Here is a 144,179-nt window from a genome sequence, read left to right as displayed (position 1 = left end):
ATCAAGAACACGAGAGAGAAAGAGAGATCAAACACATAGCTAATAGTACATACCCTCAGCCCTGAGGGTGAAGTACTCCCTCTTCATCATGGTGGCCACCGGGATGATGAAGATGGCCTCCGGTGATGGTTTCCCCCTCCGTCAGGGTGCCAGAACGGGGTCCCGATTGGTTTTTCATGGCTACAAAGGCTTGCGACGGCGGAACTTCTCATCTAGGGTTCTTTTCGGAGGTTTCTATATTTATAAGAATTTTTGGCGTCGGAAACAAGTCAAGGAGGTGCCCAAGGGGCCCACAAGCCCTCAGGGCGCGCCCCTTGGCTTGTGGACTCCTCGGGACTCTTCTGGTCCAGCTCCGCTGCTTCGGGGGTCTCTTTTGGTCCATAAAAAATCACCGTAAATTTTCAGCCCATTCCGAGAACTTTTTTCTGCACAAAAAACGACACCACGGTAGTTCTGCTGAAAACAACGTCGGTCAGGGTTAGTTCTAATAAAATCATACCAAAACCATATAAAATTGTTGCAAACATGGCATGAATACTTCATAAATTATAGATACGTTGGAGACGTATCAGCATCCCCAAGCTTAATTCCTGCTCGTCCTCGAGTAGGTAAATGATAAAGGAAAGAATTTATGAAGTGTGAATTCTACCTAACATATTTATCAATGTAATCTTCTTTATTGTGGCATGAATGTTCAGATCCATGGTTGTGATGTGGTATGATAGGATGGTATCCTCTTTTGAACGATTCGAGTGGCTTGACTTGGCACATGTTCACGCATGTAATTGAAACAAAATCAACATAGCCTCTACGATATTTATGTTCATGGTGCATTATATCCTACTCATGCTTGCATTCGGTGTTGATTAATTTTAACGCATGTTCATGACTGTTGTCGCTCTCTAGCTGGTCGCTTCCCAGTCTTTTTCTAGCCTTCACCTGTACTAAGCGGGAATACTGCTTGTGCATCCAACTCCATAAACCCCAAAGTTGTTCCATATGAGTCCACCATACCTACCTATATACGGTATCTACCTGCCGTTCCAAGTAAATTTGTATGTGCCAAACTCTAAACCTTCAAATAAACATTCTGTTTTGTATGCTCGAATAGCTCATGTATCAACTAGGGCTGTCTGTATCTTCCATGCTAGGTGGGTCATTCTCAAGAGGAGTGGACTCCGCTCCTCACTCACGATAACATGGTTGGTCACCGGGATGCCCAGTCCCATGCTTTATGAAAATCAAATCAAAATAACTGCAAACAAAACTCCCCCAGGATTGTTGTTAGTTGGAGGCACTCGTTGTTTCGAGCAAGCCATGGATTGATGCTTGTTGGTGGAGGGGGAGTATAAACTTTACCATTCTGTTTGGGAACCGCCTATAATGTGTGTAGCATGGAAGATATCAAGATCTCTCGGTTGTTATGTTGACAATGAAAGTATACCGCTCAAAATATTATTCATATCTATTTCAAAACCGAGCTCTAGCACCTCTACAAATCCCTGCTTCCATCTGCGAAGGGCCTATCCATTTACTTTTATGTTGAGTCATCATCCTCTTATTAAAAATCACCAGTTGGAGAGCACCACTGTCATTTGCATTCATTACTGTTAGTTTACATTGAGTATAACTTGTCTGGATCTCTTTTACCATGAATTACAATGTCTAGTCAGTCCTTGATCTTTAAAGGTGCTCTGCATTTATGTTTTGCGGTCTCAGAAAGGGCTAGCGAGATACCATCCTGTTATATCATATCGTGATTGTTTTGAGAAAGTGTTGTCATCCAAGATTTATAATTATTGCTCGCTAGTTGATTATGCCATTGATATGAGTAAACATGAGATCTAAGTGTTATTGTGAATATGGTTAGTCATAATCTTTGCTGAAAACTTGAATGCTGGCTTTACATATTTACAACAACAAGAGCAAACAGAGTTTGTAAAAGTTATTCTTTATCACTTTCAGTTTATTTATCAACTGAATTGCTTGAGGACAAGCAAAGGTTTAAGCTTGGGGGAGTTGATACGTCTCCGTCGTATCTACTTTTCCAAACACTTTTGCCCTTGTTTTGGACTCTAACTTGCATGAATTGAATGGAACTAACCCGGACCGATGTCGTTTTCAGCAGAATTGCCATGGTGTTATTTTTGTGCAGAAATAAAAGTTCTTGGAATGACCTGAAAATCAACAGAGAATTATTTTGGAATATATAAAAAATACTGGAAGAAAGATCCACGTCAGGGGGCCCACACCCTGTCCACGAGGGTGGGGGCGCGCCCCCTGCCTCGTGGGCCCCCTGACGCTCCACCGACCTCAACCTTGACTCCATATATTCACTTTCGAGGAGAAAAAACCCAGAGAGAAGGATTCATCGTGTTTTATGATGGAGCCTCCGCCAAGCCCTAAACTCTCTCGGGAGGGCTGATCTGGAGTCCGTTCGGGGCTCCGGAGAGGGGAGTCCATCGCCATCGTCATCATCAACCTTCCTCCATCACCAATTTCATGATGCTCACCGCCGTGCGTGAGTAATTCTATCATAGGCTTGCTGGACGGTGATGGGTTGGATGAGATTCATCATGTAATTGAGTTAGATTTGTTAGGGTTTGATCCCTAGTATCCACTATGTTCTGAGATTGATGTTGCTATGACTTTACTATGCTTAATGCTTGTCACTAGGGCCCGAGTGCCATGATTTCAGATCTGAACCTATTATGTTTTGATGAATATATGTGAGTTCGTGATCCTATCTTGCAAGTCTATAGTCACCTATTATGTGTTATGATCCGTTGACCCTGAAGTGACAATAATCGGGACCACTACCGGTGATGACCGTAGTTTGAGGAGTTCATGTATTCACTATGTGTTAATGCTTTGGTCCGGTACTCTATTAAAAGGAGGCCTTAATATCCCTTAGTTTCCAATAGGACCTCGCTGCCACGGGAGGGTAGGACAAAAGATGCCATGCAAGTTCTTTTCCATAAGCACGTATGACTATATTCGGAATACATGCCTACATTACATTGATGAACTGGAGCTAGTTCTGTGTCACCCTAGGTTATGACTGTTACATGATCGATCACATCCGGCATAATTATCCATCACCGATCCAATGCCTACGAGCTTTCCATATATTGTTCTTCGCTTATTTACTTTTCCGTTGCTATTGTTACAATCACTATAAAACCCCCAAAATATTACTTTTGCTACCGTTACTTCTGCTACTGTTACCACTACTATCATATTACTTTGCTACTAAATACCTTGCTGCAGATATTAAGTTTCCAGGTGTGGTTGAATTGACAACTCAGCTGCTAATACTTGAGAATATTCTTTGGCTCCCCTTGTGTCGAATCAATAAATTTGGGTTGAATACTCTACCCTCGAAAATTGTTGCGATCCCCTATACTTGTGGGTTATCAGGCCTCTTTTGATTTTTTTAATATATTTTTAAGTCTGGAGTCTCATCCTAACTTGTGAGGGAATCATAGCTTCCACCATCCTTTCCTCGCATGGGACAATGCTCTAATAATGATGATCATCACACTTTTATTTACTTACAACTCAGGAATTACAACTCGATACTAGAACAAAATATGACTCTATATGAATGCCTCCAGTGGGGTGTACTGGGATGTGCAATGATCAAGAGTGACATGTATAAAAAAAATATGAACGGTGGCCAAGCCACAAATACTATGTCAACTACATGATCATGCAAAGCAATATGACAATGATGGTATGTGTCATAATAAACGGAACGGTGGAAGTTGCATGGAAATATATCTCGGAATGGCTATGGAAATGCCATAATAGGTAGGTATGGTGGCTATTTTTAGGAAGGTATATGGTGGGTTTAATGCACCGGCAAAAGTTGCGTGGTACTAGAGAGGCTAGCAATGATGGAAAGGTGAGAGTGCGTACAATCGATGGACTCAATATTAGTCATAAAGAACTCACATACTTATTGCAAAAATTTATTAGCCATCAAAACAAAGTACTACACGCATGCTCCTAGGGGGGGTAGATTGGTAGGAAAAGACCATCGCTCGTCCCCGACCACCACTCATAAGGAAGACAATCAAAAAATAAATCATGCTTCGACTTCATCACATAACGGTACATCATACGTGCATGCTATAGGAATCACAAACTTTAACACAAGTATTTCTACCAATTCACAATTACTCACTAGTATGACTCTAATATCCCCATCTTTATATCTCAAAACAAATGCAAGGAATCAAACTTCTCATATTATTCAATGCTCATATATGAAAGTGTTTATTATATCCCTCTTGGATGCCCATCATATTAGGACTAAATTCATAACCTAAGCAAATTGACATAATATTTGTAAGACTCTCAAAAATATATAAGTGAAACATGAGAGTAAATGACAAACTACTCCAAAAGGTATGAGTGAAGATCAATGAGTGCTTGAATAATTATGTAGCTATGTGGAGGCTCTCTCTCATTTAAAAATTTCAGATCTTGGGATATTATTAAAACAACAAGAAAAACAAAATAAAATGATATTCCAAGGATATCACATATCATGTGAAGAAGCAAAAACTTAGGTTCAACCAAAATTGACCGATCATTATTGAAGAAGAAAGGTGGGATGCCAACCAGGGCATAGCCAAGCGTAGATGCTTGAGACTTCTTGAAATATTAACTAGGGATGCCTTGGGCATCCCCAAGCTTTAGCTCTTGTGTCTCCTTAATTCCTCTCATATCACAGTTTTCCTAATTCTTAAAAACTTCATCCACACAAAACTCAACAAGAACTCATGAGATAAGTTAGTATAAATCAATGCAAAACCTTATCATTCTCTACTTTAGAAAATCACTAAAATTATAATTTGATATTAATACTAAATGCCTCTGCATATTTAACACTCCTATCCTCAAATAGAATCATTAAACAAGAAAACATATGCAAACAATGCAAACATAACTGCAATCTGTCTAAACAGAAGAGTCTGTAAAGAATCCATGAAGATTCCCCGTTACAGAAGAGTCTGTAAATATAACAACAATTTATATATATATGTATGTATCTATTTTGTGTACGCACTTAAGTAACCAAATGATGTATACATCGTATCCCCCGCAGTGTGGCAGGAGACGCTCTCGTCGACTACGTGCGAGGCCTTCGGGAGAAAAACAAAAAGGAGAAAGCAATACAAAAGAAAAAGGAAAGTAAACATAATAGGAAAGGAAAATAATAAAAAGAAAATAAAAATAAAAATTAGAAAAGGACAATAATAAAAAGAAAATGATAAGAATTAGCAGTAGCGCTGGACTAGGAACCAACACTATAGCTAACTTAGCTATAGCGCTGCGTCCCAATCCAGCGCTACTACTATGTGTATTTTAGAACTAAAAAAACTAAAATTGCAATACTTGTACCCAGTGCTACACCTAAGTTAGCCATAGCGCTGGGTCCGTACCCAGCGCTACTGCTAATTTGACTTAACCCCCCACGCGGGCTCAAAATTTGGCTAAGTCCTTCTCACCCCTTTCCCCCGCGCTCCTCTTCCCTGCCCTCGGCCAATCGCCATCGTCCCCCTCCCCCGGCCAGTCACCGTCGTTGCCCTGCCCGCCCTCGACCTCGTCATCGGTCGCCGCCCGAGATCCCTCCCTCAACTTAACCATCGCTGCACGGGCCTGCCCTCAACCTCGTCGCCGCCCTCTCCACTGCCCTCGACCTCGTCGCCTCCCTATCCATTGCCTTTGACCTCGCCGCCGCCACGTAAGCCTCTCCCTCCCCTCTCCCCTGCCCTCCTCTCTCTTTCTCTGCTCTGCTCTCTACTCTCTCTCTCTCTCTAATATGAACCCTAGCTAGGAGTTGGATGTATGAACCCTAGGAGATGAGATGTTGCTGCTGTGATTAGGAATTAGGACAGTAGGGATATTTTTAGGACAGTAGGAAATTTTGTAGCATTTAGGGAAAAAATAAAAAATTAGGAAATTAGCCAGGGCAATTTTTTATGAAAATGCCTAAACAGTAATTCCATTTAGCTTTAAATTAACATAGGGTATATAAATAGTAGCATTTAGCTAGGGCATTAACATAGGGTATATAAATTATCTCTAAATAAAAAATAGAAGCATTTAGCTATAAACAAAAAACAATAGCATTTAGCTACAAATAAAATAATATCATTTAGCTATAAATAAAAAACAGAATTTTGGTTTTGTCCTAGGCAGAGAAGTGTTTAGTGAGGTCATTTTGCAAAGGTTTTTGGTTTTTGAAAAGACCACTGTTTTTCAGGGAAATATTTTAGGCAAGTTTTATTTTAAAGATGATCCCTTCCTAGAATTTTAGCATCAAGCATCAGCTCCTAGTAGAGCTCTCTGGTGATAAATTCATGCGGTTCTAGGGTATGTCAGTAGCTGCCCATGAGTACTTGCTTTATATATGTTCTCCTGTGATGCTCTGGTGACATGGGGTTGCTCTAGATTTGCTAAGTTGGTTAGGAGCCGTGCTTAATCTATTGTTTGTTGTTTGCTCCTATGTGGCTCTGCTGTTCCTATTAATTGAAGAATTCTTCAATTAGTAGGTTAACTGCCTCTACTGTTATCTTCATTATAGATGTTGTTCATGGTATTTTCCTTACCATAGGTCTGTTTAACCTCTCTTGCTATAATTACTATTACTGTTATATGGTTGCAGTAACACTTGCCGAAGCTATGGCATTTAGCTATAAACAAAAAATAGTAGCTATGTGGCATTTAGCTATAAACAAAAAACAGAAATGTTTTCCTTTTCAAAAACTTGGTTAAAGTAATTGTTGCTATATAAACAAAAAAACAAGATTGATGTTATATGATATATGTCATTGATGTTCATTAGCATATTCCATTCCGGTTTGTCATTGGTGTTCATTTACAATTGTTGAATATGATATGATTAATGTTGGTTGAATGGACAATCGTTGAAGAATATCCTGAGTGGCCTATGTTTTGCCGGAATGTTGATTCATTTATGTTTCAGCAAATTTCAGGCACTCCATATGTACACTTTTTAGCAAAGGTCATACCAAAAATTCCGTGAATTTCAGCATGACTTGTGCTAGAAACTAGGACATATCGAGTGCCCGGGATTTGCCGAAAGGGGGATGAATCAACATTCTGGCCAAATATAGGCCCTTTTTTTCTTTTCATTATTCATTTTAATCGTTCTAGAATTAAACTAGCATACTTATAATTAATCGTAGGAACATGTCTAGCCACGTGGAAGCCGGGGGTTCTGGTCGCCTCGAAGAAGACCCCGTCGAGGCAGGAAATCATTATTTCGATTACCTGGACGAACACCAGTTGCGGGTGTAGGGTGGCAGTGGCACCAACCCCGACACCGACGCCGGCACCGGCACAGACACCACCCCCGAGATCGGCAATGATATTGTCATAGCCGGTAAAGCACCGAAGCCGAAGAGGACACGAAAACCAAACAAGCTCGGCATCGGACAAATTGTGGTCACGGCGATGCACCCCAAGAAATTAGAGTCAGCGACGTTGCAGGAAGCGTGCGCGTGCTACGACAATCAACTAGGATGCATCCTCAGGGAAACCGCCAACATCAACGACGAAAAGTTAAAGAAGATACCACATATGGAGCACATGCTCCTAAATAAGTTGCAAAATAGGTTCCTGTTCCCCGGCCGGGATGAAAGCAAACATTCGTGGGACGACGAAGCCATGACAAAGATAAACAACAAGGCGATGGTGACGTTCACCAACGACTTGTCCGTCTGGAAAGTAAGGGTGAAAAAGGTGATTGCAAAGAATGAACTGTGGTCCAAGATTCATGTTGACAATCCGACACTAAAGGAAGAGGACTTCAGAAAATTCAAGGAGACTTGCGCTAAAGAAAAAGTCAAGAAAAGGTCGGAGAAAATGTAGGCGCTCCAGGCCAAGAACACGCCTCCCCACCGCCTCAGAAACTGTGGTTACGAGGGGAAGATGCACGGATGGGCCAAGGAGGACGACGAACGTGAAAGTCACGGAACCCCAGACCCCTTGGCGGAGTTCACCGACCCGCAGGAGCGTGACTGGATCAGGGTCCGGTACAAGTGGGACCGCGTCAATAAGATCTTTTACACGGACCTGAACATGAGGGAGTTCATGAGACTACTGGTAGTTGTTATGTTACCACCTTATATTAGCTTCCAATCAATTCGACTAGAAGTTTTGTCACATTTGTAAACCATCCACGTTCTTTTTGCAGAAAGAGCAGCACCAAAAGGCAGCCGAAAGCGACGAGTCATCACAGTCAACGGCGAGGCCCAAGTGGGACACCCCTTTTAATCGGGCCCTGAACATACTGAAAAAGGTCCCGGGGGACAAACCACCATCGTATGGACGTGTGCACGGCGTCGGAGATGGCGCCTCGTGGAAGACGTGCTACCACGAGAAGCTAGAGGAAAGAAGGCAGAGACGGTTGCTTACTCAACAGACCATCGACGAGAAGGTCACGATTGCGGTCAATAATACCAAAGCTGGGACCAAAGAAGAGTTGGTCAAGGTAGTCGATGCAGCGACCAACGCAACGGTAGCTGGCATCATGGCTCACTTTCAATCTCCCATTATTACTAGCTTGATTCCGGCAATTATCGATTGGACGAAGAACAATCTAGATAAAGGGCCAGCGGACTTTCCCCTTCCCAGCTACGTCGGGAGCAATTCGGTGAACATCACACCACCAGCACCTGCTCACGCAACCGCACAAGGTCCCGCTCCTGTTCATAGCAGCTAGTCCTCCATCTCTGGCGTGCTTGGCGGGGCTTCATCTTTGGCTGAGCTCGACGCCCTCATGGTAATTACGTGTCATACCCTCTTCACCAGCATGTCTATAGTCTTCCGTTTCAGTTGCCTTTCGGATGTTTGATGCCGCAGACATGTCTTCACAGGCCGACAAAACCCCGTGCACCCTACTGTACGACAACAACGACCAGAAGGTGGGCATGGGAAAGGCAACAATCGTGAGGCCGAAGGACCGCATGTTGCACAACCAAGAGATGCCCCATTGCGTCTTCAAGATTTGTGTGGCCAGTGTCAAAGCGGGCTTCCAGGATTTGCCTCCTTCGGTACCAGTCGATGACGACGAGACCCCTAAACGGATTGGCGCATGAAAGAGCTGGTTCTTGCCTTGGATGAAGACTCTTCTTCGTGTCGAGGCGCCCGATAGCACAACAACGACATCTCCTCAACAAGGTATGAACACCACCCCACCCACCCAATTACCTGCACCCCTCGTGGCGAGTGATAGCGGATGACGCGAGGGAGAGCCTCCATTAGTGCCAGATGACATCGCCCCCATCGAAGAAGCAAATGTTGATGATGTCATGGAGGAGGATTATGATGACCCTCTCAAGTATATCAATACCACCTATGACGATGGAGGATTGATGGCTCGGGACTATGACTCAGGCTATGAGCGTCGAGATGACTTGATGCTACCTGATTTGCCGGAGCCGGAACATCCTAAGGCGGAATGCAAAAAGTCTCTCTTCATGCGATCCTCGCAGGAGACGCCTCCAGATGCCGCCTCTACCTAGCAACAACAACCCGAGGGTCGTCCACTGATTAGCCCAACGACACTGGGGGTGGTGGTTAGGGAAGGTATGGTGGGCTCACTACCGCCACCTGCCAAGAAGCAAAGGAGGATACCAGATGAGAAAGGCCCTAAAGGCACCAGAGCTGCTTCAAGCAGCCGGCCGCCTCTGAAGCCCCAGGAGGTAGACAGAATATCTGTTGAAGGTGCGGAGCGTTTCCATGTCGCCGGCCACCCGGTCCTACCTCCAAAAGTGCTAGAGAACATACTGAGCAATGATCTAAGGAGACTTCATGAAGATGTGCTGGCCAGAGAGAAAAGCCTTCTCATCTCGGAAAATCCAGGATACCCGCTTTACGCGGCTCAGGTGCCGGGTGGGAAGTTGTAGGCCGAGAGAAGGTCTGCGGATAAGTTCATCCTGCGATTTGACTACATCTACGACATGTTTCACATGACCAAGCTGGATTTCCAGTTCATCCGCATGTATGCACTGCATCTCAACTACATCATCAGGCGCGAGAACATAAAATATATCTGCGTCGCGGACCCGTACTATATGCATGAGAGCTTCTTGGCAGTATTCAAAGAGCACCATGACTATGTGAGCAAGTACATCGGCCAGTTCATGATCGCTAATAAGGACAAGGAAATAATTCTCCTACCTTATCATCCCACGTAGGTCATCCGCGGATATCCTTTTGTAAGTTTTAATCATTTCTTTGCAAGCATGGAGGCTAATTTGAGGTGTACTTATTTTGCGCAACAGGGGGATGGGGGCGCCGTCCTCATCTGTTTGTACCCACAATACTCCCATGCTCTGTACTTGGACTCATCGAAGAACATCAAGAAAAATGATTACACACACATAAAGAGTGTTCTCGATAGAGCCATATTAACCTTCAGCCTGTCTGGTGGATATATCAAGGTGAAAAAAATATAGGAAGAACAGGCTGGGTTTCGGCCATAAGACCGACTTCTGCTGCATCCAGCAACTATACACCAGTAAGGCTGATAGATTCTACTGCATGCATCACATGATCGAGTACAGAAGGGATAATCAACGCCTCCACATGACACCTACTTCCAGCGATGCCGAGATTGTTAACTGGGCCACAAGCATAGGCAGGACACCGCACCATCGAATCCGAGCTGAGTTTTATCACGTACAGTGTGAACTTGCCCAAGTGATCATGAAGGAGGTCCTCAAACTAACACGGATGTTCTACCATGGGCCAATCACGCAGGATGATGTCCGAGCACTGCTACTCGCTTAGCGTCTGGACCTGAAGCCTTTCACGAAGCTCGGGTGCTTCCTCCCTGACTATGAAGATTGGACCGCCGACATGGAGGAGTGACTAGCGATGACAATGTGTCTGTTTAGTCACTACTGTCTTTCTATGACAAAACTTTAAATTTATGCACGACAAACTCTGTGATGTAATTAAACCGTCCTCCTGAACTAGCGTAGATCGCTCTAGTTAATTAGTTTGGGTATGAGGAACTTCGTTATTTATGTTTATTATAGTTGCTTGTATTTTGCTAACTATGCCTCTTTGTGTTTCTCAAGTACATTATGTTGCATATTATCGCTGAATTCATCAACTGGCGATGCATGTACATAGATCAGAGATGGCGAAGGACTGCTACGTCGTATTCATTGGGAGGGTTCCAGGAGTGTACGACCACTGGCCAGACGCTCAAGCCCAGGTGGACAGGTACCCGGGCACTAGTCACAGAGGGTTCGACAGCAGAGCTGAAGCGAAAAATAGTTATTTGAGGTGGACGCTCCGGTAAGAGAGGGAGCGAAACCGGTGCCTCAAGAAGTACTACATAGTCGCGTTCTTGCTCATGCCGGTCGCTCTTCTCTTCTACATCATGGTTTAGATAGAGATGATGAAACTTGTGCGTGTGTGTGTGCCATGACCATGCAGTTGCATTTATTCAAGACATGACATGACTTATGTATCGCTATTTTTCGAGATGTGATGATATTTGTGTTGGATGATGACGATGACGATGGTATGACGAGACCACTGTATATGTACGATATGATGAGAATAATGTATGTTTATCATGATATGATGAAACTACTATATAGAGCATGCACAAATACAGCACAAATACGTAGAGGAGAAATAAATCTGTGAAAGCAGGAATATTAGCAGTAACGCTGGTAGGTGTCTAGCGGCAGCGCTAGTTTAGTAGCAGCGTTTGTCTTTGTGCAGCGCTACAGATACTTAGTACTAGCGCTAGTTGAAGCAGCGCTACTGCTAACCATACTTACTAGTAGCACTGATTGAAGCAGCACTACTGCTACAACTTTAGTTGTAGCGCTTTAGCACTAGCGCTGCCGCCAACGCTACTGCTATGGTTATTTCCAACGCTACTAGTAGGCTTTCTCCTAGTAGTGTACACGCAAATTTGTCGTGTCGAAGCAAAGGCCACAATGGAGGATATGGTCAAGAAGCAGTTGGCCTGGTTGTGGTGTTGGGCATGGTGGTCGCCGTGGTCGTGGCGGACGTCACCAGACCGGCACGCCCACAGTACAGGCGGCGGTGGATGATGGTCTTTCGCATCATTGTCCACGGACAGGTCTCCCTGTTCACGGACGGATGTGAGAATTTGGAATTGCCCTCTACTAACAAACATATATAGGATAACGTTGGATGATGGTCTTTGCATCATTGTCCGCGGACAGGTCTCCCTGTTTACGGACGGATGCGAGACCAAATTTGTGGGTCGCTATTGAAGATGCCCTTATCGTCGAAACATAGTTGCTTTTGCATCAAACTTTGATCAGAATCGTCCGACCTCCATCTCTTTGTGCTAAAGAACAATGGCAATTATAACCTCCATGTTTGCTCGATGCCTCGATCCACCTGGGCTTTGCAAAACACGTCACTTTATCACTGAGTTGTACGTAACCTTGTTAGCCCAGCTCATATGCTGTTCAAAGGAGGAACAATGTGATACGTAATAAATATAATAAATATAAAGAAACCAAAAGAAAAAAAGATCACCCGTACGTAGTCACAGCCTTCACTTTCGTTATTGTTTCCTTCCCCGGCCGGAAGGCATGGCGCCGTACAAATCATGGCACCGGCCGGGTGGTCTCTCATTGCGCTCCATGTGAACTCGTACGTCCGGCACGGGCAGGGTACCGATTCACAGCAATTATGAATCGCTGCTTCACGCTCCGTTTTGTCTAGATAAAGAATAATGGGTCCACGTACTGTACTACTATTTACATTGCTTTTTATTTTTTGAGTTGGATGTACTACTACATTGCTGAAGTATCATGTTTGTCTCATATAGATGTAGCAGGATGATGTCTGGTTAATCCCGAAAGTCTCTGATGGTTCCGTTAAATCCTCCGGTACGGTTCTTTTAACACTGGGCCGTGCATGACCGTTGGAGTGGAGCGATCGGTCGGGCGATGGGTGAGCGATTGATTTGAGCGATGGGTAGGGTGATAGTAGATTCTTTCCCTTCAGCACTTAACCAGGCTTCATTCAGCGGTCTAATTGGATGACATTTAAGTAGGTAGTACAAAAGAATTCATGGAAAAAAAAGATACATCTTATTTTGTGGGGTAAAAGGAGTTTTATCCCGAAATTATAGAGTTACAACGACAAATCCCCAATACATGGGGTCCTTACATACATGCAAGAATATACGTAGACATTACTTATATGAAGAGAAACATACATATTCATCCACGATGTAAGCCTTCATCATATGAAATGTGCAGCTGATTTGCCAGGTGAAACTGTATCATTAAATTTGTAATATAGTGTATTCTCGGGGGAACTTGTAATATGGCCACTTTCACAATTCCGTGATTTGAATTTTTAAAAGAAAGCAAACCAGAATGATGGGAAGCCCAAGGCCAATAAGACAATAAGAGCATCTACAACTGGGCATCCCAAACCTGTCTCAGACACCAGGCGGACGGCCCGGTCACTGGCCGGTCATGAAAATGCGACCCAGACGGACTGCTTAAACGGACCTCAAACGCCCGGACTGACCGACAAACTTCATATCCAGTCCAAATATGGGGCGGATATGGGGCTTCCGAACACGTTCACCACGTCGGACTAACGATGGGGTCGCACGTAGAATCGTCCGAAAATCCGGTGGTCCGACGAACGTCTCCTCCGGACTCGCCGAAGCCGGAGGAGGAGGGGAAGAGGAGTAGCAGCCGGCTCCGATGAAGGTGGCGGATCCAGAGGAGGACGAGGTGGAGCGGCTAGAGCAGGAGCTAGCGCCGGCTCCGGGCTTCAACATGGAGGACACCCAGAGTTTGTGGTCCCCGAGCGGCCGAGATGGCGGAGCAGCATGCCATACTGGAGTCCATCCAGGATGAGGCCTATGTGGAGGCTAACCGGTAGTTCATCTTGTGGGAACGAGTGATGACCGGCGCGTTTTTCGACGAACTCGACGCGAAGATGGAGGCGAAGGGCGGCCAGAGCAGCCGGAGGAGCCGCAGTTGCGGCTGCCGCCCATGTACCCGGAGCCGGGCACGGAGATAATGGACATCTCTAACAAGAATTAGGGTAGTATAAGTTATATGATCTACATAGTATGTGGATTTCATCGTTCGCGTGCTTTTTCATAAATTTAAGGTTTTTAGTATAGGGTATTTGGATACAGACGAGCAAATTTGAGACCTCATCGATCACTGTCCGCGGGCGTGTCTTTTTTTTTTAACACAGTACAGATGCAAGCGCCCATATACATGCGCATACACTCACCCTTATGAACGCACACACGCACACCCTACCCCTATGAGTACCTCCGAGAGGCTGAGCTGGCATATCATCTTCAAATTTACGAAGTCACCGTAGGCACCTCATCATCAACGGGAACGTCTGCTCCCACTAAATGCGCATCGCCAGAAATTCTGAAATAAATCCAGAAATAAATACGAGCATCAGGACTTGAACCCTAATGGGCTGGGAATACCATTGTCCCTCTAACCATCCAACCACAGGTTGGATCGCCGTGGACGTTTCTTTGAAGGGTTGGATTTGTTGTTCGCGATTATAGATGCTCTAACATTCGCTAACCAATAAGCATAGAGTGCAAGGGAAGATAAAATGATTCTTGAACGAGTAATTCTGTGTCATAAGTCCCCAATGCAAACTTTGGGACACAAAATGGCGTTCAGTCCATGCTCATATAAAATGGAGCAGCAAAAGTCAGATTAGTAGAACTATCACGTTGTTTTGGTGCTCGGGTGCATATGCAATCGCATAAACAGTAAATTAAGGAAAGGGGCATAAACTAAAGAAAAATATACATCACGTAGAAGCTCTGTACCATTTAAAAAAAATGTTTGGTAGGAGTTCTGCTGCTTTCCATTTGAAAAGCAGCAGAAAAATCACGTGTCGGACGCACAGCGGCACGACGAGTATAAATCAACCGCGAGGTGCTTTTCACCGTAAAGCAAGACACAACCCAACCCGACCCCGCCGTGCATTCACCTGGCCGACACCGCCGTGCCCTGTGCGTGCACCACGCAGACGCCTCACAGTTCACACCAGCGACGCGATGACACTCGTCGTCGGCACGCACTCGTACGTAGCAAACGTCGCGCGCTTGGCCGGTGGAGGACCCCAACCGCGACCCGCGGGCGCGGGCGAGTGCCACTGTGCCGTACGTACGGGCCAGCAGTTAAGTTGCTGTTTATTTATACGGGTGGTTAGAGCTAGACTGCACAACTCGATCACCGCGACGGTGCAGAGGCGGGAGGAAAAGGGGCGAGAGCGACCCGCCGGCGGCCGGCCGACTCCGGGGAGCTCGCGACGGGTGGATCGGGAGCGCCCACGGCGGCGACCGGGCAAGATCGACCGCCCGCGCCGCTCGCTGTCGCGCGGAAGGTGGCCCCCGTCTCGTCGCCTGTTACTGCATGGGTCAATTCTCTTCTTTTTAACGAAGCTGGTCGGAGCACTGGCGCCGTGGCCGCTCCACGCGTCGCCTCCGTCGTGTTGCCTAACCGAACGCAGCGCAGGCGCAGCACGGTCTTCTCTGATCTGACCGGCGGTTCGAACCATCTCAAGGCGAGAAATCTTTCAAGTCCGAACCGAAGAACATATGCGGCGGGTGCAATGCAACGCGAGGAGACGGTGAACTGTGGCGGTAATTGGAGGAGCCAACAGGATAGGGATTTGATTCGTTGGTGCGAGGATACGATCCGGCTCGGAGACTCCGGGGTCCAGCCTAATAATCCGGCTACAGAGAACGGGGCAGAACCAGGGACAGAGAGATTCACATCAGAGATCAGATCAAGCCATGCCGCCATAGGTTTTGTCTTCCTTTCTTCTTCTCAAGCAAGCGGGAAACAAGTGCATGTGGCGCCGTATCCTGCCTCTGGCCTAGCCCACTGTTTCGCACGAACACAAATCAGCAGTGCTGGCCCTAGACCCTAGTGCACGAACGAAGATCGGCGCCATGCACGCGGCCTGCCCTTCACAAGCGTGACAGTTCTCACCATTTTTTTCGGGGTTGCTATGCATAAGTATTTTTTACGTTCAAATTGCGTGTCCTTTTTATCCGCCCAGCCGTCGGCTGAAGTCAAGAAATTATTAGCCTATAATAAGCAACGGTTTAGTGGTTGCCGCGACATACGACCGTGACGTGACGACGCATAATTATTGCCAACTTACACTACTGTTTTTCCACGGAAATATCTACTAACTCTGATGTAGATGTTGAGTAGGAGTATCTAGCAAGTTGGCACCGCAGTTAAGGATACCGGTGACTGGCCGGTCTAATTTTTTTAAAAATGCTAGTGGTAAATTAATCTTGTGCTGAGTTTCGAACCCGGCTACGTGTGCGTGTACGAGTGTACGGTGAGGAAATTGTAAATAATCTGGGCAGCGTTTTCTTCGGGGTGAAGCTAGCTACTCGCTCCATGCCACATGTACGTACGTAGGCCATGTGCCACGGTAGAAACGACAAGGCGTGACGACGAGATCGAGCCCGGGCCTTCCGACCTATCCGCGTGGCACTCCGACCCGCCCACGTGGCTGCCGGCCCACGGTGCACGAGCAGGTGCATGGGTGGATTGACGTGGCTAGTTGGCCACACTGTCTCTTGTCCGGCTGGCTACGTGGATTTTGGCAGCCAGCCAAGGCAAAGGCACCTGCCACCTGCACGCACCTACGCAGCGGTCACGCTGCACGCCAAGATGCAGAGCCCGGTGGAGGGCGCATGACATGTGATCCTCGACAGAATACACCAAAATATAGTTTTTATAAACCAAAGATGGCACGATCCGGTGCGGTTAATTCGTAGTACATTTTTTCTTCTTTGAGAGAGAATGTGTCCTACTAGAAATACGTAGCTCTACCCCTCAAAAAAGAAAAGAAATACGTAGCTTTGCGTGCACGTGTCGAGTAGTACACTGTGCCGGCGTACGTCGTCTCCTCATTAATGTAGTAAATTCTTGACAAGGTCACGAGTAGAGTACCACGCTCTACGGTAAGAAAAAGAACCCACACACAAGCGTACGCGTTCACGCAGAGAAGTACGTATATCCGCTGGGGACATGCATTTCTCCATGTCAAATCACAGTTTCTCCCAGTCAAATCACAGTTAATAGTACATACAGCACTCCAACTTTGTTTAGCCTCCTGATGAAAGCGCACCGCCGTTAATTAATCCAGGAGCTTCTGTGTACGTGTGCTACCGCGAAGACACCTCTGGGGATCAATTAATGCGCCATATCCCTGTGGGGCCGGCCAGGCCATTCATTCGTCGTTGCGGCCATGTGAGGCATGGCCCACAGCACACACCTCACATACGAACAGTACGATTATGATGGAGCAACGGCAGCTTAAGAGATTCCGTTAATGGATAGCTTGAGCATGAGGTCCACTAATTCCTCACCTTAAACTGTGCGATTAAGTAACTAATAATCTGCTAATGATCGTATTCACGATCGAAGCCGTGGTACCTCGGCAACGATCCAGCGTATGCAGGACCGCAACATATACCAGCACCAAACTAAGCTTCACATCGGAGATGCATAAGCTGTACTCTTTTTTTTTGTACTCAATACGTAAGATATACGTATGTACCACCCCATAAAACAACCAGTTCCTTAACCACCCTGATGGAAAAGAAGCTACATCTAATCTAGTAGTACTACAACTATCTAGCTACTCCCTCCGTTACACTAGTGTAGGGTAAAAAAAAACGTTCTTATATTATGGGACGGAGGGAGTAGCTTGCTTGCAAAGTTGCAGCAGTGGCCCCTCGAAAGCCAACCAACACCCAAGGGCGGAGCCAGGGGGACGAGCAGGGGCCTGCCCCCCCCCCCCCCCCCCCCCCACACACACACACACCCAATCCCCCCAACGATCGACAATTTTAGTAGGAGCGACGAGTAATTACCAACAAGATTAGATTAATACATACTCGGCCGCCCTATACTCGAATCCTGGCTCCGCCACTGCCAACACCTAAGAAACAGTTGAGCTGATATCATATATACACTATTATTATTATTATTATTATTCTTCTTCTTCTTCTTCTTCTTCTTCTTCTTCTTCTTCTTCTTCTTTTGCTTTAGTTGATTTGTATATTTCTTATAGTTCTTATAGTGCTAGCCTGTCATTCTCTTTGGCTACCTGGCATGTCATGCCTCTTGGGCTCGAGAATCATCATCGTCGGGCAGACGTTAGCTTAGATTTGGGATTATTGTTCCTTTTCTGGTTGTACCCATAGATCAAGATAGCATATCTTATATTGTATATAATGTCTTTTCAACTAGTCCAGCTGATGCATGAAATGATTCATCAGGGGCCCTCCTCGCTAGACTAGATACAAAGGCCACCTTTTAGTTGGGGCCTATATATTATCAGCGCTGTACGAGTTATGGGATCTCAATTATTGGTTCCTTATATACTATTATATATTTGCATTCTGCCTGTGACAATATATCTGTTAATTTTCGCGTGGCTGTTTTCTCTTTTATTTTATTTTTAGTAACGTTTCATTTTAGTTTTTTTAAGGTGACATTTAATTTTAGTTCGGTGCAACAAACTTTGGCAGCTCGAGATGGATCCTCCGCGCCAGTGGGCTTGCACTCAGCGTATATGGCCAGGCCCGCGCTTGACGGAGTAATGCTACATGTACAAACGAGTTACAAGCTTCTACAAAAAGAGTTAATTTGATTGGTTAATAGATGGCGAGGCGGCCCACCCCCTGAAAATCGAGAAGGGGGGTGTGAAGGGCAAGTTTATGATTGATTAGTAGATAGAAAAAATCTTAGTTAGCGTGTAGTATGTTTAGCATTATTGCGTTTGATGTGTGTGTGCGTGCCGTGCCGTGGCGAGAAGCCGGAAAGGCGCCGTGTTCCGTAGTTTTCCGTTCCATCGGCAAAAGCCGAAAGCATTGAAGGGGCCCAAAATGGCCGAAGACTGGGAATGAATTTCCTTCCGGTGGCTGTTCCGTAGGAGACTTTCTATAGGACACAATCTGCATCAAACAGAAGCTCGACGCACACGGGCGACGCACGACTGGGCCGGCCCAGCGATGCGAAAGCCACTTATGTTTCCTGTATCACGTGACCTAAAAAAACCCTAAAAAGCACTATAAAATCAGACAGTAGGGTTGACATTTTTGAAAAACATTTTAGAAACATTTCTTGAAAATTTCAAACAATTCGAATGCTGCAAATATTTTCTGATATTCTAAGTTTTTTAAATAAAAAAATGTGAACGATTTTTGTAACCCAAATTTAGAAAAAACACGGACATTTTTTGTAAAACCTACTCCCTCCTTCCATCTATATAGGGCCTAATGCGTTTTTTGAGGCTAACTTTGACCAAATATTAGAGCAATAATATATGACATGCAACTTACACAAAGTACATCATCAAATTCGTATGTGAAAGGAGCTTTCAATGATATAATTTTCACATTATGCATGTCATGTAGTATTAATTTTATCAATACTCAAAGTCGGTCTTGAAAAACGCATTAGGCCCTATATAGATGGAAGGAGGGAGTAACAGTTTTCTAAAACTTGAAATTTTTCTGACATTGTGAATTTTTTAAAACAAGAAACATTTTCTGAAATTCTTGAACATTTTTTGAAACATGAACATTTTTCTGAAAATGTGAGATCATATTTTGAAATCTCAGTGTATTTTCTGAAACATAGACATTTTATGAATGACATTCTGAACAAATTTTTGATAAAGAGAACATTTTTTGTCAAAACATGAACATAACAAAGATTTGAGAATGAGAACATTTTTTTGAAATTAATGAAATTTTTTTGAAATTATGAACAAAATTTAAAACAAGAAGATTTTTTGAAATTCGTGAAATACTTTTTGAAACACGGGCATTTTTTAAATTGTGAATAAAATTTGAAAACAGGAACATTTTATGAAATTCCTGAACATTTTTTGAAATTGAGAGCAAATTTTGAAAACCAGACCATGTTATAAAATTCTGAATAAAATTTTGAAATTCTCAAACAAAAGAAACATAAAAGAGAAAGAAAAGAAAACAGAAAAAGGAAAGGATAGTTTTAAACAAAAATAAAAAGAAATAGAAAAAAAGAAACAAAAAGGGAAAAAAGGGAAATAGAGAAACCGATTCAGGAACCTCCTAGAAGGTTCCTAAAACCAGTAAAAACTAGCTGGGAAGAAGATTCTCGAAACTAGATTTGCACATACGTTTGAACGGGCCGGCCCATCCGAATGCTCGTCGATCTGCCCCTGTGCGTCGCGTCGACTACTTGCCGCAACGAGCGAAAAATAGGAATTTCCATGCCGTAGATCCAACCTCGAAGAAAGAAGTCTATTTTTCACCCTCAAATGTGCCCCAACAGACAACCCGCCCCCCCCCCCCCCCCCGAACTCAATTTTGGTACTATTTTAACCCTGAAATATCTGAAACTCGGTAAATTTGCCCCTTGAGTGGTTTTGCTGTGATTTAGGTGGTTTTGGGAGTTGAGGTCGTCTTCTTCTGTCTCCACCGAAGCCAAGTCATGCATAAGCACTAACACAAACACATGGTGAGCATCTCTTGAAAGCAAGTGAAGTAGGTGGAAGCGATGAGGAAGAAAGAGAGGGGCGGGCGGAGCTGTAGCGTATATGGTGTGGCACGCCCAGACCAGGGTAGGAAATGGATGAGCTTGAAGGCGGGAGTGGCTGGCATGTTGGCGTCCTTAGAGTATCTCCAGCCGCGTCCCCAACAGGCCCTCCCCAGGCGTTTTTGCCGCGCTGGCGCCGAAAAAACGGCCCAGTCGCGTCCCCAGAAACCCGTTTTTCGCCGACTCGGGCCGAAACTGATGCCGCCGGACTCAGGCCGAACCCGGCGCCCTGGGGGGCGCCTGGGGCGCCGGCACAAGCGAAAAGGGCGGATGGGTCCGCCCTGTCGGCGAGTCGACCGCCTCTTCCCGCCGTTTCTTCCCGCTTTTCCCCCACTTCCCTCCCATTCTCTTCCTTCCTCCCGCCAATCTCCCTCCCGGTCGCCTCCCAGCTGGCCGCCATGCCACCGAAGAAGTACGTCGCCCCCCGCGCGGCGGCAACCGCGACCGCCTCCGTCGCCCAGCCGAAGCAGAGGAAGCCGAGGGCGCCGCCGACCAAGCCACCGGGCATGTCAAACGCCGAGTGGAGGGCGGAAGTTCAGCGATGGGAGGCTGTCACCGCCGACCGGCGGAACAGGGCCATCGCCAAGAAGGCCCGCGACAATGCGGCGCGCGCGACTACGGCTGCCTCATCGACGGACCAAGCCGAGGCCGAGGCGAGTCGCGCGGGGATGATGAATCTACCTGGAAGCCACGCCCAGTATGCGCCCTAGGGACAGCAAGGCGTCGGCTCTCCGCAGCCATGGGGATCGCCCTCACTGGGCTACGCCGACGGGGACGCGCACGGTGGGTTCAACCCAAACGTCACCCTCCCCCATGGACACCCAGCCCAGCGCACGCCCTCTCCCGCCTTCGCCGGCGTGCAGTACCCTCCATATAACTACTCGCCGTCCGCCTACGCTTCCTCCCCGACGCCTCCATTCCGCCGTGGCCCGCTGCCCTTCTCGCACCTCGGCGACACCGACGAGACCCAGGCCGACATGGATGACATCACCGACGAGACCCAGGGCGAGACGGTGGATCTCAGCGGCGGCATGGACGGCGAGCTCGGCTACGTCTACGGCGAGGACGAGCAGGAGGAGCAGGAGCAGGAGGAGGAGGACGAGGAGGACGAGGAGGAGGAGGAGTCGGCGCCTGTTCCGGCGAAGGGGTGCAAGAAGAAGAAGCGGGCAGCCAGGTCAGGTGAGCCGCGCATCAAGTGGGCATCCAAGGAGGAGGAATGCCTCGCCGAAGCATGGAAAGTCGTTTGCCTCGACCCGACCACCGGCACGAACCAAAGCATCGAGACGTACTGGGACCGCATCAAGGCCGAGTTCGACGAGCGCAAGCTCGTCGACCCCTACTTCAAAGGCGTCTACATGCAGCGCGGCTCCAAGGCGATGGCGAACCATTGGGGGCGTATCCAGGGGGCATGTAACAAATGGCATGGGGTCATCGAGGAGGTCGCGGCTCGCCCGGAGAGCGGCGCCAGCGTTGAGGATCAGGTATGCCACGCCGGTCTCCCGCCTCTCTTCGCCGTGTACGCCCACCAATTTTTTGTTCCTCCACGCAGTTGTTGCGCATGTCCGCCCTGTACCGGCAGAGCAATAGCGACGTCGAATTCAAGTACCTGCATGTTTACAAGCGCATTGACAAGTGCGAGAAGTGGCCGGAAGTCCGGCTCACCCTCGACAAGGCCAAGGAGACCTACAAGCTGGACGCGCCAACTCCTGGCGCATCGGAAGGGCGGCCGGACGGCAACAAAGGTGCCAAGAAGGGGAAATGCGCCAACGCGGCTACCGCTCGAGTGAAGGAGTCCATCGAGCACTGCCTCACCGACGCGCAGGCACGGACCGTTGAAAGATCGAGGATGTCGCCTAGAGGGGGGTGAATAGGCGCTTTAAAATAATTACGGTTAAGGCTTGAACAAATGCGGAATAAACCTAGCGGTTAATTTGTCAAGCACAAAACCTAAAACAACTAGGCTCACCTATGTGCACCAACAACTTATGCTAAGTAAGATAAGCAACTATGTGATAGCAAGATATATGACAAAGAACAATATGGCTATCACAAAGTAAAGTGCATAAGTAAAGGGCTCGGGTAAGAGATAACCGAGGCACGCGGAGACGATGATGTATCCCGAAGTTCACACCCTTGCGGATGCTAATCTCCGTTTGGAGCGGTGTGAAGGCACAATGCTCCCCAACAAGCCACTAGGGCCACCGTAATCTCCTCACGCCCTCGCACAATGCAAGATGCCGTGATTCCACTAAGGGACCCTTGAGGGCGGTTACCGAACCCGTACAAATGGCAACCCTTGGGGGCGGTCACCGAACCCGTACACTTTGGCAACCTTGGGGGCGGTCACCGGTACCCGTCAAATTGCTCGGGGCGATCTCCACAACCTAATTGGAGACCCCGACGCTTGCCCGGAGCTTTACACCACAATGATTGAGCTCCGAACAACACCAACCGTCTAGGGCGCCAAGGCACCCAAGAGGAAAAAGCTCTAGGGTGTCCAAACACCCAAGAGTAACAATCTCAAGGGTACCAAGAACCCAAGAGTAATAAGCTTCTCAACTTGTAACTTCCACGTATCACATGGAGAACTCAAACTGATGCACCAAATGCAATGGCAGGGGCACACAGAGTGCCCAAGTCCTTCTCTCCAAATCCCACCGAAGCAACTAATGCTAGGGAGGAAGATGAGAAGAAGAACAAGAAGGAGACCACCAAGAACTCCAAGATCTAGATCCAAGGGGTTCCCCTCACATAGAGGAGAAAGTGATTGGTGGAAATGTTGATCTAGATCTCCTCTCTCTTTTCCCTAAAAAACTAGCAAGAATCCATGGAGGGATTGAGAGTTAGCAAGCTCGGAGAAGGTCAACAATGGGGGAAGAACACGAGCTCAAAAGATAAGGTTCATTGGGGAAGAAGACCCCCTTTTATAGGTGGGAAAAATCCAACTGTTATGCTCACAGCCCGCACAGAGCGGTACTACCGCTCCAAGGAGCGGTACTACCGCTAGGGCGTAGTACCCCTTTGAAAAACAACAGCGAGGAGGCAAAAGGCCAGTAGAACCGCCGGAGTGGTACTACCGCTCGTCCTCACGGTACTACCGCAAATGGTAGCGGTACTACTACTTGCGAGCGGTACAAAAAAAATACTTCCGAGCCTACTTCCGCTGAGCAAAACATGAGATTTTGGTCCGGAGCGGTACTACCGCTTAGGAGCTGCGGTAGTACTGCTCTGGAGCGGTACTAACGCTCAGGAGCCACGGTAGTACCGCTATGGAGCAGTAGTAAAAAATTACATCCGCTCTAGCCACGGTAGTACCGCTGCAGCCTTTACCAAAACAGCCACAACTTCTGCAAACGGACTCCGAATTGAACGAAACCAAGTTTGTTGGAAAGCTAACGACATGGGCTAACACGATCTTGATAGAAATATCAATAAGAAGCAAATGATAAAAGTCCCAAAAGAAAATGGTGAGAACCCTTCCTCAGAAAAGACCGGTAAAACCTCCAACACCGAAAACATCATAGAAGATGCATGCGAACTCCGTTTTCGATGAACTCAAGCTTGTCATCAAGATGACCATAAGCTCTAAGACTCACAAATAGAACCAACCAAGAACCAAGAAAGATGATGCAAGGATGCAATGGTTTGAGCTCTCTACGAATGATAAGATCAAGCTACTCATCGAGAGCCCCCCTTGATAGTACGGCAAGCAATCCTATAACCCGGTCTCCCAACTACCATCATGAGACCGGTAAAATAGAAAACTTATCAAGGGCAAACCTTTTCCTTGCACATGGTCCACTTGAGCTAGATGATGATGATCTTGACTCCCTCAAGTTGGACCACCTTTGTTGATTTTGTTGGCTCGATGAAGACTAGTTGATTGCTCCCCCATACTCCACTATGGGTGAGCCACTCTTCCACATATCTTCACAAGTCCATTGTCACCACAATGGACGGCAAGCTTCAAGCATTTGATCTCTTCGTGATGCTTCACTTGAATTTGCACACCGCAACCTAACCCCACAAAGAACTCTCACGAAGACCATGGGTTAGTACACAAAGCGTAATGGAAAATGCTTACCATACCATGGGATCACTTGATCCCTCTGTACATCTTGTACGCTTTGTGTGTTGATCAACTTGATTCACTCTTGACTTAGTCTTGATCAACCTTGATTCTTTCCAACTCTCTTCATTTGGATGATGTCTTGAAGGTAAATGTAACGCCCTCGATGCGGCTATATCTCCTACGTGTCGAAGCACGACTTAGAGGTGTAACCGCATTGAAAGCAATGTCGCAAGTAAGGTAATCTTCACAACATCCCATGTAATACATAATAAGGGGAAAGGTACATAGTTGGCTTACACTCGCCACGTCACACAAAGTACATAAATAGCATTACATCATCCAATACAATCATGGTCCGACTACGGTACCAAAATAAAAGATCAACCCCAACATGCGACATGGTCCCGATCGCCCCAACTAGGCACCACTACTGATCATCAGGGAAAAAAACATAGTAACGGCGTGAGTCTTCGTCGAACTCCCACTTGAGCTCAAGCGCATCATCTGGAACAGAGTCATCGGGCCCTGCATCTGGTTTGGAAGTAATCTGTCAGCCACGGGGACTCAGCAATCTCGCACCCTCGTGATCAAGACTATTTAAGCTTATAGGAAAGGCAAGGTAATATGTGGAGCTACAACAAGCGACTAGCATATATGGTGGCTAACCTGTTCGCAAAAGAGAGCGAGAAGAGAAGGCAAAGCACGAACGAAGAACTAGAGAACAACCTACGCAAACATTACTCCAACACCGTGTTCACTTCCCGGACTCCGCCGAGAAGAGACCATCACGGTTACACACACCGTTGATTCATTTTAATTAAGTTCAAGTTCAAGTTATCTACAACCGGACATTAACAAATTCACATCTGCCCATAACCGCGGGCACGACTTTCGAAAGTTCAAATCCCTGCAGGGGAGTCCCAACTTAGCCCATGACAAGCTCTCTAGGTCAACGAAGGATATTCCTTCTAGCGGGAAGACCCGATCAGACTTGGAATCCCCGTTACAAGACATTTCGACAAGGTAAAGCTAAACCAGCAACACCGCCCAAATGTGCCGACAAATCCCGATAGGAGCTGCACATATCTCGTTCTCAGGGCACACTCGGATAAGCAATCCGTACAACTAAAACCAGCCCTCGAGTTTCCCCGAGGTGGCGCTGCAAGGGGCTCTAGTTTGGACCAACACTCAAAGGAGCACTGTCCCGGGGGGGGGGGGGGTTAAATAAGATGACCGTCGGGCTCCGGAAACCCAAGGGAAAAAGAGGCTAGGTGGCAAATGGTAAAACCAAGGTTGGGCATTGCTGCAGGAGTTTTATTCAAGGCGAACTGTCAAGGGGTTCCCATTATCACCCAACCGCGTAAGGAACGCAAAATCCGGGAACATAACACCGATATGACGGAAACTAGGGCGGCAAGAGTGGAACAAAACACTAGGCAAAAGGCCGAGCCTTCCACCCTTTACCAAGTATATAGATGCATTAAGATAACAAGATAATATAATGATATCCCAACAAGAAAAATAATATTCCAACAAGGAACGATCTCCAATCTTCACCTGCAACTAGCAACGCTATAAGAGGGGCTGAGCAAAGCGGTAACATAGCCAATCAAAGGTTTGCTAGGACGGGGTGGGTTAGAGGTTTGACATAGAAATTTGGGAGGAATGATAAGCAAGTGGTAGTCATCGTAGCATAGGCATAGCAAAAGAGCGAGTATCTAGCAAAGCAAAGATAGAAGTGAGTTCGAGGGTATGATCATCTTGCCTGCAAAGTTGTCAGAGTTGACTGGATCCTCGAAAGCAAACTCAACGGGCTCCTCGTTAGCGAACTCATCTCCTGGCTCTACCCAAACAAGACAAACAAGCAAAAGGGACACAATCAACCACGTGCAAATGCTCGAACAACATGATGCAAACATGGTATGCTATGCGGAATGCAGTATGAGATGCATATGCAAGATTTGACGAGGAATGATTGAACCTAGCCTCAACTTGGAAATCCAAGTGTGCCACTGGAAAGGTGAGGTGATTTCGGTTGAAATCGATATAAAGAATATCGAAATCGGACGCACGGTTTGGAAATGGCAAGCAAAACAAATATGGCACCGGTCTGCGATAAACAGCAAGTAGCCATCTAAATGCATCAAGGTAAATATGCTACAGCACTCAAACATGACAACAAAATACATGGCAGGGATCCATTCATGATGCTTGACAAAAGATGAACATTGAGAAACGGCCAAATCATTCATTAACAGGTTCAAAAAAGCATGGCAAAAGTGCAATTGATAAATAGGTTTCAGACTTAGTGAAATTAACACTAGTCTGGAATTTCAGATCAGGTAGCACTCTTTGAAGAATGAAAAATATATGCTACAGGAACTTAACATGGCAAAGTAAAGCATGGCATGGAGCTACTCAAAGAGCTTAACAAAAGTCCCTTAGTGACCTTGATCCAAAAGGGACCAGAAAATACAATTGCAAGCATGCGAACATGGCAAAAACATAATCAGATCTCAGACTTAGTGAAGAACTGGAGCATGCAAAACTGTTAACGAGTAGGCATGTTTATGAGTTCGATGCACTCACTACAGAGCAAGGCATGACAAACTAAGCATACACCCATCAATAATACACATTATATAAGCTAGCCATGGCAAGAACAACAACATAGCATGCACGGATCAACAACAACATCCTCGGCAAAATCGCTAACAAGTAGACAATCTGCCCAGATTCACGAAATAGCAAAAGTAGAGCTCGATTGACTCAAGCTAGGGTGCTCCATAATTGCAAATAAAGACATGGATGGATAGAGCACCACAAGGTTAACAAAACATCCTTACTGATCATCCTCAAAAGAGGCACGGATCACTAGGAAATAACATGAACATATGACATATTGATAAAAACAGATCGAGGACTTAGAGAAATCCTAAGTCCCTGAAATCAGCATTAACGAATGCACTACTTTGCAAGCTTGTGCTAGTCACCACACATATCACAAAAATACATGGTAGGCACCTCTCGAAAGATGGCAAAGCATACAACAAAACTCATGTACAACTCAGGGGCATATCATGCACATATTAAACATGGCAAAAATGACAAATAGCTATTTGGTGCAGCAGATCTAACAATTAACTCAAATAGCTCTCTTCCAACAGCATTTCGGGCATCAATATGAGCTCAAATGAAAATTATGCAATGATATGAAATGATGTGCTCTCTGAGACGAACATTTTGATATGCTACACGCGCAAAACGGAGCTACGGATGCAGAGATATAGCATGATGAAAAATGCAAAATGTCTAGGGTTTCGGGAGAAAGTCAACCCTGAGATTTAGATCTAGATCCAGCCGGCACAGATCCCGAGGTCGCCGGATCCGAGCTCGCCAGAGCTATGGCCCGCGGTGGCCGGAGTCGAGGACGAGGAGGAGGTAGCCGAGGGCCGGGCGCTGGAGTCGAGGACGAGGGGCGGTGGTGGCGCCCACGGCGTGGGGCGCCGGCGGCTGACGACGGCCGGAGCGGGCGTGGGCCGGCGCGGCGGAGGTTCGCCGGCGGAGAGGCGGCGCGCGGGCGGCGGTGGCCGGCTCCGAGGAAGAAGGCGGCGGGGCGCGACACTCGGGCGTGGAAGCGACGGGCGAAGACCCGGGCCGTGGGGGCCGGCCTTGGGCCCGGCGGGCAGGCGGCGGGGAAGTGGGCGCGACACCACTTGGCGCTTCCCGATTGGCCAGAGGCAGCGGGCGGACGCTGTCCGGCGCGGGCCGGACACGTTCGGTTGCGCGGAAGGAGTGGCTCTAGGGTTTCGGGGGAAGAAGGAAACGTGAATTTCGGAGGGGGGCTATTTATAGGCATAGGAGGAGCTAGGAGAGTCCAAATGAGGTGCGGTTTTCGGCCACGCGATCGTGATTGAACGCTCTACATGATGGAGAGGGTTTTGGTGGGTTTTAGGCCAAATTGGAAGGGTGTTGGGCTGCAAACACACATGAGGCCTTCTCGGTCCCTCGGTTAACCGTTCGAGTATCAAACGAAGTCCAAATGGTACGAAACTTGACAGGCAGTCTACCGGTAGTAAACCAAGGCCGCTTGGCAAGTCTCGGTCCAATCCGGAAATGTTTAACCCCCACACACGAAAAAAGGTAGAAAGGACCACCGGAGGAGATAGGAGCGCCGGAATGCAAAACAGACAACGGGGAAAATGCTCGGATGCATGAGACGAACACGTATGCAAATGCAATGCACATGATGACATGATATGAGATGCATGACAAAGACAACAACACACGGAGACAAAAACCCGAACCCAAGGAAATAAAATAACTTAGCGCCGGAAACGGCAAGAGTTGGAGTACATATTAGGTAAATTACATCCGGGGTGTTACAACACTCCACCACCATGAAAGGATCTCGTCCCGAGCTCTAGGACTGGAAGAACGCCGGGTACTCATAACGGAGGTGATCCTCGCGTTCCCAGGTGGCTTCACGGTCGGAATGGTGTGACCACTTGACTTTGAGGAATTTGATTGACTTATTGCGAGTCTTGCGTTCAGTCTCTTCAAGAATAGCAACGGGGTGCTCACGATAAGAGAGATCTTCTTGGAGATCAATGTCTTCGAAGTTGACGATGCGGTCAGGAGTCTTGAAGCACTTGCGGAGCTGAGAGACATGGAACACGTCGTGCACATTTGCAAAGTTTGAAGGAAGCTCAAGTTGATAGGCGAGATCGCCTCTCTTGCTGACGATTTTGAAAGGACCCACGTATCTAGGGGCAAGCTTCCCTTTGATACCAAAGCGACGAGTACCTTTCATTGGAGAGACGCGGAGGTAAACATGGTCTCCAATCTCGAAAGCCAAATCACGGTGCTTACTATCATAGTAGCTCTTCTGTCGCGATTGCGCTGCTTTGAGGTTATCACGAATGACTTTACACATCTCTTCTGCCTCCGTGATCAAGTCATTTCCAAGAAGTTGACGTTCACCGGTTTCATACCAGTTGAGAGGAGTACGACACTTCCTGCCATACAAAATTTCGAATGGGGCCTTGCCCGAACTTGCTTGAAAACTGTTGTTGTAGGAGAATTCGGCATATGGAAGACAATCTTCCCACTTCATACCGAACTGAAGGAGATAACGCAAGCCCTGAGCATATCTTCAAGAATCTGACTGACACACTCTACTTGACCGCTAGTTTGAGGATGGAAAGTTGTGCTGAAGCGGATGTTGGTGCCCATGGCCTTCTGAAAAGAATCCCAAAACTTAGAGGTAAAGATGCTGCCACGGTCTGAAGAGATCACCTGCGGAATATCGTGCAGAGAGACAATCCGAGATGTATACAGCTCTGCCAATTGAGCTACAGTGATAGACTCTTTGATAGGCAGAAAGTGAGCCACTTTAGTGAGTTTGTCGATGACAACGAATATAGCATCATTGCCATGCTTGGACTTTGGAAACCCAGTCACGAAGTCCATCTCAATGTGGTCAAACTTCCATTCTGGAATGGCAAGAGGTTGGAGGAGACCAGCTGGCCTTTGGTGTTCTGCCTTCACTCTTCTGCAGACATCACACTCATTCACGAACTGAGCAATCTCGCGCTTCATTCGAGTCCACCAATAAGCCTGCTTGAGGTCCTGATACATCTTCGTACTCCCAGGGTGGATGGATAGGAGTGAATTGTGAGCCTCGTTCATGATAACTTTATGAAGGTCACCATTGGGCACAACAATACGATCCTCGAAGAAGAGAGTGTCCTTGTCATCAAGGCGGTAGCACTTGTACTTGGGTTGACTCTTGGCAATCCCAATCTTCACCTTCTTCACCATAGCATCAAGAAGTTGAGCCTCGCGAATCTGGTCTTCCAAGGTAGGAGAGACTAGAAGGTTGGCGAGGAAACCTTGAGGAACAACTTGCAGATTGAGTTTGCGGAAAGCTTCACAAAGCTCGGGTTGATAAGGCTTGAGAATCAGACTGTTGCAGTAAGCCTTCTTGCTCAATGCGTCAGCAATCACATTGGCTTTGCCTGGAGTATACTCGATACTCGGGTTATACTCTTGAATCATTTCGACCCAACGAGTCTGCCTGAGGTTGAGATTAGGCTGAGTGAAGATGTACTTGAGACTCTTGTGGTCAGTGAGGATGTCCACTTTTCTTCCCAATAAGAGATGCCTCCAAGTCAAAAGAGCATGCACAACTGCCGCCAACTCGAGGTCATGAGTGGGGTAGTTCTTCTCGTTGGGCTTCAGCTGACGAGAGGTATAAGCCACAACTTTCTTCTCTTGCATCAACACTGCACCAAGACCTTGAAGAGAGGCATCGCAGAAGACCTCGAACGGTTTGGATTCATCAGGAGGAGTCAGAACTAGAGCAGTGACCAATTTCTCTTTCAAAGTGTTGAAAGCGATGTCACATTCCGGAGACCAAACGTACTTGACGTGCTTCTGGAGAAGGTTTGAAAGAGGCTTCGCAATCTTAGAAAAGTTCTCCATGAACCTTCGACGGTAGCTTGCGAGACCAAGGAAGCTGCGGAGTTGCTTCACGTTCTGAGGTGGTTCCCAATTCACAATTGCAGACACCTTCTCAGGATTCACCGCAATGCCCTTGGCAGAGATGATATGCCCAAGATAGAGAACCTCATCGAGCCAAAACTCGCACTTTGAGAACTTGGCGTAGAACTGATGTTCCCTGAGCTTATCGAGCACCAAACGCAAGTGCTTGGCATGATCTTCCTTGTTCTTCGAAAAGACCAGAATGTCGTCGAGATAGACCAAAACGAAGTCATTTGTGTAGGCGTTGAAGGCGTTACAGTAAACATGAATGATCAAACAATCTTCTTCTTCAAGACATGCTTGAAATAAGCTCAACTCTCAAATGACCAATCTTTGGATAATTCCTTGAATAACACCTTGGTCGACACAAACTCTCCTTGAAACCAACACATGTACTCCAAGAAAAATCTATGGACAAAACCTTCAAATATAACTCAAGGCAACCATTAGTCCATAGAGATTGTCATCAATTACCAAAACCAAACATGGGGACACCGCATGTTCTTTCAATCTCCCCCATTTTGGTACTTGATGACTGCTACGTCTTGAGCTTGCGTTGGTTTTCCCCGAAGAGGAAGGGATGATGCAGCAGAGTAGCGTAAGTATTTCCCTCAGTTTTTGAGAACCAAGGTATCAATCCAGTAGGAGGCCACGCTCAAGTCCCTCGTACCTGCACAAAGTGATAGCTACTCGCAACCAACGCGATTAGGGGTTGTCAACCCCTTCACGGTCACTTACGAGAGTGGGATCTGATAGATATAATATTTTTGGTATTTTTGGTATAAAGATGCAAAGTAAAAGGTAAAGGCAAAGTAAAAAAGCAAAGCAAGATTAAAGTAATGGAGATTGATATGATGAGAATAGACCCCGGGGCCATAGGTTTCACTAGTGGCTTCTCTCAAGGGCATAAGTATTCTACGGTGGGTGAACAAATTACTGTTGAGCAATTGACAGAATTGAGCATAGTTATGAGAATATCTAGGCATGATCATGTATATAGGCATCACGTCCGTGACAAGTAGATCGAAACGATTCTGCATCTACTACTATTACTCCACTCATCGACTGCTATCCAGCATGCATCTAGAGTATTAAGTTAAAAACAGAGTAACGCCTTAAGCAAGATGACATGATGTAGAGAGATAAATTCATGCAATATGAAATAAACCCCATCTTGTTATCCTCGATGGCAACGATACAATACGTACCTTGCTGCCCCTTCTGTCACTGGGTAAGGACACCGCAAGATCGAACCCAAAGCTAAGCACTTCTCCCATGGCAAGAACTACCAATCTAGTTGGCCAAACCAAACGGATAATTCAAAGAGACTTGCAAAGATAACCAATCATACATAAAAGAATTCAGAGAAGATTCAAATATTATTCATAGATAGACTTGATCATAAACCCACAATTCATCGGTCTCAACAAACACACCGCAAAAAGAAGATTACATCGAATAGATCTCCACAAGAGAGGGGGAGAACTTTGTATTGAGATTCAAAGAGAGAGAAGAAGCCATCTAGCTACTAACTATGGACCCGAAGGTCTGAGGTAAACTACTCACACTTCATCGGAGAGGCTATGATGATGTAGAAGCCCTCCGTGATGACGGCCCTCTTTCGGCGGAGCTCCGGAACAGGCCCCAAGATGGGATCTCGTGGATACAGAAAGTTGCGGCGGTGGAATTAGGTTTTTGGCTCCTGGTCTGATCGTTTGGGGGTACGTGTGTATATATAGGAGGAAGAAGTACGTCGGTGGAGCACCGAGGGGCCCATGAGGCAGGGGGGCGCGCTTTGGGCGGGGGCGCCCCTCACCCTCGTGACCGCCTCTTTTGTTCCTTGGAGCAGGGTCCAAGTCTCCTGGATCACGTTCGGTGAGAAAATCACGTTCCCGAAGATTTTATTTCGTTTGGACTTCGTTTGATATTCTGTTTATCCGAAACACTGAAATAGGCAAAAAAACAGCAATTCTGGGCTGGGCCTCCGGTTAATAGGTTAGTCCCAAAAATAATATAAAAGTGGAAAATAAAGCCCAATATAGTCCAAAACAGTAGATAATATAGCATGGAGCAATCAAAAATTATAGATACGTTGGAGACGTATCAATGACAATCACTTTCAAGAGAGTTTATACAAGGAATTATGCATCACCAAGCAATGCAACAACCAATAATGCATGCGTATGAGATGAAAATGCTTAGGAACAAAACCAAAGCAAGGAGAAAACTCTGAAGACTTATCCACAAAACTCTCTGAAACTTCTCCCCCATTGGCATCGATTGCCAAAATGGGCGAAAAGCTTAGAAGGTCAATATAAATTGTGTTCCTCCATAAATTGTGTATTTCTCAACAAGAGAGTGGAATGCAATACACATATCCAATGGTAATACTTGGAGGAAGGCCAACTATATTGTGGCACCAAGATTGCTAAAGGAATGATATGCCACAAGGACATAACAAAGAGAGACACAAGCAATCAAGCAATCAAAAGGTACCAATTGAAGCAAGCAATCAACGGATATCAATTGAACCAACTAGACCAAAGATCCTACGAGCTACATGAATAAAGGATATTATGATATGAGCAAAGGAGTGTTCTGAAGAAACTAGAGAAGCTCCCCATGATTTGTGCACACATAAGAAATTTTGTATTTGGATACAAAGTGCTCAAAATAGGATCATAGCTCCCCCAAAATCAATAGAAACTTACAACAAGTGCAAGTGAGCATAGGAAACAAAGCCTAGTACTTGCAACAAACACATGGTTGAGCAACAAGTAAAGAGGCATCTTAAGAATGGGCTCAACCAAAATGATGTGAGTGAGTCAAGGCAATGCACTTGAGAAGACTGATGTACGGATGAGCATTAAGCATCAATAAAGTCTTGAAAGAATGAGGCACATGGTGCACGACCTATCATTCCCACACACAACTAGCAAATGGGTCCACAAGCTTACTAATAAGCATATAAAGAACCTATGGTTGTGACAACCCGTGGTGAAGATAGAAGATGAAAGCCTCATCAAGACGAGGGATACCAATTAAGATGACAAAAGCCTCATAAAGATAATCATGAGGAAAAATAATCTTCACCACACAAGAGTGCATCAAGATGCAACGATAGAAGACATGCACTCAAGGCAAAAGCTTTCATGGAGCCACAAAAGAAATATCATAAGAAAGACAAAGTGGACATGAAAGAAAGGATGTCAACTAGATATGCAACTTCTCCCAAGTGTATAAGATTCTAGGTAGATGAAATCATGATGATATATATATCCACAAACAAGGATGTACACCTGAAATAGTTACAACACGAGGAACAAGATATCCAAAGGGTGGCCATACATATACCAATAAGATATTTGCTTGGAAGCATAGCACATGGATAGGTATGGTCTTATTGTATATAAATGAATTCCTACCACACACCCATCAAAGACATCACAAGTAGCAACAAGAGATCATTGTTGGGATGCTTTGAGAAAGGGAACAAGTATCACAAGAATGAATGAATAACATGCCATGATACAACCTACACAAGGTTGATGCAAGAAATGTGTGCATGAAGAATATGAAGATACTTGTTACCGAGTTAACATTGGAAGGATGTAGTAGATACCAATTGAAGGTAGATAGTAGTTCATTGATCATCCTAGCTCGACTCCAATAAGCACATGATGACAACGCCTTCCTTGTGAGTGAGCCGAGCATCCAATGTATCTCCAATTGTTCCTAGAACAACAACACAAACAAAATGGTACCCAAACTCATTGGGACCAAAGAGTTAGAGAACCAACAATACATAGGACAAACTCCACATAAAAATGTGCATATAGATACAAAAATGAATTTCATGCACATCTCATCCAATTTGAGACTTGGTGGAGTTTCCCCTATATATTGGGTCAAAGAAAGAAAGCATGCCAAAGATACTACATGAAGTTAATATGCATGCTCAAGACTTTCAAGAACCGATACCAAATGACAAAGAAATACCAAGAGAAGAAAAGATACCAAATGAATAAATCATCACTTGGAGGATATCAATTGAAAGATACATCAAGGAATGAGATATCCATTGATACCCACTAAAAGAAGATATCAAACCCCCAAAAGATAGGATGGTTCCAAACAAACCAAGCTCTCTACAAAGTTTCATGATGGCACAAAGTACCAAAACGAAAACGGCTTGCCTTCCACCAACACACACTTGATAAGGATCACAAGAGTGTTTTATAGAAAATAGGATAGCTCCCCCAAGACTAGTGCATTATAGAGAATTTGCATTTGAATAAAAAATGCACAAGGTGGGATCACCAATTTAACTATATCTAGAAAACACTAGACAAGATCAAGAAATAAACAAGATCCACAAGTGGTATGGAAAACAAAGGGAGTTGATACATTCCTTGGCAAGAGAAAAGGCAAATAAAATCAAAAGCCAATGTAAAGATGATCAATAAATTCTACCACACAAGTGAGTACCAATTGTCAAAAGACAAGAAGTAAATGGAAATAACTCCCGGTGGTAGATAGCAAGGATATCCGACATCATCTTCACACCAAACAAAAAGCAAATTGCAACTTGTAGAGCTAATATGCCACCTAGGAACAAGATAATTTACAATATCAACTCTAGATGACAATATCTCAAATGTACACATTTTCTAGGCTAGTAATATACACATAGCATATTACTCCCCCATAATGTGATACCAATTAAAGATAGACAAGAGGCAATTAAAGGATCCAACAAGAGATAATTAATGGACTATTTAGAATTTGAATTTCTCATGAGAAGACATACCACATAGCGACTAGATAATCTTGCAATATCAATACTAGATGGTATTCCTCATGTACACACATTTATAGGATTGTGAGGTGCACAAAGCACATCACTCCCCCACAATGGGATATTCCATTAATCTCTCACAAGAGCCAACTAAGACATGACCAAGATGCACAAAGGCGAAACCAAACATGCAAAGGGGCAAGTAACTATCAATGTAGACACTTTAAGCACGAGTTACCGCAAGGAGGAATATTGGATATAAGATAGAAACTTGATAATCCGAATGACTTGTCTTGAGACAATAAGAATGATGAAGTCCCCTTAATTCTTCAGAATGTAGCCAAATCTCCAATGACCTCCAAGAACACCTATTGATCAAGCATGAGCTAGTTGGTCCCCAACCAAGTTGGGTCCTAAGAGGTTAGTCACAATAGGCTTGGCTACCCAAATGGTTCTTTTCTTGACACCACTTTTAGCACCAACAAATTTGGCAAACACATTGCCAACCTTATCCTTCCCAAGAGAATAGATATCATCAATTAGAATAGGGTTGGATAAGGTACCATTTGTGCATGAAGAAGCGACATGACCTTTTTCATGACATAGGTAGCAACGTCTACTCTTTACTTTCTTCTCACTTGATTTCTCAACTTGAGAAGCATTAGCTTGAGTTTTATTGGGAAGAGGCCTTTCTTCAACTTGAGGTTGAGAATGAGAGTGAATTTGTGGCCGCTTCCCTTGTTGCTTGTCACTAATGGGCTTCTTCTTCAATGGGCAAGATCTAACATGATGCCCTTCTACTTTGCACTTGAAGCAAACAATCTTGGCCGAATTCTTGACTTGTTCTTCGCCCTTCTTTTTGTTCACCTTGGACTTCTTCTTCTTGTTGGAGTTGAATCCAAGTCCACCTTTGTCATTGGGGGATTTTTGCACACTCAAAATATTGTTGAGTGTGAATTTCCCTTCATGACTCTTTTCCAAGTCTTTCTTCAAAGAAGTGACTTGGGCCTTGAGCTCTTTGATTTCCTCTGCATGGTTAGTCTCAACACAAGTACTAGAGGAAGTATAAGCTTCATCGTTAGAGCAACAAGGCAAGGAAAGGAATTCATCACAAGATGTACCAATTTTATGCATGGATGAATCGCGAGGACTAGCACAAGGCAATATAGCATTTTGACCAAAAGTAGTGCTAGTATCCACATGAGGCTCACTAGATGTTACCTTAGCAAGCATGGCCTCATGAGCTATCTTTAGCACATTATGGGATACTAGAAGATCATCATGAGAGCTTGTGAGCTTTACATGATTTTCTTCCAACATCCCATAATTGCTAGATAGCAACTCATGTTGAGCCCTTAGCTCAACATTCTCCTTTAATATGGATGCTTCACAAGAGATAGAGTTAGTAGCACAAGCATCATCATTAGAAACAAGAGGAGAAGACAACTTGGCAAGCTCTTTTGAATATGAAGCTTTAAGTTGAGCATGAGACTCAGTGAGTTTGATGAGCTCACTCTTAATGACCCTTGAGCCATTTTCGAGGTGCTCAAAGTCCTCAAGGAGTTTAGCATGCGCAACTTCAAGCTCCTCATTTTTAGTTTCAAAATCATTGGCCACCTCAAGAGCTCTATCACGAGATTCCCTCACTCTAGATAATTCTAGAGCAAAAGTCTCCTCAAGAGATTCCTTGGTGGTTTGTTCAAGTTCAAGAGCTTGAGAGAGGTCCGCAATCTCATTTGCGTAATCACGCTCATGAGCTTCCATTTTATCAATGGTGACCTCATGCTCCTCTAGATGAGATTCCAACTCCTCAATGTATTCCTTGCCTTCAATGGAAATAGACATGATTTCCATGAATTTGGAACAAGCAAGTTTATTTTTGTGAAGAGCTTTAAAAATCATTTCCCCCTTAGTTTTTAAGGAGGCAACATTATCATTCTCTTCATCATAATCAACATCATCATCACTCTTGCCATGATCACAAGATATATTGGGATTCAAAGTGGAAGACACCTTTGAAGCCTTGGCCATAAGGCAAAATGCAATAGATGATGATGTAGGATCTGTTGAAGCACCATTCAAGACCACACATTGTTCCATGGGGTGTCGGGTTTCCTCTACATTGTTAGCACAACAATTCGAGGACATATATGCATTTTTATCATGGCAACAAGACATAGTAAACGTATCATCATGAGATTTAGTCAAGAAATTTCTACATGATATGCAAGGACTATCAACACAAGCATGTGAAACATTTGGAGTGCTCAAAGTGTTAAAGCCCAAAGAAGGAGCATTGCAATAAGATAGTGATGAAGGATCATCCACAATAAACTTACTATCATCATTGCAATGACCAACACTACTCACCATATCATTACCTTGTGGAAAACCACATGTAGGTGAAGTAGAAGAAGTTGAGAAGACTATACGGCCAGATGTGGAGGGAGAACAATCATCCCCACAAAACTTGGACACGCCATATTTATCTTGAAGCTTTGTCCACAACTCATTAGCATCCCGGAATGGCATGAGTTGAAATATAACTACATTGCTCAAAGCATCGAAAAGCACATTAGAATCTTGAGCATTGAGATAAGAGTTTGTATCATCCTCTAAAGATAATCTTTGGGGATCCTTTGGAGGAGAAAACCCCATATGTACTATTCACTCTAAATTTGGGTCCATGACCCTAAAGAGATTAAGCACGTGAATTACCCAAACATCAAAATTTGTGCCATCGAAACTAAGAGTGTCAGAGAATCCTAAACCCCTAGTCGACATCTTTACTCTCTAGGCGGTAAAGCCTAATAAAGAGAGACGAGGCTCGGATACCAATTGAAAGATCGAGGATGTCGCCTAGAGGGGGGGGTGAATAGGCGCTTTAAAATAATTACGGTTAAGGTTTGAACAAATGCGAATAAACCTAGCGGTTAATTTGTCAAGCACAAAACCTAAAACAACTAGGCTCACCTATGTGCACCAACAACTTATGCTAAGCAAGATAAGCAACTATGTGATAGCAAGACATATGACAAAGCACAATATGGCTATCACAAAGTAAAGTGCATAAGTAAAGGGCTCGGGTAAGAGATAACCGAGGCACGCAGAGACGACGATGTATCCTGAAGTTCACACCCTTGTGGATGCTAATCTCCGTTTGGAGCGGTGTGGAGGCACAATGCTCCCCAAGAAGCCACTAGGGCCACTGTAATCTCCTCACGCCCTCGCACAATGCAAGATGCCGTGATTCCACTAAGGGGCCCTTGAGGGCGGTTATAGAACCCGTGCAAATGGCAACCCTTGGGGGGAGGTCACCGAACCCGTACACTTTGGCAACGCTTGGGGGCGGTCACCGGTACCCGTCAAATTGCTCGGGGCAATCTCCACAACCTAATTGGAGACCCCGACGCTTGCCCGGAGCTTTACACCACAATGATTGAGCTCCGAACAACACCAACCGTCTAGGGCGCCAAGGCACCCAAGAGGAACAAGCTCTAGGGTGTCCAAACACCCAAGAGTAACAATCTCAAGGGTACCAAGCACCCAAGAGTAATAAGCTTCTCAACTTGTAACTTCCACGTATCACGTGGAGAACTCAAACCGACGCACCAAATGCAATGGCAGGGGCACACGGAGTGCCCAAGTCCTTCTCTCCAAATCCCACCGAAGCAACTAATGCTAGGGAGGAAGATGAGAGGAAGAACAAGAAGGAGAACACCAAGAACTCCAAGATCTAGATCCAAGGGGTTCCCCTCACATAGAGGAGAAAGTGATTGGTGGAAATGTGGATCTAGATCTCCTCTCTCTTTTCCCTCAAAAACTAGCAAGAATCCATGGAGGGATTGAGAGTTAGCAAGCTCGAAGAAGGTCAACCATGGGGGAAGAACACGAGCTCAAAAGATAAGGTTCATTGGGGAAGAAGACCCCCTTTTATAGGTGGGAAAAATCCAACCGTTATGCTCACAGCCCGCACAGAGCGGTACTACCGCTCCAAGGAGCGGTACTACCGCTAGGGTGGTAGTACCCCTTTGAAAAACAACAGCGAGGAGGCAAAAGGCCAGTAGAACCGCTGGAAAGGTACTACCACTCGTCCTCACGGTACTACCGCAAATGGTAGCGGCACTACTGCTTGCGAGCGGTACAAAAAAAATACTTCCGAGCCTACTTCCACTGAGCAAAACACGAGATTTTGGTCCGGAGCGGTACTACCGCTTAGGAGCCGTGGTAGTACTGCTCTGGAGCAGTACTACCGCTCAGGAGCCGCGGTAGTACCGCTCTGGAGCGGTAGTAAAAAATTACACCCGCTCTAGCCACGGTAGTACCGCTACAGCCTTTACCAAAACAGCCACAACTTCTGCAAACGGACTCCGAATTTAACGAAACCAAGTTTGTTGGAAAGCTAACGACATGGGCTAACACAATCTTGATAGAAATATCAATAAGAAGCAAATGAGAAAAGGCCCAAAAGAAAATGGTGAGAACCCTTCCTTGGAAAAGACATGCTTGCAATAAGCTCAACTCTCAAATGACCAATCTTTGGATAATTCCTTGAATAGCACCTTGGTCGACACAAACTCTCCTTGAAACCAACACATGTACTCCAAGAAAAGCCTATGGAAAAAACCTTCAAATATAACTCAAGGCAACCATAGTCCATAGAGATTGTCATCAATTACCAAAACCAAACATGAGGGCACCGCATGTTCTTTCAGCCGTCCTTCGTGAAGGGAAGACCGATGCGCGGTGGTCAGCGTTGATGTCGAGCAGCACCGTCAAGCTCGACCTGCTCCGGACCAACGTTGCCGCGAAGAAGAGAAACACCGACCTGGCTTTCCTGCTTGGCGGGGCGGACATGCTCCAGAGCACTGACGAGGCGGTCAAGGCGTGGTACTTGGCCGAGCATGGCCTCATCCTGAACCAGCTTCCCTCGACAGCGTCGCCGACGCCGACGCCCACGCCGACGCTGCCGCCAAGCCCGCGTGATGACGCCTCCACGACGCCCAACAGCACCGAAGCCGCACCGACACCGCCCAACGCAGAAGCAGCTCCGACACCGCCAAGCCCGCGCACACCAACTCCGCCGACGCCTGGGGCAGAGCCCGCCGAGTGATGTGTTGCGCACGCGAACTTCTGCCGCTCTATTTTTTGTATGTGACTTGTGATCACGGGACTTGTGACGTCTTTTGTGAGCGGGAACGACCAAGTTAGAATTTTCCGCGTCCTGGGGGCGTGACTGGGAGCTAGGTCACCCCCAGGGGCCAAACTAGCGCCGGTTCGCCCCCAGACCGCTCTTTTTAGCGCCCTGGGGGGGGGCGAACGGCTGGAGATGCTCTTAGCGAACTTGGCGAGCCCCCACTAGAGGACTCAAGCTAGGGTGTTCCACGATGGTCGGAGCGGGCAGGGGCCGGCGCGACGGAGCTTCCCCGGCCGGCGGAGAGGCGGCGCGCGGGCGGCGGTGGCCGGCTCCGAGGAAGAAGGCGGCGGGGCGCGGCACTCGGGCGTGGAAGCGGCGGGCGAAGACCCGGGCCGCGGGGGCCGGCCTTGGGCCCGGCGGGCTGGCGGCGGGGAAGTGGGTGCAGCGCCACTTGGCGCTTCCCGATTGGCCGGAGGCGGCGGGCGGACGATGTCCGGCGCGGGCCGGACACGTCCGGTTGTGCGGAAGGAGTGGATCTAGGGTTTCGGGGGAAGAAGGAAACGTGAATTTCGGAGGAGGGCTATTTATAGGCATAGGAGGAGCTAGGAGAGTCCAAATGAGGTGCGGTTTTCGGCCACGCGATCGAGATTGAACGCTCTAGATGATGGAGAGGGTTTTGGTGGGTTTTAGGCCAAATTGGAAGGGTGTTGGGCTGCAACACACACGAGGCCTTCTCGGTCCCTCGGTTAACCGTTCGAGTATCAAACAAAGTCCAAATGGTACGAAACTTGACAGGCGGTCTACCGGTAGTAAACCAAGGCCGCTTGGCAAGTCTCGGTCCAATCCAGAAATTTTTAACCCCCACACATGAAAAGAAGGTAGAAAGGACCACCGGAGGAGATAGGAGCGCCGGAATGCAAAACGGACAACGAGGAAAATGCTCGGATGCATGAGACGAACACGTATGCAAATGCAATGCACATGATGACATGATATGAGATGCATGACAAAGACAACAACACACGGAGACAAAAACCCGAACCCGAGGAAATAAAATAACTTAGCGCCGGAAACGGCAAGAGTTGGAGTACATATTAGGTAAATTACATCCGGGGTGTTACAACACTCCACCACCACGAAAGGATCTCGTCCCGAGATCTAGGACTGGAAGAACGCCGGGTACTCAGAACGGAGGTGATCCTCGCGTTCCCAGGTGGCTTCACGGTCGGAATGGTGTGACCACTTGACTTTGAGGAATTTGATTGACTTATTGCGAGTCTTGCGTTCAGTCTCTTCAAGAATAGCAACGGGGTGCTCATGATAAGAGAGATCTTCTTGGAGATCAATGTCTTCGAAGTTGACGATGCGGTCAGGAGTCTTGAAGCACTTGCGGAGCTGAAAGACATGGAACACGTCATGCACATTTGCAAAGTTTGAAGGAAGCTCAAGTTGATAGGCGAGATCGCCTCTCTTGCTGACGATTTTGAAAGGACCCACGTATCTAGAGGCAAGCTTCCTTTTGATACCGAAGCGACGAGTACCTTTCATTGCAGAGACATGGAGGTAAACATGGTCTCCGATCTCGAAAGCCAAATCACGGTGCTTACTATCATAGTAGCTCTCCTGTCGCGATTGCGCTGCTTTGAGGTTATCATGAATGACTTTACACATCTCTTCTGCCTCTGTGATCAAGTCATTTCCAAGAAGTTGACGTTCACCAGTTTCAGACTAGTTGAGAGGAGTACGACACTTCCTGCCATACAGAATTTCGAATGGGGCCTTGCCCGAACTTGCTTGAAAACTATTGTTGTAGGAGAATTCCGCATATGTAAGACAATCTTCCCACTTCATACCGAAGGAGATAAAGCAAGAACCGAGCATATCTTCAAGAATCTGATTGACACGCTCTACTTGACCGCTAGTTTGAGGATGGAAAGCTGTGCTGAAGCGGATGTTGGTGCCCATGGCCTTCTGAAAAGAATCCCAAAACTTGGAGGTAAAGATGCTGCCACGGTCTAAAGAGATCACCTGCGGAATACCGTGCAGAGAGACAATCCGAGATGTATACAGCTCTGCCAATTGAGCTACAGTGATAGACTCTTTGATAGGCAGAAAGTGAGCCACTTTAGTGAGTTTGTCGATGACAACGAATATAGCATCATTGCCATGCTTGGACTTTGGAAACCCAGTCACGAAGTCCATCTCAATGTGGTCAAACTTCCATTCTGGAATGGCAAGAGGTTGGAGGAGACCAGCTGGCCTTTGGTGTTCTGCCTTCACTCTTCTGCAGACATCACACTCATTCACGAACTGAGCAATCTCGCGCTTCATTCGAGTCCACCAATAAGCCTGCTTGAGGTCCTGATACATCTTCGTACTCCCAGGGTGGATGGAGAGGAGTGAATTGTGAGCCTCGTTCATGATAACTTTACGAAGGTCACCTTTGGGCACAACAATACGATCCTCGAAGAAGAGAGTGTCCTTGTCATCAAGGCGGTAGCACTTGTACTTGGGTTGACTCTTGGCAATCCCAATCTTCACCTTCTTCACCATAGCATCAAGAAGTTGAGCCTCGCGAATCTGGTCTTCCAAGGTAGGAGAGACTAGAAGGTTGGCGAGGAAACCTTGAGGAACAACTTGCAGATTGAGTTTGCGGAAAGCTTCACAAAGCTCGGGTTGATAAGGCTTGAGAATCAGACTGTTGCAGTAAGCCTTCCTGCTCAATGCGTCAGCAATCACATTGGCCTTGCCTGGAGTATACTCTATACTCGGGTTATACTCTTGAATCATTTCGACCCAACGAGTCTGCCTGAGGTTGAGATTAGGCTGAGTGAAGATGTACTTGAGACTCTTGTGGTCAGTGAAGATGTCCACTTTTCTTCCCAATAAGAGATGCCTCCAAGTCAAAAGAGCATGCACAACTGCCGCCAACTCGAGGTCATGAGTGGGGTAGTTCTTCTCGTTGGGCTTCAGCTGACGAGAGGTATAAGCCATAACTTTCTTCTTTTGCATCAACACTGCACCAAGACCTTGAAGAGAGGCATCGCAGAAGACCTCGAACGGTTTGGATTCATCAGGAGGAGTCAGAACTGGAGCAGTGACCAATTTCTCTTTCAAAGTGTTGAAAGCGATGTCACATTCCGGAGACCAAACGTACTTGATGTGCTTCTGGAGAAGGTCTGAAAGAGGCTTCGCAATCTTAGAAAAGTTCTCCACGAACCTTCGACAGTAGCTTGCGAGACCAAGGAAGATGCGGTGTTGCTTCATGTTCTGAGGTGGTTCCCAATTCACAATTGCAGACACCTTCTTAGGATTCACCGCAATGCCCTTGGCGGAGATGATATGCCCAAGATAGAGAACCTCATCGAGCCAAAACTCGCACTTTGAGAACTTGGCGTAGAACTGATGTTCCCTGAGCTTATCGAGCACCAAACGCAGGTGCTTGGCATGATCTTCCTTGTTCTTCAAAAAGACCAGAATGTCGTCGAGATAGACCAAAACGAAGTCATTTGTGTAGGCGTTGAAGATGAAGTTCATTATGCGAGAGACAGTCGGAGGGGCGTTGACGAGGCCAAAAGACATGATAGTGTATTCATATGAACCATAGCTTGTCCTGAAAGCCGTCTTGGGAATATCTTGCTCACGGATTCGAATCTGGTGATAACCCATACGGAGATCAAGCTTGGAGAATACTTGGGCACCTTTGAGTTGTTCGAACAGCTCGTTGATGTTGGGAAGTGGGTACTTGTTCTTGATAGTCTTCTTGTTCAATGGACGGTAGTCAACACAAAGTCGGTCCGTTCTATCCTTCTTCTTCACAAAAAGAACTCCACAACCTCATGGAGAAGAACTAGGTCGGATAAGACCCATACGCTCTTGAATATCGAGTTGCTTCTTCAGCTCCTTCAACTCTTCAGGTCCGAGCTTGTAAGGACGCTTGCAAACCGGTTCCATGCCAGGCTCAAGATCGATGACGAATTCAACTGGCCGGTGCGGAGGCATTCTTGGAAGCTCTTCTGGAAAGACGTCTTGATATTCGCAAACGACTGGAATTTGAGAGATGGCATCCAGTTCACCCTTCTCATTGAGAGAAAACAGACGGATGGTATCATCATGAGCGGCAAAGACAATTACATCCTCAGACGAATGAGTCAATTGAATCTGCCTGGCTGCACAATCAAGCTTAGCCTTGTGCTTAGATAGCCAATCCATCCCGAGAATAAGATCAATATCCGAGTCACCAAGAACATTTGGAGAAGACAAGAACTTATAGTCACCCAAAGTGATTGTAACATCCGGAACGCATACTCGAGATATCATTTGACGGGCTGGAGAGACAATAGCCAACGGTTTCGGCAACACTTGAGTAACAAAATCATGCTTAGATGCAAAAGGTCTCGATATGAAACAATGCGATGCACCAGTGTCAAAAAGAACTCTTGCAGGAATATCGTTAACAGGAAGGTTACCCATGATGACATCTGACGAGTCCTCTACCTGAGCTGCATTCACCATGTTGACCTTGGCGTACTTGGGGTTATGCTTGACCACAGTTGTACTTGCCGATCTCACAGGAGGAGGAGGAGGGAGACGCCTCTGGTTGAAGCATTTGTTGGCATAGTGACCCTTCTGTTGGCACTTGTTGCACGTGACCTCTGAAAACGGACGGTGATACGGAGCACTCGATCTTGGAGCTTGAGACGAAGTCTTGTTCTGAAAGCCAGGGTTGGGTGGGTGGGAAGATCCACTGCCACCTTTGCTCTTCTGCTGAAAAGGCTGACGGAACGGAGGAGGAGGAAGCCAATGCTTCTGCTGCTTGGCCACTTGAGTAGAGGAAGAAGGAGTAGCATCTCTGACTCACTTCTTGGAGGCATCACACTTCAGTTGAGCAGCCTCTTGCTTCAATGCCATGTTGTAAAACTCATCGTACCTCCTGGGCTCAAAGAGAACGAGAGCTAGCTGGATTTCTTCTCTGAGACCACCCCTGAACTGGTATATCATACTCTTCTCGTTAGGGACGTCCTGCTTAGCAAAACGGGCGAGCTTCTGAAACAACTTGTTGTAGTCATAGACAGACATAGAGCCTTGCTTCAGGTTGCGGAATTCCTCACGCTTGCTTTCAACCACGCTCTGAGGAATATGATGAGCTTTGAAGTCTTGACGGAATTCATCCCAGGTAATCTCACGGCCTCCTCTGGAATCTTTGTACTGCTGAAACCATTATGCAGCTTGGTCTTTGAGTTGGAAGGAAGCGAACTTGACAAAGTCCTCAGGCCTGACGTTACTGCACTCGAAATGCTTGCACAAGTCCATGAGCCAATCGTCAGCATCAGTTGCCTCAACACAATTGCTGAAAGTCTTTGGCTGGTTAGCAAGGAACTGGTTGAGTGTAGCAAAGCGATTCTGATTGTTGCCTTGGTTGCCTTGGTTGCGCTCTTGAAGAATTTGCATGATCAACTGCGTGTTTGCATTGGTAGCGGCCATCACATCTTGCCAAGCCTCCGGAGGAGGGGGTGGCGGTGGCGGATCAGGATTCGGAGTCGTGCGCGTTGGAGGAGCCATCCTGAAGAGGTTGACATCCATTAGCACATTGATAGACAAAAATTGAAGCTGAATCCAACGGGTTGAAATTGCAACATATAGTCTTCACATCCAAACAAAATGAACGAATGTATTCCAATTGAAATGGTCACATATCCATAAATTGAGAAGCCACTTAGAATTTAGGTAGAGGAATAAAATCAACAAGGTACGGAGCAAGAACGAATACTCGGTAAGGATCACCCAATCTCAAACCAAATATCCGTGGAAGAAGAACTAGAGCTACAAGAATTCCCACCTATGAAACTCCAGAACCTTTCCGGTTATGCAATCAGGTGTTGGGGATACAGGGGAAGCATAATATCTCACCCAAATCTAGCAAATCCTACATCCAGCTGTATCCGTCCTTCAACACATAACCGAGAAAACTTCGGAAATCGTCTACCTCAACCTTCGAAAAGCATCCATTATACAAGTTATGGCAATACTCCCGAACTCCCGCCCCAGTACTGGGTGGCGTCGAGGTTATCTCACCAACAACTGCATAAAAGAGATTTTCGATGTTGGCAAACTAAACTCAGGTATTCCAGAACTGCAACGATAAAATTGTGACGACAACACCTCGGAGCTCAACTCCCCAGGACACTGCCACAACCCCTAAATGACAGGAGGCACCAAGAACAATGTTCTCGTCACGAAACCATCAGAACGATTCCAAGATACCAACTTGTAACGCCCTCGATGCGGCTATATCTCCTACGTGTCGAAGCACGACTTAGAGGCATAACCGCATTGAAAGCAATGTCGCAAGTAAGGTAATCTTCACAACATCCCATGTAATACATAATAAGGGGAAAGGTACATAGTTGGCTTACACTCGCCACGTCACACAAAGTACATAAATAGCATTACATCATCCAATACAATCATGGTCCGACTATGGTACCAAAATAAAAGATCAACCCCGACATGCGACATGGTCCCGATCGCCCCAACTGGGCACCACTACTGATCATCAGGGAAAGACACATAGTAACGGCGTGAGTCTTCGTCGAACTCCCACTTGAGCTCAAGCGCATCATCTGGAACGGAGTCATCGGGCCTGCATCTGGTTTGGAAGTAATCTGTGAACCACGGGGATTCAGCAATCTCGCACCCTCGCGATCAAGACTATTTAAGCTTATAGGAAAGGCAAGGTAATATGTGGAGCTGCAGCAAGCGACTAGCATATATGGTGGCTAACCTGTTCGCAAAAGAGAGCGAGAAGAGAAGGCAAAGCATGAACGAAGAACTAGAGAACAACCTACGCAAACATTACTCCAACACCGTGTTCACTTCCCGGACTCCGCCGAGAAGAGACCATCACGGTTACACACGCCGTTGATTCATTTTAATTAAGTTAAAGTTCAAGTTATCTACAACCGGACATTAACAAATTCCCATCTGCCCATAACCGCGGGCACGGCTTTCGAAAGTTCAAATCCCTGCAGGGGAGTCCCAACTTAGCCCATGACAAGCTCTCATAGTCAACGAAGGATATTCCTTCTAGCGGGAAGACCCGACCAGACTCGGAATCCCGGTTACAAGACATTTCGACAAGGTAAAGCTAAACCAGCAACACTGCCCAAATGTGCCGACAAATCCCGATAGGAGCTGCACATATCTCGTTCTCAGGGCACACTCGGATAAGCAATCCGTACAACTAAAACCAGGCCTCGAGTTTCCCCGAGGTGGCGCTGCAAGGGGCTCTAGTTTGGACCAACACTTAGAGGAGCACTGGCTCGGGGGGTTTAAATAAGATGACCCTCGGGCTCCAGAAACCCAAGGGAAAAAGAGGATAGGTGGCAAATGGTAAAACCAAGGTTGGGCATTGCTGGAGGAGTTTTATTCAAGGCGAACTGTCAAGGAGTTCCCATTATCACCCAACCGCGTAAGGAACGCAAAATCCGGGAACATAACACCGATATGACGGAAACTAGGGCGGCAAGAGTGGAACAAAATACTAGGCAAAAGGCCGAGCCTTCCACCCTTTACCAAGTATATAGATGCATTAAGATAACAAGATAATATAATGATATCCCAACAAGAAAAATAATGTTCCAACAAGGAACGATCTCTAATCTTCACCTGCAACTAGCAACGCTATAAGAGGGGCTGAGCAAAGCGGTAACATAGCCAATCAACGGTTTGCTAGGACATGGTGGGTTAGAGGTTTGACATGGCAATTTGGGAGGCATGATAAGCAAGTGGTAGGCATCGTATCATAGGCATAGCAAAAGAGCGAGCATCTAGCAAAGCAAAGATAGAAGTGAGTTCGAGGGTATGATCATCTTGCCTGCAAAGTTGTTAGAGTTGACTGGATCCTCGAAAGCAAACTCAACGGGCTCCTCGTTAGCGAACTCATCTCCCGGCTCTACCCAAACAAGACAAAAAAGCAAAAGGGACACAATCAACCATGTGCAAATGCTCGAACAACATGATGCAAACATGGTATGCTATGCGGAATGCAGTATGAGATGCATATGCAAGATTTGACGAGGAATGATTGAACCTAGCCTCAACTTGGAAATCCAAGTGTGCCACTGGAAAGGTGAGGTGATTTCGGTTGAAATCGATATAAAGAATATCGGAATCGGACGCACGGTTTGGAAATGGCAAGCAAAACAAATATGGCACCGGTCTGCGATAAACAGCAAGTAGCCATCTAAATGCATCAAGGTAAATATGCTACAGCACTCAAACATGACAACAAAATACATGGCAGGGATCCATTCATGATGCTTGACAAAAGATGAACATTGAGCAACGGCCAAATCATCCATTAACAGGTTCAAACAAGCATGGCAAAAGTGCAATTGATAAATAGGTTTCAGACTTAGTGAAATTAACACTAGTCTGGAATTTCAGATCAGGTAGCACTCTTTGAAGCATGAAAACTATATGCTATAGGAACTTAACATGGCAAAGTAAAGCATGGCATGGAGCTACTCAAAGAGCTTAACAAAAGTCCCTTAGTGACCTTGAGCCAAAAGGGATCAGAAAATACAATTTCAAGCATGCGAACATGGCAAAAACATAATCAGATCTCAGACTTAGTGAAGAACTGGAGCATGCAAAACTGTTAACGAGTAGGCATGTTTACGAGCTCGATGCACTCACTACAGAGCAAGGCATGACAAAATAAGCATACACCCATCAAGAATACACATTATATAAGCTAGCTAAGGCAAGAACAACAACATAGCATGCACAGATCAACAACAACATCCTCGGGAAAATCGCTAACAAGTAGACAATCTGCCCAGATTCACGAAATAGCAAAAGTAGAGCTCGATTGACTCAAGCTAGGGTGCTCCATAATTGCAAACAAAGACATGGATGGATAGAGCACCACAAGGTTAACAAAACATCCTTACTGATCATCCTCAAAAGTGTTGGGGAACGTAGCAGAAAACAAAAAATTTCCTACGGTTTCACCAAGATCCATCTAGGAGTTCATCTAGCAACGAGTGATTAGATGCATCTACGTACCTTGTAGATCGCGAGCGGAAGCGTTCAAACAACGGGGATGAGGTAGTCGAACACGACGTGATCCAAATCACCGGAGATCTTAGCACCGAACGGACGGCACCTCCGCGTTCAACACATGTACGGTCAGCGTAACGTCTATTATTAGGGACATGTTGGTGTCTATTATTCACACATGTATTACGATTTCTGGATAATACAATTATAGCATGAATAAAGACAATTATCATGAACAAAGAAATATAATAATAATGCTTTTATTATTGCCTCTAGGGCATATTTCCAACAGTCTCCCACTTGCACTAGAGTCAATAATCTTGTTACATTGTGATGAATCGAACACCCATGGAATTCTGGTGTTGATCATGTTTTGCCCTAGGGAGAGGTTTAGTCAACGGATCTGCAACATTCAGGTTCGTATGTACTTTACAAATCTCTATGTCTCCATCTTGAACATTTTCACGAATGGAGTTGAAGTGACGCTTGATGTGCCTTGTCTTCTTGTGAAACCTGGGCTCCTTGGCAAGTGCAATAGCTCCAGTGTTGTCACAAAAGAGTTTGATTGGCCCCGACGCATTGGGTATGACTCCTAGGTTGGTGATGAACTCCTTCACCCATATTGCTTCAGGTGCTGCCTCCGAGGCTGCCATGTACTCCGCTTCACATGTAGATCCCGCCACGACGCTCTGCTTGCAACTGCACCAGCTTACTGCCCCACCATTCAAAATATACACGTATCCGGTCTGTGACTTAGAGTCATCCAGATCTGTGTCGAAGCTAGCATCGACGTAACCCTTTACGACGAGCTCTTCGTCACCTACATAAACGAGAAACATTTCCTTAGTCCTTTTCAGGTACTTCAGGATATTCTTGACCGTTGTCCAGTGTTCCTTGCCGGGATTACTTTGGTACCTTCCTACCAAACTTACGGCAAGGTTTACATCAGGTCTGGTACACAGCATGGCATACATAATAGAACCTATGGCTGAGGCATAGGGGATGACGCTCATCTCTTCTATATCTTCTGCCGTGGTCGGACATTGAGGTGAGCTCAATTTCATACCTTGTAACACAGGCAAGAACCCCTTCTTAGATTGATCCATATTGAACTTCTTCAATATCTTATCAAGGTATGTGCTTTGTGAAAGACCTATGAGGCGTCTTGATCTATCTCTATAGATCTTGATGCCTAATATATAAGCAGCTTCACCAAGGTCCTTCATTGAAAAACTCTTATTCAAGTAGGCCTTAATGCTGTCCAAGAGTTCTATATCATTTCCCATCAAAAGTATGTCATCTACATATAGTATGAGAAATGCTACAGAGCTCCCACTCACTTTCTTGTAAACGCAGGCTTCTCCATAAGTCTGCGTAAACCCAAACGCTTTGATCATCTCATCAAAGCGAATGTTCCAACTCCGAAATGCCTGCACCAGCCCATAAATCGAGCGTTGGAGCTTGCACACCTTGTTAGCATTCTTAGGATCGACAAAACCTTCCGGCTGCATCATATACAATTCTTCCTTAAGGAAACCATTAAGGAATGCCGTTTTGACGTCCATCTGCCATATTTCATAATCATAAAATGCGGCAATTGCTAACATGATTCGGACGGACTTCAGCTTCGCTACCGGTGAGAAAGTCTCATCGTAGTCAACCCCTTGAACTTGTCGATAACCCTTAGCGACAAGCCGAGCTTTATAGATGGTCACATTACCATCCGCGTCTGTCTTCTTCTTAAAGATCCATTTATTTTCTATGGCTCGCCGTTCAACGGGCAAGTCAGTCAAAGTCCATACTTCGTTTTCATACATGGATCCTATCTCGGATTTCATGGCTTCCAGCCATTTGTCGGAATCCGGGCCCGCCATCACTTCTTCATAGTTCGAAGGTTCACCGTTGTCTAACAACATGATTTCCAAGACAGGGTTGCCATACCATTCTGGTGCAGAACGTGTCCTTGTGGACCTTCGAATTTCAGTAGGAGCTTGATCAGAAGTATCTTGATCATCATCAATAACTTCCTCTCTAGTTCGTGCAGGCACCTCAGGAACATTTTCTTGAGTTGCGCCATTTTCCGGTTCAAGAGGTAATACTTCATCAAGTTCTACTTTCCTCCCACTTACTTCTTTCGAGAGAAACTCTTTCTCTAGAAAGAATCCATTCTTGGCAACAAAGATCTTGCCTTCGGATCTGAGGTAGAAGGTATACCCAACAGTTTCTTTAGGGTATCCTATGAAGACGCATTTTTCTGACTTGGGTTCGAGCTTTTCAGGTTGAAGTTTCTTGACATAAGCATCGCATCCCCAAACTTTCAGAAACGACAGCTTAGGTTTCTTCCCAAACCATAATTCAAACGGTGTCGTCTCAACGGATTTCGACGGAGCCCTATTTAAAGTGAATGCGGCAGTCTCTAAAGCATAGCCCCAAAAGGATAGCGGTAAATCGGTAAGAGACATCATAGATCATACCATATCTAATAGAGTGCGATTATGACGTTCGGACACACCATTACGCTGAGGTGTTCCAGGCGGCGTGAGTTGTGAAACTATTCCACATTTTCTTAAGTGTGTGCCAAATTCATGACTCAAGTATTCTCCTCCACGATCTGATCATAGAAACTTGATTTTCCTGTCACGTTGATTCTCAACCTCACTCTGAAATTCCTTGAACTTTTCAAAGGTTTCAGACTTGTGTTTCATTAAGTAGATATACCCATATCTACTCAAATCATCAGTGAGGGTGAGAACATAACGATAGCCACCGCAAGCCTCAACACTCATTGGACCGCACACATCAGTATGTATGATTTCCAATAAGTTGGTTGCTTGCTCCATTGTTCCTGAGAACGGAGTCTTGGTCATCTTACCCATGAGGCATGGTTCGCACGTGTCAAATGATTCGTAATCAAGAGACTCTAAAAGTCCATCTGCATGGAGCTTCTTCATGCGTTTGACACCTATGTGACCAAGGCGGCAGTGCCACAAGTATGTGGGACTATCATTATCAACCTTACATCTTTTGGTACTCGCACTATGAATATGTGTAGCATTACGCTCGAGATTCATTAAGAATAAACCATTCACCATAGGAGCATGACCATAAAACATATCTCTCATATAAATAGAACAACCATTATTCTCGGATTTAAATGAGTAGCCATCTTGAATTAAACGAGATCCCGATACAATGTTCATGCTCAAAGCTGGCACTAAATAACAATTATTAAGGTTTAAAACTAATCCCGAAGGTAAATATAGAGGTAGCGTGCCGACGGCGATCACATTGACCTTGGAACCATTCCCGACGTGCATCGTCACCTCGTCCTTTGCCAGTCTCCGCTTATTCCGCAGCCCCTGCTTTGAGTTACAAATGTGAGCAACTGCACCGGTATCAAATACCCAGGAGCTACTACGGGTACTAGTAAGGTACACATCAATTACATGTATATCATATATACCTTTTGTTTTGCCGGCCTTCTTGTCCGCTAAGTATTTGGGGAAGTTCTGCTTCCAGTGACCACTTCCCTTGCAATAAAAGCACTCAGCCTCGGGCTTGGGTCCATTCTTTGGCTTCTTCCCGGCAGCTTGCTTGCCGGGCGCGGCAACTCCCTTGCCGTCCTTCTTGAAGTTCTTTTTACCTTTGCCCTTCTTGAACTTAGTGGTTTTATTGACCATCAACACTTGATGTTCCTTTTTGACTTCTACCTCTGCTGATTTTAGCATAGCAAATACTTCAGGAATGGTCTTTTCCATCCCCTGCATATTGAAGTTCATCACAAAGCTCTTGTAGCTCGGTGGAAGCGACTGGAGGATTCTGTCAATGACCGCATCATCCGGGAGATTAACTCCCAGCTGAGTCAAGCAGTTATGTAACCCAGACATAGTGAGTATGTGCTCACTAACAGAACTATTTTCCTCCATCTTACAGCTGAAGAACTTGTCGGAGACCTCATATCTCTCGATTCGGGCATGAGCTTGAAAAACCATTTTCAGCTCTTCGAACATCTCATATGCTCCATGTCTCTCAAAATGCTTTTGGAGCCCCGGCTCTAAGCTGTAAAGCATGCCGCACTGAACGAGGGAGTAGTCATCAGCACGTGTCTGCCAAGCGTTCATAACGTCTTGGTTCTGTGGGACGGGTGGATCACCTAGCGGTGCTTGTAGGACATAATCTTTCTTGGCAGCTATGAGGATGATCCTCAGGTTCCGGACCCAGTCCGTGTAGTTGTTGCCATCGTCTTTCAGCTTGGTTTTCTCTAGGAACGCGTTGAAGTTGAGGACTACGTTGGCCATTTGATCTACAAGACATATTGTAAAGATTTTAGACTAAGTTCATGATAATTAAGTTCATCTAATCAAATTATTCAATGAACTCCCACTTAGATAGACATCCCTCTTCTAGTCATCTAAGTATAACATGATCCGAGTCAACTAGGCCGTGTCCGATCATCACGTGAGACGGACTAGTCAACGTCGGTGAACATCTTCATGTTGATCGTATCTTCTATACGACTCATGCTCGACCTTTCGGTCTTCTGTGTTCCGAGGCCATGTCTATACACATGCTAGGCTCGTCAAGTCAACCTAAGTGTTTGCATGTGTAAATCTGTCTTACACCCGTTGTATGTGAACGTTTTGAATCAAACACCCGATCATCACGTGGTGCATTGAAACAACGAACTGTCACAACGGTGCACAGTTAGGGGAAACACTTTCTTGAAATTATTATGAGGGATCATCTTATTTACTACCGTCGTTCTAAGCAAACAAGATGAAAAACATGATAAACATCACATGCAATCAAATAATAATAGTGACATGATATGGCCAATATCACATAGCTCCTTTGATCTCCATCTTGGGGCTCCATGATCATCTTGTCACCGGCATGACACCATGATCTCCATCATCATGATCTCCATCATTGTGTCTCCATGAAGTTGCTCGCCAACTATTACTTCTACTACTATGGCTAACGCGTTTAGCAATAAAGTAAAGTAATTTACATGGCGTTTCTCAATGACACGCAGGTCATACAAAAAATAAAGACATCTCCTATGGCTCCTGCCGGTTGTCATACTCATCGACATGCAAGTCGTGATTCCTATTACAATAGCATGAACATCTCATACATCACATATAGATCATTCATCATTCATCACAACTTTGGCCATATCATATCACAAAGCACTTGCTGCAAAAACAAGTTAGACGTCCTCTAATTGTTGTTGCAAGTTTTACGTGGCTGAAGTAGGGTTCTAGCAAGAACGTTTTCTTACCTACGTGAAAGCCACAACGTGATTCGTCAACTTCTATTTACCCTTCATAAGGACCCTTTTCATCGAATCCTCTCCAACTAAAGTAGGAGAGACAGACACCCGCCAGCCACCTTATGCAACTTGTGCATGTTAGTCGGTGGAACCGGTCTCACGTAAGCGTACGTGTAAGGTTGGTCCGGGCCGCTTCATCCCACAATACCGTTGAAACAAGATAAGACTAGTAGCGGCAAGAAAGTTGACAACATCTACGCCCACAACAAATTGTGTTCTACTCGCACAAGAAGAACTACGCATAGACCTAGCTCATGATGCCACTGTTGGGGAACGTAGCAGAAAACAAAAATTTTCCTACGGTTTCACCAAGATCCATCTAGGAGTTCATCTAGCAACGAGTTATTAGATGCATCTACGTACCTTGTAGATCGCGAGCGGAAGCGTTCAAACAACGGGGATGAGGTAGTCGAACACGACGTGATCCAAATCACCGGAGATCTTAGCACCGAATGGACGGCACCTCCGCGTTCAACACATGTACGGTCAGCGTAACGTCTCCTTCTTCTTGATCCAGCAAGAGGGAAGGAGAGGTTGAGGAAGATGGCTCCAGCAGCAGCACGACGGCGTGGTGATGGTGAAGCTGCAGTACTCCGTCAGGGCTTCGCCAAGCACTATGGAGGAGGAGGAGGTGTTGGAGAGGGAGAAGGAGGCAATCAAAAGCATGGATGAAAAGTCCTCCTTCCCACATATATATAGGAGGGCCAAGGGGAGGGGTGCCGGCCCTAGGAGATCCAATCTCCTAGGGGGGTGCGGCCAAGGGGGAGGAATCCTTCCTCCCCAAGGCACCTAGGAGGTGCCCTCCCCTCCTAGGACTCTTCCTCCTTGAAACCCTAGGCGCATGGGCCTCTTGGGGTTGGTGCCCTTGGCCCATGTAGGCCAAGGCGCACCCCCTACAGCCCATGTGGCCCCCTCGGGACAGGTGGCCCCACCCGGTGGACCCCCGGGACCCTTCCGGTGGTCCCGGTATAATACCGATAACCCCAAAACTTGTCCCGATGGCCGAAACAGGACTTCCTATATATAATTCTTTACCTCCGGACCATTCCGGAACTCCTCGTGACATCCGGGATCTCATCCGGGAATCCGAACAACATTCGGGTTACTGCATATACATATCCCTACAACCCTAGCGTCACCGAACCTTAAGTGTGTAGACCCTACGGGTTCGGGAGACATGTAGACATGACCGAGATGACTCTCCGGTCAATAACCAACAGCGGGATCTGGATACCCATGTTGGCTCCCACATGCTCCACGATGATCTCATCGGATGAACCACGATGTCGAGGATTCAATCAACCCCGTATGCAATTCCCTTTGTCAATCGGTATGTTACTTGCCCGAGATTCGATCGTCGGTATCCCAATACCTCGTTCAATCTCGTTACCAGCAAGTCACTTTACTCGTACCGTAATGCATGATCCCGTGACCAGACACTTGGTCACTTTGAGCTCATTATGATGATGCATTACCGAGTGGGCCCAGTGATACCTCTCCATCATACGGAGTGACAAATCCCAGTCTTGATCCGTGTCAACCCAACAGACACTTTCGGAGATACCCGTAGTATACCTTTATAGTCACCCAGTTACGTTGTGACGTTTGGTACACCCAAAGCACTCCTACGGCATCCGGGAGTTACACGATCTCATGGTCTAAGGAAAGGATACTTGACATTGGAAAAACTCTAGCAAACGAACTACATGATCTTTATGCTATGTTTAGGATTGGGTCTTGTCCATCACATCATTCTCCTAATTATGTGATCCCATTATCAATGACATCCAATGTCCATAGTTAGGAAACCATGACTATCTGTTGATCAACGAGCTAGTCAACTAGAGGCTTACTAGGGACATGTTGGTGTCTATTATTCACACATGTATTACGATTTCCGGATAATACAATTATAGCATGAATAAAGACAATTATCATGAACAAAGAAATATAATAATAATGCTTTTATTATTGCCTCTAGGGCATATTTCCAACAAAAAGAAGCACAGATCACTAGGAAACAACATGAACATATGGCATATTGATAAAAACAGATCAAGGACTTGGAGAAATCCTAAGTCCCTGAAATCAGCATTAACGAATGCACTACTTTGCAAGCTTGTGCTAGTCACCACACATATCAAAAAAATACATGGTAGGAACCTCTGGAAAGATGGCAAAGCATATAACAAAACTCATGTAGAACTCAGGGGCAGATCATGCACACATTAAACATGGAAAAAATGACAAATAGCTATTTGGTGCAGCAGATCTGACAATTAACTCAAATAGCTCTCTTCCAATAGTATTTCAGGCATCAAGATGAGCTCAAATGAAAATGATGCAATGAGATGAAATGATGTGCTCTCTGAGACGAACATTTTGATATGCTACACGCGCAAAACGGAGCTACGGATGCGGAGATATAGCATGATGAAAAATGCAAAATGTCTAGGGTTTCAGGAGAAAGTCAACCCTGAGATTTAGATCTAGATCCAGCCGGCACAGATCCCGAGGTCGCCGGATCCGAGCTCACCGGAGCTATGGCCCGCGGTGGACGAAGTCGAGGACGAGGAGGAGGTAGCCGGGGGCCGGGCGCCGGAGTCGAGGACGAGGTGCGGCGGTGGCGCCCACGGCGTGGGGCGCCGGCGGCTGACGACGGCCGGAGAGGGCGGGGGCCGGCGCGGCGGAGCTTCGCCGGCGGAGAGGCGATGCGCGGGCGGCGGTGGCCGGCTCCGAGGAAGAAGGCGGCGGGGCGCGGCACTCGGGCGTGGAAGCGGCGGGCGAAGACCCGGGCCGCGGGGGCCGGCCTTGGGCCCGGCGGGCTGGCGGCGGGGAAGTGGGCGCAGCGCCACTTGGCGCTTCCCGATTGGCCGGAGGCGGCGGGCGGACGCTGTCCGGCGCGGGCCAGACACGTCCGGTTGCGCGGAAGGAGTGGATCTAGGGTTTCGGGGGAAGAAGGAAATGTGAATTTCGGAGGGGGGCTATTTATAGGCATAGGAGGAGCTAGGAGAGTCCAAATGAGGTGCGGTTTTCGGCCACGCGATCGAGATTGAACGCTCTAGATGATGGAGAGGGTTTTGGTGGGGTTTAGGCCAAATTGGAAGGGTGTTGGGATGCAACACACACGAGGCCTTCTCGGTCCCTCGGTTAACCGTTCGAGTATCAAACAAAGTCCAAATGGTACGAAACTTGACAGGCGGTCTACCGGTAGTAAACCAAGGCCGCTTGGCAAGTCTCGGTCCAATCCAGAAATTTTTAACCCCCACACACGAAAAGAAGGTAGAAAGGACCACCGGAGGAGATAGGAGCGCCGGAATGCAAAACGGACAACGAGGAAAATGCTCGGATGCATGAGACGAACACGTATGCAAATGCAATGCACATGATGACATGATATGAGATGCATGACAAAGACAACAACACACGGAGACAAAAACCCGAACCCGAGGAAATAAAATAACTTAGCGCCGGAAACGGCAAGAGTTGGAGTACATATTAGGTAAATTACATCCGGGGTGTTACAACACTCCACCACCACGAAAGGATCTCGTCCCGAGATCTAGGACTGGAAGAACGCCGGGTACTCACAACGGAGGTGATCCTCACGTTCCCAGGTGGCTTCATGGTCGGAATGGTGTGACCACTTGACTTTGAGGAATTTGATTGACTTATTGCGAGTCTTGTGTTCAGTCTCTTCAAGAATAGCAACGGGGTGCTCACGATAAGAGAGATCTTCTTGGAGATCAATGTCTTCGAAGTTGACGATGCGGTCAGGAGTCTTGAAGCACTTGCGGAGCTGAGAGACATGGAACACGTCGTGCACATTTGCAAAGTTTGAAGGAAGCTCAAGTTGATAGGTGAGATCGCCTCTCTTGCTGACGATTTTGAAAGGACCCACGTATCTAGGGGCAAGCTTCCCTTTGATACCGAAGCGACGAGTACCTTTCATTGGAGAGACGCGGAGGTAAACATGGTCTCCAATCTCGAAAGCCAAATCACGGTGCTTACTATCATAGTAGCTCTTCTGTCGCGATTGCGCTGCTTTGAGGTTATCACGAATGACTTTACACATCTCTTCTGCCTCCGTGATCAAGTCATTTCCAAGAAGTTGACGTTCACCGATTTCATACCAGTTGAGAGGAGTACGACACTTCCTGCCATACAGAATTTCGAATGGGGCCTTGCCCGAACTTGCTTGAAAACTGTTGTTGTAGGAGAATTCGGCATATGGAAGACAATCTTCCCACTTCATACCGAACTGAAGGAGATAATGCAAGCCCTGAGCATATCTTCAAGAATCTGATTGACACACTCTACTTGACCGCTAGTTTGAGGATGGAAAGTTGTGCTGAAGCGGATGTTGGTGCCCATGGCCTTCTGAAAAGAATCCCAAAACTTGGAGGTAAAGATGCTGCCACGGTCTGAAGAGATCACCTGCGGAATATCGTGCAGAGAGACAATCCGAGATGTATACAGCTCTGCTAATTGAGCTACAGTGATAGACTCTTTGATAGGCAGAAAGTGAGCCACTTTAGTGAGTTTGTCGATGACAACAAATATAGCATCATTGCCATGCTTGGACTTTGGAAACCCAGTCACGAAGTCCATCTCAATGTGGTCAAACTTCCATTCTGGAATGGTAAGAGGTTGGAGGAGACCAGCTGGCCTTTGGTGTTCTGCCTTCACTCTTCTGCAGACATCACACTCATTCACGAACTGAGCAATCTCGCGCTTCATTCGAGTCCACCAATAAGCCTGCTTGAGGTCCTGATACATCTTCGTACTCCCAGGGTGGATGGAGAGGAGTGAATTGTGAGCCTCGTTCATGATAACTTTACGAAGGTCACCTTTGGGCACAACAATACGATCCTCGAAGAAGAGAGTGTCCTTGTCATCAAGGCGGTAGCACTTGTACTTGGGTTGACTCTTGGCAATCCCAATCTTCACCTTCTTCACCATAGCATCAAGAAGTTGAGCCTCACGAATCTGGTCTTCCAAGGTAGGAGAGACTAGAAGGTTGGCGAGGAAACCTTGAGGAACAACTTGCAGATTGAGTTTGCCGAAAGCTTCACAAAGCTCGGGTTGATAAGGCTTGAGAATCAGACTGTTGCAGTAAGCCTTCCTGCTCAATGCGTCAGCAATCACATTGGCCTTGCCTGGAGTATACTCGATACTTAGGTTATACTCTTGAATCATTTCGACCCAACGAGTCTGCCTGAGGTTGAGATTAGGCTGAGTGAAGATGTACTTGAGACTCTTGTGGTCAGTGAGGATGTCCACTTTTCTTCCCAATAAGAGATGCCTCCAAGTCAAAAGAGCATGCACAACTGCCGCCAACTCGAGGTCATGAGTGGGGTAGTTCTTCTCGTTGGGCTTCAGCTGACGAGAGGTATAAGCCACAACTTTCTTCTCTTGCATCAACACCGCACCAAGACCTTGAAGAGAGGCATCGCAGAAGACCTCGAACGGTTTGGATTCATCAGGAGGAGTCAGAACTAGAGCAGTGACCAATTTCTCTTTCAAAGTGTTGAAAGTGATGTCACATTCCGGAGACCAAACGTACTTGACGTGCTTCTGGAGAAGGTTTGAAAGAGGCTTCGCAATCTTAGAAAAGTTCTCCATGAACCTTCGACGGTAGCTTGCGAGACCAAGGAAGCTGCGGAGTTGCTTCACGTTCTGAGGTGGTTCCCAATTCACAATTGCAGACACCTTCTCAGGATTCACCGCAATGCCCTTGGCAGAGATGATATGCCCAAGATAAAGAACCTCATCGAGCCAAAACTCGCACTTTGAGAACTTGGCGTAGAACTGATGTTCCCTGAGCTTATCGAGCACCAAACGCAAGTGCTTGGCATGATCTTCCTTGTTCTTCGAAAAGACCAGAATGTCGTCGAGATAGACCAAAACGAAGTCATTTGTGTAGGCGTTGAAGGCGTTACAGTAAACATGAATGATCAAACAATCTTCTTCTTCAAGACATGCTTGAAATAAGCTCAACTCTCAAATGACCAATCTTTGGATAATTCCTTGAATAACACCTTGGTCGACACAAACTCTCCTTGAAACCAACACATGTACTCCAAGAAAAATCTATGGACAAAACCTTCAAATATAACTCAAGGCAACCATTAGTCCATAGAGATTGTCATCAATTACCAAAACCAAACATGGGGGCACCGCATGTTCTTTCAATCTCCCCCATTTTGGTACTTGATGACTGCTACGTCTTGAGCTTGCGTTGGTTTTCCCCGAAGAGGAAGGGATGATGCAGCAGAGTAGCGTAAGTATTTCCCTCAGTTTTTGAGAACCAAGGTATCAATCCAGTAGGAGGCCACGCTCAAGTCCCTCGTACCTGCACAAAGTGATAGCTACTCGCAACCAACGCGATTAGGGGTTGTCAACCCCTTCACGGTCACTTACGAGAGTGGGATCTGATAGATATAATATTTTTGGTATTTTTGGTATAAAGATGCAAAGTAAAAGGTAAAGGCAAAGTAAAAAAGCAAAGCAAGATTAAAGTAATGGAGATTGATATGATGAGAATAGACCCGGGGGCCATAGGTTTCACTAGTGGCTTCTCTCAAGAGCATAAGTATTCTACGATGGGTGAACAAATTACTGTTGATCGTTTGGGGGTACGTGTGTATATATAGGAGGAGGAAGTACGTCGGTGGAGCACCGAGGGGCCCATGAGGCAGGGGGGCGCGCTTTGGGGGGAGCGCCCCTCACCCTCGTGACCGCCTCTTTTGTTCCTTGGAGCAGGGTCCAAGTCTCCTGGATCACGTTCGGTGAGAAAATCACGTTCCCGAAGATTTTATTTCGTTTGGACTTCGTTTGATATTCTGTTTATCCGAAACATTGAAATAGGCAAAAAACAGCAATTCTGGGCTGGGCCTCCGGTTAATAGGTTAGTCCCAAAAATAATATAATAGTGGAAAATAAAGCCCAATATAGTCCAAAACAGTAGATAATATAGCATGGAGCAATCAAAAATTATAGATACGTTGGAGACGTATCAATGACAATCACTTTCAAGAGAGTTTATACAAGGAATTATGCATCACCAAGCAATGCAACAACCAATAATGCATGCGTATGAGATGAAAATGCTTAGGAACAAAACCAAAGCAAGGAGAAAACTCTGAAGACTTATCCACAAAACTCTCTGAAACTTCTCCCCCATTGGCATCGATTGCCAAAATGGGCGAAAAGCTTAGAAGGTCAATATAAATTGTGTATTTCTCAACAAGAGAGTGGAATGCAATACACATATCCAACGGTAATACTTGGAGGAAGGCCAACTATATTGAGGCACCAAGATTGCTAAAGGAATGATATGCCACAAGGACATAACAAAAAGAGACACAAGCAATCAAGCAATCAAAAGGTACCAATTGAAGCAAGCAATCAACGGATATCAATTGAACCAACTAGACCAAAGATCCTACGAGCTACATGAATAAAGGATATTATGATATGAGCAAAGGAGTGTTCTGAAGAAACTAGAGAAGCTCCCCATGATTTGTGCACACATAAGAAATTTTGTATTTGGATACAAAGTGCTCAAAATAGGATCATAGCTCCCCCAAAATCAATAGAAACTTACAACAAGTGCAAGTGAGCATAGGAAACAAAGCCTAGTACTTGCAACAAACACATGGTTGAGCAACAAGTAAAGAGGCAACTTAAGAATGGGCTCAACCAAAATGATGTGAGTGAGTCAAGGCAATGCACTTGAGAAGACTGATGTACGGATGAGCATTAAGCATCAATAAAGTCTTGAAAGAATGAGGCACATGGTGCACGACCTATCATTCCCACACACAACTAGCAAATGGGTCCACAAGCTTACTAATAAGCATATAAAGAACCTATGGTTGTGACAACCCGTGGTGAAGATAGAAGATGAAAGCCTCATCAAGACGAGGGATACCAATTAAGATGACAAAAGCCTCATAAAGATAATCATGAGGAAAAATAATCTTCACCATACAAGAGTGCATCAAGATGCAACGATAGAAGACATACACTCAAGGCAAAAGCTTTCATGGAGCCACAAAAGAAATATCATAAGAAAGACAAAGTGGACATGAAAGAAAGGATATCAACTAGATATGCAACTTCTCCCAAGTGTATAAGATTCTAGGTAGACGAAATCATGATGATATATATATCTACAAACAAGGATGTACACCCGAAATAGTTACAACACGAGGAACAAGATATCCAAAGGGTGGTCATACATATACCAATAAGATATTTGCTTGGAAGCATAGCACATGGATAGGTATGGTCTTATTGTATATAAATGAATTCCTACCACACACCCATCAAAGACATCACAAGTAGCAACAAGAGATCATTGTTGGGATGCTTTGAGAAAGGGAACAAGTATCACAAGAATGAATGAATAACATGCCATGATACAACCTACACAAGGTTGATGCAAGAAATGTGTGCATGAAGAATATGAAGATACTTGTTACCGAGTTAACATTGGAAGGATGTAGTAGATACCAATTGAAGGTAGATAGTAGTTCATTGATCATCCTAGCTCGACTCCAATAAGCACATGATGACAACGCCTTCCTTGTGAGTGAGCCGAGCATCCAATGTATCTCCAATTGTTCCTAGAACAACAACACAAACAAAATGGTACCCAAACTCATTGGGACCAAAGAGTTAGAGAACCAACAATACATAGGACAAACTCCACATAAAAATGTGCATATAGATACAAAAATGAATTTCATGCACATCTCATCCAATTTGAGACTTGGTGGAGTTTCCCCTATATATTGGGTCAAAGAAAGAAAGCATGCCAAAGATACTACACGAAGTTAATATGCATGCTCAAGACCTTCAAGAACCGATACCAAATGACAAAGAAATACCAAGAGAAGAAAAGATACCAAATGAATAAATCATCACTTGGAGGATATCAATTGAAAGATACATCAAGGAATGAGATATCCATTGATACCCACTAAAAGAAGATATCAAACCCCCAAAAGATAGGATGGTTCCAAACAAACCAAGCTCTCTACAAAGTTTCATGATGGCACAAAGTACCAAAACGAAAACGGCTTGCCTTCCACCAACACACACTTGATAAGGATCGCAAGAGTGTTTTATAGAAAATAGGATAGCTCCCCCAAGACTTGTGCATTATAGAGAATTTGCATTTGAACAAAAAATGCACAAGGTGGGATCACCACTTTAACTATATCTAGAAAACACTAGACAGGATCAAGAAATAAACAAGATCCACAAGTGGTATGGAAAACAAAGGGAGTTGATACATTCCTTGGCAAGAGAAAAGGCAAATAAAATCAAAAGCCAATGTAAAGATGATCAATAAATTCTACCACACAAGTGAGTACCAATTGTCAAAAGACAAGAAGTAAATGGAAATAACTCCCGGTGGTAGATAGCAAGGATATCCGACATCATCTTCACACCAAACAAAAAGCAAATTGCAACTTGTAGAGCTAATATGCCACCTAGGAACAAGATAATTTACAATATCAACTCTAGATGACAATATCTCAAATGTACACATTTTCTAGGCTAGTAATATACACATAGCATATTACTCCCCCATAATGTGATACCAATTAAAGATAGACAAGAGGCAATTAAAGGATCCAACAAGAGATAATTAATGGACTATTTAGAATTTGAATTTCCCATGAGAAGACATACCACATAGCGACTAGATAATCTTGTAATATCAATACTAGATGGTATTCCTCATGTACACACATTTATAGGATTGTGAGGTGCACAAAGCACATCACTCCCCCACAATGGGATATTCCATTAATCTCTCACAAGAGCCAACTAAGACATGACCAAGATGCACAAAGGCGAAACCAAACATGCAAAGGGGCAAGTAACTATCAATGTAGACACTTTAAGCACGAGTTACCGCAAGGAGGAACATTGGATATAAGATAGAAACTTGATAATCCGAATGACTTGGCTTGAGACAATAAGAATGATGAAGTCCCCTTAATTCTTCAGAATGTAGCCAAATCTCCAATGACCTCCAAGAACACCTATTGATCAAGCATGAGCTAGTTGGTCCCCAACCAAGTTGGGTCCTAAGAGGTTAGTCACAATAGGCTTGGCTACCCAAATGGTTCTTTTCTTGACACCACTTTTAGCACCAACAAATTTGGCAAACACATTGCCAACCTTATCCTTCCCAAGAGAATAGATATCATCAATTAGAATAGGGTTGGATAAGGTACCATTTGTGCATGAAGAAGCGACATGACCTTTTTCATGACATAGGTAGCAATGTCTACTCTTTACTTTCTTCTCACTTGATTTCTCAACTTGAGAAGCATTAGCTTGAGTTTTATTGGGAAGAGGCCTTTCTTCAACTTGAGGTTGAGAATGAGAGTGAATTTGTGGCCGCTTCCCTTGTTGCTTGTCACTAATGGGCTTCTTCTTCAATGGGCAAGATCTAACATGATGCCCTTCTACTTTGCACTTGAAGCAAACAATCTTGGCCGAATTCTTGACTTGTTCTTCGCCCTTCTTTTTGTTCACCTTGGACTTCTTCTTCTTGTTGGAGTTGAATCCAAGTCCACCTTTGTCATTGGGGGATTTTTGCACACTCAAAATATTGTTGAGTGTGAATTTCCCTTCATGACTCTTTTCCAAGTCTTTCTTCAAAGAAGTGACTTGGGCCTTGAGCTCTTTGATTTCCTCTGCATGGTTAGTCTCAACACAAGTACTAGAGGAAGTATAAGCTTCATCGTTAGAGCAACAAGGCAAGGAAAGGAATTCATCACAAGATGCACCAATGTTATGCATGGATGAATCGCGAGGACTAGCACAAGGCAATATAGCATTTTGACCAAAAGTAGTGCTAGTATCCACATGAAGCTCACTAGATGTTACCTTAGCAAGCATGGCCTCATGAGCTATCTTTAGCACATTATGGGATACTAGAAGATCATCATGAGAGCTTGTGAGCTTTACATGATTTTCTTCCAACATCCCATAATTGCTAGATAGCAACTCATGTTGAGCCCTTAGCTCAACATTCTCCTTTAATATGGATGCTTCACAAGAGATAGAGTTAGTAGCACAAGCATCATCATTAGAAACAAGAGGAGAAGACAACTTGGCAAGCTCTTTTGAATATGAAGCTTTAAGTTGAGCATGAGACTCAGTGAGTTTGATGAGCTCACTCTTAATGACCCTTGAGCCATTTTCGAGGTGCTCAAAGTCCTCAAGGAGTTTAGCATGCGCAACTTCAAGCTCCTCATTTTTAGTTTCAAAATCATTGGCCACCTCAAGAGCTCTATCACGAGATTCCCTCACTCTAGATAATTCTAGAGCAAAAGTCTCCTCAAGAGATTCCTTGGTGGTTTGTTCAAGTTCAAGAGCTTGAGAGAGGTCCGCAATCTCATTTGCGTAATCACGCTCATGAGCTTCCATTTTATCAATGGTGACCTCATGCTCCTCTAGATGAGATTCCAACTCCTCAATGTATTCCTTGCCTTCAATGGAAATAGACATGATTTCCATGAAGTTGGAACGAGCAAGTTTATTTTTGTGAAGAGCTTTAAAAATCATTTCCCCCTTAGTTTTTAAGGAGGCAACATTATCATTCTCTTCATCATAATCAACATCATCATCACTCTTGCCATGACCACAAGATATATTGGGATTCAAAGTGGAAGATACCTTTGAAGCCTTGGCCATAAGGCAAAATGCAATAGATGATGATGTAGGATCTGTTGAAGCACCATTCAAGACCACATATTGTTCCATGGGGTGTCGGGTTTCCTCTACATTGTTAGCACAACAATTCGAGGACATATATGCATTTTTATCATGGCAACAAGACATAGTAAACGTATCATCATGAGATTTAGTAAAGCAATTTCTACATGATATGCAAGGACTATCAACACAAGCATGTGAAACATTTGGAGTGCTCAAAGTGTTAAAGCCCAAAGAAGGAGCATTGCAATAAGATAGTGATGAAGGATCATCCACAATAAACTTACTATCATCATTGCAATGACCAACACTACTCACCATATCATTACCTTGTGGAAAACCACATGTAGGTGAAGTAGAAGAAGTTGAGAAGACTATACGGCCAGATGTGGAGGGAGAACAATCATCCCCACAAAACTTGGACACGCCATATTTATCTTGAAGCTTTGTCCACAACTCATTAGCATCCCGGAACGGCATGAGTTGAAATATAACTACATTGCTCAAAGCATCGAAAAGCACATTAGAAGCTTGAGCATTGAGATAAGAGTTTGTATCATCCTCTAAAGATAACCTTTGGGGATCCTTTGGAGGAGAAAACCCCATATGTACTATTCACTCTAAATTTGGGTCCATGACCCTAAAGAGATTAAGCATGCGAATTACCCAAACATCAAAATTTGTGCCATCGAAACTAAGAGTGTTAGAGAATCCTAAACCCCTAGTCGACATCTTTACTCTCTAGGCGGTAAAGCCTAATAAAGAGAGACGAGGCTCGGATACCAATTGAAAGATCGAGGATGTCTCCTAGAGGGGGGGGTGAATAGGCGCTTTAAAATAATTACGGTTAAGGTTTGAACAAATGCGAATAAACCTAGCGGTTAATTTGTCAAGCACAAAACCTAAAACAACTAGGCTCACCTATGTGCACCAACAACTTATGCTAAGCAAGATAAGCAACTATGTGATAGCAAGACATATGACAAAGAACAATATGGCTATCACAAAGTAAAGTGCATAAGTAAAGGGCTCGGGTAAGAGATAACCGAGGCACGCAGAGACGATGATGTATCCTGAAGTTCACACCCTTGTGGATGCTAATCTCTGTTTGGAGCGGTGTGGAGGCACAATGCTCCCCAAGAAGCCACTAGGGCCACTGTAATCTCCTCACGCCCTCGCACAATGCAAGATGCCGTGATTCCACTAAGGGGCCCTTGAGGGCGGTTATAGAACCCGTGCAAATGGCAACCCTTGGGGGGGAGGTCACCGAACCCGTACACTTTGGCAACCCTTGGGGGCGGTCACCGGTACCCGTCAAATTGCTCGGGGCAATCTCCACAACCTAATTGGAGACCCCGACGCTTGCCCGGAGCTTTACACCACAATGATTGAGCTCCGAACAACACCAACCGTCTAGGGCGCCAAGGCACCCAAGAGGAACAAGCTCTAGGGTGTCCAAACACCCAAGAGTAACAATCTCAAGGGTACCAAGCACCCAAGAGTAATAAGCTTCTCAACTTGTAACTTCCACGTATCACGTGGAGAACTCAAACCGACGCACCAAATGCAATGGCAGGGGCACACGGAGTGCCCAAGTCCTTCTCTCCAAATCCCACCGAAGCAACTAATGCTAGGGAGGAAGATGAGAGGAAGAACAAGAAGGAGAACACCAAGAACTCCAAGATCTAGATCCAAGGGGTTCCCCTCACATAGAGGAGAAAGTGATTGGTGGAAATGTGGATCTAGATCTCCTCTTTCTTTTCCCTCAAAAACTAGCAAGAATCCATGGAGGGATTGAGAGTTAGCAAGCTCGAAGAAGGTCAACCATGGGGGAAGAACACGAGCTCAAAAGATAAGGTTCATTGGGGAAGAAGACCCCCTTTTATAGGTGGGAAAAATCCAACCGTTATGCTCACAGCCCGCACAGAGCGGTACTACCGCTCCAAGGAGCGGTACTACCGCTAGGGTGGTAGTACCCCTTTGAAAAACAACAGCGAGGAGGCAAAAGGCCAGTAGAACCGCTGGAAAGGTACTACCGCTCGTCCTCACGGTACTACCCCAAATGGTAGCGGCACTACTGCTTGCGAGCGGTACAAAAAAATACTTCCGAGCCTACTTCCGCTGAGCAAAACACGAGATTTTGGTCCGGAGCGGTACTACCGCTTAGGAGCCGTGATAGTACTGCTCTGGAGCAGTACTACCGCTCAGGAGCCGCGGTAGTACCGCTCTGGAGCGGTAGTAAAAAATTACACCCGCTCTAGCCACGGTAGTACCGCTGTAGCCTTTACCAAAACAGCCACAACTTCTGCAAACGGACTCCGAATTCAACGAAACCAAGTTTGTTGGAAAGCTAACGACATGGGCTAACACAATCTTGATAGAAATATCAATAAGAAGCAAATGAGAAAAGGCCCAAAAGAAAATGGTGAGAACCCTTCCTTGGAAAAGACATGCTTGCAATAAGCTCTACTCTCAAATGACCAATCTTTGGATAATTCCTTGAATAGCACCTTGGTCGACACAAACTCTCCTTGAAACCAACACATGTACTCCAAGAAAAGCCTATGGACAAAACCTTCAAATATAACTCAAGGCAACCATAGTCCATAGAGATTGTCATCAATTACCAAAACCAAACATGAGGGCACCGCATGTTCTTTCTGTTGGAAATATGCCCTAGAGGCAATATTAAAAGCATTATTATTATATTTCCTTGTTCATGATAATTGTCTTTATTCATGCTATAATTGTATTATCCGGAAATCGTAATACATGTGTGAATAATAGATACCAACATGTCCCTAGTAAGCCTCTAGTTGACTAGCTCATTGATCAACAGATAGTCATGGTTTCCTAACTATGGACATTGGATGTCATTGATAACGAGATCACATCATTAGGAGAATGATGTGATGGACAAGACCCAATCCTAAACATAGCATAAGATCGTATAGTTCGTTTGCTAGAGTTTTCCAATGTCAGGTATCTTTTCCTTAGATCATGAGTTCGTGTAACTCCCGGATACCGTAGGAGTGCTTTGGGTATACCAAACGTCACAACGTAACTGGGTGACTATAAAGGTAGACTACGGGTATCTCCGAAAGTGTCTGTTGGGTTGACATGGATCAAGACTGGGATTTGTCACTCCGTATGACAGAGAGGTATCACTAGGCCCACTCGGTAATGCATCATCATAATGAGCTCAAAGTGACCAAGTGTCTGGTCACGGGATCATGCATTATGGTACGAGTAAAGTGACTTGCCGGTAACGAGATTAAACGAGGTATTGGGATACCAACGATCGAATCTCGGGCAAGTAACATATCAATTGACAAAGGGAATTGCATACGGGGTTGCTTGAATCCTCGACATCGTGGTTCATCCGATGAGATCATCGTGGAGCATGTGGGAGCCAACATGGGTATCCAGATCCCGCTGTTGGTTATTGACCGGAGAGTCGTCTCGGTCATGTCTGCATGTCTCCCGAACCCGTAGGGTCTACACACTTAAGGTTCGGTGACGCTAGGGTTGTAGGGATATGTATATGCAGTAACCCGAATGTTGTTCGGAGTCCCGGATGAGATCCCGGACGTCACGAGGAGTTCCGGAATGGTCCGGAGGTAAATATTTATATATGGGAAGTCCTGTTTCGGGCATCGGGACAAGTTTCGGGGTTATCGGTATTGTACCGGGACCACTAGAAGGGTCCCGGGGGTCCACCGGGTGGGGCCACCTGTCCCGGGGGGCCACATGGGCTGTAGGGGGTGCGCCTTGGCCTACATGGGCCAAGGGCACCAGCCCCAAGAGGCCCATGCGCCTAGGGTTTCAAGGGAGGAAGAGTCCTAGGAGGGGTGGGGAGGAGGGATTCCTCCCCCTTGGCCGCACCCCCCTAGGAGATTAGATCTCCTAGGGCCGGCGCCCCCCCTTGGCCCTCCTATATATAGTGGGGGAGGGAGGGATTTTCATCCACGCCTTTGGTTGCCTCCTTCTCCCTCTCCAACACCTCCTCCTCCTCCTCCATAGCGCTTGGCGAAGCCCTGCCGGAGTACTGCAGCTCCATCAACACCACGCCGTCGTGCTGCTGCTGGTGCCATCTCCCTCAACCTCTCCTCTCCCCTTGCTGGATCAAGAAGGAGGAGACGTGGCTGTTCCGTACGTGTGTTGAACGGGGAGGTGCCGTCCGTTCGGTGCTAGGATCTCCGGTGATTTGGATCACGTCGTGTTCGACTACCTCATCCCCGTTCTTTGAATGCTTCCGCTCGCGATCTACAAAGGTATGTAGATGCATCCGATCACTCGTTGCTAGATGAACTCATAGATGGATCTTGGTGAAACCGTAGGAAATTTTTTGTTTTCTGCAACGTTCCCCAACAGTGGTATCAGAGGTAGGTTTATGCGTAGTTCTTCTTGCGCGAGTAGAACACAATTTGTTGTGGGCGTAGATGTTGTCAACTTTCTTGCCGCTACTAGTATTATCTTGCTTCAACAGTATTGTGGGATGAAGCGGCCCGGACCAACCTTACACGTACGCTTACGTGAGACCGGTTCCACCAACTAACATGCACAAGTTGCATAAGGTGGCTGGCGGGTGTCTGTCTCTCCTACTTTAGTTGGAGCGGATTCGATGAAAAGGGTCCTTATGAACGGTAAATAGAAGTTGACAAATCACGTTGTGGCTTTCACGTAGGTAAGAAAACGTTCTTGCTAGAACCCTACTTCAGCCACGTAAAACTTGCAACAACAATTAGAGGACGTCTAACTTGTTTTTGCAGCAAGTGCTTTGTGATATGATATGGCCAAAGTTGTGATGTATGAGTTGTTCATGCTATTGTAATAGGAATCATGACTTGCATGTCGATGAGTATGACAACCGGCAGGAGCCATAGGAGTTGTCTTTATTTTTTGTATGACCTGCGTGTCATTGAGAAACGCCATGTAAATTACTTTACTTTATTGCTAAACGCGTTAGCCATAGTAGTAGAAGTAATAGTTGGCGAGCAACTTCATGGAGACACGATGGTGGGGATCATGATGATGGAGATCATGGTGTCAAGCCGGTGACAAGATGATCATGGAGCCCCAAGATGGAGATCAAAGGAGCTATGTGATATTGGCCATATCATGTCACTATTATAATTTGATTGCATCTGATGCTTATCATGTTTTGCATCTTGTTTACTTAGAACGACGGTAGTAAATAAGATGATCCCTCATAATAATTTCAAGAAAGTGTTCCCCCTGACTGTGCACCGTTGCGACAGTTCGTTGTTTCAATGCACCACGTGATGATCGGGTGTTTGATTCAAACGTTCACATACAACGGGTGTAAGACAGATTTACACATGCAAACACTTAGGTTGACTTGACGAGCCTAGCATGTGGATAGACATGGCCTCGGAACACAGAAGACCGAAAGGTCGAGCATGAGTCGTATAGAAGATACGATCAACATGAAGATGTTCACCGACGTTGACTAGTCCGTCTCACGTGATGATCGGACACGGCCTAGTTGACTCGGATCATGTTATACTTAGATGACTAGAAGAGGGATGTCTATCTAAGTGGGAGTTCATTGAATAATTTGATTAGATGAACTTAATTATCATGAACTTAGTCTAAAATCTTTACAATATGTCTTGTAGATCAAATGGCCAACGTAGTCCTCAACTTCAACGCGTTCCTAGAGAAAACCAAGCTGAAAGACGATGGCAGCAACTATACGGACTGGTTCCGGAACCTGAGGATCATCCTCATAGCTGCCAAGAAAGATTATGTCCTACAAGCACCGCTGGGTGACGCACCTATTCTCCCTGCAGAACAAGACGTTATGAACGCTTGGCAGGCACGTACCGATGACTACTCCCTCGTTCAGTGCGGCATGCTTTACAGCCTAGAGCCGGGGCTCCAAAAGTGTTTTGAGAGACATGGAGCATATGAGATGTTCGAAGAGCTGAAAATGGTTTTCCAAGCTCATGCCCGAGTCGAGAGATATGAAGTCTCCGACAAATTCTTCAGCTGTAAGATGGAGGAAAATAGTTCTGTCAGTGAGCACATACTCACTATGTCTGGGTTACATAACCGCTTGACTCAGCTGGGAGTTAATCTCCCGGATGATGAGGTCATTGACAGAATCCTCCAGTCACTTCCACCGAGCTACAAGAGCTTTGTGATGAACTTCAATATGCAGGGGATGGAAAAGACCATTCCTGAAGTATTTGCTATGCTGAAATCAGCAGAGGTAGAAGTCAAGAAGGAACATCAAGTGTTGATGGTCAATAAAACCACTAAGTTCAAGAAGGGCAAGGGTAAAAAGAACTTCAAGAAGGACGGCAAGGGAGTTGCCGCGCCCGGTAAGCAAGCTGCCGGGAAGAAACCAAAGAATGGACCCAAGCCCGAGACTGAGTGCTTTTATTGCAAGGGAAGTGGTCACTGGAAGCGGAACTGCCCCAAATACTTAGCAGACAAGAAGGCCGGCAAAACAAAAGGTATATGTGATATACATGTAATTGATGTGTACCTTACCAGTACTCGTAGTAGCTCCTGGGTATTTGATACCGGTGCAGTTGCTCACATTTGTAACTCAAAGCAGGGGTTGCGGAATAAGCGGAGACTGGCAAAGGACGAGGTGACGATGCGTGTCGGGAATGGTTCCAAGGTCAATGTGATCGCCGTCGGCACGCTACCTCTACATTTACCTTCGGGATTAGTTTTAAACCTTAATAATTGTTATTTAGTGCCAGCTTTGAGCATGAACATTGTATCAGGATCTCGTTTAATTCGAGATGGCTACTCATTTAAATCCGAGAATAATGGTTGTTCTATTTATATGAGAGATATGTTTTATGGTCATGCTCCTATGGTGAATGGTTTATTCTTAATGAATCTCGAGCGTAATGCTACACATATTCATAGTGTGAGTACCAAAAGATGTAAGGTTGATAATGATAGTCCCACATACTTGTGGCACTGCCGCCTTGGTCACATAGGTGTCAAACGCATGAAGAAGCTCCATGTAGATGGACTTTTAGAGTCTCTTGATTATGAATCATTTGACACGTGCGAACCATGCCTCATGGGTAAAATGACCAAGACTCCGTTCTCAGGAACAATGGAGCGAGCAACCAACTTATTCGAAATCATACATACTGATGTGTGCGGTCCAATGAGTGTTGAGGCTCGCGGTGGCTATCGTTATGTTCTCACCCTCACTGATGACTTGAGTAGATATGGGTATGTCTACTTAATGAAACACAAGTCTGAGACCTTTGAAAAGTTCAAGGAATTTCAAAGTGAGTTTGAGAATCAATGTGACAGGAAAATCAAGTTCCTGCGATCAGATCGTGGAGGAGAATACTTGAGTCACGAGTTTGGCACACACTTGAGAAAATGTGGAATAGTTTCACAACTCACGCCGCCTGGAACACCTCAGCGTAATGGTGTGTCCGAACGTCGTAATCGCACTCTATTAGATATGGTGCGATCTATGATGTCTCTTGCCGATTTACCGTTATCTTTTTGGGGGTATGCTTTAGAGACTGCCGCATTCACTTTAAATAGGGCTCCTTCGAAATCCGTTGAGACTACACCGTTTGAATTATGGTTTGGGAAGAAACCTAAGCTGTCATTTCTAAAAGTTTGGGGATGCGATGCTTATGTCAGGAAACTTCAACCTGAAAAGCTCGAACCCAAGTCGGAAAAATGCGTCTTCATAGGATACCCTAAAGAAACTATTGGGTATACCTTATACCTCAGATCCGAAGGCAAGATCTTTGTTGCCAAGAATGGGTCCTTTCTAGAGAAAGAGTTTCTCTCGAAAGAAGTAAGTGGGAGGAAAGTAGAACTTGATGAAGTATTACCTCTTGAACCGGAAAATGGCGCAACTCAAGAAAATGTTCCTGAGGTGCCTGCACCGACTAGAGAGGAAGTTAATGATGATGATCAAGATACTTCTGATCAAGCTCCTACTGAAATTCTAAGGTCCACAAGGACACGTTCCGCACCAGAGTGGTACGGCAACCCTGTCTTGGAAATCATGTTGTTAGACAATGGTGAACCTTCGAACTATGAAGAAGCGATGGCGGGCCCGGATTCTGACAAATGGCTAGAAGCCATGAAATCCGAGATAGGATCCATGTATGAAAATGAAGTATGGACTTTGACTGACTTGCCCGTTGAACGGCGAGCCATAGAAAATAAATGGATCTTTAAGAAGAAGACAGACGCGGATGGTAATGTGACCATCTATAAAGCTCGGCTTGTCGCTAAGGGTTATCAACAAGTTCAAGGGGTTGACTACGATGAGACTTTCTCACCGGTAGCGAAGCTGAAATCCGTCTGAGTCATGTTAGCGATTGCCGCATTCTATGATTATGAAATATGGCAAATGGACGTCAAAACGGCATTCCTTAATGGTTTCCTTAAGGAAGAATTGTATATGATGCAGCCGGAAGGTTTTGTCGATCCTAAGAATGCTAACAAGGTGTGCAAGCTCCAACGCTCGATTTATGGGCTGGTGCAAGCATCTCGGAGTTGGAACATTCGCTTTGATGAGATGATCAAAGCGTTTGGGTTTACGCAGACTTATGGAGAAGCCTGCGTTTACAAGAAAGTGAGTGGGAGCTCTGTAGCATTTCTCATATTATATGTAGATGACATACTTTTGATGGGAAATGATATAGAACTCTTGGATAGCATAAAGGCCTACTTGAATAAGAGTTTTTTGATGAAGGACCTTGGAGAAGCTACTTATATATTAGGAATCAAGATCTATAGAGATAGATCGAGATGCCTCATAGGTCTTTCACAAAGCACATACCTTGATAAGATATTGAAGAAGTTCAATATGGATCAGTCTAAGAAGGGGTTCTTGCCTGTGCTGCAAGGTGTGAAATTGAGCTCAGCTCAATGTCCGAGCACGGCAGAAGATATAGAAGAGATGAGCGTCATCCCCTATGCCTCAGCCATAGGTTCTATTATGTATGCCATGCTGTGTACCAGACCTGATGTAAACCTTGCCGTAAGTTTGGTAGGAAGGTACCAAAGTAATCCCGGCAAGGAACACTGGACAGCGGTCAAGAATATCCTGAAGTACCTGAAAAGGACTAAGGAAATGTTTCTCGTTTATGGAGGTGACGAAGAGCTCGTCGTAAAGGGTTACGTCGACGCTAGCTTCGACACAGATCTGGATGACTCTAAGTCACAAACCGGATACGTGTATATTTTGAATGGTGGGGCAGTAAGCTGGTGCAGTTGCAAGCAGAGCGTCGTGGCGGGATCTACATGTGAAGCGGAGTACATGGCACCCTCGGAGGCAGCACATGAAGCAATATGGGTGAAGGAGTTCATCACCGACCTAGGAGTCATACCCAATGCGTCGGGGCCAATCAAACTCTTTTGTGACAACACTGGAGCTATTGCACTTGCCAAGGAGCCCAGGTTTCACAAGAAGACAAGGCGCATCAAGCGTCGCTTCAACTCCATTCGTGAAAATGTTCAAGATGGAGACATAGAGATTTGTAAAGTACATACGGACCTGAATGTAGCGGATCCGTTGACTAAACCTCTCCCTAGAGCAAAACATGATCAACACCAGAATTCCATGGGTGTTCGATTCATCACAATGTAACTAGATTATTGACTCTAGTGCAAGTGGGAGACTGTTGGAAATATGCCCTAGAGGCAATAATAAAAGCATTATTATTATATTTCCTTGTTCATGATAATTGTCTTTATTCATGCTATAATTGTATTATCCGGAAATCGTAATACATGTGTGAATAATAGATACCAACATGTCCCTAGTAAGCCTCTAGTTGACTAGCTCGTTGATCAACAGATAGTCATGGTTTCCTGACTATGGACATTGGATGTCATTGATAACGAGATCACATCATTAGGAGAATGATGTGATGGACAAGACCCAATCCTAAACATAGCATAAGATCGTATAGTTCGTTTGCTAGAGTTTTCCAATGTCAAGTATCTTTTCCTTAGACCATGAGATCGTGTAACTCCCGGATACCGTAGGAGTGCTTTGGGTATACCAAACGTCACAACGTAACTGGGTGACTATAAAGGTAGACTACGGGTATCTCCGAAAGTGTCTGTTGGGTTGACATGGATCAAGACTGGGATTTGTCACTCCGTATGACGGAGAGGTATCACTGGGCCCACTCGGTAATGCATCATCATAATGAGCTCAAAGTGACCAAGTGTCTGGTCACGGGATCATGCATTACGGTACGAGTAAAGTGACTTGCCGGTAACGAGATTAAACGAGGTATTGGGATACCAACGATCGAATCTCGGGCAAGTAACATATCAATTGACAAAGGGAATTGCATACGGGGTTGCTTGAATCCTCGACATCGTGGTTCACCCGATGAGATCATCGTGGAGCATGTGGGAGCCAACATGGGTATCCAGATCCCGCTGTTGGTTATTGACCGGAGAGTCGTCTCGGTCATGTCTGCATGTCTCCCGAACCCGTAGGGTCTACACACTTAAGGTTCGGTGACGCTAGGGTTGTAGGGATATGTATATGCAGTAACCCGAATGTTTTTTGGAGTCCCAGATGAGATCCCGGACGTCACTAGGAGTTCCGGAATGGTCCGGAGGTAAAGATTTATATATGGGAAGTCCTGTTTCGGGCATCGGGACAAGTTTCGGGGTTATCGGTATTGTACCGGGACCACCGGAAGGGTCCCGGGGGTCCACCGGGTGGGGCCACCTGTCCCGGGGGGCACATGGGCTGTAGGGGGTGCGCCTTGGCCTACATGGGCCAAGGGCACCAGCCCCAAGAGGCCCATGCGCCTAGGGTTTCAAGGGAGGAAGAGTCCTAGGAGGGGAAGGCACCTCCTAGGTGCCTTGGGGAGGAGGGATTCCTCCCCCTTGGCCACACCCCCCTAGGAGATTAGATCTCCTAGGGCCGCCCCCCCCCTTGGCCCTCCTATATATAGTGGGGGAGGGAGGGCTTTTCATCCACGCCTTTGGTTGCCTCCTTCTCCCTCTCCAACACCTCCTCCTCCTCCTCCATAGCGCTTGGCGAAGCCCTGCCGGAGTACTGCAGCTCCATCAACACCATGCCGTCGTGCTGCTGCTGGTGCCATCTCCCTCAACCTCTCCTCTCCCCTTGCTGGATCAAGAAGGAGGAGACGTGGCTGTTCCGTACGTGTGTTGAACGCGGAGGTGCCGTCCGTTCGGTGCTAGGATCTCCGGTGATTTGGATCACGTCGTGTTCGACTACCTCATCCCCGTTCTTTGAACGCTTCCGCTCGGGATCTACAAAGGTATGTAGATGCATCCGATCACTCGTTGCTAGATGAACTCATAGATGGATCTTGGTGAAACCGTAGGAATTTTTTTTTTCTGCAACGTTCCCCAACACTTTCAGCCGTCCTTCGTGAAGAGAAGACCGATGCGCGGTGGTCGGCGTTGATGTCGAGAAGCACCGTCAAGCTCGACCTGCTCCGGACCAACGTCGCCGCGAAGAAGAGAAACACCGACCTGGCTTTCCTGCTTGGCGGGGCAGACATGCTCCAGAGCACCGACGAGGCGGTCAAGGCGTGGTACTTGGCGGAGCATGGCCTCATCCTGAACCAGCTTCCCTCGACAGCGTCGCCGACGCCGACGCCCACGCCGACGCCGCCGCCAAGCCCGCGTGATGACGCCTCCACGACGCCCAGCAGCACCGAAGCCGCGCCGACACCGCCCAGCGCAGAAGCAGCTCCGATACCGCCAAGCCCGCGCACACCAACTCCGCCGACGCCTGGGGCAGAGCCCGCCGAGTGATGTGTTGCGCACGTGAACTTCTGCCGCTCTATTTTTTGTATGCCGAATTGTGACTTGTGATCGCCAGACTTGTGACGTCTTTTGTGAGCGGGAACGACCAAGTTAGAATTTTCCGCGTCCTGGGGGCGTGACTGGGAGCTAGGTCACCCCCAGGGGCCAAACTAGCGCCGGTTCGCCCCCAGACCGCTCTTTTTAGCGCCCTGGGGGCCGAACGGCTGGAGATGCTCTTAGCGAACTTGGCGAGCCCCCACTAGAGGACGTAGGCGCTGGGTTTGGTGCGGCTGAGTGCCAACCCGACAACGTTGGGCGCCGCATCCGCTCTGGTCCCCACTTCCTCTTGGGTGGCCATTGGTGGATCTCACATGCCCTGTGCATCAGCGAGTGGCGGGGAAACGGAGTCGGAAAACAATGGTCGTGGGCGGCGCCGAAGTGAAGGAAATATTCCCTAGAGGCAATAATAAAGTTATTATTTATTTCCTTATTTCATGATAAATGTTTATTATTCATGCTAGAATTATATTAACCGGAAACATAATACATGTGTGAATACATAGACAAACAGAGTGTCACTAGTATGCCTCTACTTGACTAGCTCGTTGATCAAAGATGGTTATGTTTCCTAGCCATAGACATGAGTTGTCATTTGATTAACGGGATCACATCATTAGGAGAATGATGTGATTGACTTGACCCATTCCGTTAGCTTAGCACTTGATCGTTTAGTTTGTTGCTATTGCTTTCTTCATAACTTATACATGTTCCTATGACTATGAGATTATGCAACTCCCGTTTACCGGAGGAACACTTTGTGTGCTACCAAACGTCACAACGTAACTGGGTGATTATAAAGGTGCTCTAGAGGTGTCTCCGAAGGTACTTGTTGGGTTGGCGTATTTCGAGATTAGGATTTGTCACTCCGATTGTCGGAGAGGTATCTCTGGGCCCTCTCGGTAATGCACATCACTCAAGCCTTGCAAGCATTGCAACTAATAAGTTAGTTGCGGGATGATGTATTACGGAACGAGTAAAGAGACTTGCCGGTAACGAGATTGAACTAGGTATTAAGATATCGACGATCGAATCTCGGACAAGTAACATACCGATTACAAAGGGAACAACGTATGTTGTTATGCGGTCTGACCGATAAAGATCTTCATAGAATATGTAGGAGCCAATATGAGCATCCAGGTTCCGCTATTGGTTATTGACCGGAGACGTGTCTCGGTCATGTCTACATAGTTCTTGAACCCGTAGGGTCCGCACGCTTAAAGTTCGGTGACGATCGTTATTAGGGTTTTTGTGTTTTGATGTACCGAAGGTTGTTCGGAGTCCCGGATATGATCACGGACATGACGAGGAGTCTCGAAATGGTCGAGACATAAAGATTCATATATTGGAAGCCTATATTTGGATATCGGAAACGTTCTGGGTGAAATCTGGATTTTACCGGAGCACCGGGGGGTTACCGGAACCCCCCCCCCCGGGGGGGGGGGGGTTAATGGGCCTACATGGGCCCTAAGGGAGAAGAGGAGGGCCGGCCAGGGCAGGCCGCGCGCCCCCTCCCCCCTAGTCCGAATAGGACAAGGAAGGGGGGTGCGGCGCCCCCCTTTCCTCTTTCCCCCTTCCCCTTTCCTTCTTCAACAAGGCAAGAGGGGGGAGTCCTACTCCTGGTGGGATTAGGACTTCTCCAGGCGCACCCCTAGGGCCGACCGCACCTCCCCCTCTCCCTCCTTTATATACGGGGGCAAGGGGGCACCCCATGACACACAAGTTGATCTTCGTGATCGTTCCTTAGCCGTGTGTTGTGCCCCCTTCCACCATATTCCACCTCGGTCATATGGTAGCGGTGCTTAGGCGAAGCCCTGCGTCGGTAGAACATCATCACCGTCATCACGCCGTCGTGCTGACGAAACTCTCCCTCAACACTCGGCTGGATCGGAGCTCGAGGGACGTCACCGAGTTGAACGTGTGCAGAACTCGGAGGTGTCATACGTTCGGTACTTGGATCGGTCGGATTGGGAAGACGTATGACTACTTCCTCTACGTTGTGTCAACGCTTCCGTTGCCGGTCTACGAGGGTACGTAGACAACACTCTCCCCTCTCGTTGCTATGCATCACCATGATCTTGCGTGTGCGTAGGAATTTTTTTGAAATTACTACATTCCCCAACACGACGTGCTCTGGTCGGAGAAGAGCAAGAGGGAGGAGTACAGGTATTCCGCCTCTACTATTGTCGCGCGCGGCGCCGACGACTAGGCTAGGAGCTCTCGCTGCAATGAGAGAGGATCTCACCCTGCACCACGCGACAGGTCAGGGAGGACGGCTGCAGTGGCTACCGGAGCACCGCATCACGGAGGAGGGAGCTCAGTGTCAGGAGGCGCCGGGAGCGTCAGCCATCAGGAACACCGGAGGTAGCTCGAGGAACGCGACAGAGGCGCCCGAGCTCGTCGGAGCTAGGGATTTTGCCACGACAGAGGCATGCCGAACACGGTGAAGAGGACTGCAGGCTGTAATTTTGGGCAACTAGGTGCAGTCGCTTTTGCAGAATAAACAAGGGAGGCGTGGTGAAGCTTTGTGACTTGGCGGCGTGGCTCAAAGTAGCCGGTGGCCTTGTGCGTGGCGACGGCGGCGGTGGTGTCCGCAGCACGGGCGCGCGCGGGGCGTGCGGTTCGTTCTATGAGAGGCAAAGAGGAGGGGAGGGGCACGAGATAGATGGGCTAGGGCACTCGGGGGCGAGCTATATAGGCCCGAGGCGGCACTGTAGCAGCTCGGTGGCGAGCATCGGCGTCCATGGTGTCGGTTGAATGACATGCAGGAGAGAGGGAGAGGAGGAAGATGACGCCATCTCCCAAAACCACCTAAATCATTACAAAACTGCTCAAGGGGCAAATTTATCCGGTTTCAAAGATTTCAGGGTTAAAAATGTACTCCCTCCGTCCGGAAATACTTGTCGGGGGAATGAATGTATCTAGATGTATTTTAGTTTTAGATACATCCATTTTTATGGTATTTGTCCATTGAGACACATTTGAGGTTGAAAAATAGACTTCTTTCAACCTCGAATGGTAAAAAGAAGCAGCATATTGGAAGAAGATGGCAGACACCGTGACATAAGTTAGTTGGGCTTTAGTGAGTCTGCCTAGTGCAGAAGTGAAAGCCCACCTTGGTCCAAAAGAAGGCCCACATAAAGCCCATATGTATTTGACATTTGTTGCACTGTGTTGTGCCGTTATAAGTTTGTCAAATTTTTTACTCCTCAACAAAATCAAATGGTAAGCTCCGGAAAAAAATGGAGTTCATAGGTTGAAAACCCACAGGCTAGATACATCCGTTTTTTTGCGAAATTAGATACATCCGTTTGAACGACAAATAATATAAATCGGAGGGAGTACAAATTATTTTGGGATGGTTTCTACACTTACCACAATAATCAAAGTTGACGCTAAAGATGAGGCAATAATATTTTATTTTACTTTTGCATATTTGATGACAAAATATGTTTGTATCGATCAGCAAACACCAACAAAAATCAAATTATACTTATCTGGTCAATACCATAACCACTTTCTACTGATCCTTGTTTACATGCACAATGATGGAACACGAACTGCAGGAAGACATAACTATATTTACTTGTGTGGATGTACAGCTCCGAGAAAGATCTATTAAATGCTTAGTGATTCCCATACCATGTCGGTAACGAGAAACAAAATAATCGATAACTTAGGTTTGATATGGTTTTTCATTGGGTTTTTTGTTACATTTTGATATCCACAACCTTGTGGTGGTCCGAAAAGGCCCTCATAGCCTTTGTTGGTGTGTGTACCTTGCATAGATCCACAGTGGCAAAGCGAGGAAATGGTAATGCTTTTGTGTTACACTATCTTGGGGAGGATGGCGAAGGGGTGGTGGAATGCAGTGTTCTTAGGTTGGAATAAGTCCTTCCCGCTCTGCCTTTGTTTTGACGGTGCTTGCTACGATACCAATGAATAATGAGTGTAGGTTTTAGCATGTTGCTCATTTGATCTGGTGGACCGTTTAGAAGTTAATGACCATCCGATGCTTTGGTTCCATGCGGTGGTGGTGCTGTGCACGAGAGTGAGTACCTTCCTCGATAATGGCTGGTGATAATCTTAGATGTGGGCTAGAGAAGCATGCAGCGTGTCCCTCGCCGTGTGTTTTGAACAATAAAATTGATCCTGTATTTCGAGACGGATGACTATTGTGACTAGCAAAACCAATGGCGATTGTGTGATTCTAGTACTGGAAAGATGGTTGTTTCTGTTATCCTTCTCACGATGGCATGCGACATCATTGGTAAGCACAAAGGTTGCCATGGACCGTTATTTGTCTGTCTCTGAAAATACTCCATCACTTCAAGAAAAAAAGATAGGTCAAGGTGCCTTTTGTAGTTCACAACTGATTTTTTTTTTCATCTGCTATTCATAAGGTTCCTGAAAATCGCATTGGTGTAAGTCGATTTTCATGGAGAAGAAAGGGAGGCAGAGTGGAGCTCTGAGGCCGAGCTAGGAACAAGCTGGCGTCGGACATGACGTGGCAGGTGGAGGCGAGGCGAGGGCGTGACAGGTGCGGGTGAGGGTGCCATTAGTTTTTTTTATTCCCGCTCGGATTAGACAATGACTTCGCCGGAGGCGGGGACAACGCGAGGTCATAGCCAGAGGTGACACATGGAGGCGAGTTGTTGGAGGAGAAAGAAGAGGAGAGGCCGGAGGAGGAAGGGTGCCCAGCCGGAGGATTTCAATCGAGCGGCTGGACAAAATCGACTTGCACGATTTTTTCGAGGCGGCTTACATATAGTCGTGCCTTTTGTTTTTCATTTCAAGAATTTTACTGTACGCTTCATTAAGGTAGAAGGGAACGATCAAGAATCCGAGACGATAGATCCGCAACTGTCGGCATGCATGGCAAATTAGCTGCTAGCTCTTGTTTTTCATAAGGCAACGACCAACTTCTTTCTTACACCTAAGTACACCCCAAGGTCTCACGTACACAACAAACAAGCAAAGCACGGACGGACGGACGTACAATTAATGGCCAAAAAGCATTCGCGCGTGATCTCTAGTCGTCCTCCTCGCCGCTGATGAACTTGCCGGTGCCGGGGTTGATGGCGGCGATGAAGAAGAAGACGACGTTGAAGAGCACGAGTGGCTCGATCTCGCTGATGGGCACCCCGGTCTCGATGTTGAGCTGCGCCAGCGCGCCCTTGCCCGTGATAATCTCCCCGATGATGGAGAAGGCGATCCCCAGCTGCGCCAGCCGCCCCACGAACAGCTCGTTCGACTTGGTGAACCCGAACAGCGGCCCTGCAGCATGCATCGTACAAAATCATCAGACATGCATGTCGTAGAGGCGCGAAGACGCCATGGAAATCGATCTAGCTAACTGCTACGTACCTCCCTCGCTGAGGCCGAGGGCGGAGCGGAAGCCTTTGCCGGGGGCGATGACGGCCTTGTCGAGGCCGGTGGGCTGCTCGTCGACGAACCTGCCGCGGTCTCCGAGCGCGCCGATGGCGCCGAGGAGGGTGAAGAGGATGAAGAAGAGGAGGAGGGGCTCCGCCTCGTAGATCGGGATGCCGGTCTCAAGGTTCAGCTGGGACAGGATGCCCTTGCCGGTGATGGCCTCTCCCAAGATCGATGCCTGATATCAACAGTAAAAACAGTTATCATCAGGCGCTCAGAAGTTCATCCTGACCGTTCACTTTGTAAGAAGTTCATTTTGACTGTTCCCTTCGTAAGAGAAGTTTGTTTTGCTTCACTAGTAGTGCAATGTACACTGCCGTCTAAACATAATTTCGATGCAGCATAGCAAAATACTATTCTGAAGTTTAGTGTTCTTCTCTTGAGTTACCGCAAAAAAGAAACAATTCTCTTGAGTCTCAGTCCTATTCTAAACCCTTCTCATTCTATAGAGTAGTATAATCTTTAGACTAAATTTGCATTACGATTTTGTTTTATGAAAATTTAGGAAAAAAATAAAAATTTAAATAATTAAGAAAACATATTATAAATTATGTATAATTCTTTAGTTAACTAAGCCAGTAAAGTTTCCCTAAAAGAATTAAGCTACTTCCGCAGTTGTACTAAAGCTGTGACAAGTAATATGGTTGGGAGGAACTAGTAATTTTCTCATACAATTTACAGAAACACACTATAACTTCCTTTGAACAAATTACAGAAAATCACTGAAATTTGCCAAAGTTTTTTTAAACTATTTATTATTTTGATTGGAAATATACTAGAGTAGTTTAAATTCCACACTATATAGCAAATCCACATATTTGTAAGTAGCCTGCACCGTTATATATTATCCTAAAAAAACCTAAGCTTTTTCCCTTCCGTCCTATTAATTCACATGGGAATTTCTTTTTGAGCGATTGTGTAAGCTTTGGGTAAATTTGCCCTCGGTTTCTAGTTTCTCTTCTTGACTATATGTTTGAGTTTGAACTTTGAACTGAATAGTATAAAACCATCAACTAGTTCTGTTGTTTGTTCAGCAGCTAGTTCTGTTGTTATTCTACGCTTGGAATGATCCACACATAAAAGAAAAGCAACAACAAAAACGTGCATGCCGCAGGAGCACTCACGGCGAAGCCAATCATGGCAACACGGCCGACGAAGAGCTCGTTCTCCTTGGTGAAACCGATCCCGCCGGACGTGCCGAAGATGCCGTCCTCCGTCTTGGGCTTGGGGGCAGCGACCTATATACATATAACCAAAACACAAGGCCATCCAGCGTCAGATAAACAAGCAGAGGCAGACCTGCATTGGTGAACAAGATATCAGGTAGCTAGGCTCGAACCTTCTTGGCCGGCGCGGCCTTGGTCTTCTTGCCGAACAGGGCCATGGTCCGGACGGAGAGGGACGGCATGTGCTTGTAGTACGCCGCCGAGGACGACGAGGAGAGCGCGAGCCGCGAGAAGGGCGTGGACGCCGACGACGGCCGCGCCGCCTGCAGCAGGCTCCTGCCGGAGGCCACGCCGTTGACGCCGGACATGAGCATCGACTGTGCCATGGCCCCTAGACTCTCACTCGTGATATCGCTTCGCGCGTCGTCTGTGGCTGTGAGGGTGCTGTATCTTGGGGGACTTTGCTCTGCGGCCGCGCGGCCACATTTTATGAGATCGCACGGCACGGGGTGGCGCCTACGTGTGGCGCTGCGGGGGCGCGTGATTGGCGAGCGGGCGGGGCGAGGATAGGGTGCGCGAAGGGCAGCGGGGAGACCACGTTTCCCCGAATCCGGCCAATGGCCGGGGCGATGCACACGTGGACAGCCCTCTCGTTAAGCTGATACGGTTTGTGCGATCGAACAACGGCCCGGGAGCCGACGGAGTTGGTAGTACGCTCGCCTCACTGAAAAGTGCTGCAGGGCCAGGCTGCCGCGGTGCCACGCGTGCGAGGCCACTGGTACATTGTAATTTGTACTGTACTGCGTTTGGAGTCTAGCGAAGTGGACTGTGAGTGGCATGGCTGGCGTTTCTGGTATCGGCAGTGCCATCCGTCGCACAACTAGTAAATTCTTTTTGTGGAAATTAGTAAACTGGATTTCTGGCCTCCGAATCTTGGTGTAGATTCGCGTGAGGTCCGACGAACTCGTCTACTCCGCCTCTTCGCCACAGCGGTGACATTCTCCCATTGTGGCATGACCTCAGCCACAGATTAGTGACGAAGACGATGCTGGCATTTCACCTCCGTCGTGGCAATATCGAAGGGGGCGGACAAATTGGGGGCCGCTTCGGTCCTAGGAGGATAGCCGGAGAATGGTAGATGATGGCAATGGAGTCTTTTGCGAAAACGCTGGTATGAACAAGGAAAACAAAGGAAGCTATAATCGTCGGATATACCCTGCTCCAATTAGCTGCCAAGTGGCAAACGAAAGCAAGTCCAAAAAAAACCAGAAAGGAAATTTAACCCAAACGTAAAAGGAAAATGCTCGATCTATAACATAAATAGAATTACCAGCGAAAAAACTCAACAAATGGTTTCGTAGTGTAGTGGTTAGCACTCCAGACTTTGAATCTGGCGACCTGGGTTCGAATCCCGGCGAGACCTACTTTTTTTTTTGTGTAACATCTAGCATAACTAAGACAAATATAATTACCAGTGACAGCAGTCATCAAATGGTTTCGTAGTGTAGTGGTTAGCACTCCAGACTTTGAATCTGGCGACCTGGGTTCGAATCCCGGCGAGACCTCCATTTTTCTAGTTTAAAACTAACATTAGCCATTTACAATGTACTCATATTTGTTAGAGATTAGTATTTTCAGTTTACAATGTACTCAGACTCTTTTTTTTCCTGACATTTGGTATCTACATGGTACTGTGTACTCACGCTTTTTTCCCTGCTACAAGGCACATACCTCCCGTGCTACAAAACTCACAAGTGAAAGAAATGTGTTGAAGAATAAGTATCAAAAACCATGCACAAATAACATTCACAATGAAACATTAAATAGAAACAGTAAGCCAAAAAGAAATTAAGGCTTGCAAAAAAGTCGCCTAAGCATCCGTTAGTACATTAGGTGAAGGGCTAAACAATACAAACACTTCCTTTGCTTTCTACTTTAAAAAATCTGTGCAAATGGTGGATCCAGGTCGGGTTGTCTATGTAAGTCATGATGTAATTCCACTAATGCTGGCGTAGCCAGAGAATCTTTCCGCGAGACAAATTCATCATACATAACAGGTTAGTATATATGGGTTGTCACCACAGTCTAGAGGCTAACAACACTTAGAACATACCTCTGTCTTCTGATTTACATTGGTGTGACTATAACCTTACCAAAATTTACACTACACTGCCAAGAACATTCAGTCCTGATGCGTCTGCTGATTTCTCTCTCGCGCAAATGCTTTAAATAGATCAAGCCCTAAAGATACATTGAGCACATTCATTCCCGCCATACCAGAAAGAGCTAGTGGCAGCTCAATGCCCTTATCAAACTTGTGTGCGTCGGTGATCAGTCTGTATGTGATCAATATGTGGCAGATCACCCTTGCTGTCACAAAGGTAGTCCAGTTGAGTACCCATTCCAGTTTCACCAGTTTTCTGTTGAAATCACGGAATCCAGCCATTCTCCTCAATTTCCTTACGTGCAAGAATATGGAGTGCATCTGCAGTCATAAAGTTCGTCAATCTGTCTGCCATTGCTGCGTACCAATATTCTAACTTAAGATTAATCGCTGCAACCAAATGTACCCCTTCCACACGGCCTGCTTATGGTGGAGACTGAACTGAACTAGTTATTATGATACTAGATGGTTATGCCCTTGTTCTTAAATAGGGACATTAATGCCTCATTAATATTGTATTCATATTCAAGCAACGTGATGCAGACCTGTACAATTGACAAACGGAAGGAAAGTTAACAGGAACCATCAACATTATGTCTGTAAGACAAATGACATAAATATAACCATCAGTGGACCACACTCAACAAATGGTTTCGTAGTGTAGTGGTTAGCACTCCAGACTTTGAATCTGGCGACCTGGGTTCGAATCCCGGCGAGACCTATTTTTTTATTTGACATATTGGTATTTCCATGGTACAATCTACTCACTTCTTTTTTGGGCTGACCGTTTAGTATTGGATAAAATATCGACTCACAAATTTTTAGCTGGCATTTAGTGTTTCCAGGGTACAATGTACTCTTATTTTTTGCTGAGATTTAGTGTTTCCCTGGTACCCAAACCTTCCATGGTACAACTACTCACAGTCTAGAGGCTAATAACCTTCCATGGTACAACTACTCGCACTCTAGAGGTTACTAACCTTCCATGGTACAACTACTCTCAGTCTGGAGGCTACTAACCTTCCATGGTACAATTACTCTCAGTCTGGAGGCTACTAACCTTCCATGGTACAACTACTCTCAGTCTAGAGGCTAATAACCTTCCATGGTACAACTGCTCTCAGTCTAGAGGCTAATAACCTTCCATGGTAAACTTGAAGATACCGCTGTCCTCTGATCTACCTTGGTGTGACTATAACCTTACCAAAATTTACAGACACTATCAAGAAAGGCACATTCGCTGCAACCAAATGTACCCCTTCCACACTGCTTACGGTGAAGACTCAACTGACCTAGTTAGTTCGATAGATGTACCCTTGTTTCTAAAATGGGATATCAATGCCTCATTAATATTCCATTCTGGCAATGTGATGCAGACATGTTAAAGAACTCAAATCATGTATTCTAGCAATGTGCATGAACATGAAGAAGGAACTGCAATGGCCACTAGCGAGTGGTTGGAAGATCAGCTGAGCAATCAAAACAATTAACCTTCAAGGTCATACTGAATGGACCAACCATATTCCAAATTGTAAGGATAAAGTGAATTGTCTTATCTGCGTTCTATTTGTATCATCATTCAAGCAACAGGTTTACTGCAGTAAAGTTTGGCTACAACTTAGTCGCTAAGACAGTATTACCTCTGTCATGACATTGTCGAAGGGGGGCTATGGTTACAACTGATCCACAGAAGTGAGATATCAGAGACCGGCCACGGCGAGGGTGGTGCTGATAAGTTACAATGTTTTGGTCGTGCGTTTATTTTGTAAGGTGAAATAGAACTAGTGCTGGAAAATCCACTACTGGCTAACCATATTGAAATTAGATACATTTTGTTATCCAATGGTTGACCCAATGCATCTGCTCTCAAATATTGTGTGTTGTTAAGTGCACAATGTATATTCTTGAAGCTTAATAAAGAGAGGGAAAAACACCAAAAAAACACTCAACACTTCGTAAATCCGAATAGCACCTCAATGAGACAAAATTATTGTACCACGCAATAGAGCATTTGGCTAAATGAATTGAAAAACTAAAATAAAATAAGACATTCGTTGGATATTCCTTGCTCACTTTAGCTGCCAAGTGGCAAACTAAAGCAAGTCCAAGAAAACAGATGGAAATTTAACAGGGACAATCGAGTAAAGGAAAATATTTTGTCTGTAAGCCAAATGACAGAAATATAATAATCATCAGTGGATCAACTTAACAAATGGTTTCGTAGTGTAGTGGTTAGCACTCCAGACTTTGAATCTGGCGACCTGGGTTCGAATCCCGGGGAGACCTACTTTTTTATCTAACAATATAGTATTTCCATAGTACAGTGTACTCAAATTTTTAGTTGACATCTAGTGTTTCCAGGGTACAATACAATGTACTCCTATTTATGCTGACATTCAGTATTTCCCAGTGTACCCAGACCTTCCATGGTACAAATACTAGAGGCTGATAACACTTGAACATAACTCTAGTAATTTACATTGGTGTGACTATAACCTTACCAATATTTATAGTACACTATCAAAAAAGGCACATTCAGTACCTATAGATACCAACTTCAGATTAGTCGCTGCAACCAAATGTATCCCTTCCTCACTGCTTAAGTTGAAGACTGACCTACATAATTCCGTAGATGCTTATACCCTTGTTCTTAAAACGGGACATTAATGTCTCATTAATATTATATTCTATCAGTGATGCAGACCCATACCAGAAAAAATAAATTGTGTTCTAGCAATGTGAGTCAACATGAAGAACAAACTGCAATGGCCACTAGCGAGCGATTGAAAGCCCAGCTGGGTAATCAAAACAATTAACCTTGAAGGTCATACTGACTGAATGGACCGACTGTAATACTTGTTCCAAATTGTAGGGATAAAGTGAAATGTCTTATCTACGTTCTCTTCGTATGGAGGCACGGTTACAACTACTGATCAAAAGAAGTGAGACATCGGAGACGTGTAAGAAGGGTGGGCCTGCCACGACGAGGTTGGTGCTAATAAGTAAGAATGTCTTTGCCATGTGCTCATTTTTTAAGATGCCATAGAACAAGTGGTTGAAATCCACTACTAGCTAAGCATGTTGAAGCTAGATAAAAGAAATTATCCAATGGTTGTCCCAATGCATCTCCTCTCATATGATGTGTGTTGTTAAGTGCATAAATATTCTTGAAGCTTAATGAAGAAGAGAAAAACACAAAACAAACACTCAAAACACGCAGTAAATTGTAATAGCAACCCAATGAGACAAAATTATCATACCCACACAATGGAGCCTTTGGCGAAAATCAATTCAAAAGAAAAAGTATTCGTCAGATATTCCTTGCTCCATTTAGCTGCCAAATGGCAAACTGAAGCAAGTCCAAAACAAATGTACGGAAATTTAGAAGGAACAATGGAAAAACGGAAAATATTTTGTCTGTAAGCCAAATGACAGAAATATAACCATCAGCGGATCACACTCAACAAATGGTTTTGGAGTGTAGTGGTTAGCACTCCAGACTTTGAATCTGGCGACCTGGGTTCGAATCCCGGCGAGACCTGTTTTTTAGCTGATATTTTAGTATTTCCATGGTGCTATGTGCTCACTTTTTTTAAAAAGATGACATGTAGTCAGGAAAATATCGACTCCCAATTTTGTAGATGACATTTAGTGCTTCCAGGGTAGAATGTACTCCTATTTTTGCTGACATTTAGTATTTCCCTGGTACAATGTACCCAGACCTTCCATCACAGTCTAGAGGCTAATAAGACTTGAAACTTACCACTGTCTTCTGTTTTACATTGCTGTGCCTATAACCTCACCAAAATTTACAGTATACTATCCAGAAAGGCACATTTAGTACATATAGTTACTAACTCAGCCAAATGTACCCATTCCCCACCACTTAAGGTGGAGACTGAACAAAACTACTTATTTCAATAGATGCTTATACCCTTGTTCTTAAAATGGGACATTAACGTCTCATTAATATTCTATTCTAGCAAAGTGATGCAGACACATTAAAGAACTCAAAACCTTGTATTCGAGCAATGTGTGTGAGCATGAAGAAGGAACTGCAATGACCACTAGCGAGCGGTTAAAAGCCCAGCTGGACAATCAAAACAATTAACCTTCAAGGCCATACTGAATGGACCAACCACATTACTTGTTCCAAACTGTAAGGATAAAGTTAAATGTTCTCTCTACGTTCTAGTCATATCATCATTCTGGCAACAGGTTTACTGTAAAGTTTGGGCTACAGCTTAGTTGCTAAGACGGATGAACTCCGTCGGGACATTGTCAAAGGGGGTGGACAAGTTGACCGCAGATTCGGTCCTAGGATTGTTAGAGAGCGGTAAAGATGATATGATAGCGGGCCGGCGATAGGCTCGAAGGAAGAGGTGCCCGCGGGGGGGGGGGGGGGGGGGGGGGGGTATGGTTACAACTACTGATCCACAGAACTGAGATATCACAGACCTGTAAGAAGGGCGACTCGACCACCAGGAGGTTGGCGTTAATAATAACAATGTTTTTGCCATGTGTTTATTTGCCACTACTGGCTAATCATGTTGAAGCTAGATAGATTTTGTTATCCAATGGTTGTCGCAATGCATTCCCTCTCATACGATTTATGCTGAAAGTGCATAATATATACTTTTGAAGCTTAATGAAGAAGAAGAGAAAAAACACCAAACACCTAGTAAGTCTTGATAGCAGCTCAACGAGAGAAAATTATCGTACCCACGCAATGGAGCCTTTGGGTAAAATGAATGGATAAGAAGTATTCTTTGGACATTCATCACTCCATTTAGCTGCCAAGTGGCAAACGGAAGCAAATCCAACGAAAGGATTTAACAGGGACAATCAAGTAAAGGAAAGTAGTTTGTCTGTAAGCCAAATGACAGAAATATAACCAGCTGAGGATGTCACTCAACAAATGGTTTCGTAGTGTAGTGGTTAGCACTCCAGACTTTGAATCTGGCGACCTGGGTTCGAATCCCAGCGAGACCTACTTTTTTATTTGACATTATAGTATTTCCATAGTACAATGAGCTCATAATTTTATTTTATTTTGATGACATATAGTAGTCCTGAAAAATATCGAATCACAATTTTTTAGATGACATTTAGTGCTTCCAGGGTAGAATGTACCCCTTTTTGCTGATATTTAGTATTTCCTAGTACATTGTACCCAGACCTTCCACGGTACAAATACTCAGTCTAGAAGCTAATAACACTTGAGCATACCTCTGTCTTATGATTTACATTAGTGTGACTACAACCTTGCCAAGATTTACACTACACTATCAAGAAAGGCACATTCAGTACCTATAGTTACTAACTTGAGATTAGTCGCTGCAACCAAAGCCCAAAGATGCCCATTACCCACTGTTTACGGCGGAGACTGAACAGACTTAATTCCATAGATGCGTATGCCCTTGTTTTCAAAATGGGATATCAATGCCTCACCAATAATCTATTCTAGCAATGTGATGCAGTACAAGAACTCAAAATATCGTATTCTAGCAATGTGAGTGAACATGAAGAAGTAACTGCAATAACCACTAGCAAGTGGTTGAAAGCGCAGCTGGCCAATCAATACAATTATCCTTCAAGGTCATACAGAATGGAGCGACCATATTACTTGTTCCAAATTAACGCACCTCAAACACCTAGTAAATCCTAATAGCAGCTCAATGAGACAAAATTATGGTAACCATGCAGTGAAGCCTTTGGCTAAGATGAATTTAAAAAAGGGTATTTGTCGGATATTCCTAGCTCCATTAAGCTCCAAAGTTGCACATGGAAGCAAGTCCGAAAAAAGGGAAGGAAATTTAACACAAACCATCGAGTAAAGAAAAATATTGTCTGTAAGGCAAATGACAGAAATATAACCATCAGTGGATCACACCCAACAAATGGTTTCGTAGTGTAGTGGTTAGCACTCCAGACTTTGAATCTGGCGACCTGGGTTCAAATCCCGGCGAGACCTAATTTTTTGGCTGGCATTTTAGTATTTCCATGCTACAATGAACTCACCTTTTTTATGACATTTTAGTATTCAGGAAAAATATCGACTCACAATCTTTTAGCTGACATTTAGTGTTTCTAGGGTAGAATGTACTCCAATTTCTGCTGACATTCAGTATCTCCCTGGTACAATGTACCCAGACCTACCATGGTACTAAACTACTAATACTCGCAATCTAGAGGCTAAACACTTGAAACATACCTCTGTCTTCTGATTCACATTCGTGTGACTATAACCTTACCAAAATTTACGGCCACAATCAAGAAAGGAACATTCAGTACCTATAGTTACTGACTTCAGATTAGTCATTGCAACCAAAGGAACCCCTTCCCCGCTGCTTACGGCAGAGACTGAACAAGAACTCAAAATATTGTATTCTACCAATGTGAGTGAACTTGAAAAGGAACTGCAACGGCCACTGGCTAGTGGTAAAAAGCAAGCTGGCCAATCAAAACAATTATCCTTCAAGGTCATACTGAATAGAGCAACCAAATTACCTGTTCCAAATTATCGTACCTAAAACAACTCTTAGATCCTAATACAGGTCAATGAGAAAAAAATATTCTACCCACGCAATGGAGCACATGGCTAAAATGATTTCAAAAAATAAAATAAAATAACATAATCATTGGATATTCTTTGCTCCATTTAGCTGCAAGGTGGCAAAAGCAAGCAAGTCCAAAAAAACAGAAGAAAGTTTAACAGGAACTATCGAGTAAAAGAAACTATTTTGTCTGCAAGCCAAATGACAGAAATATAAGCATCATTGGGTCACACTCAACAAATGGTTTCGTAGTGTAGTGGTTAGCACTCCAGACTTTGAATCTGGCGACCTGGGTTCGAATCCCGGCGAGACCTACCTTTTTGGCTGGCATTTTAGTATTTCCATGCTACAATGAAGTCATCTTTTTTTATGACATTTTAGTATTCGGGAAAAATATCAACTCGCAATCTTTTAGCTGACATTTAGCGTTTCCAGGGTAGAATGTACTCCTATTTTTGCTGACATTTAGTATTTCCCTAGTACAATGTACAAAGACCTTCCATGGTACAGGTACTTACAGTCTAGGGGCTAAGAACACTTGGATCTTCTGATTTAGATTGGTATGACTATAACCTCACCAAAATTTACAGTACACCATCAAAAAAGGCACATTCAGTACCTATAGTTACTAACTTCAGATTAGTATCTGCAACCAAACGTACCCCCTCCCCAGTGCTTACTGTGGAGAGTGAACTGAACTACCCATTTCCATAGATGCGTCTACCCTTATTCTTAAAAAGGGACACTAATGCCTCATTGATATTCTATTCTAGCAATGTGATGCAGACCCATACAAGAACTCAAAATATCGTATTCTAGCAATGTGAGTGAACATGAAGGAACTGCAATGGCCACTAGCGAGTGGTTGAAAGCACAACTGGCAATCAAAACAATTATCCTTCAAGGTCATACAGAATGGAGCGACCATATTACTTGTTCCAAGTTATCGTACCTCAAACACCTAGTAAATCCTAATGGCAGCTCAATGAGACAAAATTATGGTACCCACGCAATGAAGCCCTTGGCTAAAATGAGTTCTAAAAAAAGTTACTTGTTAGATATTCCTAGCTCCATTAAGCTCCAAAGTTGCAAATGGAAGCAAATACAGAAAATTGGAAGGAAATTAACACAAGCCATCGAGTAAAGGAAAATATTTTGTCTGTTAGGCAAATGACAGAAATATAACCATCAGTGAGTCACACCCAATAAATGGTTTCGTAGTTTAGTGGTTAGAACTCCAGACTTTGAATCTGACAACCTGGGTGATTTCCATGCTACAATGAACTCACATTTTTTATGACATTTTACTATTCGGGAAAAATATCGACTCACAATCTTTTAGCTGACATTTAGTGTTTCCAGGGTAGAATGTACTCCTATTTTTGTCGACATTCAGTATTTGCCTGGTACAATGTATAGAGACCTACCATGGTATACTAATACTCACAATCTAGAGGCTAATAACACTTGAAACATACTTATTCTTCTGATTTACATTGGTGTGACTATAACCTTACCAAAATAAAAATAGAAGTAAGGTATCATTGGATATTCCTTGCTCCATTTAGCTGCAAGGTGGCAAACGCAAGCAAGTCCGAAGAACAGAAGGAAATTTAACAGGAACCATCGAGTAAAGGAAAATATTTTGTCTGTAAGCCAAATGACAGAAATATAACCATTAGTGGGTCACACCCAACAAATGGTTTCGTAGTGTAGTGGTTAGCACTCCAGACTTTGAATCTGGCGACCTGGGTTCGAATCCCGGCGAGACCTACTTTTTTAGCTTGCAATATAGTATTTGCATAGAATGTGCTCACAATCTTTTATGACATATTAGTGTTCGGGGAAAATATCGACTCCCAATCACTGACATTTAGTGTTTCCGGGGTAGAATGTGCCTCCTTTTTGCTAACATTTAGTATTTCCCTAGTACAATGTACCCGGACCTTCCATGGTACAGATACTCATAGTCTAGAGCATTGTTTTTAAGGCGTCCTGCCTTGGACGCTTAGGCGATAAGGCGCCTGGGCAGCGCCTTACAAATATGCCTGCCTTAGGCGCTTAGGCGTCCGCCTTAGGCGCCTAGGCGTCGCCTAGGCGCTAGAGTGGGTGGTGCTCGCCTTAGGTCGCCTTACCGCCTTAAAAACAATGGTCTAGAGGCTAAGAACACTTGAAACATACCTCGGTCTTCTGATTTACATTCCTGTGACTGTAACCTCGCCAAAAAATTACAGTACATCATCAAAAAAGGCACATTTAGTACCTATAGTTACTTACTTCAGATTAGTAGCTGCAACAAATGTACGAACTACCTATTTCCATAGATGTGTATACCCTTGTTCTTAAAAAGGGACATCAACACCTCATTTACCCGCAAAAGAAACTCATTAATATTCTATTCTAGCAATGTGATGCAGACCCGTACAATAACTAAAAATCTTGTATTCTAGCAATGTGAGTGAAAAATGAAGATGCAACTGCAATGGCCATTACCGAGTACTGTAGTTGATAGCACAGCTGGCCCATCAAACAATTATCCTTCAAGGTCATAATGAATGGACCAACCACATTACTTTTTCCAAATTATCGTACATCAAACACCTAGAAAACCCTTATAGCAACCCAAACAGACAAAAGACCGTACTCACGCAATGGAGCCCTTGGCTAAAATGAATTGAAAAATAAAATAAAACAAGTCATTCATCAGATAACTCCGCCTATGTCTTCTAGGCATAGCCGGTCCCAAACCCGGGTAAAGGAAGAGGGTTGTGATAGGCTTGGCGAGCCAACGTAAAAACTAGCCAGTCCCATAGGTATGAAACCCATTTGAGCGAGAGTAGTACTAGGATGGGTGACCTCCTGGGAAGTCCTCGTGAAAGGGTTTCATATCTAAGGGTTGTGATAGGCTTGGCGAGCCAACGTAAAAACTAGCCAGTCTTTTGGGTATGAAACCCATTTGGGCGAGAGTAGTACTAGGATGGGTGACCTCCTGGGAAGTCCTCGTGAAAGGGTTTCATATCTAGCCTACCCCAACTTGTTTGGGATAAAAGGCTTCATAAGTAAGTAAGTAAGTCATTCATCAGATATGCCTTGCTCCATTTAGCTGCCAAGTGGCAACCGGTAGCAGGTCCAAAAAAGACAGAAAATTTAACATGAAGCATGGCCTAAAGAGATAATATTTTGTCTTAAGCCAAATGACACAAATATAACAATTGGCGGATCACACTCAACAAATGGTTTCGTAGTGTAGTGGTTAGCACTCCAGACTTTGAATCTGGTGACCTGGTTTCAAATCCAGGCGAGACCTATTTTTTTAGCTGGCAATTTAGTTTTCCATGGTACAATATACTCACATCTTTTTGTGGCATTTAGTATTTGAGAAAAATATTGACTCGCAATTTTTTAGCTGACATTTAGTGTTTCCAGGGTAGAATGTACTCATATTTTTGCTGATATTTAGTATTTCCCTGGTACAATGTACCCAGACCATCCATGGTACAGATACTCAGACTAGAGGTTAATAACACTTGAAACATATCTCTGCCTTCTGATTTACATTGGTGTGACTATAACCTCGCCAAAATTTACAGTACACTATCAAGAAAGGGACGTTACCTATACTTGCTAACTTCAGATTAGACGCTGCAACCAAATGTACCACTTCCCGACTGCTTACGGCCGAGACTGAACTGAACTACTTGTTTCAATAGATGCTTATACCCTTGTTCTTAAAATGGGACATCAATGACTCATTAATATTCTGTTCTAGCAATGTGATGCAGAAACGTACAAAAACTCAAAATCTTGTATTCTAACAATGTGCATGGACATGACGAAGAAACTGCAATGGCCAATAACGAGTGGTCGAAAGCCAAGATGGACAATCAAAACAATTAGCCTTCAAGGTCATATTGAATGCTGACCACATTACTTGTAATGTAAGGATAAAGGGAAATGTCTTCTCTATGTTCTCTATGTATCATCGTTCCGCAAACAGGTTTACTGCCACAAAGTTTGGGCTACAACTTAGTTGGTAAGTCGACATTACCTCTGTTGTGAAATTGTCGAAGGGGGCGAACAAGTTGAATGCAGATTTAATCCTAGGATAGTCAGAGAGCGGTAAGATGAGATGATGGGGGCAGGCGATGAGCTCGAAGGAAGAGGTGAGAAGGGGGGGGGGGGGGGTACAACTACAGACCATAGAAGTGAGATATCGCCATACGCCATATCGGAGACATGTAAGAAGGGAGACCCGACCACGACGAAGATGGTGCTAATAGTAACAATACTTTTGGCATGTGCTTATTTTTTAAGTGCTATAGAACAAGTTGTGGAAAATCCACCACTGGCTAACCATGTTGAAGCTTTATACATTTTGTTATCCAATTTTTGTCCCAATGCATCTCCTCTCATATGTTGTGTGTTCTTAAGTGCATAATATATCCTTGAAGCGTAACAAAGAACAAGAGAAAGAACACCAAACAGACACTAAACACCTAGTAAATCCTAATAGCAGCTCAATGAGACAAAATTATCATACCCATGCAATTGAGCCTTTGGCTAAAATGAATTGAAAAAAAAAATTTGTCGGATATTACTTGCTACATGTAGCTGCCAAGTGGCAAATGGAAGTAAATCCAAAAAAGGGAAAGAAATTTAACAGGAACCATCAAGTAAAGGAAAATCTTTTGGCTGTAAGCCAGATGACAGAAATATAACCATCAGTGTACCACACTCAACAAATGGTTTCGTAGTGTAGTGGTTAGCACTCCAGACTTTGAATCTGGCGACCTGGGTTCGAATCCCGGCGAGACCTACTTTTTTAGCTGACATTTTAGTATTCCCATGGTACAATGTACTCGCTATTTTTTTCCGGCTTTTAGTATTCAGGAAATATATCTACTTGCGATTTTTCAGCTCACATTTAGTGTTTCTAGGGTAGAATGTACTCCTATTTTTGCTGATTAGTATTTCCTTGGTAAAATATACGCAGACCATACAAATACTCACAAGTGAAAGAAAAGTGTATACTCCAAATGTACACCTACCCACTAATTACGGTGGAGACTGAACTGAACTAATTATTTTGATACTGTGTTCTTAAAACAAGACATGATTGCCTCAGTAATATTCAATTCTAGCAACATGATGCGCCAACCCGTGCAAGAACTCAAAATATTGTATTCTAGCAATGTTAGTGAACACGAAGAAGGAACTGCAATGGCCACTATCGAGTGGTTTAAATCCCAGCTGGGCAATCAAAACAGTTAGCCTTCAAGGTCATACTGAATGGGCCTACCATGTCATTTGTTCCAAATTGTACTGATAAAGTGAAAGGTCTTCTCTACGTTCTCTTTGTATTATCATTGGCAAAAGGTCTACTGCAATAAATTTTGGGCTACAACTTATTAATGTGGTCATCTACCAACTATGGTCATGCTTGTGACAGCAGCTCGCAATCCTGAGTTGGAAAGGCAATGCTAGTGTACTGATTTACATCACATGCCACGAAGATGGTCTGTTGGTCACAATTTAGGTGCAATGCAATTTATAAGTGCAAAGGAAAGGATTTCTCTCTTAAGGAGTACACACCTATTCCTCAACAACTGGGTAAATAGTAACCCCATGGCAAATGATAAGACAAAAAACTATTTGAAGTGACCAAGTAAACCAAATTTGTCAACAAAATTAAATGCCAGAAAATATGAGAAAAGATATGTGTATGTACCTCGCATAGAAGAGTGAGAATTAGGTAGTTGATTGTCACATTCCGATACAGAGCTAGCGTAAAGCAAATAAGCAGAATAAGGTGATGCATCAGAATCCCAGGAATCCATCCACTGTACAGCCGGTAGCGGAGCATATCCAATTGGTCATAAGCAAAGTAGCCACATGAAAAGCACAGAGCAGAATATGCTCCAATCCAACTGCTACCAACTAATTCTTCATGCTGAAACATGTTCTCAAGGCCCTTGGTACGCCATTGGCACAATAGAACAAAGATAACTGCAAATCGAGATAGGAGTGAGATAGAGTCGATCAACAAGCCTAACAACATATGACAGCATCGATGGAACAAACTAAAGAGATAAATATTTACCAAAAAAAGACATAGTTCAAGAATATGCATTACACCTACGAGCCATCCATTTAAAAGAAGGATCAACAGTTTTACATACTGCAGAGGGAATGCTCTACAACTTCCTAACTATCTTGAGAGAAACAACAGCACCACTAAATCCAATGGCACATGGACCATCTACGACATAAAATTTCCATTTCTATCATTTTTTTTGCTTAGGCATTGTCAATTACATGGGCGATGGATTTACTGGCAATAAGTACGTGCAAAGAAGTGGTACACGAAAAGTAATGCTTGAGAAAGGTAGTGTTCTAAAAATCAGCCGCCTAGTGCACCTAGAGGGCCCCCAGATACTAGGTGACACCCATCCTGCTAGCCAATTTATCCCTCCTAGGCCCACCTAATTGGCGTTTAGGCACTAGATGCTGATTTGCCGCCCAACTAGCAGACAAAATGGAGATATTTGGTGCCTAACTAGTGAACTCTTCTAAACACACTGTATACCATCACCATTCTTTTTAAGGGTTGGCAAATTTTCATGGAAAACATGGAAGTATTTGCACGCAAGGCCATTGCATGGTTGCCACATTTACTTGGAAACTGAAACCACACAACCTCTAGAAGCTGAACATGCTATAAACAGCAAGGTAGCAAGCAATATGGGCTTTTAGAAATCCTGCACAATTTCAGCCAATCAAAGCTCAAATGGAGACAATTTTCAACAGCACAAGTAAGCAGTATCACAGTGACCAACGATACTAACAATAACAGTACATAGCTCATAGTGCCCCCTTTTGTTCAGGGCCGACCAAATTGCATCAAGCATCAACAGGTTTACCGGCTGATTAATCTGCCGCGCCCTCTCTATCCCCACCAAATTCGCGCAACGCTGGAAGTCAATTGGGCGTACGCTTTCTTCTACTAGGCGATTAACCCGAAGCACGTGTACGGGAAAAGCGACGGAACTAAATGCGAGGGTTCGGAGGGGGGGGGGGGGGGGGGGGGCGGACCTGAGGCGGAGGTGAGGGAGGAGTGGAGCAGCGAGACGGCGGTGTTGACGAAGAGCGGGTCGCGGGAGACCGCGGCGCGGATGGCCGTGTTGGCGGCCTGGAAGAAGGCGAAGCCGGCGGCCACGGCGGCCAGCTCGCGGCGTCCCCGGGCGCCGATCTCGAACCCCACCGACACGGCCCACAGCACCAGCGTCGCCGCGAAGAAGGCGCTCGTGTCGCCCGCGCCGGCGCGGCGGGGCGGCGGCATCGGGGCTCGTGCCGTCTCCGCGTGGCGAGCCGAGAGCCGCACCCGTCCACACGCTAGCCGGCTAGTCCCCCCCTCCCCTCTTCGTCGGCCGCTTGGATTGGACCGCCCGCTTGTTGCTTTCCGGACCTAGAACCCGACACCCGGGCCCCACCCCTAGGGGAGAGAGAGAACCGATCCTTCGAAATTTGAAACGAAAATAATTCGATCTAGTAGAAAAAGAGGAAAAGAAATGCCCCGGGCGTAACGTCATCCATCTCGCTCGCTGGGCCGTCCCCCGTCGGCTCGATCCCCACAGCCCAACCACCACCAAGCCGGCCGGCCACCGCGAGCGGGGGGGTTGATTTCCCCATGGCGTCCAAGCAGATGGAGGAGATCCAGCGGAAGCTGGCGGTGCTGGCCTACCCGCGCGCCAGCGCGCCTGCGCAGTCCCTCCTCTTCGCCGGCGTCGAGCGCTACCGCCTCCTCGAGTGGCTCTTCTTCCGGTACGCCCGCCCCCGCATTTCCGCCCCGCCCGCCCTCCGCCGTGTGCCTCGGCGCGGGTTCTGGGGCTCGTAGGGTTTCCGAATTGAGGGTTTCGTTTGCTGACCTGCTGCTGCTGCTGTGGTCCGGAGGCTGCTGGGCGACAGATCGCCATTCACGCAGCAGAACTGGCAGGGGGACAGCCTCGACCGCGACGAGGAGAACAGCAGGATCCAACGTAAGGTTTCTGCTCCACCTGTTTCGCCGCGCTGAATTGGGAGTGCTTGCTCGTGCCTTGTGCTGATGGTTGGGGTTATGCAGACTTGGCGGAGATCGCGAATTTCCTTGGTATCACGCCTTCAGTCGACACTGAGGCGATTCAGGTGAGAGGAATGCAGCTCTTTGTTCTACGAAGCTTACATTTGTTGAGTATTAGATTTTGTTACACACAGATGGCAGATCTCTGGTGTGTGGTGAAAATCGCAAACTCAGATTCAGCGTTTGTCATCTTTTGTGGGATTGCAGGGCAGAGGCAGCTACGACGAGCGGGTGGAGCTCCTCCGTCTAATTGTTGACTTGGTGGAAGCTAGCTGCTATGCCGACAATCCAGAGTGGAGGTTGGTTTGCACTTTACTGTCTGTGGTATACTTTTGCTATGCTGATTATGCAAAGGCATTAGTCAGATTCTGATGTCGGTAGCTATTTTCAGTTAAACATTTTCTAGCACTGTAAGCGGAAAGGAATGTTTGATGCAAAATGTACTGTGTTGTACAGAAAATATTAGATGATGCTTTAACCTCAGTATTAGGGCATCTAAAACATAAACTTTCTGACAAATTGCTCCCTGGCAGTGTTGATGAGCAGTTGGCAAAGGACGTACAACTTGTAGATTCCATTGCAGAGAAACAGGCACAAATATTTTCAGAGGAGTGCAAGCTTTTTCCTGCAGATGTCCAAATACAATCAATTTACCCCCTGTAAGTACGCCCAATTTGATGCTCTTATCATTTGTGTTATTTAGAGGGCTCGGATTTCTAGCACCCTTATAACTCCTTAAATGGTATTAATCCATCTTGCTGTCTTGTGACCCCCAGTTGACTAGCAATTTAACGAACCAGTGAACCACCACTATTTCACTGAGTTAAATTATCATTTTGCAGGCCTGATATAGCAGAACTAGAGTTGAAGCTCTCTGAGTATACCAAAAAGATGTCAAATCTGCAACAGATGGTGCAGGAGCTAGCCTCAAAGGTATATAAACACATCACTGGATCCTACTTCTGTATTCGTATAGTTGTGATCATATATTTAAAATCAATCTATACACTTCTATCTGAAATTCCCATGCATATCATGTTTGTTAGTTTGTTGACAGTACCCTGCAGTATGCTATTTGCGCTAACAGTGGTCTCTGCTGCCCAGTATGACTATAATCCGAACGAAGACTATGCCGAGACAGAGTTGAAGTTGAGGGAACATTTGCAATCGTTTCTTGAAACAGTAAAATCCTTCAATATGATATACACTAAGGTGAACATCTTATGCAACGTTATGTAATTTTCTCCCTGTATCTCCTTATATTCCAGACAAATAACCTTGACATGAATATCATTTGTACTTCTGATTATCATTTTTCATGTGTTTTGAGTTGTTGGATGATAGAAGTTATTTGTCGTTGTAGGAAATTCATCCTTGGACCCACATGATGGAGGTGCCACAGTTGCATGGGTTTGGTCCAGCTGCTAACCGCTTGTTAGAGGCTTATAACACACTTTTAAAGGTACTATCTGAATATATTTTTATTCGTTTATTGGTCACTTTGTTGCTCATTTGAATTTCTTGTCTATCTCTGACGGTCTGACCTATATGTCATGATCTGGTTATTTGAACTTTTGATGGGATGAAAATAGTAGAAGTTCATTTGTCAGTAGGTACTCAGTATGTCAAAATACTGTCATAGTTTTATGACATTTCTTTCAAGTTTCAGTGACTATTTATTATCATAGGTTATTTATTGTCCTGCAATATGAACTTAATGCACAGGACAGATGTTTGTTTTTCCCTGTCAAAAACTCAAAAATAGCCTCGTATAAACCTTATTGGTGTTATTTTTGAAATGCCGATGGCTGGCAATATTATCTTGTGAACTCTAGTCAACTGGAATTAAACACCCTGCTACAAATTCTAAAGCAAATCTGGGTAGCTTCAGATATCTATAAGCCTGGAAGTTTCTGTGTAGTGAGTAGTCCTTGTATTCTGTTCTATGAAATGTATCTCCAAAATAGTAGTATAAGATAACATGGTATAGCTTTATGTAGAATTACACTGTGTCATCCGTTTAAAATAATACCACCTCTTACTTGAAACTTTTACAGCTCTTGTAGTAATTCATGTCCTTTCAAGTAGTTAGCGTGCTCTGGCTAAGTGCTGACAGCGTCAACCATACTCTTACAAAACATGCTTTGACTTGAGTGCTTATTTATGATGTGCAGTTCCTTGGAAATTTGAGGAGCCTGCGAGATTCATATACAGCAATGGCAGCTGGCTCACTTTCAAATTCAAGCGAGCCTTCATCCGTCACAAAAATCATTTCAGACTGTGAATCCGCGCTCACGTTCTTAAACAACAGCCTTGCCATCCTTTCAACTTCCGTGGCACGGGAGCAGGGTGAAACACTATGATTTTATGGCCATCTTATACCAAGATTCAACTCTGGTACACGTGTGTAAGCTTGTAGTGATTCAGCTGTTTGCCTTTTGGTTTCAGTTGAGGCGCGGAGTAAAGCTTGTGTTCCCATTGTCGGTGTGGTCGTGTATTTGTGTGTGGTTGTTGATTCTTTTGCAGTTGTAACTTGTGACGTTCAGTGAACAATTCTTATAAACTTGATAGCATAGCACTAGTTAACTGTGTTTCTACATTCATAGCGAAACTGATTGTGATGGCTTATGGATTATGTCTCTGCACCTCATTGGTGCATTCTTCGACTGCCTGGCATATTATCCAATACCATGTCGATCAAGATTGGCTTTGTCTTATAAAAGTTTATTGAGGGAGTATTTGGGTTATATTAATTAAGGAAACATTCAGAAAATATCCTATGAAAACTTAGAAATGCATCTAAATATGAGAAAATCCTTTTGAATTTAATTCGTCATTGTTTGTTTGCCGGTCGTTGCACCACCAAAGAGAACAAATTCGTCATCTGTCGGAGCTAGAGATGATCTTCACGGAGGAGGAAGTTTGGCAAGTAATTAAAAACATGCACCCAGATGGCGCACCTGGACCGGATGGATTCGGTGCTATGTTTTATCAAAGAGCTTGGCCAATCATCAAGAATGACATAATGGCGGCGCTTGCCAAGCTTGCACTGGGAGAGAGCAGAGGATTCGCAAGACTTAATCAAGCCCTCATAGTGCTCATACCCAAAAAGACGGATGGCGTTGGATGTGGGAGATTTCCGGCCGATCAGTTTACCGCATAGTTTTTCCAAACTGCTCGCCAACAGAGTTCGAAAGCAAATGCCCGAACTGGTATGGCGCACCTAGACCGGATGGATTCGGTGCTATGTTTTATCAAAGAGCTTGGCCAATCATCAAGAATGACATAATGGCGGCGCTTGCCAAGCTTGCACTGGGAGAGAGCAGAGGATTCGCAAGACTTAATCGAGCCCTCATAGTGCTCATACCCAAAAAGACGGATGGCGTTGGATGTGGGAGATTTCCGGCCGATCAGTTTACCGCATAGTTTTTCCAAACTGCTCGCCAACAGAGTTTGAAAGCAAATGCCTGAACTGGTGGGAGTGAACCAGTCTGCATTCATAAAAGGGAGAAGCTTGCATGATAATTACCTCCTGGTGAGACAAGCAGCCATGAAAATCCATGCGAGGAAGAATCATGTGGTCTTTCTTAAACTGGATATCACACGTGCGTTCGACTCCCTCTCGTGGCCATTCCTGTTCGAGGTTCTCCGAGCCAAAGGATTCGGTACGCTGTATCTAAATTGGATCGCCGCCCTGCTTCAGACTGCTAATACGCGTGTGCTAGTTAATGGAGTCCCCTGGAGGAGAATTTGGCATGCCAAGGGACTTAGGCAAGGGGATCCGGTCTCCCGTTTGCTCTCTCGTTGTTGCTATGGAGGCACTCTCGGCCATTATTACTAGGGCCTTGCAGGAGGGAGTACTAAGCAGTTACATGGGCATCTAGGCGATGCAGAGACTGTCCATATATGCAGATGATGTCGTCCTCTTTGTGAGGCCATCCATGCCGGACCTCGAGTTTGTCTGGAATGCATTGGAGATATTTGGTGAAGCTTCTGGCCTTAGGGTCAATTACAGAAAATCGTCGGCAATCCTAATAACGGAAGATCAGGAAGACCGGGCCAGAGTGGAGAGCCTCTTGCAATGCGCCATCGGGGAATTCCCCTGTAGATATTTAGGGTTCCAGTTAGCTATCAAGAAGCTTACCAAGGTGCAGTGGCAACCGCTCCTAGACCAAGTTAGACACTTTATCCATGCATGGCAGAGAGGTCTTATGCAGCGCTCGGGTCGGCTCGTGTTGGTGAAATTTGTCATCGCGGCTAGACCATTTCATCACTTGCTTATCATGAAGGCACCGGCTTGGGTCCTCAAGGACATCAACGGTTGGATGAGAGCCTTCTTTTGGGCTAGAAAGAACCAAGTAAATGGAGGCCAATGCTTAGTGGCTTGGAACTCAATCTGCAGACGGCTTAGCTACAGTGGACTTGGAGTGAAGAACTTGAGTCTGCAAGCCCTAGCCCTTAGAGTGAGATGGGAGTGGCTTAGGCGTACCGAGTTGCACAGGCCATGGCAAGGTCTTCATATGCTGATTGATGATGAGGCGCGGCAAGTGTTTGGTAGCCTAGTGATGATAACCATTGGCAGAGGATACAAAGTGCTACTCTGGAGGGATAGATGGATTCACGGTTTTGCGGTTCAGGACATAGCGCCATTGCTGGCCCGAGGAGTGGACACAAAGACGAGAAATACTAGGACAGTGGCTCAGACTTTGAGTGGAGAGAGATGGGCTCAGGAGCTGCAACCCCACCTCTCTTATGGAGCGCTGATTCAGGCCATGCACCTTAGGCATGCGATCGCTACAGTGCCGAGAGATGTGCAGGTCGAGGACACCTTTGCATGGCCACATGACAAATCAGGTGTGTACTCGGCAAAGTCCACCTACACCCAGTTGTGCATGGGTGGGATTCGATCCTCGATGGCCATTGGGATTTGGAGAAGCTGGGCCCCGCTTAAGTGCAAAATCTTTGCATGGCTAGCGGTGCAACACAGATTGTGGACATCAGACAGGAGAGCACGGCATGGCTTGCAGGAGGTGCCTTCCACTTGCTATACTTGCATGCAGGAAGAGGATAATGTCGAGCACATTCTGGTGCAATGTGTCTACGTGCGCGAGGTGTGGCACACATGTTTTGACACATTGCAGCTTACTGTTTCGACTCCGAGCAGAAATGATACCTTTGTCGAGTGGTGGCTCGGTACGAGGAGAGGCTTCCAAGGCAAGGACAGGAGGGGATTTGACACTTTTGTCATCGCAGCTGCTTGGTTGCTCTGGAAGCAACGGAATGCATGAGTCTTCAATAGGCAGGAGCAGCAAAAAACACCAGGAGAAACTGCTAGAGGGATCATCGACGGGATTCGAGACTGGAAGAGAGCGGGTATAGGTGTAGGAGGCCTAGATAGATTTGTGAGAAGTTGATATAAGAACATTTGTAGGGTGTGGGTGTTCCGACGATGATGTTCGCATTAACCGTTGGTCTCTTGTAATTATCTTTGATCCCTTCTATAAAGATATGGCACGTCATTAGCGTACTCTCGGAAAAAAAGAGTAACAACTATGTCGCCTATGCATACCCCTCATTGTTGTTGTTGTAACCACTTGTCATGTATGGCGGGATCGGCACAAGGCGCGGGGGTTGGCGCGGGGCATGCCCTGCCCTGTTTCGACATGAATCGATGACTGATTTACTATCACCCTCGCATGGGATCAGTCTACACACAAGACGAGATCATCGGCAACAAGATAGAAACCAAGCCAGCACCGCACAAATGATGGAGCATATTGTCGACAATGACACTAACCCACCAACTAATCAATGTCCTTGACTAGGCAACACCGCCGCCGACACCATACTCTAACCCTGACTACATGTCAAACACGCAAAGACAGGGTTCCCACCACCACCCCGCCCGTTGCAGCAACAAATGGAGGGCGGGGGAACCAGGTCTGGGCCGGGGCCTTATCGCCTAGAGAGAGGAGAGGTTGAGAGTCATCGGCTCGCTTGTATATGCAAATAGGGTCGAAGGTCGGCCCTATTTTTGGTGGAACTTTTGTTATCGGCACACTTCCAATGTGTTTGACATCTATTCAGGAGGAGAATGGAAGCTTAGAGGAGGAAGTTGTGTTGGGGCAAAATATGGGATGTGCCATTTTATTCATAATCCTTTTTTTGGTATATTTAGGCGGATTTTGGTAATAATGATACTCTCTCCGTCCGAAAAAGCTTGGAATGGAGGGAGTATATGATTATGGGGGCTAATAGTATTCGTGGTTGTATGTATATGTTTTAGCCGCAATGAAATGAGACCAACGTGATTGGAAACACGCGCATTCGCACGCGCGCGCACACACACACACAATTTTATAAGGATAGAAGAAGACAATGTGTTCCAGTTTGCACGGTATATAATTGAGTATTTGCATCTCATTTAGTCGAATAGGAACACCTTACCATACCATTTAGACAGCTTGTGCGAGGAACAAGAGTAGGATTCATACCACGTACATATAATAAACAACTAACATTTTGTGCTCAAGCCCCTAAAGACGGGGTCGATAAGATACATGAAAACCATGACTATAGACTACTATGAGATTCCAACCCCTCCACCGAACTTTGATTTGTTGGGAAGAAAAGAAAAGTAAAAAAGGGACACTAGATTTGTGGTTTCACCATGTTCTTTGTATTGCTTGTTACTTTTGGGATTGTGAGGATCTCTAGACGGTTTGGTGTTGTCCAGAAGCTTCCAAAGTTCGCAACACCACCCTCGCGGATTCAGATTCTTCCCCGAACATGTACCGAGTGTCTAGAAAGAGCGAGGATTATGTCAATAAACTGCGTAGGAGTCTAGATCTCAAGCACTGCATCTCCCATGACGGAATAGGAAAAGGTGCAGGTATGGCTCTCTTCTATGATGAGCAAGTTGAAATAAAGAAACTCGCTGTTGGCCCGCGGTATATTGATGTGTTGGTTCGTCTAAATCCCCATGGCCGGCTATGGCGGGGTACATTTGTGTATGGAGAACCTAAAGCCAGTGAGAGGCACCACATGTGGGATCTCCTACGTAGAATCAAACCGAGGTCTAATGAACCTTGGTTCATGATAAGAGATTTTAACGAGACAGCTTGGCAACATGAGCACTTTTCCCAATCTCAGCGAAACGAGAGGAACATGGCAAATTTCAGGGAGGTGCTTGCTGACTGTAATTTGTTGGATCTTGGCTTCAAAGGCCCGAAATGGACATATGACAATAAACAGAGCGGAGCGGACAATGTGAAGGCAAGGATAGACAGAGGGGTGGCTGATCAAGAGTGGAATGCAATTTTTCCAAATGCTTCAATCGAGCACTTATGTACGTCCAGATCAGACCACCTTCCTTTATTGCTCAGATTTGGTCAGAGAGAGGAATGGCGTCCTATTAACAAAATCTTCCGATACGAGTACATGTGGGAAAGAATGGATTCGTTGACTGAAGCTATAGTGAGCAAGTGGAATGAGGATAAACCGGCTGAAAATTTGTCTGAGATATCACAAAAACTGTCAGTCTTGCAAAAGACTCTGAATGATTGGGCAAAACGAAATTTTGGGTCCATAATTAAGCAAACCGCGGCCATGAGGAAGCAGCTGGAGTATCTTTGGTCTAGACCTGCTTCAGCATCCAGAGATAAAGAAATTAAAGCGGCGGCTAAGAACTTGGACGAACTGTTGCATCGCGAAGAAATGATGTGGAGGCAAAGGTCGAGAGCTCTTTGGTTGCGGGAGGGAGACAAAAATACGAAGTACTTTCAGCGCAAAGCTACGTGGAAGAGGAAGAAAAACAACATCAGTAAATTAAAGGATGGAGATGGGAATTGGGTAGAGGATCGGGCCAAGCTTCAGGAGATGACAACAAACTTTTTCAAAAATCTGTACACTAAAGAAAGTGGAGTGGACCCTAAAGTCATTGTAGACTGCTTGACAAACAGAGTGTCAAGTGACATGAATTCCGCACTGGTTAAAGAGTTCTTAGAGAAGGAAGTTAGTGACGCACTTTTTCAGATCGGCCCTCTAAAGGCTCCCGGACCCGATGGTTTTCCCGCCAGATTCTACCAAAGGAATTGGGGCACAGTTAAGAGAGATGCGGTGAACGCGGTCCTGAAGTTTTTTCAAGAGGGAGTTATGCCGAAGGGCACCAACGATACAGTCATAGCACTCATACCCAAAGGAAACAGGCCGGAGCAATTGAAGGACTTTCGCCCTATCAGTCTATGCAATGTGATATACAAGGTAATCTCTAAGTGTATGCTGAATCGCCTAAGACCCTTCCTGGATGAGCTCATTTTGGAAACCCAAAGTGCCTTCATCCCAGGGCGTCTAATTATGGATAATGCTACAATCGCTTTTGAGTGTTTTCACAAGATCCAGAACAGCAAATTGCCTAGGAATACTCATTGCGCCTTTAAATTGGATTTGGCGAAAGCTTACGATCGTGTGGATTGGGGCTTCCTGGAAGAGGCTCTATTGAAGTTGGGTTTTGATCACAAATGGGTTTAGTGGGTTAAGTGCTGTGTTACGTCAGTGCGATATGCAGTCAAAAATAATGGGGAGCTGCTGGACTTTTTCCTTCCCTCGAGAGGACTTCGCCAGGGCGACCCGCTGAGTCCCTACATTTTCCTCTTCGTCGCCGATGGCCTGTCCTGCCTGCTGGACAAAGAGATTCGGCGGGGAAGGTTAACTCCTCTTAAGATCGCTAGAGGCAGCCCGGGTGTGTCAAACCTCCTGTTTGCCGACGACAGCCTACTCTTTTTCAAAGCTTCCAAAGAGGAGGCCGAGGGTGTGAAGCAAGTGTTGGATGAGTTTCAAAGGGGTTCGGGTCAACTCCTAAGCTACAGCAAGTGCTCAATCATGTTCAGTGAAGTGTGCCCAAGTGATGTCCAGGAGGAAATCAAAAGTGTACTTGAGATAACGGCTTCTACGTTCGAGAGTAAGTATTTGGGGCTACCTACGGCAGAGGGGCGTATGAAAGAGTCATCTTTTCAACCAATCATGGAGAGGTTCATCAAGAGATGCTCGGATTGGTCTGAAAGATTCATGTCCCATGCAGCAAAAGAGGTCCTCATCAAGTATGTTCTTCAAGCCCTCCCAACGTACTGCATGGGGGTGTTTAAGATGACACAAGGTTTCTGCGATAAATATGAGAAACTTATCTGGAACTTCTGGTGGGGAGAAGAAAATGGGCAGAGGAAAGTCCACTGGATGTCTTGGGAGAGAATGATCAAGCCTAAAAGAGGAGGGGGTATCGGTTTTAGAGATATGAAACTCTTCAACCAAGCTTTGTTAGCGAGACAAGCTTGGAGACTTATTCAGTGGCCCGATAGTCTGTGCGCGAGAGTGCTGAAATCAAAATACTATCCTAAGGGGGAGCTGCTGGACACGGTTTTTGCTTCTGATGCTTCTCCGGTTTGGCGAGGCATTGAGCATGGTCTCGAGCTCCTGAAGGAGGGCATTGTCTGGAGGATCGGAAATGGGAGAAAGGTTAATATCCAGCGGGACCGGTGGATCCCTCGTGAGAGTGGTCTGAAACCTGCTAACGTCATTCGTCGATCCAGATTGCGTTGGGTGAATCAATTGATGCTTGCAAATGGAAGTGGATGGAATTCAGAACTGATTCACCAGCTATTTTATGGTTTTGATGCGGATGCGATATGTAGCATCAGGATCCCGAATTCGGCTGCGGAGGATACTTTGGCGTGGAATTATGAGAAATCTGGAGTTTTCACTGTCCGGAGTGCGTATAAGCTGGCGGCCTCTCTTCAAGATCAGTCTGAGGGTGCGACATCGAGTTCTACGAACGCATCACACAACCGTAGCATTTGGGACATCATCTGGAAGGCCAAGGTACTAGAAAAGATCAAAAACTTCGGGTGGAGGACGGCCACCAATACGCTGCCGACCAAGCTGAACGAATGGAAGCGTACTTTGGATATGGACAGTACCTGCAATATTTGTGGAATGGGAGAGGAAAACGAACACCATGCTGTAGTCTCTTGTACCAAGAGCAGAGCCCTAAGAACGGAGATGAGAAAGGTCTGAAACATCCCCAGCGAAACGCTCTTTCAGTTTACTGGGGAGGACTGGTTACAAAATTTATTAGGGCTATGCAATATGGAAACAAGAACAAAAGTATTGTTGCTGCTGTGGCGTTGCTGGTTTCTTCGGGACGACTATTTTCATAGTACAAGGAAAGAGTTGGTTAGTAGATCGGCTTTATTCCTGCAGCAATACGTAGAGGAGATAAATGACAACATCTATGTATCTATTTCAGATATGAAAGACAAGCAAGGTCTGGGGCAGCTCAGGAATGCTTCTGTTGGAAAGGAGTCAGCGGGAGGAGCTATGGAGGTGAGATCGGGGTGCAACTTGGCGTCCTCTGGTGCTTGGTGCCCCCCAAGTAATGGCCTGGTGAAACTGAATACTGATGCCTCTTTCTTGGCTAACAATGGGCAGGCATGTATTGGTGCAGTAGCTCGCGACCACAGGGGCCTGGTGGTCTTCTCGCAGTCTAAAAGTATCGAGTGTTGCTCGTCGGTTGAGGAAGCGGAGGCCCGAGCTCTCTTGTCGGGGCTCCAATCTTTAGCGGCTCTGTTCAGAGGGCCCGTCATTGCGGAAACAGACTGCTCCTTCTTAGCAAAAGAAATCCAATCTGAAGCCAGCAACCGTTCTGCCTGTTTTTCAGTCATACACGATGCCAAGATTGAACTATCAAAATTCAGAAATGCTCAGATGGACTATGTCAACAGGAATCAGAACAAATTGGCTCACTGCTTGGAGGCCCGGGCGAGAAAAAAGGGAGACGTGTACAAAGTTGCAGGTGTCCCGGATGATTTAGTGGAAGAGATGAGAGCTGACATGGAATCAGCTCAAGAGTAATGGAGTGTTACTCTTTTTCCTCAAAAAAAAACAAGGATATATGTGTGGGCGACATAGTTGTTGCTTTTCTCGTATCTGGATCTACGCCTTTTTCCTAACATGGTCATAAAGAAATGACAAAAAAACAGTGGGATTACTCCCACTGCATGTATTTATATTGACTTCTTTGGCATATGAATTGGGAAATGGTTCATTTCAACCGGCAGATCGCACGCGACCGTCTGCCACCTCTGTGCGACGAGTGTCTTTGGGTGCCTATTCTTGTAAAAAGAATCTGCAACATCATGGAAAGAAGTCCACATCACCCCCCAGGGTTTCACAAACCGGCTAATTTACCCCCTGAAGTTTAAAACCGGGTACTTAACCCCCTGTCTTTCTCAAAACAATGTGAATTACCCCCTAAACCTGATTATAGTGGTTTTGTGAGGTGGTTTGCTGACGTAGCAACGTTGCGAGGGGCCAGGTCGGCAGAGTTCTTTCTTCCCTATCCCATCTGCCTGCAATCACGTGTATACGGCATCGTTCACATCCTCTCACCTAAACCATCCTTGGTGCCGGCGTGCCAGTTTCACCCCGACATCGAGGTCCCCCGCGAACAGCTCGACGTTGAGGTACTCCATACTCGCTGTACAACATCAAACAGTTTACATCAGCCGACAAGGAGCCCTAGCATGATGGAGCTCGTCCGGCGTGGTTCACTAAGCACCGCACGCTTTGATTTTTCGTAGGATGTGGTATAGGTGCACCACATCCCTCCCGTTCATCCTCTCCTCGAACCCCGGAGTCATGCACTTCTCGACCTTCACCTTGAAGTCTCTGCCCTTATGGAGTTGTGCAGGCGGCCGGGACACACATCTTGCTCCTGAAGGTGGAAAACATGACGGCGCTGTCCGGGATGGAGGAGAGTCACTCTGCCGAAATCTCCTCGACCTCACTCTGCGGCAGCTCCGGCATGTTCGTGCCGGTGACGAGCACCAGCCTGCCGAGCTGGGAGACGAGTCTTGATCACGAGCGAGGGCCTGACTGGCCTCGAGCCCAACGAGGAACCGAGGACGCCATGGTAACATGCATGACTCGTATTTGTGAACACATAGGTGATTTTGGCAGCCTGGTGGTGAGGGAGGACAAAGGTGATGCTCGCGTTTGACGTCCTTGAACTCGCTGATATACATGGGTACACACATCATGGGAAGGAATTCAGTTAGATGTGCTTGGACAGCGGCAAGCCGGATGAGTCAACGCTCCTGGGAGTCCTAGCAGTATTCTCAGATCGGCGATGGGTCAGAGCTGCAGCTTCGATGATGCACTCCGCGCCTGATTGAAGTGATGGCTTTCGATGTGTGACACTCTGGTGGCGTCGTGTAGGCTGCACGGCAACCCGGAGATGATGCGGTTCACCATCAAGAAGCTGGCAGAGTTGAAAGAATGGACCAGCAAGCTACATGGTGATGTCGGCATCCAGGCGCTGCACACGACGCCGGCGTGGTGCAGGCGTGCAGCTGAGGATGGACAAGGCCAGGTGCAGTTGGGTGCAGGTCCGAAAGGACAAAACCACATGCCCAAACCACTCTAATCAGGTTTAGGGGATGATTCACATGGTTTTGAGAAAGGCAGGGGGTTAAATACCCGGTTTTGCACTTCAGGGGGTAAATTAGCCGGTTTGTGAAACACTAGGGGGTTATGTGGACTTCTTTCCAACATCATGTGTTACAAAATTTCTTTCCGCAGCAGTACCCATGTTGTAAGAAAATGAAGATGGAAAAAAAAGAAGTATGCAATTTTTTCTGCAACATCATCTGTGTTACAAAATTTTCTTCCACAACAACACCCATATATTGCAAAGTGAAGACAAAAAAAAACTCCAACTTTTTTCTGCAACACCATCTATGTTGCAAAATTTCCTTCAGCAACAACACCCATGTTGCAAACTAACAACACCCATGTTGCAAAATTTCCTTCCGCAACAACACCGACGCGTAGCATGCCCCATATAAATTACAGTAATAGAAATGAGAGCCTACTCTATGTATGTACCAAACATAACCTAATTTAGGAGTGAATCCACCGAGTTAATGGAAAGCAGAGACCCAGTTGGAAACTGAAAGTATGCTTTCTTATTAGCTCTGTGAACCAGCAGCTTGATTTCCTCTTTAAATTTCCTTCTGCGTTTGTAGAGGTTTCCCTGAATGTTCTAGAAGATGAAATCATTTCTTGCAGTACAGAAAGCCCAGCAAGTCAAAATGAATAATTCTAGGAAGAAAGGCACCCCTATCAGATCTCTGAAATGCTCGATCATTCTCCAACGAAATGACATTGATGCAAAATTGATGCAACCGGGAATCCAGGACATAAATATCTCCAGCAAATCGATGCAAAATGACATTTGAAGAAAAGATGGTCTCAGGTTTCTAGAGTGTACAGTCCACACATAGGGCAGTTGCAATCTTCAATGTGAAATTGTTTTGTCAGAAGAAGCTCTCTGGTATTCAGTCTGTCGTTGATCAGAAGCCGAAAGAAAACCTTGTGCTTACTTTGGCAACATACTGGCAATAGCAACATGAAAAATCTAAACAAGCTAGCAATAGCAGGCTGCAATGCATGGGAGGGACAGTCCAACTCAACACATAAAAAACTTAACCAGTTTGTGAAGCAAACAATGGTACCGTAGCATTATTCCAACTTCAACTCACCAGGTGTTTACTTCCATTCCATTCCATATGTATCACAGCCAATGTAAGATCGACTCAACAGACATGATACAGATTATCAAAATATGTTGTGTTACATTGCTCTGGGATCACTCCCAAATGGCCAAACGTAGATCATCTCGTCCCAGCCGGTGCTGGCGAGCAGCCCATCGGTGAGCACGCTCATGTCGATCCCAGCTACGAACTCGGTGTGGTGGCCGTACCTTTGCAGCAGGGCGTCCTCTTTCCGGTAATCCCACATGCAGACCGTCATGTCGTAGGAGCAGGACATGAGCATGCCCTGCCGATGCGGCGAGAACTTGACGCGCTTGACGGCGTACCCGTGCCCCGCGAGCTGGGCGAGGGGCGCCTGCGGCGAGCGGACGTCCCAGATGCGGATCGACTTGTCGACGGAGCCGGTGGCCAGGATGGACGGGTCGTACTTGTCCCAATCCAGGGAGAGCACCTCGTGGTCGTGGGCCGGGATGACGAGGGTGGGCCCCGGCTCCCGCACGTCCCAGACGCGGGCCGTGTGGTCGCCGGACGCCGACGCGAAGACGTCCGGGTGCCGGGCCGACCACGCGGCGGCGTAGACGCAGTACTCGTGGCCGCGGAAGGTGCGGACGGAGGCGGGGCGGTCGGGGGACCAGAGCTTGAGGGTGTCGTCCCAGGAGGCGGAGAGGAAGGCGTCGCGGCGGACGGGGTTCCAGTCGATCCCGTGGACCTCCCGCGCGTGCTCCCGGAGGAGGCGGACGGGGTTCTGCGCCGGCGGCAGCGTGACGTCGAAGAGCCGCACGGAGCCGTCCCCCGACGCGGCGGCGCAGAGGGAGTCGTGGGACTCGGACCACGCGCAGTCGAAGAGCGCGTCGGAGGTGGGGAAGGAGAAGAGCGGGGTGAGGCCGGGCCCGCCGGGCCCGGCGGCGGAGAGGTCGAGAACCAGGAGGTGCCCGTTGCCGACGAGACCGAAGTGCTGCGAGGTGGCAGCGAGGAGGCGATGCTCGTGGAACGGGCTGAAGCGGACGGAGAAGCCCGGCGCCGGGGCCTTGAACGACGGCATCGCGGCGGCGGTGTGGATCCGGGACGGGCGGGGCGGGGATAGATGGGGAGTGGGGGGTGGGAGGACTTGCGGAGACTCTGCCTTTGCGTTTTCTTCACGGGGTTTCCCGGATATATTTTTTATTATAAAGAAAATCCATTTTTTTAGTTGGAACCGCAATTCCATTAATGTTGTGTTTGGATGTCTGTGTTGAAGGGCTTCATATTGAATTGGGCGGAATAACAATTCGACAAGAAGATCTTCCTAATGGCCATGGATACAAATTCAATTGTCTGGTTGTTCATTTAATTGGCATTGGCTTATGAAATCACAGTAAGGTTTCAATATCAAATGTTGTTTACAAATTATGGAACTGAATAGTAACATCGGTATGAAGATAATACTTTGTTTTACATGTCTCAAAGCAGCAATCTCAATTCACAAAAATAGCCATGTGTCAATCAATCTATACACGGATGATTCAATCTAATAATAATACAACGTTTACCACCATGTCACACAAGCATGCATCTGTTCACCTCCTCCTCCTCCTCCTCAAAGTGCATCAACGTCCTGAACTCCTCACGGTGCATCAAATTCTTCAATGTTCCCACACTACATCAAATTCACACAATCTAATAATACAATACATATGTTCATTCAACAACGTTCAACACCTCCTCGTGGAGATAAGCCTGCAAATAATCAGACCCATGATTAGTAAGGGAAGGAGAGGAGGGGAGGAACGGGAGAAAGGGAAAGTGAGGACTTGGAGGAGGGGGGGGACATGAGCAAGGAAAGGAACCGAAGGGGGAAGAAGATAGGTAGGCTAAATCCGACGGAAGGGGACGACTGGGAGGTCTAGGCAGGCAGCGGAAAAGGGGCGACAGGAAATGAGGTTCTGCGGCTGGGAAGGTCGGCACCGTCGAAGATGAGGGTCTAGACGGTAGATGGGGGGCGGGGCGGGCAGAGGAGGGGAACGAATGACAGAGCGATGGCGGGAAGAGGAAGGAAAGGAGCGGATGCCGAGGGGTCTCGATGGTGTGCCGCCTGACGAAGCTTAATCTGGTAGATCTCGGGTGACGGGTCCCGAGCTGGTGATCTTTGCTAGATGGTAAGAGGACAAAATAAGGTCCCGGTATTTCCCTAGGTTTGGACCATTTCGAAGAGGTGAAACCCTACGTCTTGCTTGTATTGTATTGACTGTGGACGGGGTACAGAGTACAAATTGGTCTGCCTCGAGATCGTATGTCTCAATGAATCTCATCTATCAAATATGTTCTATCGACTTATGTCTAAATAATATGGTAATATACATACCACGGATGTGGTCACTTATGGACAAATACTACGGTAACTTTGACCCAGAGAGAAAAACAGTTGTTGAAACCATACCCCTGATAACTTCTGTGGAAATAACATGGTAATATATGCACCGTAGACCTGATAACTCAGGTATAAACACCGTGATAACCTGTTAACCCGGGGAAAAGGTTGTTGAAAACATGCCCCGGTAACTTCTATGTCGATAACATGGTAATATGCGAATCATTAACCTGACTTACACACAACCACCATGGTAACTTCTGACTGGAGCAAAAAAAGTTCAAAACATACCTACGATGAATTATGTATAAATAGCATGGTAACATAACACACAATAGAGCTGATAACTCACGCACAAACACCACCATAACTTTGACCCGAGGGGGTTGTTTAAAAACATACCCCCAATAACTTTCATGTAAATAGCTTGGTACTATACGCATTGTATACATGATAACTCATGCACAAATACAGCGGTAACTTTGACCCGACCTAGTAAGAAGGTTAGAGAAACCAATTTTATGCCCTGGTAATTGATGCGGCTTGAAGCTACGTCGGTATTTCCCCAAAGAGGAAGGGATGATGCAGCACAGCGGCGGTAGGTATTTTCCTTAGTGATGAGACCAAGGTTATCGAACCAGTAGGAGAACGAAGCAACACAGCGTAAACAACCAAATACTCGCAACCCGACGTGTAAAAGGGGTTGTCAATCCCTTTCGGGTAGCGGCGCCCCAAGATAGGCAAACGGACGTGAAATAAATTGTGGTAGATTGATAGATCGAACGCCAAATAAAATAAATAAGAATAAAATGCAACAAGGTATTTTTTATTTTTGGTTTAATAGATCTGAAAATAAAAGCAAAGGAAAAGTAGATCGCAAAGGCAAGTAATATGAGAAAGAGACCCAGAGGCCGTAGGTTTCACTAGTGGCTTCTCTCGAGAAAAATAGCAAACGGTGGGTAAACAAATTACTGTTGGGCAATTGATATAACTTCAAATAATCATGACCATATCCAGGCAATGATCATTACATAGGCATCACATCCAAGATTAGTAGACCGACTCCTACCTGCATCTACTACTATTACTCCACACATCGACCGCTATCCAGCATGCATCTAGTGTATTAAGTTTATGGGGAAACGAAGTAATGCAATAAGAACGATGAAACGATATAGACAAGATCTATCTATGTAGAGATAGACCCCATCGTTTTATCCTTAGTAGCAATGATACATACGTGTCGGTTCCCCTTTTGTCACTAGGATCAAGCACGGTGAGATCGAACCCACTACAAAGCACCTCTTCCCATTGTAAGATAAATAGATCAAGTTGGCCAAACAAAAACTAAATATCGGAGAAGAAATATGAGGCTATAAGCAATCATGCATATAAGAGATCAAAGAAACTCAAATAACTCTCATGGATATAAAAAGATAGATCTGATTATAAACTCAAAGTTCATCCGATCCTAACAAACACACTGCAAAAAAAGTTACATCATATGGATCTCCAAGAGACCATTGTATTGAGAATCAAACTAGAGATAGGAAGCCATATAGCTACTAACTACGGATTCGAAGGTCTACAAATAACTACTCACGCATCATCGGAGAGGCACCAATGGAAGTGGTGAACCCCTCCGTGATGGTGTCTGATACGTCTCCGTCATATCTATAATTTTTGATTGTTTCATGCTAATATTATACAACTTTCACATATTTTGGCACATTTTTATATGATTTATTGGACTAACTTATTGATCCAGTGCCCAGTGCCAGTTCCTGTTTTCTGCATGTTTTTTGTATCGTAGAGTATCCATATCAAACCGAGTCCAAATGCAATAAAATTTCACGGAGAATTGTTTTGGAATATTTGTGATTTTTGGGAGTTGGAATGACCGCAAACGGAGGCCCACACACACCGCAAGACACCGGGGCACGCTAGAGGCCCCTGGCGCGCGGTGGTGGGTTGTGCCCACCTCGTACGTCGGTTGGACCTATACTTCGGGCGCAAGGAAGTTTATATCCAGAAAAATATCGTGTCAAAATCTCAGCGCAATCAGAGTTACGGACCTCCGGGAATATAAGAAACGGTTTTCGGCCAGATCTGGGAAACGCAAAACGGAAGAGAACAGAGAGGGGGATCCAATCTCGGAGGGGCTCCCGCCCCTCCGCCACCATGGAGACCAAGGACCAGAGGGGGAACCCTTCTCCCACCTAGGGAGGAGGCCAAGGAAGAAGAATAAGGAGGGGGCTCTCTCCCCCTCGCTTTCGGTGGCGCCGGAGTGCCACCGGGGCAATGATCGGGACGGTGATCTACATCAACAATCTTGCTACCGTCAACACCAACTCTCTCCCCCTCTATGCAGCGGTGTAACTAAGGATGGCAATTTTACCCATGGACATGGATATCCATGGATACCCGAACCGAATGGATAGGGTTTGGATAGGCTTTTGTGTCCATGGGCGGCGCCCAAACTCGACCCGGTTGCTCGTGGGTAGGGCATGGATATAATCTTGTGTCCATGGGTATACCCAAAGCCGACCCGATAGTATGACTTAATGGGCAAAAATCTGCTATCCCTACCCCACAGTCACATCTCCCACTGCAATTTTACACTTTGTTATCTAAAACATGCAAAAGAAATTACACAATCCCCATCGTAACTCTTATTAGTTGATATTCAATCCCCTCTGTATCATACTCCAATGCCCCTTCCCTTATTTTTATCTCCTTGTTAAATGACTTGTCATTCTCATCTGTTAGAAAAAACTAAATTATCTTAGGTTGTTAGTGGACATTGATTTTCCATAAATTAATGTTTACCATAGTCTTATTTATATGTCTCAAGAAGACCCAATGGATATCCAGTGGGTATGAATATCCATCGGGTTTGGACATTGACACGTTTTTTCACCCGTGGATATTTTCATGGGCGGGCAAAGATTGTCTTCATGGACATGGATATGGATTTGATATTGTTCAACCCGAACCAAAACCGACCCATTGCCATCCTTAGGTGTAACACCTCTTCTCCCGCTGTAATCTCTACTTAAACATGGTGCTCAACTCCATATATTATTTCCCAATGATCTATGGTTATCTTATGATGTTTGAGTAGATCTGTTTTGTCATGTGGGTTAATCGTGATCTTGGTTGGTATGATTGTATATTTTATTTATGGTGTTGTCATATGGTGCCCTCCATTCTCGCGCAAACGTGAGGGGCCCCCGCTATAGGGTGTTGCAATATGTTCATGGTTCGCTTACGGTGGGTTGCGAGAGTGACAGAAACTTAAACCCGAGTAGGTGGGGTATGACGTATGGGAATAAAGAGGACTTGATACTTAATGCTATGGTTGGGTTTCACGACCTTAATGATCTTTAGTAGTTGCGGATGCTTGCTAGAGTTCCAATCATAAGTGCATATGATCCAAGTAGAGAAAGTATGTTAGCTCATGCATCTCCCTCATATAGAATTACAAGAATGATTACCGGTACTTGTTATCGATTGCCTAGGGACAAATAACTTTCTTGTTGACAAAAGCTCTCTACTAAAACTAACTTAGTTGTGTTTTTATTAAACAGCCCCTAGATTTTATTTACGCGCTCTTTATTATCTTGCAAACCTATCCTATCACACCTACAAAGTACTTCTAGTTTCATACTTGTTTCCGGTAAAGCAAACATCAAGCGTGCGTAGAGTTGTATCGGTGGTCGATAGAACTTGAGGGAATATTTGTTCTACCTTTAGCTCCTCGTTGGGTTCGACACTCTTATTTATCGAAAAAGGCTACAAACGATCCCCTATACTTGTGGGTTATCAAGACCTTTTTCTGGCGCCGTTGCCGGGGAGCAATAGCGTGGGGTGAATATTCTCATGTGTGCTTGTTTGCTTTATCACTAAGTAGTTTTTATTTCCTGCTCTAAGTATTTCTCTATCTTTAGTTATGGATATGGAACACGAAACACCAAAAAAATTAGTGGTACTTGCTACTCATGGAGATGGGGAACCTTCTAAAACCCTCGATGCTCGTTATGTGAAAAATATTATGCACTACTTTGATAATCCTGAGAAAATCCCATCCAACTTGATAATGGGAGTGTTGGATCAATGTGAATACTTTAGGGATTGTCGCTTGACTCAAAAGGGAAAACTTTTATGGGATCAAATTGAAATGTTGCAATGGTATGCTTGGAATCTATGCTTGAGATATGATTATACTTGTTGCTCTAAGATTGAAGTTCCACACCTTTCCTATTCATGCGAATTTAATGATAATGAAATCTTGGCTTCTTATGCTAGAGGTATATATGATTATTATGATGTGGAACGAATAGAAGAATTCGTTGCTTTTAAGGGTGCTTATGAAATTGAATCTTTGTTTGAAAAGTTTGAAGATTTTGATGAGTCAGTTTATAGACCTGAAAATCTTGCTATCCTTAAATATTGATATGATTATTATAAATACAATTACGATACTGATGTATTTATTGATAATAACTCCGATGTCCAAGAAAAGATTAATATTTTGCAGGAATCTATGGAAGAAGAAATTGATGAAACTATGAGCTCATTGGATGAAAAAGATGAGGAAGAGAGCAAAGAACAAATGGAGGAAGAACGGATTAGCTACCCGTGCTCACCTTCTAATGAGAGTAACCCTCCAACTCATACATTATTTAATGTCCCTTCATGCTTACCGAAGGATGAATGCTATGATAATTGCTATAATCTCGTTGATTCGTTTGAAATATCCCTTTTTGATGAACTTGATACTTGTGGCCAAGATGCTAATATGAATTATGCTTATGGAGATGAACTTGCTATAGTTCCTTATGTTAAGAATGACATTGTTGCTATTTCACCCACACATAATAGTCCTATTATCTTTTTGAATTCTCCAAACTACACTACATTGGAGAAGTTTGCTCTTGTTAAGGATTATGTTGATGGGTTGTATTTTGCTACTACACATGATGATTTTGATGAATATAATATGCATGTGCTTGCTGCTCCTACTTGCAATTATTATGAGAGAGGTACTACATCTCCGCCTCTTTATGTTTCCAACACGATAGAATTGCAAGAAACTGCTTATGCTATGTATTGGCCTTTACTTGATGTTCATGAATTGTTCTTGTATGACATGCCGATGCATAGGAAGAGAGTTAGACTTCGTCATTTCATGGTTTATGTTGCTTTGTGCTCATTACTAAATTCCAAATCATTGTTAATTAAAATTGGCTTTGATATACCTTGGGATCCGGGTGGATTCATTACTTGAGCACTTTATGCCTAGCTTAATGGCTTTAAAGAAAGCGCTGCCAAGGAGATAACACCGAAGTTTTAGAGAGTCATTTATTTCCGTTGAGTGCTTTCATAAAGTTTAAAAACGAAAAAATATAGAGGGGAACTTAAAAACCTTTTCACAAAAAGAGAAGCGATTGGAAGTCATGCATTGGAGAAGTGAGGGTAGACCTTGAACACTTGTGTTCATGCTCATGGAAACAATGTAGATTTTTTCATGAAGACTCTCACAAAAACAATTATCCCCTTGTACATGTTGGGTTCTACGGTAGGGTGCGTCGACTGCAAATTAAAATTTTCCTGCGCGCAGAACAACCAAGTACATGCTACGAGAGATGGATCACAGTTCGTTACCACTAGACGTGCAGTGCCGTGCAGCGGAAGAAGAGTTGGGGCAGCGCATTCACGTGGATCGTCTCCTCCTTGTTCGATCTCCCCCAAACAGTCGGTCGTTGGTTCCCACGTACAGGTTCGCCGGAGCGGCGCAAGTGCACCGCCTCTAACAGTATCCGCGCGTGCAGGAGGAACGTCGTGCGGCGGACTACTAGGTCCGATCGCACAACCGGCGGCGAGTGGAGGTGTCTATTCGCAACACATGCAAACCCTAGTGACAGCGCCGAAGGGATCAACCACATGAGTGTGCCGCACCCCACTTTATATAGGCGTCCGTCGCGGGCTCAACACTTGGGCCTCGCACGGACCCTAAAGCCCATAAGTCTACTCGGCCACAATTCGAATACATCTCGGATCACATCCGACCAGTGTCCCCGGATCCGACCTCGTAGGTTCCTTCCCTTAAGCGTGCGACCCCTTAGGTTCAAGACGGCTTGGTCGCAGTTCAGATCACCTCCGAACTGCACGGTTGGTAGCGGCCCCTAGCAAGGCATGGCGAACACCAAGCAGACTATGAAGCTAGTTAGGCGAACCTGTACATCACACTTCCATTCCTTTTGCCACACGATATATGTTATTGGGCTCAAGGCGAGTCTGTCATCCTTGTGCTAGCCCGACCTCTTTCTCGTTCCAGTGATGCCGACCACAAACCAGATTATCTCATAATCCTTGTCACATGGCCATGCTTATCCTGGTCGGATCACACGAGGGGCCCAAAGTATATCTCTCCTGATCGGAGGGGCAAATCCCATCTTGCTCGACCATGTCTCGCAGCATGGGTCTGTACAAGCCCGAAACCTGTATTTGTAACTACCCAGTCACGGAGTAGCGTTTGGTTGGCCCAAAGCAAGTCTGTCACCATCCCGAGTACATGCGCCAGCTCAGGTCTTAGGACATAGAACGTATGTTGTACTAGAGACTCACAGATGACATATAGCTGCGTCTCATAGTTGGGTCTGTCCGACTCTGACCTTATCTCAACTCGGATCTGACTACGTCGAATCCGACTAGATCCTTCCGAGTCCATATTATCCGGTTAGAATCCAATGCTCCATGGCTAGTGAGACCAAGCCATCGACCGTGTCATATGCTAGTCTAGTCGGCTGCGCGTCCACACAACCCTTTCGACTAGGGACCTTTTAGGACAGTCATCATACAATGCATAGTCCCAGAAATAAGTCACGTACTTGCTGATACACATCATTGATAATGTCCAAGGACTATCTTTATTCATAAACACATAGGAAATATCATCATACATGATTGCCTCTAGGGCATATCTCCAACAGTCTCCCACCTGCACTAGAGTCAATCAAATAGACATCGAATGCTCATAGCTCTGACGTGCCCCTCATGCTTGGTTTGTGTAAGCGGCTTAGTCAACGGATCCGCAACATTTGCATCCGTGTGTATTTTGCATAACTCAACATCACCATTCTTTACGATCTTTCATGTTAGGTGATATTTCCGATCTATGTGTCTGGTCTTGTGGTGATCCCTCGACTCCTTGGCTTGTGCAATAGCACCAGAATTATCATAATAAAGGTCCACTGGTTTTACCGAGGCTGGGAAAATACGAAGATCATCTAGAAATTTTTGGATCCAAACACCTTCCTTTGCAGCTTCACAAGCCGCAATGTATTCGGCTTCTGTGGCAGAATCGGCCACTCTATCTTGCTTGGAACTCATCCAGCTCACTGCTCATCCATTCATGACATACATGAATCTAGACTGTGATCGACAATCATCTCCGTCGGTTTGGAAACTAGCATCGGCATAACCCCTTATGACGAGCTTTTCCTCACCTCCATAAACTAGGAACATCTCTTTAGTCCTTTTCAGGTACTTCAAAATAGTCTTTACCACTGCCCAGTGGCCCTCACCTGGGTTGACCTGGTATCTACTTGTTAGGCTTATTGCAAAAGCAACATCAGGCCGTGTACATATCATGGCATACATGATGGATCCAATTGCCGAGGCATACAGAATCCGACTCATCCTGCTTTGCTCATCAGATGTCGAAGGACTCTGAGTCTCGCTTAGCCTTATACCATGTGAGACATGCAAGAACCCTTTCTTGGCCTCACTCATGTTGAACCGCTTCAACACTTTATCTATGTACGTGCTTTGGCTCAATCTGAGAAGCCTCCTCGATCTATCTCTATAAATCTTGATGCCTAAAATGTAAACTGCCTCACCAAGGTCCTTCATTGAAAACTTGCCATTCAATGATTCCTTGACCGAGTTCAGCATCGAAACATCATTTCTGATCAGTAGTATGTCATCCACATACAAGATCAAAAACACAATCGAGCTCCCACTTAACTGCTTGTATAAACAAGTGTCCTCATCGTTTTTGATGAAACTGAGACCAGTGACGACCTCATCAAAACGAATGTTCCAACTCTGAGATGCTTGCCTCAACCCATAAATGGATCTCTTGAGCTTGCATACTTTACTAGTGCTAGTCGGATCGACAAAACCCTCGGGCTGTATCATATACACGCCCTTGGTTAAATTTCCATGAAGGAAAGCCGTTTTGACATCCATCTGCCATATCTCGTAATCGAAGTATGTAGCTATAGCTAGTACGATCCTTACCGACTTCATATTTGCTACCGGCGAGTAAGTCTCGTCGTAGTCAATTCCTTGAACTTGTCCATAACCTTTAGCGACAAGCCGAGCTTTGGGGATCTGAACATTTCCATCCACATCGGTTTTCTTCTTAAAGACCCATTTGCAGCCAATGGCCTTTACGCCAGGCGGCGGATCAACCAAGTCCCGGACTTGATTTTCATCCATGGACTTTAACTCGGATCTCATGGCCTCTAGCCATGCCTCGGAAATCGGGCTCACCATCGCTTCCGCATACGTGGCCGGTTCGTCACTTTCTAGCAACAATACATCACACACTCCGCGCAATCTTTCCGACCTCCGTGGTTCCGGTGCCGCTTCCACTACGGGTTCCCTGACTGACTCTGGTATGATCTCAACACCCGCCGAGCCATCCCCGAGTGGTACTCGAATTTCTTCGAGTCGGACCGTCCTCCCACTGGCCTCCCGACTGAGAAACTCTTTCTCAAGGAAAACCCCATTCCGAGCAACAAACACTTTGTTCTCTTCTCGGTTGTAAAAGCTATATCCCAATGTTTCCCTCAGATATCCCACGAATATGCATTTGTCCGACTTGGGTGTAAGCTTGTCTGACATAAGTCGCTTGACAAATGCTTCACAACCCCAAATCTTTAGAAAAGACAAACTGGGAGTCTTCCCGGTCCACATCTCATGTGGTGTCTTATCTATGGATTTTGATGGTACCCTGTCAAGTGTGAAGGCTGCAGTTTCTAGAGCATATCCCCAGAATGACAAGGGTAAATCCGATTTGCTCATCATTGACCGGACCATGTCCAACAAGGTCCTATTCCTCCGTTCCGACACGCGGTTTCTCTATGGCGTACCCGGAGGTGTGAGTTGAGGTACTATACCTCGGCTTTTCAGATGATCATCAAACTCCTGGCTCATGTACTCACCTCCACGATCAGATCATAGAAGTTTTATAGTCTTGCTGAGCTGATTCTCAACCTCGTTTTGAAACTCTTTGAACTTTTCAAAAGTTTCCGACTTGTGCCTCATCAAATAGATATATCCATATCTACTCAAGTCATCGGTAAAAGTCACGAAGTACTGATAGCCACCTCTGGAAGTTGTGCTCATTGATCCACACACATCATTGTGTATTAGTTACAATAGCTCGGACACCCTCTCGCAACTCTTCGCGAAAGGAGACTTAGTCATCTTGTCGAGCAAGCATGATTCGCATGTCTCGAACGACCCGAAGTCGGACGAAGTCAGGAGCCCATCATCATGGAGCTTCTCCATGCATTTCAGACTAATGTGTCCAAGCCGGCAATGCCAAAAGTACGTCGGATTTAACTCATTAGGCTTATGCCTCTTGACATTCATGTTATAGACTGATTCCTGTTCTAGATTCAATATAAATAGCCCATCAACAATGGGTGCATAGCCGTGGAACATACCATTCAAATAAATCAAACAACCATTGTCCTTTAAATTGAATTCATAACCCTGACTCATCAAGCATGAGGCAGAAATAATGTTCCGACTAAGTGCAGGAATGTAATAAAAAATATTCAATTCCAAAATAAATCCAGAAGGAAGCTGGAGCTGCATCGTGCCGACCTCCAACGCAGCAACTCTTGCTTTGTTGCCGACCCTGATGTCAATCTCCCCTTGTGGCACATGCCTAGTTCTTACCAGCCCCTGCATTGAGTTGCAAATATGAACAACCGATCCGGTATCAAATACCCAAGAGCTACTAGGTATGTTAGCAACATAAATGTCTATAACATATGCAACAAGTGTACCTTTGCCCGAAGAAGCATTTCCGGCCTTCTTGCCATGCTCTGCAAGCCACTTGCTACAGTCCCTCTTCCAGTGGCCGGTCTTATTGCAATGATAGCAAATGGTCTTTGAGTCTGGTCCAGACTCCGGCGCAGTGGCAGAGGTTACTGTCTCCGTGCCCTTTGCCTTTTTCTTGGACCAACTCTTCTTGAACTTAGTCGATTTCTGCACCATCAACACTTGATGTGTGCCTTTCTTAATATCCTGCTCTGCCACTTTGAGCATCCCATGCAATTCAGTGAGTTTCTTATCCATGCCATGCATATGATAGTTTGATATGAATGTCCCATAGCTGGGTGGAAGAGAACCCAGAACTGCATCAATAGCTAGCTCATCCAAGAGCGGGAAGCCCAAACGATCCAAAGCCTGCACATATCCGATCATCTTGATCACATGTGGACTCAGTGGATCACCTTCCTTCAGCTTGCAATCCATCAAGGATCGCCAGATGTTGAACCTTTCTGTCCTAGCCTGTGTCTGAAACATGATCTTGAGACTTTCGATCATATCGTAAGCCTCAACATTTTTGAAATGCTGTTGCAAATTGGGCTCCATACAAGCCAGCATCAGACAACTAATCTCCGTTGATTCATCAACAAGTTTCTGGTAGGCATTCTTAGCCGGGGCACTAGCATTATCTGCAGGTTCCTCTGGAAGTGGATCCTCTAGAACTTGTTCCTTTTTACCATGCTTGAGAACAAATCTCAGATTCTATACCAGGTGGTAAAGTTTGTTCCATTCAGTTTATTCTTTTCCAGAATTGATTTCAATGCAAAGTTGGGTTGAGCAGGTGGTGCCATTGATCTACAACAGAAAATATGCAATCACTAAGCAATGTGTTTATGTAGAGTAATTTAAGCCTTAAATATAAATACTCCCACTGAAGTTGGCATCCCTCTGCAAACTCTCAGTGATTCAGGATCCGACTAGCACATGCGACTAGTGAGCTTTAGCATCACTGCTAGAGAACATGCCTATTCGGTAAGCAACTCCTTGCTAATTGTATCTCTATACGACTCCCGTCGGTCGGGAAGGCATCTCAGACCCTGGCCCCCAACCTTCTTTGCCACAAGGCCCAAAACCGTTTTGATAGCCTTGTCAAGTTAACCTAATGCAGTGCATGTCCGTGTCCGACATGAACCCTTCAGTTCAAGGACACCTAGCAGCACCCCAATTTTATGAGCCCACTACTAGACGTACTTAACGTGCAAAGGTGCAACATCGGGAATGGCAAATTTCTTGATATTAACGAGGGATCTTTCTATCATTCTAACATGCATAGATAACAAGAAGCATAACAATCACAAATAAAACATATATTGTGAAATAGTATGGCTCCTTCATGGATGTTCTTCCAGGTCGGCTCCGACTCCGATGACCATCTAGGAACTCCATCTTGTTTGTCACGCTGGGATGCCAAGATACCAACCTGATCTCTATAATCCAACTATTAAAACTAGTAATGAATTTTACATAGAGTCACAAGTCGACACGCAGGTCGTTATACAATATAATGACATCACTTTGGCTCCTACGGCTGACAAACATGACACGCATGCCATGTATAATTTACACACATGCATCACATACACATGGGCCATACTATTCACATCAAACCTGCAAAATAAAGTTACGCATAGAATCACATTCTACCGGTTTGAGTGATCATGTACGAAATACAAGGCGCTACACACACGTTTTCAGAAATTACAGATCACATCTGAACTCCGATCACGCCGAATTTTCCGATCTGACCGATCTTATCGATCATCGCGAGTCCGATTCGGATTTACGTTTCACTGTTAACCCCAACGGCAGATACCGACCGGTAGGGGTAGGTTGTGTCACGACCTCATCGACTCCGATCATCAGAAAACATAGCCACATCGATCCCCATGTGCAGTTGATCTCATCAACGACAACAGATCTCATCTATCGCCTCCACATATCTAATATGCATATGATCTGAATCCAAATCCTATAGCAGAGGCTCTGATACCACTGTTGGGTTCTACGGCAGGGTGCGTCGGCTGCAAGTCGGCTGCAAATTAAAATTTTCCTACGCGCAGAACAACCAAGAACATGCTACGAGAGATGGATCACAGTTCGTTACCACTAGACGCGCAGTGCCGTGCAGCGGAAGAAGAGTTGGGGCAGCGCGTTCGTGTGGATCGTCTCCTCGTTCGATCTCCCCTGAACAGCCGGTCGTCGGTTCCCACGTACAGGTTCGCCGGAGCAGCGCAAGTGCACCGCCTCTAATGGTATCCGCGCGTGTAGGAGGAACGTCGTGCGGCGGACTGCTAGGTCCGATCGCACAACTGGCGGTGAGTGGAGGTATCTATTCACAACACATGCAAACCCTAGTGACAGCGCCGAAGCTATCAACCGCATGAGTGTGCTGCACCCCACTTTATAGGCGTCCGTCGTGGGCTCAACACTTGGGCCTCGCACGGACCCTAAAGCCCATAAGTCTACTCGGCCACAATCCGAATACAGCTCGGATCACATCTGACCAGTGTCCCCGGATCCGACCTCGTAGGTTCCTTCCCTTAAGCGTGCGACCCCTTAGGTTCAAGACGGCTTGGTCGCAGTTCGGATCACCTCCGAACTGCACGGTTGGTAGCGGCCCCTAGCAAGGCATGCCGAACACCAAGTAGACTATGAAGCTGGTTAGGCGAACCTGTACATCACACTTCCATTCCTTTTGCCACACGATATATGTTGTCGGGCTCAAGGAGAGTCTGTCATCCTTGTGCTAGCCCGACCTCTTTCTCATTCCAGTGATGCCGACCACAAACCAGATTATCTCATAATCCTTGTCGCATGGCCATGCTTATCCTGGTCGGATCACACGAGGGGCCCAAAGTATATCTCTCCTGATCGGAGGGGCAAATCCCATCTTGCTCGACCATGTCTCGCAGCATGGGTCTGGACAAGCTCGAAACCTACCTTTGTATACTCAGTCATGGAGTAGCGTTTTGGTTGGCCCAAAGGAAGTTTGTCACCATCCCGAGTACATGCTCCAGCTCAGGTCTTAGGACATAGAACGTATGATGTACTAGAGACTCACATATGACACATCGCTGCGTCTCATAGTTGGGTCTATCCGACTCGGACCTTATCTCAACTCGGATCCGACTACGTCGAATCTGACCAGATCCTTCTGAGTCCATATTATCCGTTAGAATCCAATTCTCCATGGCTAGTGAGACCAAGCCATCGACCGTGTCATATGATAGTCTAGTCGGCTGCGCGTCCACACAGCCCTTTCGACTAGGGACCTTTTAGGACAGTGAAAGTGCAACTATCCCTAGGTGGTTTTGGTAATTCATAACAACATATAGCTCATTGAGCTAATGCTATTCCAAGATGATTATTTCAGGAAAGCTCAATGATTGGCATGGCATGGATGTGAAAGTGGAACCCTCAAAATGCTAAGGACAAAGGATTGGCTCAAGCTCAAAAGCTCAAGACTCTTCATTTTACATTTTAGTGATCCAAGATCACATTGAGTCTTTAGGAAAAGCCAATACTATCAAGGAGGGATGAGGTGTTGCTTAATGAGCCTCTTGGTTCATGTGCTTAGTGATATGCTCCAAAACCCTCAACTACTTTCCCATATCCACATATGACCAAAACCCTAAGCCAAACTCGGTCCTACCGATTCTTCCTATCCGGCGCCACCGAGTTTCATTTGTCATAAGCCACTGCCAAACCCTAGCAAATCGGTTCTACCGATAGGGATCTCGGTCTCACAGAGATGGGGTTGCAAACTCTCTGTTTCCCTTTCATAACTTTTCGGTCTCACCGAAAGAGCGAATCGGTCCCACCGAGATTGCAATGTAAATTCAATGTTTCCTTTTTGTAACTTTTCGGTCTCATCGAAAGAGCAAATCGGTCCCACCGAGTTTGCCTGACCAACTCTCTGGTTAGCTAATTACCAAATTCGGTCCCACCGAGTTTGTGTAATCGGTCTCACCGAGATTACGTTATGCCCAAACCCTAACCATATCGGCCCTACCGAGTTGCATGTCAGTCCCACCGAAAATCTCTAACGGTCACTAGGTTTACCTTTCCGGTCCGACCGAGTTTGTTGATTCGGTCCCACCGAGATTGGAAAACTGTGTGTAACGGTTAGATTTTGTGTGGAGGCTATATATACCCCTCCACCTCCTCTTCATTTGTAGAGAGAGCAATCAGAACACATACACAATTCCAACTCATATGTTCTGAGAGAGAACCACCTACTCATGTGTTGAGACCAAGATATTCCATTCCTATCATATGAATCTTGATCTCTAGCCTTCCCAAGTTGCTTTCCACTCAAATCTTCTTTCCACCAAATCCAAATCCTACGAGAGAGAGTTGAGTGTTGGGGAGACTATCATTTGAAGCACAAGAGCAAGGAGTTCATTACCTACACACCATTTGTTACTTCTTGGAGAGTGGTGTCTCCTAGATTGGCTAGGTGTCACTTGGGAGCCTCCGACAAGATTGTGGAGTTGAACCAAGGAGTTTGTAAGGGCAAGGAGATCGCCTACTTCGTGAAGATCTACCGCTAGTGAGGCAAGTCCTGTGTGGGCGATGGCCATGGTGGGATAGACAAGGTTGCTTCTTCGTGGACCCTTTGTGGGTGGTTGCTTCTTCGTGGACCCTTCGTGGGTGGAGCCCTTTGTGGACTCGCGCAACCGTTACCCTTTGTGGGTGGAGCCCTGTGTGGACTCGCGCAACCGTTACCCTTTGTGGGTTGAAGTCTCCATCAACGTGGATGTAGGATAGCACCACCTATCCGAACCACGAGAAAAACATCCGTGTCTCCAATTGCGTTTGAATTCTCCAAACCCTTCCCCTTACATTCTTGCAAGTTGCATGCTTTACATTCCGCTGCCAATATACTCTTTGCATGCTTGCTTGAATTGTGTGATGATTGCTTGACTTGTCCTACAATAGCTAAAATCTGCCAAGAACTAAAATTGGGAAAAGGTTAAGTTTTTATTTGGTCAAGTAGTCTAATCACCCCCCCTCTAGACATACTTTTGATCCTACAAGTGGTATTAGAGCTTTGGTCTCCATTTGCTTTGATCTCCATAGCTTTTGGTAGTCATAGCCTTGGTTTCACAACCTAGGAGAGTATGGCGTCTAGCGAGGGAAATTATCACCGTAGAGGTCCTTACTTTGATGGTACTAATTTTGCTAGTTGGAAGCATAAAATGAAAATGCATATTCTTGGACATAACCCCGCCGTTTGGGCTATTGTGTGTGTTGGTTTGCAAGGTGACTTCTTTGATGGGAAAGAACCAAACCGTGAAGCTACCGCAGATGAGTTGAAGATGTTGCAATACAATGCTCAAGCTTGTGATATTCTCTTCAACGGATTGTGCCCCGAAGAATTCAACAAAATCAGCCGTCTTGAGAATGCAAAGGAAATTTGGGACACTTTGATTGATATGCACGAAGGTACCGACTCCGTCAAGGAATCCAAGTTGGATGTGCTTCAAAGTCAACTTGACAAGTTCAAGATGAAGGATGGTGAAGGTGTCGCTGAAATGTACTCTAGGCTTGCTCTCATCACAAATGAGATTGCCGGCTTAGGAAGTGAAGAGATGACCGATAGATTCATCATCAAGAAGATCCTAAGAGCCTTGGATGGAAAATATGATACTGTGTGCACATTGATCCAAATGATGCCCAATTACAACGATCTCAAGCCAACGGAGGTGATTGGAAGAATTGTTGCTCACGAGATGTCACTTAAGGATAAAGAGGAACTTCACAACAAGTCAAGTGGTGCCTATAAAGCCTCATGTGAAGCCCCCACATCATCAAGTGAGAAACAAGACTTCAATGAAGAATTGAGCTTAATGGTGAAGAACTTCAACAAGTTCTACAAGAGTAGAAGCAAAGATAGAAGCTTCAAGTCAAGGTCCTACAATGACAAAAGATCTTCTAGTCGAGAGCGAAACTGCTACAGTTGTGGAAGACCCGGACACTATTCCAATGAGTGTACGGCTCCCTACAAGAGAAGAGAAGATTCTCCAAAAAGAAGAAGCAAAGAATCACCACCAAGAGAGAGAAGAAGTAGAGATGATCGTTATGAACGAAGATACTCACGGAGAAGCAATGATTCGGAAAGGAAAGAAAAATCATCAAGGAGCTACACAAGACAAAGAAATCAAGCTCATGTTGGTGAATGGGTATCCGGCTCCGACCCCGACAGCCACTCCGAGAGAAGTTATCACTCCGACTCCGAAGATACTCAAGATGAAGGTGTTGCCGGTCTAGCACTTGTGTCAACCAACTCCTACGACATATTTGACTCACCAAATGAAGGAGTTGGAAGATGCTTCATGGCCAAAGGTACTAAGGTAACACATCCCGAGTATGTTGATTTCAATAGTGATGAAGATGACTTGTTAGGTGATGATTTGCTTGTTGACAACTCTAGTGATGAATACTATGATGAAAGACCAATTAATCATGCTAATCAAGATAAAACGAATGACAATGATAAGGAGAAGATTGAGGCTCTAACTAAAGAATTAAACACTCTTAAGTTAGCTCATGAAACTATCTTCGAAGATCATCGAGAACTTTTAAGAGCTCATGAGAAATTACGCTTTGAAAAGCTCAATCTTGAGCAAGAGCATGAGTTCTTAAAAGCAATCAATGATGAGCTCCGCAAGAAAAGTTCTTCTCACATTGCCAAGCGTTTACTCTTATCCACTTACATGCCTCAAGTCAAGTCTAGTAACAAGAACAAGAAAGATTCTTCCTCTAGCAGTAACAATGATCATGCTAAATCCAATATTGTTGCTTCTAGTAGTTCTCTTGATTCCACTAATGATTCTCTTAGCCAAGTTACACTTGAGCAAGAAAATAGTTTATTGAAGGGAATTATAGAGAAAGGAGTGTACAAAAGCCTTGCCGGGAGTAAGCAATTCGAGGAAATTGTGCGCAAGCAAGGAATGCACCGGAAGAATCAAGGTGTTGGTTTTGAACGAAAGTTCAATGCCAATGGAGTTGAGTGGGAAGAAGATCAATACCCCAAGACAAAGTTTGTTCCTCAACAAGAGAAGTATGATACTTCTTTCAAGGGGACACAAGCTCAAGATGATCTTCCACCACAAGACTACAAGCAAAAAGGCAAGGACAAGCTTCAAGAGGAAATTGATGCATTTGAAGAAGCTCCTAAGACCTTAGTCAAGTGGATTCCCAAGACTACTTCAAGTTCCACTTCATCAAGTACGACTACAACTCCAAGGATTCCCATCAAGATGGTGTGGATACAAAAGAAGAAGAACTAGAGAGTTCTTGAGGGTGACTCCGCCAACATACTTCACTCTTATTATTTTGGCAAGAACAAGTGCAATCAACTTCCACATCTTGCACTAGTTCAAGGAGTCACAAACCCTCTTGTTGGTAAGACAAGGGACAAGGTAACCTAAAAGTTTTCATGGACATCATCTTGTGTGTGCATCACTCTATGTCTATGGATATCCTTGTTTGTTCCTTGTGGGACTAACCCATGTAGGTATTGAAAGTGCAATTCACTCAAATGGATAGCTCCAAGTGATCTACATCAACATTGAGTGTCCACATCTTCAACATCTACATGAAGTCATCATCGACAAAACCCAAGGTTAGTTCATCCCTCTTAGGGGGGATATCACATCTAGGGGGAGCTTTACTCTAAGACTTGAGCTAAAGCAACTCTAAAGATGTGAACACAACAATGCTTTATGTAAAAGTGGTAACCCCACTTGAGCTTAAACGATGAGTATGACCTATGATCAAGTGTTCTCACTTGACTCCTAAGTCAATATACTCATATATAGATGACCTAGTCATCGCAAATTGCTTGATAGATGCTAGAATTGGTTGTGCATGCCTTGTCACATATTTCATTTGCTATCTTATTGTGTGAGCATGCTGGTTGCATATTTTACTCATTCGAGGACATCCACTTGTTGTTTTGATTGTTCGGTTTTATTTCTTTTTTTGCCAACTGGATGGACAAGAATGCCTAAGAATCTCCTCTAGCTATCTATGCTTTTCTCGTCTCAAACTCTTTTCATGCTACATCACAAAATTTGATCAAGTCAGATTCGAACCACTCTGTGTGAGGAGCGCTCGGAGTCCCCGATTCGTCATAGACTTAAACTTCCAAAACCTCTTTATGATTCTCGGTCTGACCGATACCCCACTTTCGGTCCTACCGAGATCATTAAGTTGATCTAGGTTTTCGATCTCGGTGCAACCGATTTGAACTTTTCGGTCACACCGAGTTTCAGTAACTGCTTACAGTTATGAATCTCGGTACCACCGAGTTGTTCCACTCGGTCACACCGACAGGGTCGGGCTATATATAGTCACGGGCAAAATTTGGAAATTTCTCCGAACCCCTTCGCCCGCGCGATAGCCTACTCTGCCAACGTGGTCTCCGGATCGTCTTCTCGCCGCCAGCCGCCTCCAGTCGCTGGTCTCCGTCGCCGTCAACGGGAATTCTGCCCCGCCGTTGCCGCCGTAGCGAGTCTCCGCCGAACTAGGGTATGGACTCGATCTTTGTGCTATTCTCCAATCCGATTCTTAGCACATTGTGATCATCATGATTCTTGCCACGATTGAAACACTCCTATCCAGTCAATACGCTCGTAGATTAGGTTTGATTCGAAAATTTTAGGGTTAGGTTTCCGCCGAAACCATCTCGGACCCACCGAGTTGAAAAACTCGGTCCCACCGATTTGGCTTATGCCATTGCACAAGTGAGACTCGGTCTGACCGAGAATTACTTATCGGTGTGACCAATTTTGGAACTCTGTGAAACCCTAGCAGTCTCGGTGCCACCGAACTGTGACTCGGTCTGACCGAGTTCACTAGTTTAGGTGCCAAAACTGCTTCGGTATCACCGAGTTTAAAAAATGGTAGATCCAAGATGATTTCAGTGGGAAACTAAAACTAAGTTTTTGGATCATTCTTTTGCAAAAATCTCTGCATTTTGTGATGCTCATCTATTCTACCTCATCTATAATCTGTTCACAGGGTCAGCAGTCAGCTTGTTCATCATGTCAGACCAGAGTGACAGCCAGAACATGTCAGAAGAGCAGGTGCAGATGAGTGAGGGCACTAGTCCCTCAAGTTCTTCAGATGATGGCAGCAGGAGTACTCCTAGCAATTTGCCAAAAGCTGCCACCAGACAGAGGAAGAAGAGAACTTCTGATTCTGAAGATGGAGATTATGTGGCAGAGGAAGAGGCCACATCAAAGAGAGTTGAGCCAGCTCAAGGCACAAAGCCAGGTTTGAAAATCAAAAGGCCAGCAGGCAGGCAGCCCATGTCAAAGGCAAGAGCTTCAACTGAAAAGCCTGCACCCAAAGAGCCAGTTGCTGCTGAAGGCAAGAAGAGGAAGGAAAGGGTCAAGAAGACCGTGGCCAGAGTGCTTGGAAAGGCTTCCATCATGGAAGAGGAAGAGGAAGAAGAGGTAGCTGCACCAGCACCTAAGGCACCCAAGCTGATGGGTGATGCTATCAAATCAGGGGCTGCTGCATCTAAGCCCAAAGAAGCACCCAAAGCTGCCTCCAAGACAAAACCAAAGAGGAATACAAGGAACATACCTGCAGCTGAGAAGAACAAGGCCCCAGTGCCTGATACTGTTGCTGAAGAAGAGGATGAAGAGCAAGTTCTTAGAAAGCTCAAACCCAAGATCCCAGACCACAACGATGTTCATCCTGTGGCTGAGGATATGAAGCTCAGGAGAGACTCAGGGCTGAGGAAGTGGAGAGAAGCAGACCCGTATGCTTCAAGGAGGAGGACTGCTGTGGACTACAGATTTCACACCAAGGAGCAGCAAGATTTCTATGAGACAGTGCTGCTTGATAAGAAGCCAATAGTCTGTGATATGAGATGGGTTGACTGGCAATACATCAAGGACAATGAGGAACACTACCCTGGAGTGTATGACAGCTTTAGTGCTTGTGGAGTTGCAGACTTTGTTGGGCAGAAGCTCACAAAGTGGAACGAGGAGTTCATTATGCAATTCTACTCCACGGCACATTTTTATCCAGATGGTAGGATCACTTGGATGTCTGAAGGTACGAGGTACCAATCTACTGTTGAGGAATGAGCAAAGTTGATCAATGCCCCAGAGGAGCAAGCAGATGACTTGGACATTTATGCCAAGAAAAAGATGGATCATAACTCAATGTCCAACATGTACAAGGAAATTCCCAATGAAGCTCTTGACACCTTCAAATTTGGGTCTGTACATTACCTTCTGTCAGGGCTGCCAACTATAAATTGGATATTGAGGCACACTCTCTTGCCCAAGTCTGGAGATCACAAGATGATCAGAGGCCATGAAATCAACTTGCTTCATGTCTTTGATGTGCCACAGAAGTTCAAGGTCATGAGCCTCATAGTAGAAACTATCAAGAGGACTGCAGCAGATCAGAAGAGGAGCTGTGGATATGCCCCTCAGATTCAGGAGCTCATCAACTCTAAGATGGGCATGGGCATATATTTATTGGACAAGGAACACCTGCCCATCCGTCCAGATTTTGAGGACAATCAAGTTGTCATGACTGAGAATGAGCCATCGTCTGCCCAAGCACAAGCAAAGAAGGAGAAGGCAAGGAAGGAGAAAGCTGCCAAGATGCCAACTCAAGAGGAGGCATCTGAGTACTTCTTGAAAACCAAACAAGAGCAGCTTGGTTACCTGATTGCATCCACCCTGCGGATTGAGAAAGGACTAGCCACCCTAACTCAGAACCAGGCAAGCCTAGAGAGAATCATGGAACAAAAGTTCTATGACTTGGATGTCAAGGTAACAGATATTCAGACTGCAGTGGAGCAGCTCCAAGATGACATGCAGGAGAGGAGAGGCAGGACTACAACTGATGCCTTTGCCAGAGTGCCAAGAGGTCCGAGGTCGTCTGCAGTGCCAGTTCCTGACACAAGAGAAACTGCCTCAGCTCCAGCCACAGCCTCAGTTCCACCAGCTCCAGCATCTACTTCAGCTCCAACTCCAGCGTCTACTTCAGCGTCTACAGAAGCCTTCGTCCTTGGAGTGATCCGGACTCCACCACCACCTGAAGATCAAGCCTGAGCGTCGATCTAGTACTATGCATTTTCTAGGAACTTTTTGGTAACTTGTTGCCAAAGGGGGAGAAAAATGTATAGATCATAGGCTTCGAGAGAGAGAGTGTTGCCTTTTTCTCTCTTGCTTTATTTGGTGGTTTTTCGAACTTTGTTTGCTTTTGAGTGCTTGAGATACTACGTCATTATTTGTGAGACATTGATGATCATGTGTTTGATCATAAGCTACACTTAATGCTTGATGAATGCTATTATCTTATCTATCTTATGTGATCATTCACTATTCTTGGTGATGAGTGCATGTATTTCATTCTTATCATTTTAAGCGCTCCACCAAGATGTATGTGACATGGAAGAGTAACCCATGACTCTAACTCTTTGTGCATTTGCAGTCCAAAGAAAATTTTAAATATGCACAAATTTAGGGGGAGCTCTTACTTGTCACATACTTCTCAAAGCGACGATATATTTCATGCTTATTATCATTTGTCGAAGCTTTGATCTATATGTTGTCATCAATTACCAAAAAGGGGGAGATTGAAAGTGCAACTATCCCTAGGTGGTTTTGGTAATTCATAACAACATATAGCTCATTGAGCTAATGCTATTCTAAGATGATTATTTTAGGAAAGCTCAATGATTGGCATGGCATGGATGTGAAAGTGGAACCCTCAAAATGCTAAGGACAAAGGATTGGCTCAAGCTCAAAAGCTCAAGACTCTTCATTTTACATTTTAGTGATCCAAGATCACATTGAGTCTTTAGGAAAAGCCAATACTATCAAGGAGGGATGAGGTGTTGCTTAATGAGCCTCTTGGTTCATGTGCTTAGTGATATGCTCCAAAACCCTCAACTACTTTCCCATATCCACATATGACCAAAACCCTAAGCCAAACTCGGTCCTACCGATTCTTCCTATCCGGCGCCACCGAGTTTCATTTGTCATAAGCCACTGCCAAACCCTAGCAAATCGGTTCTACCGATAGGGATCTCGGTCTCACCGAGATGGGGTTGCAAACTCTCTGTTTCCCTTTCGTAACTTTTCGGTCTCACCGAAAGAGCGAATCGGTCCCACCGAGATTGCAATGTAAATTCAGTGTTTCCTTTTTGCAACTTTTCGGTCTCACCGAAAGAGCAAATCGGTCCCACCGAGTTTGCCTGACCAACTCTCTGGTTAGCTAATTACCAAATTCGGTCCCACCGAGTTTGTGTAATCGGTCTCACCGAGATTACGTTATGCCCAAACCCTAACCATATCGGTCCTACCGAGTTGCATGTCAGTCCCACCGAAAATCTCTAACGGTCACTAGGTTTACCTTTCCGGTCCGACCGAGTTTGTTGATTCGGTCCCACCGAGATTGGAAAACTATGTGTAACGGTTAGATTTTGTGTGGAGGCTATATATACCCCTCCACCTCCTCTTCATTTGTAGAGAGAGCAATCAGAACACATACACAATTCCAACTCATATGTTCTGAGAGAGAACCACCTACTCATGTGTTGAGACCAAGATATTCCATTCCTATCATATGAATCTTGATCTCTAGCCTTCCCAAGTTGCTTTCCACTCAAATCTTCTTTCCACCAAATCCAAATCCTACGAGAGAGAGTTGAGTGTTGGGGAGACTATCATTTGAAGCACAAGAGCAAGGAGTTCATTACCTACACACCATTTGTTACTTCTTGGAGAGTGGTGTCTCCTAGATTGGCTAGGTGTCACTTGGGAGCCTCCGACAAGATTGTGGAGTTGAACCAAGGAGTTTGTAAGGGCAAGGAGATCGCCTACTTCGTGAAGATCTACCGCTAGTGAGGCTAGTCCTGTGTGGGCGATGGCCATGGTGGGATAGACAAGGTTGCTTCTTCGTGGACCCTTTGTGGGTGGTTGCTTCTTCGTGGACCCTTCGTGGGTGGAGCCCTTTGTGGACTCGCGCAACCGTTACCCTTTGTGGGTGGAGCCCTGTGTGGACTCGCGCAACCGTTACCCTTTGTGGGTTGAAGTCTCCATCAACGTGGATGTAGGATAGCACCACCTATCCGAACCACGGGAAAAACATCCGTGTCTCCAATTGCGTTTGAATTCTCCAAACCCTTCCCCTTACATTCTTGCAAGTTGCATGCTTTACATTCCGCTGCCAATATACTCTTTGCATGCTTGCTTGAATTGTGTGATGATTGCTTGACTTGTCCTACAATAGCTAAAATCTGCCAAGAACTAAAATTGGGAAAAGGTTAAGTTTTTATTTGGTCAAGTAGTCTAATCACCCCCCTCTAGACATACTTTTGGTCATCATAAAATGCATAGTCCCGCAAACAAGTCACGTACTTGCTGATACACATCATTGATAATGTCCAAGGACTATCTTTATTCATAAAAACATAGGAAATATCATCATACATGATTGCCTCTAGGGAATATCTCCAACAGTACAAATCCCTTGTATTATAAAAATAATGTGCCAAGATTTGCCTTTAGGATGATTAGATTGCTTGTTGGTTTGTGCGGTGCAAAACAGGAACTTTGGCTATAGTGCTCGATTTTACATTTTTTACTAGAATGTCAAACAGTTCTGAAACCTTTTGCACTGTCTTTCTATACAAAATTTTTATTTTTCAGAATTTTTGGAGCACCATAAGTATGGTAGATATTCAAATCTTTAAAGACTATCCTGTTTTCATAGATTGCTGTTATAGCTTTATTATTTGCGTATGTTTGAATTTTTGTTGAAGACTCCTTGACTTGGGGCCATAGAATTGTGGTAGCATACACTGGGTAATGTTTGTTTATGATTATACAATAATGTTACAACAGTACATAATGGGATTTTATTGCCATATTCACTAACCCCGCCACTAAAATCTCGGTTAATTATTGTGTGGATGAAGTGTTCGAAAATCGAGGAAGTCTCGATGTGAGGAGAAGGAAGGGAGGCAAGAGCTCAAGCTTGGGGATGCCCAAGGCACCCCAACTAAATATTCAAGGAGACTCAAGTGTCTAAGCTTGGGGATGCCCCGGAAGGCATCCCATCTTTCTTCAACAAGTATCAGTATGTTTTCGGATTCGTTTCATTAATGCGATATGTGCAAATCTTGGAGCGTCTTTTGCATTTAGTTTTCATTTTTATTTTATGCACCATGCTGGTATGAGATAGTCCATGGTTGATTTATAGAAAGCTCATTGCACTTCACTTATATCTTTTGAGTGTGGCTTTATAGAATGCTTCATGTGCTTCACTTATATCATTTGAAGTTTGGATTGCATGTTTCTCTTCACATAGAAAACCGTTGTTTGAAGAATGCTCTTTTGCTTCACTTATACTTGTTAGAGCATGCTCTTTTGTAGAAAGAATTAAACTCTCATGTCTCACTTATATCTATTTAGAGAGTCAACATGAATTGGTCAATTGCATGGTTAGTTATAAAGTCCTACATAAAACTTATGGATCACTGAATATGATATGTTTGATTCCTTGCAATAGTTTTGCGATGTAGAGATGGAATATGTGGGAGGTACTAGTAAACGGTTGTGGTTAGTAAGAATATTAATGCTAAGGTTTGTGACTCCCGAAGCATGCGCGTATAGTCTCTCGTTATGCTATGATGTTGGAGCATGATTTATTATTGATTGTCTTCCTTATGAGTGGCAGTCGGGGACGGGCGATGGTCTTTTCCTACCAATCTATCCCCCTAGGGGCATGCGTAGTAGTACTTTGCTTCGAGGGCTAATAAACTTTTACAATAAGTATATGAGTTCTTTATGACTAATGTGAGTCCATGGATTATACGCACTCTTACCTTTCCGCAATTTGCTAGCCTCTACGGTACCGTGCGTTGCCCTTTCTCACATTGAGACGTGGTGCAAACTTCGCAGGTGCATCCAAACCCCATGATATGATATGTTGGAAAAATGAGCAATTTACCGAATGATTTTATTAACAGAAATACTAGATAAAGCACGACTAGTATAGCGGTGATAAAAAAAGTCATGCGATTTGACAAAGAGAAGGTAAACAACAACTTCATATATGAACTGTAACTAAACACATCTGGAGCAGACAGTATAGCAAGTTGCATATATGAAACAGAGTCTAACATATCTAGGGCAAACACTAGAACAAGAAACTGTAGCAGGGCCTCTAACAGAAAGAGGAAGAACACGTATGGGACAACAGCAGCAGAAGCGCTGGACTTGGGGTCGGTGTCCTCGCCAGCCATGTCGTCGAGGAGGTTGTCGACGTCGGGGAAGAAGTCGTCGGAGTCCGGGGCGTCTGTGACAAAGAAGTCAGTAGTCGCGCGAAGCGCTCCCCAAAAACCTTATCACCCTTCTCCCATACAGGACTCAAAGGTGCGGTTTTGGAGG

At 45.4% G+C, this 144,179-nt stretch overlaps 4 protein-coding genes and 11 non-coding genes across 15 annotated transcripts; 12 read left to right on the top strand and 3 right to left on the bottom strand.

Moving 5' to 3' along the window:
* Window positions 1–84,069: 84,069 nt before the first annotated feature.
* NPQ4 (Chlorophyll A-B binding family protein) lies at window positions 84,070–86,291 on the bottom strand. Its single transcript, XM_048709313.2, has 4 exons — window positions 85,988–86,291; window positions 85,773–85,886; window positions 84,583–84,826; window positions 84,070–84,492 (listed from the first exon to the last, which is right to left on the bottom strand). The coding sequence occupies exons 1-4, from the start codon at window positions 86,198–86,200 to the stop codon at window positions 84,248–84,250; spliced, it is 816 nt and encodes a 271-aa protein (XP_048565270.1). The 5' UTR covers window positions 86,201–86,291; the 3' UTR covers window positions 84,070–84,247.
* An 874-nt stretch (window positions 86,292–87,165) lies between these two features.
* TRNAQ-UUG (transfer RNA glutamine (anticodon UUG)) lies at window positions 87,166–87,237 on the top strand. The gene has a single exon. It is a non-coding gene; the product is annotated as a tRNA-Gln (tRNA).
* A 70-nt stretch (window positions 87,238–87,307) lies between these two features.
* TRNAQ-UUG (transfer RNA glutamine (anticodon UUG)) lies at window positions 87,308–87,379 on the top strand. Its single transcript has one exon. It is a non-coding gene; the product is annotated as a tRNA-Gln (tRNA).
* Window positions 87,380–87,806: 427 nt separating this feature from the next.
* Window positions 87,807–101,979, bottom strand: LOC125545391 (TRAM, LAG1 and CLN8 (TLC) lipid-sensing domain containing protein). The gene is made up of 3 exons (XM_048709312.2): window positions 101,628–101,979; window positions 100,264–100,541; window positions 87,807–88,299 (listed from the first exon to the last, which is right to left on the bottom strand). Exons 1-3 carry the CDS (start codon window positions 101,872–101,874, stop codon window positions 87,997–87,999), a joined length of 828 nt encoding a protein of 275 aa, XP_048565269.1. The 5' UTR covers window positions 101,875–101,979; the 3' UTR covers window positions 87,807–87,996.
* TRNAQ-UUG (transfer RNA glutamine (anticodon UUG)) lies at window positions 88,628–88,699 on the top strand. Its single transcript has one exon. It is a non-coding gene; the product is annotated as a tRNA-Gln (tRNA).
* TRNAQ-UUG (transfer RNA glutamine (anticodon UUG)) lies at window positions 90,193–90,264 on the top strand. Its single transcript has one exon. It is a non-coding gene; the product is annotated as a tRNA-Gln (tRNA).
* TRNAQ-UUG (transfer RNA glutamine (anticodon UUG)) lies at window positions 91,448–91,519 on the top strand. The gene has a single exon. It is a non-coding gene; the product is annotated as a tRNA-Gln (tRNA).
* Window positions 92,899–92,970, top strand: TRNAQ-UUG (transfer RNA glutamine (anticodon UUG)). Its single transcript has one exon. It is a non-coding gene; the product is annotated as a tRNA-Gln (tRNA).
* Window positions 93,881–93,952, top strand: TRNAQ-UUG (transfer RNA glutamine (anticodon UUG)). Its single transcript has one exon. It is a non-coding gene; the product is annotated as a tRNA-Gln (tRNA).
* On the top strand, window positions 94,778–94,849 carry TRNAQ-UUG (transfer RNA glutamine (anticodon UUG)). Its single transcript has one exon. It is a non-coding gene; the product is annotated as a tRNA-Gln (tRNA).
* On the top strand, window positions 96,237–96,308 carry TRNAQ-UUG (transfer RNA glutamine (anticodon UUG)). The gene has a single exon. It is a non-coding gene; the product is annotated as a tRNA-Gln (tRNA).
* Window positions 97,771–97,842, top strand: TRNAQ-UUG (transfer RNA glutamine (anticodon UUG)). Its single transcript has one exon. It is a non-coding gene; the product is annotated as a tRNA-Gln (tRNA).
* On the top strand, window positions 99,280–99,351 carry TRNAQ-UUG (transfer RNA glutamine (anticodon UUG)). Its single transcript has one exon. It is a non-coding gene; the product is annotated as a tRNA-Gln (tRNA).
* Window positions 101,980–102,103: 124 nt separating the features above from the next.
* On the top strand, window positions 102,104–105,279 carry AUG7 (nuclear matrix protein). The gene is made up of 9 exons (XM_048709311.2): window positions 102,104–102,356; window positions 102,486–102,571; window positions 102,655–102,716; window positions 102,859–102,950; window positions 103,185–103,310; window positions 103,494–103,584; window positions 103,756–103,863; window positions 104,015–104,113; window positions 104,826–105,279. The coding sequence occupies exons 1-9, from the start codon at window positions 102,223–102,225 to the stop codon at window positions 105,012–105,014; spliced, it is 987 nt and encodes a 328-aa protein (XP_048565268.1). The 5' UTR covers window positions 102,104–102,222; the 3' UTR covers window positions 105,015–105,279.
* Window positions 105,280–116,146: 10,867 nt separating this feature from the next.
* Window positions 116,147–117,374, bottom strand: PEX7 (peroxin 7). Its single transcript, XM_048709310.2, has one exon. The coding sequence runs from the start codon at window positions 117,298–117,300 to the stop codon at window positions 116,338–116,340; it is 963 nt and encodes a 320-aa protein (XP_048565267.1). The 5' UTR covers window positions 117,301–117,374; the 3' UTR covers window positions 116,147–116,337.
* Window positions 117,375–144,179: the final 26,805 nt, after the last annotated feature.

This window comes from Triticum urartu, chromosome 3A (assembly GCF_056163025.1).
Source record: "Triticum urartu cultivar PI428250 chromosome 3A, HENAU_Tu73, whole genome shotgun sequence".
NCBI lineage: Eukaryota > Viridiplantae > Streptophyta > Magnoliopsida > Poales > Poaceae > Triticum > Triticum urartu.
This window is presented reverse-complemented; position numbering and strand designations above follow the sequence as displayed.

What these genes read in the sequence shown, in the direction of transcription:
- AUG7 (XM_048709311.2), top strand. Translation starts at nt 102,223, where the DNA reads ATGGCGTCCAAGCAGATGGAGGAGATCCAGCGGAAGCTGGCGGTGCTG. An exon ending in TGCAGGAGCTAGCCTCAAAG is followed by an intron (nt 103,585 to 103,755) that starts GTATATAAACAC and finishes TCTGCTGCCCAG; the next exon opens with TATGACTATAATCCGAACGA. An exon ending in TCAATATGATATACACTAAG is followed by an intron (nt 103,864 to 104,014) that starts GTGAACATCTTA and finishes TTGTCGTTGTAG; the next exon opens with GAAATTCATCCTTGGACCCA.
- NPQ4 (XM_048709313.2), bottom strand. Translation starts at nt 86,200, where the DNA reads ATGGCACAGTCGATGCTCATGTCCGGCGTCAACGGCGTGGCCTCCGGC. An exon ending in AGGCCGCGCCGGCCAAGAAG is followed by an intron (nt 85,887 to 85,987) that starts GTTCGAGCCTAG and finishes ATATGTATATAG; the next exon opens with GTCGCTGCCCCCAAGCCCAA. An exon ending in TTGCCATGATTGGCTTCGCC is followed by an intron (nt 84,827 to 85,772) that starts GTGAGTGCTCCT and finishes TGTTGATATCAG; the next exon opens with GCATCGATCTTGGGAGAGGC.
- PEX7 (XM_048709310.2), bottom strand. Translation starts at nt 117,300, where the DNA reads ATGCCGTCGTTCAAGGCCCCGGCGCCGGGCTTCTCCGTCCGCTTCAGC.
- LOC125545391 (XM_048709312.2), bottom strand. Translation starts at nt 101,874, where the DNA reads ATGCCGCCGCCCCGCCGCGCCGGCGCGGGCGACACGAGCGCCTTCTTC. An exon ending in CTCCCTCACCTCCGCCTCAG is followed by an intron (nt 100,542 to 101,627) that starts GTCCGCCCCCCC and finishes CTCGATTTGCAG; the next exon opens with TTATCTTTGTTCTATTGTGC. An exon ending in TTCTCACTCTTCTATGCGAG is followed by an intron (nt 88,300 to 100,263) that starts GTACATACACAT and finishes TTATGACTGCAG; the next exon opens with ATGCACTCCATATTCTTGCA.